This window comes from Xyrauchen texanus, chromosome 6 (genome assembly GCF_025860055.1).
Source record: "Xyrauchen texanus isolate HMW12.3.18 chromosome 6, RBS_HiC_50CHRs, whole genome shotgun sequence".
Classification (NCBI taxonomy): Eukaryota; Metazoa; Chordata; class Actinopteri; order Cypriniformes; family Catostomidae; genus Xyrauchen; species Xyrauchen texanus.
In genome coordinates this window covers 36634915-36763715 of record NC_068281.1, presented here as the reverse complement: position 1 = coordinate 36763715, position 128801 = coordinate 36634915, and the positions used below count along the sequence as shown (strand labels likewise).

Here is a 128801-nt window from a genome sequence, read left to right as displayed (position 1 = left end):
CCAGGGACTCTCCTACTCCCCAGCTTCCCATCAAATCGGCTCTGAAATCAGGTTCCAAGAGCAGGCAGACAGGGCAAAGAGTGGTTAAGCCAATGCCCTCGGTTAAGTACCGCTTAATTCACCTTGACCACAAGCTGGATGGAGGCTCTCACCACGAAAGTATTCAGCCTGAAGAACACCTCAGTGTCACTCTCAGTGCCTCCCCCCAGGTTCTTCCAGTCACCTCAGGACTGAATTTTTGTACCAGACCATCCTCTCTCAGGTATTCCTCATCTATGCTGACAACAGACATCCAGGCTCTAAAAATATGGGACCCTGCAGCAGACCCAGTCACTTGTAAGTTTATCTGAAATTAAGTTTTCAAATGATTTAGATGAAAAACAGGTTACTCATCACTTGTACTGAGTATATTGTTGCTTCTTAGCTGTCAGAAAGCAGAATGATGTGCACTAATTTTCATGACAATGTCATTTAAGGGGCCATTCACACATCTACGCTTTTTTCCTGTAGTCATGCGCTAAAAAGACATCTATGATGGCAATGTCTTGACAACAGGAACCTTTATTTTAGATGTCACATCAAGTTAAAAAGAACTGTTAAAAATGCATCTCAAGACACTTGCATTCTCTATTCGTGGCGCTGCATTCATTGTGAATGGCCCCTAAGGCGGATCTAATGCAGCATTGTCCTGAACAAGAACTGGTTCATGATTCTCAAACCTACAAGGTTTGCTCAATCAAATCCTGTCTCTACATGGTTTGTTGCTCTCATTCATTGTGCATTAGGTCGTTTGGCAAGCGAGGGTGTCTGCAGGGATCCCAGAAGCTCTTGCGCACCTCCTGTCCCCTCGGAGTGCCTCTCAGCTCTGAGATCTATGGGCTTGTCCAAGACAGATGACCTGAGGGCAGAACTTCTGAGAGCAGAGCACCGAAAGTCTGAAATGCACTGGGATGACAGTGTAGCTGGGTCTAGGTAAGACAAATAATTATATGTCCCTTTCTTAGGACTGAGTTTGCTGATCTTTATAATGGATATACTGTGTACAGTGGTTTTATATATGTCCACATTTGCATCATAAATTCATAAAGGTTCATAAAGAAACTGAAGTCAAACTCACCAGGTGGAATGCCCCTAAAGTTAACTAGTTACATTTATAATACAGTAATACATATCTTTACAGCAAAAACATAATTTATTACACAGTTCTTTGTGATAATTGATTCTTATCGGTCAATCACAACATTCTGTAGTAGACAAACATGTTTGCATATTGACCTCTAAACTGTATAGTTGTTGTCCCAGGCAACTGATTTCCTACATTGCTGTGCTAGTTTCATGTCTCTCATATCACTCTCCATTCTCTGTCATCGCACATAATAAAATAATTTGAACTCAAATCAATACTACTGTACGTGTCCACATATTTACTTATTTGGTAAGTAGCTGTGGTAAGTTGGATATTGTGCTCACATTCCCACATTCACGTTGGGGGTCCTGTTCACCCTGTAGGGATATATTTTGCTATAATAATTGTCTCACTGTGCATTTTCCCATATATTGTTGTTTATTGCTCTAATTGTGGGCTTATTCCCCATTACCTATGTGTAGGAGAGGAGGGGAGAGGGAAGGGAGGCCTAAGTTATCTCTCCGCCGCTTTTTCTCAGCCATGGGACTGAACAGTGTGGGTAAGCTGGTGACGGGCAGCCGCTCCAACAGCATGGAGCATCTGTGTTCCCCCACTTCCCGCTACAGTTCTACCTCCCCCAGTCCTACACGCAGAGGGCTGTCCCCTCTGCTGAGAACCCCCTCTCTCCAGTCTCTCCACACAGTAAGCCTGAATTCAGAATAGTTTGTTTAAGAGTTACTCCACCAAGCACCCAACATTGCAATATCCTGAGAGATAGTTTGGACTGTATCTCTGGCTTTGTTTCATGAAATTGCAAAACACATTATGTGATTAGACGACTGATCATAATACTGTACATTTGCAGACTTATGTAATGACACATTTAGATCAGTTTGGTAAAACAGAGAAAAAATATTATTCTGCTCAGAAACAAGTTTACTGAATCTACTTGTTGAAGATAATTAGGTTATAGAATAATACAAATAATGCTAATTCTACTACTTATAAAAGTACTTATTAACACCAAAGAAAAATGTAATCAGCGGTTTTTAATTTAAGAGATTAAATGAGAGATTTTAGAGTGTATTTAACAATTGCAATTTTAGCCCTATTGAAATCATTGAGACATGATGACTAAAATGATTAAATCCATGTGATGTCAAAGGTTTGAGCATGCCAGTAAAATCTAAGTTAACCAGAATGTTAATAATGGTTGTGTATGCACAGTGGCCCCCAAAATATTTGGATTCTTCAGCCACACATTAAATATAAATATTGTATATGTATAAATATTGTTGCAATAGACAACAAAATATCAAACCAAGTGGCACCTGAAAAGACATTTTCTTAAAACTAACTTCACATTTCCGAGCCATTTTTGCAATAATTTTAACCAACTCAAAGTATATTATACCGGGAGAAAGCTATGTGTAAGCATTTCCATTCATTTCAATGCAAGTTGCTCGGCTAGCACAGGTTCCCCCTAGAAGTACACAATTTGCCATCTTTGCTCATGGCTGTAACATGTGCTGCGAGATGGGATAAGAGAACAGATCTAAGTGCAGCTTTAATGAGGCTCAAAGAAATACAAAAAAAACACAAGAATTCAAGAAACAAGAACACAATCACTACAGCCTAGAAAGGACAAGAACCAACCATGACAATAAGAGGGGATCAGAGGGGAACCAGGAACAGAACCTAAAACTAACTTCAAAATAAAAGTCTAATATAATCAGCACCTCTTACTGGCCGCTAGAGAGGTCTCATATGTTACAATGGCAGTTTATGGACACTGAATTCTGCTGCCAGGTTGTTTCATTTGAGCCATAAATGCCATATGGCTAGTGAAGTGTATGCACTGCTTTGGTGGCTTTTCCTGTCTTCAAATACTGATTCATGCAATCTTTCTTAATAATAAATGGTTTTATAATGTAAATTATGTATGCATTTCTAAGTGTGGTTAAAGTGTCCAAATACTTTTTGGGGCCACTGTATATAAAAAAAGGAAGTGTTTTAATGTTGTGTTGTTGCCATCTGCCACCAGGTGTCTCCTTTGACACAGTTACGTAAAGCATCTTCAGTACAGAGTCTACAGTCCCCAAAGAGGAAGTTTGAACGCTCCACTATACTAGGAGAGTTACCATTGCCACTGAGTTTGGGACCCAGGTATGTAAAACAATACATCTGATAAAGTGATCTATTTCTAGCATTCAAGACGCACTTTATGCTTCAACACATTTGGAGCTATACAGAAAGATCCTGTCAGTAAGAGCTTTAAAATTATAAGTGTTGGATAGTTGTAATATATTCTTAAATTGATTTTTATATTGTTGTTGCAGGGAACTTCAGAAGGAAGAGAGTGTAGTGGAGGATTCTCTAGGGACAGGTCCACTAGGGCGGCTGATACAGGCCTTTCCGGATGGAACTTTACTTATAGAGCTCATCAGACCTGCCAATGGACCCTTCGGATTTGTCATCTCCAGGGGTAAAGGGAGACCAGACTCAGGTAGACTTATGTGGTTCTTGTGACTATTCCCACCTTTAACTCTATGAAAAACTATGATGTTTGAGATGATTCCAAATAATTAAAGGTTTTTAACAAAATCACAGATTTGGAATGCAATTTTACAGGTATATATGTGGAACGAGTTGGAGACAGTGCCACAGAGAACCTCTACACTGGGCTTCTGGGTGTTGGAGATGAGATTTTAGAAGTCAGTGGGGAAATCATAGCTGGACTGACCCTAGATCAGGTTACACGCCTAATGACCCGTGATAGCAAAGCTACTATCCGGATCCTTCAACATTCCTGGATCAAGCATTGATACAAATGGTGCAAACTACAGACAAAGAACATGACAATTTACAAAACATTGATTTTACACTGTTATTTATCTGCAAGTTATAGTGAAGGGCATGTACAATCAATGACACATGCAATGCATTGTTCACAGAGCAATAAGAAATAAATATATTTAAACCTTCTTGGTTTTTATATACCTTCCACTTATCTCCTTGTTAATTTTAATGTCTCAGATAGATAGATAGACAGACAGACAGACAGACAGACAGACAGACAGACAGACAGACAGATAGATAGACAGACAGACAGACAGACAGACAGACAGACAGATAGATAGATAGATGACTAATTAGAGGATTATTCCAGGTTCAATTAAAGTTAAGCTCAATCAACAGAATTTGTAGCATAAAAATATAGTGAAGTGACTGGAGCCAATCCGTAAACATTACAACATTTATTGTTTCAAAATTAGCCACAAGACATTAACAATATGCGTGTTAACATGGTTAGTGTGATAAAATTGCTTACCAACCATTTCCGTGTAATGTTATATCCCATTTGTTGCCATGAGGACATATTGCTGTAAAACCTAAAACGACCGTAAAGATTCAAATGACTATTATCCCTTTAACATCTGATATTTACCATTAACCGATACCATCTGACATACGAATGTCATAACGTAAACCTTCAGTGCACAAATTAAAATCATGTTGTGTCCTAGTGAGATTATTTAACCACAAAAGCTGCAATTTAATGAGATAAATAAAACAGTTTGCATGTAATTCAAATGAGTGCTTGTGAATGTATGCTGACGCACTATACCTTTTAAGGCTCCTCCATGGCTCATACAGGGAAAACACCATCATGAGCATTGCATGCTCTGTTTGTAGCAGATCAAAGTAAACAGAGTGCAAATTCACATTGTAGTGTGAGGAACATACAAAGTACATACTTATTTAATTAAAAAGCAGCCTTTTGCGGTTTAATAATCACTTTGAGTCATGTAGCGACTGGCTTTTCCGGAGTGGGTAGCTGGTGTCAAACATCAGAGCTCCTTGGTCAAAACAACACAGAAACACTTCAAAATAAAAGCTCTGTCAAAATCTATAAGGGGGCCTGTGTAGTTCAGAGAGTATTGAAGCTGACTACCACCCCTGGAGTCGCAAGTTCGAATCCAGGGCATGCTGAGTGACTCCAGCCAGGTCTCGTAAGCAACCAAATTGGCCAGGTTGCTAAGGAGGGTAGAGTCACATGGGGTAACCTCCTCGTGGTCGCTATAATGTGTTTTGCTATCAGTGGGGTGCATGGTGAGTTGTGTGTGGATGCAGCAGAGGATGTCTCTGTGGTAACGTGCCTTAACAGCTACGTGATGAGATGCGTGGATTGACGATTGGAGGCACCTGAGGTTCATCCTCAGCCACCCGGATTGAGACGAGTCACTACGCCACCAAAAGGACTTAGCGAAACTGTTGATATAGAGTTCAGAAAAAAAGGTATTGGACTTGGTATCAACGATTACTAATAATGAATTATTGGTACTCGTACTCATTCTCAAATAAAAAACAAACAAAACAAAAAAAATGGTATCAGGACATCCCTACTCAAAACTAACTATACTGGATATGCTTTGTGATCAATTAGTTGCAACATTGTGTTTTTCTTTAAATGTACTAATCAACATTTATCATCAAAAGTCCTTCCAACGTTACTGTGCAATATTATATATTATTTACTATAGTGCAGCATGGCTCTGCTGTTACAGATGGAACTGAGATGCACTGTAAAGTTTATCTTTGGAGCAATACTGATAAAGACACGGCTCGGCTTTATTCATACACTCATTGACCTGGAACCTGTGAGTCATCTCTTCTCAAGCCCGAATTAGTCATTGCTATTTTGGCCCAGAACAGTGAAAGTTGTCTTCCCTGGATTATCCCAAGGTCCACATCTCCATCTGGTAACTGGATTTTGTGTCATGTTATGTTATGTTTTCAACAAGCACTCATTTAGTCTAAACATAATGTGCGAACTTCATTTTCATGACTAATTATTGGATTTTGAATTTTCACACTACACACAGTAGTGTAAACATTAATTCTTACATTGAGTTATGCAAACAGATCTTTAGAGAAGTACATTTAAAATAATTTTAAATGCCATTAATATATTGTCATAGGCCTATATTTGTATTTTAATGCACATGAACTGAATAGTTAAGCATTGCTTGAGTTTGTTAATGTTTTACTAATGAAAGTTATTATCAGTATAATCAGTGTGATATAATAGAAATGTGTCAGAAACCAAGGACTAGGACTAGTGTGTGAGCACTTGAACACAGTAGAAAAGGGGTGAACCCAAATGCAGAAACCAGAGCTCATTCCAGGGGAATATTTTAAAGTCTTTAATGAGAGAGAGAGCGAGAGCGAGAGAGAGAGAGAGAGAGAGAGAGAGAGAGAGAGAGAGAGAGAGAGAGAGAGAGAGAGAGAGAGAGAGAGAGAGAGAGAGAGAGAAAAAATAAAAAAAATATTTTTGTTTTCCAAAAAGTCCAATATGTAAATCCAAAACATTCCAATCAAGTATATGCATAAACAAAAAGGGAATTATAACAGTTCCAAAAAGTAAACCCAAAAGTAACTCCAAAACATTCCAATGAGTAAATGCAAAAACAGTTCCAAAAAGTAAACTCAAAAATTCCACAAGGAAAATTAGTAAATGCAAAAACAAAACAAGAGAGCAATACCAGTTACACAAAGTAGTTTCCAGAGAAGGCCTGAGGGCAAAGCATGAGGGTGACCAAGACTGGTCCTGGCACATGAAACATTGAGCAAAGAACTGATGAGCAGGGCAACTTAAATACACACAAGGTATCAAGGCACAACAATATGACATAATAGCAGAAATGGGAAACCAACAAGAAAAGCAATGGGGGCCACTAGTGGACAAAATAAGTCCATAAACCTGACAAAATGTGTCAGTGGTTTGTGGAGTATTTGACCACATATTGTGAGCACTGGGCTTTTAATTACACCTAGTGATTTTTGAAGGAATGATCAGAAGGGTAAAAGGAGAAAGGGAAGAAGAAAGCATATGAAGTTGTTACTCCTTAATTACATTTTTTTAAATTTTAATAACAAAAATCAATCAACAAAAATACGTTTGTGAACAGGACTAAAGTCAGCAAGTCTTGCTCATTTTGAGTATATTATTTGTTATTTTTTTGTTCCTAACTTCACGTAATGTCATAATTGACTATTGTTCCATAAACTAGCATTATGTAATCAATTAACTTAAGTTATAAAACTGTTATGAGTTGATGCTGTTGAAATGAAGGAATTATTTGGTAAACAGTTTTAGGAATATATTGATTGGGGGTGATTGATTGATTATTTTATTGTCATTGCTTTTACAATGAAATGTCGAGTAGCATCATCTCCAAATAGCTCACACATAGTGTCTACACCTATAGAAAAGTGCACATTTTCAGTTTCTTTTTTTATTGGTTATAGGGCAAGGTGATGATGTTCCAATCAATGGCCATTTCATGACAAAAACTAAAACATGTGCTAATATGTATTTAGTTTGACAGGGCTGGGACAGACCACAATATTGACAACACCACAGCAATGCTAAATGATTGGCTCTCTGGAGTGGAGAATTTATACAGTTCAGTAAAATTGAAGACCATGGAGCATGAGATGAGGTTTCAAAGTTCACCGCGGTGTAGTACATTTCAAAACACCATAATTTCATAGGAATTCTCACACAACTCACTGTATTCCTTGCCATAAGTTAAATAATATTTGAAATATCATGAAATTATTTTTATTATTTTAATGTTTTACAAAAGCTATGTCCAAAGAGTGAACCATTACATGCACTCAAAAAATTAAATATTAAATAAATAACTCTTTGGCTGAACTTGATTCAGTCATGGACAGTGGTTCCACATGTTTGAAATGAGTTTTCTTAAATTAAAATAACCATTTTATTTCAACTTAAATACCTCAAATAGAGGGAACCTCACTGAATCAAGCAAGTCCAACAAAATGTAACATGTCAAAATAACTCAAATGAAACACTATTAATGATGTGCTTGCTAGTGAAGAATGCTAGCATGTTTAATAAATCAAGCTCCACTCTTCACAAAGATGGTAAAACTACACAGAAATTCTTCTAAATCACAACATCACAAATCATTAAACAGTAACAAGTTTCCCCCTTTATTTACACCCTGCACAAAGATGAACATTTTAAGTTGAGTCCCATGCAAAGCATGCTGGGAACTAGAAATAATCTGCACAGTTTCCATTAATTTAACAAATAAATAATCATGTCATCCCAACACAAATGGATTAAGTAAAACTGACAAGACACATTTTTTTGAATCAACTATTCTTAGTAACAGTGAATTAATCTTGTGAGACTTAAGCTGCTTGGGTGTTACCTTCTAGACACAACCTTCCCCCAGGAAGAGCCTTCAAGGTTCTGGTGAGGAGACCAGAGGACGTAATTGTTTTCTGTGCCACCGACTCATTTGGCTCACTGGAGGATTTGTTAGCAGGCCCGGCATCACAGGGTGGGTCGAGTGGGCCTGTGGACTACAAAGGGATATGTGGCAGGGTAGAGGGTGGGGCCGGGTCCTAATTCCGCACACCTGACCCCTAATCAGGCAAATTAGCCCACGAGAGGGGTAAAGGCCGACAGAAGACAGCAGTGCGACAGAGAGAGAGATTTATGGACCATCCGATACGATAGATGATGCTACTCGACATTTCATTGTAAAAGCAATGACAATAAATTAATCAATCAATCAATCAATATATTCCTAAAACTGTTTAGCAAATCATTCCTTCATTTCAAAAGCATGCGAGTTGAAAAAACTCATAACAGTTTTATAACTTAAGTTAATTGATTACATAATGCTAGTTTATGGAACAATAGTCAATTATGACATTACGTGAAGTTAGGAACAAAAAATATCAAATAATATACTCAAAATGAGCAAGACTTGCTGACTTTAGTCCTGTTCACAAATGTATTTTTGTTGATTGAGTTTTGTTATTAAAATTTTAAAAAAAATAATTAAGGAGTAACAATTTAATTTGCTGCGTTGACCTTTTCCCTCTCTTTTAAATTTGACAGTGTTTTACAGGAAGTACTACACTGTTACAGAAGTACCCCCCCCCCAGTTTAATTATTTCTGTTTCCCTCCCCTTGTCCCCTCCCTCGTCCAGGTGGACGGGAATGACCTGCCGGCAGAAGGGGCTTAGGGCACGCCCTCCACCAGGGAAAGAGAATGAGGGAGGAATGTGGCAGGGCGGAGGGCGGGGCCGGGTAGTGATCCGACACACCCGGTCCCGTATTAGGCTAATCAAGCCTCCGAGAGGGATAAAGTTCGCCTGCAGAGGATGGTGCGGGAGAGAGAGATCGTTTACGGACATGTCCGTCATGTGTTTGTTTGTCTATTAAGTTTACCAATTAAACTATTATTTATATTATCAAGCCGGTTCTCGCCTCCTCCTTTCTATTGATCACTTTACAGATGGTCTAACCCATCTCCTGGGAACCTGGGGAGAGATGATGGGAAGGAGAGGGAAAGGCGAGCAGGAGGGGCACAGAGAGAAAGAGAGGATAGAGAAAAACTTGCTCGCCGGTCCTCAACCACTCCTCTGCCCTCTGGCAGACGACAGTCGCTCCTCCCCGGGCGGACGGCAGTGAGTCCTCCGACACCTAGCGGACAGTAACTGCTTCTCTACTTCCTGGCGGATGACAGCAGTACCTTGAACTTGTGTGTTTATCAGCAAGTGATCACTGTCTGTGAAATGGAGACAAGATCATTCAAACTAACTTTTAAGAATGTATCATTCAATCCAAATTAAATGTTACCTTACCTCACCCATGGGTGCAGCAAAACATCAAATGCCTCATTTAGATTTAGCATTCAGTAAAAAATGTGAATATTCAGCACAGATGTTTACCAAAATGGGCATGAAATATTCTAATAATTTCTTATCGCAATCGCATTAAACATCACAAAGCACAGATTTGTATCAGGGTTGTAATGTCATGTCCACAACAGGATTTGAGGGTTGTAAAAGGAGCCCCAACAATAGTAGTTATGCTGTTGAATCTACGTATTGGATAAGATGATACACTGGTACTGTAATTCAGCAATAGCTCATACAGGGACTATGTGGTGGGGGATACCAGAAACTGACTTAGAATCAGAAAAGAGTCATAGAGAGGTTGTCTCACCAGGATGTTGTCTGCCCACTGTGCCCTGGCTGACGTGAGTGCAGCCTGCCTCAGCTTTATCACATGGGTGAACAGAGACTCAGGCCAGTGCTTGGGGCCCAATTCATGCTTATAGAAGCTATAAAAAGACACAAACAAATATATTCTTGTATGGAAATTCTGCTTACAATAGACTGTATACTCTTGTTTTAATAGTAGGAGACACATACTCAGAAAATTAACTTTTACAATTGTCAGTTTAACTCAGTCCTTCCATGTTTATATTGCTCAAAATATTCTTGTCATCAAGGGAACTTAAATTAACTGTTGATAATAAAAAATCAACAGTTTTCTGCTTTAAATCTGCTATTTAGTTTTTGCCTCTGTCCTGCCACATATCCCTTTGCGGCAGGGCGGAGTCCACAGGCCCACTCGACCCACCCTGTGATGCCGGGCCTGCTAACAAATCCTCCAGTGAGCCAAATGACTCGGTGGCACAGAAAACAATTACGTCCTCTGGTCTCCTCACCAGAACCTTGAAGGCTCTTCCTGGGGGAAGGTTGTGTCTAGAAGGTAACACCCAAACAGCTTAAATCTCACAAGATTAATTCACTGTTACTAAGATTAGGTTTAGTGTTTAGTATTTAGTGGTAGGGTTAAGGTTAGGGGTAGGGGTAGTCCAAATAAACACAATAAGCACAGTGTGTGAACATCACATGCAACACTAGCGAGACTTTAGGCAACCTGGTGGCTACCTTCTAGATGTGAACATGGTGAAGGTGCTCTGACAGGACGTTGAATTGGAATTTAATTGGGAATGACAAGAAGAGGAATTTACTGATTTGCAATTCAAAAACATGTCCATAGGTAGCATGTTAAACATTGATTATTAGCATAATGTAATGAAAATCTAAATGTATTTAAAAAAAGAATTAAAGCACTGAAAGCAATTATATACATGCAGTTAAATGAGGTATGGGGCTGACGCTTCCACAGGGCAAAACAATATTTATAATATAAAATTAGCAATGCAGTATAACAAAAACTAAAGCTGCTGTAGCCAAAACTAGCTTCTAGTTATTTATATGATGTTTTACTGTTGAATCTCTTGAATTATTTTGTGAAGCAAAAAAGATTATCTTGTTTTGTTCCCCTGGTTTTGTCACTCTTCCTTTTTTAAGCATCAAGAGCGTCTTGTGGAGGAAGTGAAGTGTCTGGTGAGCCCAGATTACTCTTATTGGACACTGGGCTATGCCTTTTCACTGCCCCTCAGAAAGATGCTGCCAGTGGATGAGTTCCTTCCTGTTATGTTGTAACAAACACCCCAAGTAAGTGTTGGTAGATGTTTAGGCTACACCAATTCCAATGAATTAACTCTGCTCATAATGCAATCAGAAATGCTTCTATTGCAGCTATAAAGCAGAACATTGACTATTGACATATATGGGACCCATTTATGCCATTTAAACTAGGTGTTTATCATCATGTATATAATGCTGAAATGACCTGCCAATCAAGTTGGGGCATGATTGAATTTAAAGTTTGTTTTAAGTTATTTCCTTTTTTTTACAGTTACTTCTGTCTAGGTAGCTCTGCAATATTGCTCCCCATTATTTTTTAGCAATTAAATGCATTCAAATTTGCATACTGTAATGTACTGTGGTTGATGAAGAATGCACAAATATTAAAGCATGTTCTTTAGGTATAGGTTCCTGGACATACTCCCTTGGGATGTGTGTGTTGTGTTGTAACCTAAATATATGATATAGTCACAACCACATAAATTGGGTTTAACAAGTAATTCAACAACAAGGAGCAAGTTTCTTGGTATATCTATCTAGCACTTACAGTTAAACAAAGCCACCCGATTTGCAGCTTTTTTATTTTATTCAACGTTTGAAATGTGACGCTCTTCAGCTTTCATGGCATTATGAGATAGTAAAGTGTCCAGAGGATGCACACGTCATAATCTCGCCAGATGCAGCTGGTTATTTGGTATTCCGCATACTTTTTTATGGATACGGCAGCATTCAGACATTCTACTCATTTGACATACTTCTATTAGAACACTATTTAGTAGGGGAGTATGCATATTCGGATGCCGTTAATTGAGACATTTTTCGTTACTCAAGAATTGGACTGCTTATAACTACCTATTTCATACATCAGGTACTTTGGTCTGTAGGGAGGAATATATGGATCACTTTAATCAGAGACTACACTGGGGAGCTGGGGTATTTCAGGGACACTGAGACCTCCACCATCTGGAATGATAAGACCGTGGCCACTGACTGGGAGGTCCAACGTGTCCCTGGAGACCGCAGTCATGGTGATAAGACCCCCACAACCATCTCTGAGAATCGACTAAAAGATTCACATAAAAGATAATCTAGATCTACACATTCAAACTAATATTTTTAAGAGTTGTGCATTTAAATTTCATAACAAATTTCATTAAAATTGAATTGAGCAATCTTTGGCAAAATTAAATAAATAGTAAAAAAAAAGTTTTATTAATGGAATGTTCTGGGTTGGATACATCTTAAGCTTAATCAACAGCATTTGTGGCATTATGTTGATTACCACAAAAACTAATATCAAGCAACAATTAAAAAAGTTAAAAGCAACAATTGAGGTTACATTGAGGCATTTACAATGGAAGTGAATGGGGCCAATCGGTAAACATTCAAATACTCACTTTTTCAAAAGTATAGCCACAAGATGTAAACTATATGTGTTAATATGATTTTAGTATGATAAACTCCACTCCAATTTTACAACTTCGTTGCCATGACGACATGATATAGTAACTCTGAAACAACTGTACAGTTACGATTTAAACAACTTTACAAAATAAATAGCACATGAGTTTTAACAGAAGAATTAATATAAGTGCTTTTATAAAATAATACGTGTCAAATTTCTGCCTTTAAACCCTCAAAACATTGTCCCCATTCACTTCCATTGTAAGTACCTCACTGGAACCTGGAATATCGCATTTTTAAAGAAAAGGAGGGACGAGTCAAACTTATTTTTTTGTGGTAATCAACATTATTCCACACAGTTTAATTTTAATTCAATTTGATGGAAATTTGTTATGAAATTGAAATCAATCTTAAAAATAGGCTTATATAGGCTTAAAAATCTTTTAGTGCAGAATCAATAAGGAATGAGTCGAATGTCTTAAGAAACTTTAATATGAAATAATGAATGAATTTGTTCAAAGCATTCTTGACCACACTAAACTTCAGATGATCAAGATTTTGGGTTAAAATCAATGTATACAGTAGGCATTGAAAGTATGAACATTTAGGTTTATTTTCTTTCATTTCCATCTGGAAACAGTTTTTAGAATTAAAAATATTTTTGTAGAAGAAGAAGAATCCTTTATTTTGGTCACACATTATACACACAGTTTTTTTGCATATATACAGTGAAATTTATTAGTTTTCACATATCCCAGCTAAGCTGGGGTCAGAGTGCAGGGTCAGCCATGATACAGCGCCCCTGGAGCAGATAGGGTTAAGGGCCTTGCTCAAGGGCCCAACAGTGGCATCCTAGGTGGTGCTGGGGCTTGAACCCCTGTCCTTCTGGTCAGTAACCCTGAGCCTCAACCACTGAGCCACCACTGCCCCTAATTTGTGACATTGACCATGTTAATTCCTTTTCCTAAAGGTCACTACTTCTAAAGGTGTTCACCATTTTAATCACCTTATCTGTGCAGTTCAGTTATAGTTCTGCAGTGTGAGAACATTATTTCTCTTTAGTGTCTTTAGTGACCAGGGACCTCATTCCACACCCTGTACCTTATCCATTTTTTAGAGTTGTGACCACACCTCCTTAGCATTCCTCAACATTTCTCTAATAAATAGTGTAACATGAAAAAAATGGCAAAATTAAAAACAAAAAATAATATATATATATATTAATATATAAGGTTCAGACACCCGAGATATGTATTTAGTGTCACTTTTTTTCGCTTCCACAAATCATATTTGTATGATTATTTATCACATGATATACTCACGTCAAATGAGTACTACAGTCATACAAATGACTAGTATATCATGATGATTTTTATGTGCAACAATGTTGAATCAGTATTTCATATGTATGTACACATACATATTATCCGTGCTATTTTTTACTCAAGGTGGCACTGATGTTTCAGTGATTGACATTTGCCAGTGCTATTTGACAAAGAAGTTGGATGACAGTAAACTATATAGCAAGTGTCACACATGAACAGAATATGATTTGGCTATTGTCATTCGTGTTTACTACTGAAATGATGTAAGTTGTGCACTTATGTAGACTAAAAAAGTACCTAAGAAAATACATACAGAATGTGTAGCTTATAAGTTATGTGTAGCTCAATATATGTTTGACAGCCAGTTGCGTCTCATGAAATTTAATTGCGGAAGTATTGAATCATGTCCTATATTTGTCCTGATATGTTGCATTATCTATTCAATATATGGAAAATATAACATCTAAATGTATCAGAATATTTTCTAATGGTCTTGTAAATGCTTTTGGACATTTTACACTATCTGGGCATTTTGTAGATCCACTTTTGTTAGATCTATGTGCCAGGTTTCTGAAGACCTGACTATGTACCTTATAATGTTTGGAGAAATTCCCATGCACTTAAAGGGATAGTTCACCCCAAAAGGAAAATACTCTGAGCCTTATGGATTACTTTTTTGTCTGACTTGTGTGGCAGCCATTCACTTGCATTGTATGGATCTACAGAGCTGAGATAGTCTAAAAATCTATATTTGTTTTCTGCTGAAGAAAGAAAGTCATACACATCTGGGATGACATTATAGGGTGAGTAAATAATGAGAGAATTTTCATTTTTGGGTGAGCTATTCCTTTAACCCTTGTGTGCTGTTCAGGTCTTTTTGGACCGGTTTTGATTATTTTTCTTTAATAAAAAATGGTACAACTGAGTGGTGACTTAATTACTTTTCCTCCACTAGCTATCTGAAAACATGCACACAAAAAAATATAAATAAATCTGGACTTGATTCGATAAGTCTAACGGGTCATTAAAAAAAAAAAACAACACTTGTGATGTTCCGGGTCATTTATGGCCCGCCATAAGAAATGATTGGGAAGTACTAAAATACAGAGATTTGTTGTTTTTGTCAAATAAAAATAAAATCAGACAATGCAGAACACAACCACACATACATGAAGGGGTATGTGTGGTTGTCCCCCCCCCACCACCCCCACCACACACACACACACACTAGTTTGTTTGATTATATTAGTGATCTCTCATTGACTTCCACTGATTTCATATCAGGCTTACAATATTTTCTATTTCCAAACTCTACCCCTAAACTTAACCTTAACCATCACACAAACATAGATCTGAAGATCAACATCATCCGACTAACTGAAGAGCTTTTTTACCTATGAGGACTTCTGACCTCTATACCAAACCTTCCACACAGGTCAAAGTCTGAGTCTGAACCTTTTGTGCCAAAGTTTTTGTGCTAGAATTGTGATGTTTGAAATAAATGACAGGTAACAAAATAATCAGATTTGTCTGTGGAGCATTGTCTTGTTTGACAGCATATCGGAGGATCATCGCTAAAATCTGACACATCAACGTCAACAAAACATGCTACAGTTTGACAAATAATATATATTTTTTAATAATGTCTAAATATATCTGCATAACTTGTGATAATATCTAGAAATTAACTCTTGTGTCAATAAATAAAAAAGTTACTCTTATAAGTTATCACAGTCTAGGATATCAATGATAAGACATCAACATTCATTTTGATGCATTATTATTTTTAGTGCAGTGTCAGATTAAAAAAACAACACGAGACATTAGAGGACAAAAATGTCCATGACAAAAACTGCCATAAAAATATTATTTATTAAAATTATTTTCCACTTTCACTGATATATATTTTTAACCAACATCAGTCCTGATCATAACTATCATTAATATTCAGGATTTTAACCCTTTAAATGCCAGTTTGTTTACATAATGCCACTGTTGTTTTTACACACACACACACACACACACACACACACACAAAACACACTGACATCCATACCAACACACCCACACATTTTTAGCTGCATCATTTATTTAATTGGCCTGCAGTACTCTATAACACAGCAAACAGAAAATAGGAAAAAAGCTTGTATTTGCTCCATAGGCTAAACATGAACATTTGAAAGCATAATATCATAGAATTCATTATTTAATGCTTTAATGGTACTGGGATCAAATATTGCTGTTTTAATGGGTTTCAATGGGAGCATTTTTGTCCTGAAGGTCCTGAGTGTAACTATTAAAGATGTATTTTAGGAACTGAGGTTGGACTATTAACATTCCCCCCAAAATACACAATTTATGCTGTTGGCATTAACACAGCCAAAATTATAAAAAAAACAATGAAAAAGACAACAATGTCATGAAGGTCGCACAAGGGATACGTTTGTTAGAACATGAGCTTATAGATTTCAGCCAATTCATGAAGCACTGAAGTCATCTACTGGCGACAGTAGTTAATTATTTTTATTATTCCAGCAGATACCACTAGAGCCCCTAGTGCATGACAAATTGTGATGTTTTGACACTTTCAATTTACTAAAATTAAGTTCTTTTTTTATAAAGATAAGGTAAAATGTGCTTGTTTAATATGTAAATGGTGTAATTTAGAGCTAAATAAGTTCGAAATACCACAACCCCCACAAAAAAGGAAAATATTACACATATTCGGGTCACTTTTGACCCCTGAACAAATGAACAGTGCACAAGAGTAAAGGGTTAAATGGGCTTAGGTGAAGTGTAGCTTTGCTATAGCATTGTGAACATTGCTAAATATGTCATGTCAACCAGACTAGGTGCTGTTGAATATTAGTAAAACAATCTTACTGAAAATGAAAAAAAACAAAAAACAAATACATTACAATGACACCCCATTATCTCAGTATTTTCAAATGCAAGCAAAAAACACCCAAACACCAATTAACTCTTCATCTGTTTATTTATTATTTAAAAAGCACTGGAGGGTTTTTGTTGGAAGCAAACAATGGATCAATTCAACAAATCAAATGATTAGTCAAGTCTCATACCATAAGTACTGAAAAACAAAAACAATCTTAAAAGTACACCGAAACAAAAGCATGTAATAAATACAAATTTGCGGAATAATGCAATTCAAAGCAAATAAAAACATTTTTTTAAAGAGGTTTTCAGCATCAAGTTTTATCACCTGAGGAGGATACACGCAAGCTTTTGTCTTGACAAAACCCGCTGGTCCACTGATAGAAGACATGGCTATAGGTAGATTGAGACCTAAAACAGATCTCATCAGACGTCCTTTTAGTGTGATTACCATAGACAATTTGCCAATCAGTGCATTATCAGGTTAGTGTGAGGAAACTTAAGGATGGACAAGGTCTAGATTGTACACCAAGCAACAAAACAGTTTTCAGAATACAGTCAGTCCTCTAAACTCTCGATCTAGTGGCATGATTAAAAGCAACCACACTCACACGCGTCTCAATTCACTTGAATTTGATACACAGAGACCGGATGCCTCAAACACAGCAAATGATGCAGCATTTCTCCCGAAGGAACTATATAATACTAGTTTTCTTCTCTATATGATTGCTAAGCTATACCAGATATCTGGGCTCCGTCCTAAACTCTATCTAGAAGACTGCATACTTTATAGACATCTATAGTATGTAAACAGAGCAGTACTTCAAAGCATAAGAAATGTGACTCAAGTAAAACAAACCAAACAGTAGAAAAGTTAATAATTGAACTTAAAGACCACAAAACACAAATACAAACAAATTAGACTTGATCCAGTGGTTTGTGATATAGCATCGCCTGTCCAGAGCACTAGCTGCAAATGTGTTTGGTAAAATGGGAGGATATCAGTTGGATCCGGACTGCTAAATGAGGACATTGTAAGTGAAAATCAAAAGACTGTTTAGTATCAGATACAAAGCCCACTGCAGCCTAACACAGTGTACCATTGATGTCATAGTGCATCAGCCAAACGCAGTACAACAGATCCACAGACAGCTGAAACCACGAGACGACAGCAAAACAGCTCTAAAGAGAGAACCCTTTTAGATAATGCCCAAACATACAAAGCATTTAACAATTACATAATTTAATTTGCTACAGAACGAATAGATAGTCTTTGATAATATTCTAGTTTGGTTCTGTAATTGTAGCGGAGAACGCAAAGTTTATCATCGCACTTCAGATAACTGCCAGCAGCTACCTAAAGCACTATGGATATTGCATGAATAGCACAGACAAAAGAGTTTTCAGCCTAAATGTATCATTAACCAATACAAAAAACGTATCTGTATTTTAGAATCAGAAAGGGAAGACACAAGACAAATGACATTAACAACACATTTGCAAGGCAGAGCGTTTGTATCCATAACTGAAATAACTGTGAGAGTCTGACGTTAAACCGGTCATAAATGACCCGGTACTACAAAATGCAAAAAAAAACAGACGAAACTGAAAAGTCCACAAAAATCCAAGTCCATTTTGCTTATGTCCGTTCTCACACTGGTTTAAGCACTCGGACAAAGGTGCATAATTAGACTAATGTATCAATTTATAGTGACAGGTCCCCTTCCACAGTGTTCATTTTGTAGAAGCACAATGCAGTAGCACCTCTACAGTGTAACCCATCACACTAGCATGAATTGTATTCCATTGACAATACCAGTAAGAAAAAGTGCAATATTGCATGTGTATTTCTTTAGTTGAGAGAATCCGTGCCTGGCGGCACACCTGTAGAAAATATAAAACAGTAAACAATGGTGCAAAACAATCAAAGGATTTTAAGGCTTTCTGAGTATCCTGATGTATTCTTTGTTCTCTGAGATAGTTGTAAGAGGTCCACTCTGCAGGCGGGACAGTTTGGAGGGAAAGAGAGAGATAGCTTCCCCTTCTCTCATGCATGAATATACATACACACAAACATTCACGCACAAGCTGAACTACTCTATTCAAGCGAGTACTGTCACCCCTAATATAATGTGTATAAGTATTACTTCTAGTAGCTCATATAATAACATCTTGTCCATTGAAGCTGCAGGCATAGATATTCATCTACACATATCCACATTACTATTAGACATCGCAACATGTACAAACATGTCAACATTACATGAACAAACAAAAGAGTTCCTCCAAGTGGAAAACAATAATAATATATGCATGGTCTAATAATAATAATTAAAGCCAAATATTTCAGATGCCATGCTGATGCTAATAAAAAACAAAAGGAAATAAGCAAAAAATGACAATAACTTATTACGATTAACCATTTCAGTACAAAAAGCTGAGGAAACATGAGGAAACATATTTACAGGCAATGTTTCTACCTTAAAGGAACTCGCTAGCCATTTCAGTTTCATTTACCATCAAATGTTAAGTTTCAATGGGTGTCAAGAATATTATTAGTATTCTTAGGAACAGAAAACCTTGACATCCAAATTCTCTCAAGTACTCACCCTCATGCCATCCCAGATGTGTATGACTTTTTTTCTTCAGCAGAACGCAAATGAAGATTTTTAGAAAAATATCTCAGCCCTGTACTCCAGACAGTGCAAGTGAACAGAGATCAGGCCTTTTAAGCTCCAGAAATCACATAAAGGATACATAGAAGTAATGTTTAAGACTCCAGTGGTTAAATCCATATCTTCAGAAGGGATATAATAGGTGTGGGTGAGAAAAAGATCTTTTAAGTCCTTTTTTTTTAACTCTAAATCTCCACTTTGACTTTCAGAAGTGAAAGTGAAACTAAACAGGCACCACATGTGCCATTCAGATGTAAACGTGAAAATGGAGATTTAGAGTAAAGGGGGGAAAAAAGGACTTAAATTTTTATCTGTTTCTCACCAACACCTGTTATATCCTGTATAAAATCTTCATGTGTGTTCAGCATAAGAAAGTCATACACATGTGTGTTGGCATGAGGGTGAGTAAATGATGGGAGGACTTTCATTTTTGGGTGAACTATCCCTTTAAACCTCATTGGTTTAGCTGAATGTTGTGAGTAATACAAAAATGATTTGCAATAATTATTCAATTCATTCTGGTTATTGTATCATACAGCATGAATGGAAAAGCAAAACAACAGCACCAGAGAGGGTTTGATATTCTGACTATTCAAAAAGGCATGACTAAAAGGTTGTGCTAAATTTTTGAAAATAGATGAATTAACTGTTTAAAAAAAAAAATAAAAAAAAATAAAAAGGCTTTTAAACAGGAAAACGTTCCCTTAAACCATAATGCATCCTTTTGAAAGTGGCTGACAAGTGATACAACTAGATGACGGATAACAACAAAATGTTTGTTGGAAAACATTGTGCTAATGCTGGCGGTAATTTTGTCAGGATGTATTAACAAAAATGCTGTTTTACTGTTTTTACGTATTTCTGCCTAGATCACCATAAATTAAAAGTTTACAATATATTCCACCAAAAGCTGGCACAATTTAAGGCCAAAGTTGTATTCTGCATCATTTGTCAGTCACGATAGATATATATATATATAATATAAAATCACATGACTCAGGCTCTTTGTAGGGGAATGTGCTTGAGCATTTTGTGTATCCTTTGCCCATTTTGGTCATCTCTGGTTGGGCGAAGGGGTTCGGAGGAAGACGTGGGGAAGTTCTTAATTTTGGCCTGAGGAAGTGAGAACTGAGCTTAAAAGGATCCCAGCATGCACGTGATCAAATCAAGCCGAGGTGGTGGTCATATTGCAGACGGCAAGGGTATGACGAGGTCCCGGAGAGGAGTGGTGAGGCAGTGGGCGTGTCTATAAGGCAGTGCTGGTGTACTCTGATGCAACAGCTGGCGGGGTTGAGGCAGATCCCTGAGCCAAGCCCTTCCGGTTGATCAAGGAGGGGTGGAAGTTGGGGTGCCGACGGGCGTGCTTGATGAGATGGTCACTGCGCATGAAGCGCTTGTCGCAGAGCGGGCACAGAAAGCGTTTCTCGCCCGTGTGGGTACGAAGGTGCCGGGCCAACTCGTCAGATCGGGCAAACTTCTTTTCACAGTCAGGCCAGGTGCACGGAAAGGGCCTCTCGCCTAGACAGTACATATGGACAATTAGCACACAATATTTTGTCAACTACTAGCTTCTATCTTATGTCATAACTTTTTTTTTTTAATGTGTGAAGAGCAAGTATATTGCAAACAGATCTCACTAAATCAACACATATTTTTGCTCCCTATCTACTGTACTGTACCCTTTGTGCTCCCTCGATGTGCACTTGTATTCTAAGTGTACAAGTTACTAGTGTTTCATTACTGTACTAGCAACTGCACTTGTATTTTCTTAGTGTACCATCTACTAGTGAGGCTTTCAAGGTAAATTCCGATGAAAGATGAAAATGCTAAAACGGTGCATTCGAATTTTGAATGTGTGCCTTAAATATGACCACTATTCGAATTAAATAGAAATTTTAAAGCCAGCATAATTTTAAATTGACGTTGTTTTCCTAGTACATAAGAGTGAATATTGAATACTCAAACCATGCAACACCGTCTAAAATTATTGCGAATAATGTTCCTGGCTGTAAATTTTTTTAAAAAAAAAAGCATTCCATTTTAAACTAATAATAACAAACAAATAAATAAAAGTTTTAGTCGGGTCATATTCTCAAATGTTAAGAAAAAAAAAAAAATCATACGAGGGGGGGGAAATTGCTTCAATAGACAGCCCGACTCAAGCTTAATAATAACGCAAGTGTTTTTATTAATTACAGTTGTTTGCCAGTTAGTAATATTCCCAGATAGCAGTGCTTTTCGGCTGAACTCCGTGGTGAAGTGGTAAGAGCCCAGGGAATGTTCAAACAGAAGGAGCAGAACGCAAAAGAACAAAACAAAATACGAGCATTTCAAGACATACATTTCCAAATTTGACTACATTCCTAACAGTGTTTTAAACCCCACTGCATAATCTGAAAAACGCTGATAAGAGAGCAAGACGCAACCAACAAAGACCTCCACCTAAGGGGCTCTTCAAATTTAACGCTTTTGCAGCCATCCAGTTTTCCATTTGTTTTTATATGTAAACACATTTACATTTATGCATTTGGCATACGCTTTTATCCAAAGCGACTAACAGAGCCCTTATTACAGGGACTTATTACAGGGACAATCCCCCTGGAGCAACCTGGAGTTAAGTGCCTTGCTCAAGGACACAATGGTGGTGGCTGTGGGGCTCGAACCAGTGTCCTACTGATTACCAGATTACCTGTTATGTGCTTAGACCACTACACCACCACTCCAAACTACACCACCACTCCAAACACATGATAGATGAACATCTTTAATTGTTACACCACGTTTTGTTGTTTATTCAGCCAGTTCATTCTCATGCAGGAACGCTGTCTTTTTTAAATGCCATGTAAAGTAAAAAATAACTTTAACCTTTAAAACGTTTCTCGAGACACCTTCTTTCTGTTAAACTCTATTTGTTGTGCTGCATCTAACCTTTTTTAGAGCATAAATCGATTGGTCTCAACTAATCAGTGCTTGGCACATCCAAAATTCGAGTGCACAGTTTTAGCACTTGAATGTGTTTTTCTTTTTTTCTTAATTCTACAAATATTTGAATTCCAAAATGTATTTTAACTTGTACTGTGGCACCAGAGCTACACTATATTAACATATTTTTTCCCTCATTTTACTTAATATGTGAGAATATGAACTGGCTAAATTAATTAAGATATATAAATCTCTTTTATTTTATGCACTTTAGTTTAAAATAGAATACACTATTTTTTTTTTTAGCAGGAAGGAATGTTCTTTGCAATAATTTAACATGGTCCTGTTTGGCTTGTATGTATTTGTTGCGCCCTCTTGTGGACTAAGAAAATAAAGACAATTTAAAAATCTGGTGACTTTAAAATTCGAATTTGGCTCATATTTAAGGTAAAAAAATCTACATTTAATTTCTCAGCCCAGTTGACAGCCCTACTAGCTAGTGTACTTGTGTTTCAACAGTTTACTACCAACCGAATCTACTAAAAATCTTTGTGTTTAGCAGAGGAAAGAAAGTCATACACCTCTGGGACATAATGAACGCAAGTAAATGATGAGAGAATTTTCCTTTTTGGGTGAACTATCCCTTTAATTACAATTATTTAATTACAATTATTTATTTTGGAGTTAACTGGCATTGGCCAGTTAACTCCACCCCTTCCGTTACTTAGGGCAAGCCATGACCGCTGAGTGTACAATCTTCTTTGGGTTGAAGAACATCTGGTACAAGTAGTACACTTCTTTCAGTATGAACACATTCTTGCACGACAAAATGGCGTAGAATAATACAGGACGTGATTTGGGACGCACCGTAGCTTTTTCTGGTGTGCTAGTACCCACGGTACTGACTTGCGGGTGTACTAGCAACCGTACTACATTTGCATTAGTGTCCTAGCTACTGTACACGTGTCTCGTTAATGTACTACCATTTTCTTAAGTGTACTAACTCATGGACTAGTGTTCGGTTAAAAGCCATCACCTAAGGTGCGTGGCTTAAAGATAACAGAAGGTGCATTTAAACGGGAACCTGCGCGTGACCGGCGGGCGCGCGCTGTCTGTGCTCGGGCTCCGTTCATATGCAAATATGAGGTTCGTCACTACACTACTATACTCGGTCCTTCCTCGTGCTCCTTCCTTTGTTCATTAACTTTCTTTGTTCGGAGGCCACAGTTGGGGAGTTTTCCCCTCTTTTGTTCAACTAACGAATAGTGAATTACGTTAACATACACAAATTCACTTGCAATATCTATATTCAGTGCCGTTGAGGAGTGCTGACAAGAAGAGCCCCTGACAACCCTCAACAAACAAACGCCAGACACTATTAACGGTTAAGAGAGCAGTGGATTGATGACTACTTATATATGTGTGGATATCAGAGGGTTAGATATATATCGATTTAAACCCCCATTATATCTGCCGCATGCATCACCGACTTCATCTTGTCCCATGTGGTTGAGCTCACCTGTGTGTGTTCTGATGTGCGCTTTCAGGTGGGATGATTTCCCGTACACCCTGTCACACCCGTCGAAAGTACAGGGGTGACGCTTGGTGGGCGACCGGGGTCCCCCTCCTCCCCAAGCCTGCTGGGGGGTGTTATTGTACTGTCCCGGGACAGGGGTGGCAGAGGGGGTCATGGTCGGGGTGGTGGAGTCAGACAACGTGGTGTAGCCGCTTTCTCCGCACGACGAGTTGCTGCTCTCGGAGTAGGCCGACATAGGACGAAATTTGCCATGCAGGTCCGTGAGGATCTCCGCCACCGTCATCATGTTGGCCCCCTCTAACCGGAGCGTCTCCCGCACCTCCCTGTCCTCGCTCGACCCGTCTGGCTCCCCGGGAGAAAGGCCCCGAGCAGGGGCCTGAGCCGCACCAGACACCGGGGTGGGTCGGTGGAGGACGGGTCCGCTGGATATCGACACCAAACACTCGGCGGCAAAATAATCCGAGTAGGCGACAGACATTATTTCGCGAATGTGTTCAACGACAAAGCAAAAGTTATGATGGGGTGCCTCGTTTCCTGAGCCCGTTCAGTTCTTCTCCAAAGATGTTCAGCTCGATGGGCGGCCTCTGCTCTCGCTATCTATGAGAAATTCAAACGAAATAAATAAAACTAAAGATAAAAGTTCTAAAAAAATAAACTACCAGCGTGTCTCCGTTTCAAGCCCCAACGCGGTATCCTACATTGCCCCTCATTTCATTGTGTCTGCTACTGAGCCGGTAAAGCACACACCACGCCCCCGGTAACGAGTTTACTAAACTCACTATGGCGAGGGCTTTGCTCATAAATATTAATTACGTAATGCGCCGTCAGGCCTAACTGACTGGCTGAAAGGCAGACGTTGGGAAATAGGCGGTGCTCACCTAGCAAATTAACCAAAGATTCTTTGTACCATTGGCATGGTCCGCGTTTTACCGTCTACGACAGTAAATCACCGTTTGCTGATACCATACAAATGAATGGAGAGAGCCGTAAACTAACACCTACCGTCACAAAATCGTCCACGTCCACTCTTCTAAAACAGCTATTTTATCGTTGTAAACTTTACACATAGTTCACTTTAAAAGGATTGTTTACTGTAAAACATGTTGAAAATTAGCGGACAGGTGGTCAGTTCTTTATGTGATGAGTTCTTTCCTCACAAAAACAGTTTATTCAGCAGACTGAAGAGTAGTCTACTCCATAGACATCAATAAACAAACGGCCTCTGGTCTCCCAGGGTACCGCCCTTAAGTGTTTTGTTGCTAACTTTGTAGGCTCCCTGATAGAAGGGCTCTGGATTAACAACGCGTGCCTGTCCTTGAATATTAATTATGAAACGCGACAAGACGCTCCAGGGAGATTACAAAGCAAATTCAGTGTGGCGTAATATTCGCGAGTTTACCTTTTCTCATAGTAGGATTCGAAATATCGCCAGCATGCAAAGAAACACAGCGAATGACGTAGGGGATTGACGCGGACTACGGGCGTGGAGCAGAGAGAGAGAGAGAGAGAGAGCGAGACAGACAGTCCTCTTATCAAATTACACTGAAACTTTGAAGAAAAAATCAAATTCTAATCACAGCTCAGTCTGCTCCGAATTATGACCTTCGTGTAGTGGGCGATGTGATCGAAACTACTGAAATGAACGATAATCGGGAGAGAGTGTTGTGAAGATGAGGATGTTGGTGCACGCGCCTTTCTCAACTTGGTGCTTGATATGTTTTAAAGCAACTTAATCTGCAAGCAAAGAAAACAGACATCATGGTGCACATACTAGCCGTGTTTAGTTTATGGCACGCGATTTTTTTAGTTTTCTTGTTGTTTTCAATGGACGCCCCAAATTAGCGTTGTGGAGTTTACTGTGAAGTGTGAACAACAGTAATCGTTTATTTAAAAAGAAAGAAAAAGCCCTTACTCTTATGTAATTAAGACATGTTATATGCAACTGGTGTCATCAGAATGCACCATAAACTCCAGCAGAATAGACTTAAGGTCAACACAGTGATTCAGTGTCCTATTAAGACCAGATGGAGTCAGTTGTATGTCATAGTATTACACAGAAGAACAAACCATGCGAGATTATCAGAGAGACCAAAGACACTGTGCATAAAGTAGGGCAACCTCAAAACCCAAACAGTTGCAGTGATTCATGAGTGACGTGCTCCTCTCTTTGTGTCCAGCAGCATTTCAGTGGTAAGCTTGGTAGTGCTGCTGACGAAATGAAAATAATAATGGAATAATGTATCAGTGAACATTAGAGCTGCCCAAATACTTTGTGTGAGTGTGGAAGTGTTGTAATTTTGCCATAATGTCTGTAAATAATACTTCCATGTTTCTCTGCTACAAATTATAGTAGTTTAGAAATCTACTTATTCACATGTATCCCTAAAATGTGTGCTAATTAACATCCATTAGCATGACTGTAAATTGTGAACCAGGTGTGAAATTGTACTTCAAATTAGTTTTTTCTCATGTAAATTCTTTTACACAGAGACTAACTTCTACTGGCACCTCAAGTATAATAGTAATATCACCTCTGTATCTAATTTCTAATTGGTTAAACTGACAGTGTTACAACTCACCTCATGTCACAACATGCCCATTCATCCCCACACATTATCTTGTTTTAAGAGATTTGGATATTTCTACTGGAAAATAAGACATAAATACATGTTAAGAAAATGATTTTTTTTGTCCCAGTGTGAAAATATAAGATGTCTTTTCGGTTGAATCTAAAATTATTACAATAATGTGATCCAGAGGCCTAACTGCACAGCTAACCCAGCAGATGGTGCCAGTGAAATGCATTTGAGGGTGCAGAGTCCTTAAAGGGATAGTACACACAATGAAAATTCTCTCATCATTTACTCCCCTTGATGCCATCCCAGATGTGTGACTTTCTTACTTCTGCAGAACACAAATTAAGATTTTTAGAAGAATATTTCAGCTCTGTAGGTCCAAACAATGCAAGTGAATGGTGACTAGAAAAAAGCTCATAAAGGCAGCGTAAAAGTAGGCCTAATCCATATGATTCAAGTGGTTAAATCAATGTCTTCAGAAGTGATATGACAGATGTTGGTGCGAATTCAATTAAATATTCAAGTCCTTTTTACTATAAAACTCCACTTTTGACCAGCAGGTAGTGATATGCACAAATAATGCAAATCACTGCAAATAAATAAAAGAAGAAGAATATGAAATTAGAGATTAATAGTAAAAAAGGACTTAAATATGTATCTGTCTCTCACCCACACCTATCATATCTCTTCTGAAGACATGGATTAAACACATTTCACATTTATGACTATTCACTTGCATTATGGACGTACAGAGCTGAAATATTCTTCAAAAATATTGGTTTGTGTTCTGCAGAAGAAAGAAAATCATACACATCTGGGATGGCATAAGGGTGAATAAATGATGAGATAATTTTCATTTTTGGGTGAACTACTCATTTAAGGAAACTTTTCAGATAACTGAAGCACGTTTTATTGATGCGCTTGCTGAGTAGCACTGTAGAGATATTCTTCAAACATTCTTGTTAGGGTATTTTTCTGCAAATAATGTATCCCGAACCTCCTAAAGCACATTTGTTTAATGTTAAAATTCTTTCTCTTATCTCAGCTTAATATGCGGAGTCAACTATACTGTAAGTAAGCCATTTGTAGGCTGATTTCGCCTAAAATGGTAACACAGTGGATCTATGGTGCTATTAAAAACATTGCTGTTTGTTTGAGTGTCCTGTCCAACTCAATACCAACCAGTTGCTCAACCAATGGTGTGAATTTGTACTGTATAAAAAATTTACCAGAATTATAATCAAAACAATATTGCAGTGTGCCAGTGATCTTGCCCACCATTCCCACATAAAACAAGAAAGCATAAACTAATAAAACACTAACAAACTACATTCCAAGCCAAATTTGTGGCCATGTGATGAGAAGACAAAGGCTGATTTTGAATACAGCTCAAGATGTCCATTGGCATGTTGTAAGATTTTGTTAGCTGGATGGTCCCCTGGTGGGCAGCTGTCTTCTTATTGGTGTCTGAGTGTCCTGTGGATTTTACAAAGACTTGGCTCAACATCTATCCATTTACTTTTGTGGCTATACTTTCCCAGTAATGGTCTCTCTTATGAAGTGCTGGTGTAAGGCATTCATTTAATTTCAATTACTTATGGCCATGTCTCCGGTCTGTCTTACATGGATCCAAGATCTTTGTTTAATTCTTTTGGTCGTCATCTTATGTGGTAAGTGTTTAATATCATACGCTATTTTTGACTGTTAGGACTTATTGGAACTTATACTGAACTCTGATTAGTTTGTATAATTCATTTGATTTATTTCAATACATTTAAATAGTACTTTTGCTGATCAATAAATAGCACATCAATTTGTTTATCGTATTTAAACTATTTTCAATTTTATATATATTTATATAAAAGCTGACTGCCACAATCTGCACCAAGGTCAACTTTGCAAATCTACATGCCACAGTAAGTTACATATGAACATATGATGTGTATTTTTTTCTATTTAATAATACGTATGTATGTGGATATGCTATACATAAATATGCATATGTTTATACAGATGTGCAGAAGGGCCAGAGACATACCTATAGATACAGTACAACAATAGCCAGTGCCATGCAAGGTCCTTCATCGGGAAGCAGTCAATTAGCAATGGACTGTGTTGTTGACATTGATGTGCGACTGGGATGTCCAGAGATGTCATTAAAGGTTTGTTTATTCTGTATCCTTTATAAATAACTTGATAAGCTTTAATAAGTAGTAATGTGGTGTATACTTTCTGTATTCACAATGTAATGGTAATACATGATGCTCATAGACTGAATGTTACTCTGTATACAGTTTTGCAAACTAACTTTTCCGTGCCGCTTTCTACGTTTTGCGGCGGTTTCCAGGTGAAATAAACACTAGAGGCACTACAACAATTGTGTGCTTTAATCATTGTCACACAAATCACGAGTATAATTGCTGATTTTGATTTTATGAAAACTCTATTTTACTCCATTTTAACGCTTGTATTACAGACCCACCTCCATATACACACTTATTCCGGTATCATTAGCTAGCTTGGTAGCTCAATTGAAAGAGCGTTGGACATTGAGCTCAATGGCCGTGGTGCAAAGCCAGCTAAAGACACATGATTTTGAATTTGCATTTTAAAACACTATCGGTGTTGGTAAAGGGTAAGGATGTCTGATTTGTTACACTCTCATTTATCTTTTCAGATACCAACGGTCCATTTTACTTATTAAAACCTTAAAAACCTTGTCTGATTACAACCTCATTTCGCTCGGATTTGGCGCCCCCTGCTGGACATTTCACTTGGAAACTGCACCCAAACGTGTAATGAAGCACGTAATTTAAATTTTGCGAAAACTTTGCAATGTTCACGAACATTTCATGAGACCAGGCTGCATGATTTCAGTTTTAACAAGCATTATAGACACCTATAAAACTCATGTATACATATGAACTGTGTGATGCTATTTCAGAAAAAGTTCATATTCATGTTCCTGTATCTTTCATATCATGTTTCATCTCTTCCATATTTAATTTATTCAATGATTTATTTATTTGTTGGTAGCTGAGGAACATACAGATAAAGCATAGCTCATCGAAAAGAGACAATTCTGTGCTACGCTTGAAGAACATAAGGTATTTGTAAAGTTTCTGCTGATGCTGTATATTTGTGCTCTTCTCACAAAACTGTTTCTGTATGTGTTTGCTTTCAATGATTGTTAATCACTATGTGGCCATGTTTTATTTTAGGTTCACAGTGATCTGTCAGAATTAATACTACTGGCTTAATATAGTACTGAAATAAACTTTAGAAATGCTTGACATACATAGTATTTCAAATGGTGTCACACCTCAACGTGAAGGCTTTTATCTTTATCATTCAATGAAATGCTTTATTGACACACTATTGCTGCTGCAGAGAGTCAGTCTGAAATCATCATGGTTGGGATGTGTGCTGCTGTGAGGTCGAAGTTCCATCTGGTGTTTTGATTTCTCAGAGAGTCATTGGAGAAGAACCCCTTGCGGTTCTCGCTCGAGGGGGGAAAGGTCACAGCGCTCTGTCCACAGGAGGCTGAGCAGGTGTGGGCCCTCAACATCAAGAGATCCATTCTGAGCTTGCTCCAGACCTCCGACTCGGGACGAGCCAGGGAGACAGTTAGGGAGGTGAGACAGTTTGTAACTTTCCCTGCAGACACTTTTATACACATTCATCCAAAAATGATGTAGTCATTTTTGAAAACATATCTGATTCGAATAGATCATTTTAAGCATTATTAATTATCTAAACTAGATTTTTATAGTTTTTATGAAATTTTCAGTGGTGCAAAATTCATCACATTGATGCTTATGTTCTGGAGGTGGTTGCCAGGGGAGGGCTAGAGGTTGCTGCATTTCTAAGACATTCTGGTCTTGAGATATAACTATGGTCTGTCCTTCAATGTGAATCTATGGGCAGGGCTGGACTGGTAATCTGGCATACCTTTTTCCCGGTGGGCCGACGCACTTTGGGGCCAATCAGGGGCGGACTGGCCATCGGGAGTACCGAGCAGGAAGGGGAGCGGCCGCGAAACGGGCCGAATGGTCTGCAAAAAGCTAAAATGAGCCGCCGCGTTATGCAAAACGGACCACAAAACGCCACCGCGATATGTAGAAAAAGACAGCGAACACCCTCCGCTCAACTTTTGGGTCAGTTGCTATGTAAAATCTTGGGCCAATTTCTCTTCCCAGTCCAGCCCTGTCTATGGGATTCATCATCCCCCAAGCAAAAAGCAAACAAAAATAAAAGTAAGATCACTTACAAAAGTAATGGAACATCTAGCTGCACAATTTGGGGTATAATCTACATCTGTAGCACAAACAGGGGTGACTAGTTACATGACAAATTTGAATACAAGGGTTAGGGGTTTCTTGTACACTATTGTTCAATAGTTTGGAAACACTAAGACATTTTTGTTCTTGAAAGAAATTGATGCTTCTCTTCACCTCAGATACTACATTAAATCAGACATGGGCAACATATGGCTCGCGGGCAGGATCAGGCCCTCCACATTGTTTAATGTGGCTCGCGGCTCATTTGTCGTAAAAGCATTTTTATTTTTTATTGGATATTTCAGTTAACTTGCATTGGGATCTAACGCGCCTCCACAAGCATTTAACATGCTCAGAGTTGCCAGATAAGAGACGAAACACCTCCAGTTTGAGATTTATACTTGCGCAAATTGGAAATATTCCACCTAATGTAATACTTATTTTGTCCAATCTGGCAACCATGCACGCGAGTGCGCCATTTCTATCTGGTTTCCCCTTTGAACAAACTTAGTGATCCATAGTGCAATATTCTGCTCAAGGAAAAGTGTTATACGGCTGCTCTGTGTCCATTCTTGAGGCTGCTTGTGATGTTTGGTGCTACTAATTTTGCAGGTAAACCTTCTCAGTGATTAAATTAAATATAAAAGTAGACATCGGCATCATTGACATGTGAGCAAAAGCAAGCCAGAGACAAATATGTAAACGTATTTATTATTTGTGCAATTTAAAAATGTTGAAGTCCCTTTGCGCCTGTATGTTAATCTAACTCTTGCAGTATTCATTTATCATAGTCATGCAGTCTGTGTTATTCAGTTGTGTGCTGAAAGTCAAACCATCGAGAAGACCAGCATCATGACACGTTTAGCGTGTAAACAGGTAGTTTTAGAGAAAAAATAAGTAAACTTGCCCGTTTTGCGACAAACATTAAAAGTTCTATACATTTATTTTTTTTTAATTTTTTTATTAAAACAGACCCCTGATATAGAGAGTGTTAAATTGAATAATAAATGAATAGGGAAGTAGAGATGGTAAAATAATTTTATAATCTCCACCTTTATTCAGTTTTTTAATGCCTGATAGAAAAGTATCTAGCTTTGTAGAGCAATACAATACTTTAGGCAATTGCAGAATAGTCCCATTAGTCACAGATACACTTCAGAAAACTGAGTACACAACTATTTCTGGGCTTAAAAGATTCAAAAACCAAATCAATGCAGAACATTGTATCTCAAAAGGAATACAATGTGCCCCCACATGCACTACTTACACCCAATGTTGCCCCTTAACCAAAATAGTTGCCCACCCCTGCATTAAATTGATAAAAAATGCTACCTTAACACTTTAATGCATAGGCCCTACCTCTGGTCTTTAGTGACCTGGTACCTGATTCCACGCCCCTTTCCTCATTCATTTTGAGGACTTATGCCCCCACCTCTTAAGTATTCCTCAATCTTTCTCTTATGAGTAGTGTAACAATGAAAATGATTAAAGCGAGTGAAATGATGTGGCAGTCAGACAAGGTTTTTAAGATGAATTTTAGATTGAGGTTTTAAGGAGTTTAACGTATCTCCCCAACCACAAATGCTGGCCTAAACCTAACCAGTAGTGTCCTAAAAGATAAATGAGAGATGAACAAAACAGACATCTTTACCCTTAATCAACACCTAAACCTAACCAAAAGTGTTTAAAATGCAAATGTGACATGAAAATCAAATTTTCAGAAGCAACCACATCATTTTGAATCACTTCAATGATACTTTCGTTTCAAATATGCTTGTCTGGTCTCCGAGTTTAAAGTCCAACGCTCTATCAGGAGAGCTTACCATGCAAGTTGATCACAATGTCATCTTTTACTAGAACATTACGTGTGTACATGTTTGTTGGTCTGTAATACATGTGTTAAAATGTAGTTTTTCAAATGATGGGTTATAGTAAAAGTGTTTCGATATAACATAGCAGTGTGTGAATAATACAGCAAAAAATAAGTGTTTATAAAGTCATAATCAGACGTTGTAGTTGTGATTTGTGGAAAAGTGAATAAAATGCACATTGTTGTAGTGCCTCTAGTGTTAATTTCACTGCAGCAAAATGTAGAACATGGCACAGAAAAATCAGTTTGCAAAAATGTAGTTATAGTAATATTCATTATATAAGAGTAGGCATTGCTGTTTCAGTGACTGACTTGATTTATATTTGACATTGCGGTTTGACTTAGAAGCAATGTGTAAGTAAACTATAGCAAGTGCAACACATGACCAGTATGATTTGGCTATTGCCATTTGAGTGTACGTATATCTAGACTTTTAAAAAATGCACTTATAGACTAAATGTGTTCTGTTGAATTATTTTGAAATTCTTATAAAAATGCTTTGAAATTTACCACTATCTATCTTGGCATTTTGTAGATGGGATAGATATATGTGCTGGGCTACTAAAGACCCATGTATTAATATTTGGCAAAACACTCATAAATGCTGCAAATATTTCTTGCCACTTTCGGCAGACTTAAAAGAAAAAATAGCAACATCTGTAACTGATAAATGAGAACAAATTTGTTTAATGTGCAAAATAAGTTAGAAAATGAAGTTTTTAATTATATATTATTATAAATGAGTATTATGGGTCGATAAATGAAGTTTGAGGTGTTGCACTGTTGCTTGAAAACTTTTGTTGGAAATCTGTGAGAAGTGCCCTACAAAGCAATGACATCTTTGGAAAGTGGGATGAAACTTTATCTGCTAGATTGCCTGAAGTGTTATTGCTGCAAGTGGAGGATTTTTGGATGAACAGAAAGTTAGAAGAATACAGCATTTATTTAAATAGAAATAGTCATTTTCTTTCACGTACAGTTTCATAGTGTTTCCAAACTTTTGGTTGTGAATGTGTGAAAAAAGTACAAGCAATAGCAAGCACCACTAATTAATTACTAATGTTAAATTACTATCTGTTTTCTCTACAGACTGATGTGTATGGCACATGCATGAGTTTCTATGAACAGAGGGGTTCATCAATGATGAAGGGAAGAAACCTCCAGCAGTGCTTCAGTGACAGAATAAATCAGTTTTGGAGACACTCAGTCCCACTGAAAGAGGGCGTGGTGGGCAATTTTTTTTTTAATGGTTTAAAGGGATAGTTCACCCAAAATTCTCTAACCATTTACTCACCCTCATGCCATCCCAGATGTGTATGACATTCTTTTTAAGAAGAATATTTAGGCTCTGTGTGTCCATACAATGCAAGTGAATGGTGACCAAAACTTTGTAGCTCCAAAAATCTAATAAAGGAAACAGTAGTAATCCATAAAACTCCAGTGGTTAAATCCATATCTTCAGAAGTGATATATTAGGTCTGGGAAAGAAACGGATAAAAATGTAAGTCCTTTTTTTTTTTACTCTAAAGGCCTCCATATACTTCCGTAGAAGTTCTTCGTTCAGGGGTAAAAAGAAGTTCTAAACTGCCGAGCAATGGTATATTGTTTCCGAACATTCAGACTCCTGCCACACCGATATGGGAGGCATTTAGAAGTACATTTAAAAATGAGGACGCTACATGTAAAACTTTAAAAATGTGTTATTAATGACTTTATGCCCCATTCTGAGTAGAATTCACATGAGGTCAGTAGAAGAAGCTGTTTTAACCACTCAGTGATGATTTAAAGTAATATATATGCAGTACAAAATGTTTAATTTGTCTTGTTTACATAATGAATTCATGATGCTAATGCGCTAACATGCTACAAGCACTGAAACTATTGCAAAGATGAGTGTATAAAAGAGTCAATGTGCAGAACAAAGATAAAACAATGATGATAGAGGCATAAATAACTTTAGACAGATGTGTGAATGGCTTTTTCTTCAGATGGTACATGAGTGAATGGACACTTGAGAGTGTTTGATAAGATTTGATTCTTTTCACATTAATCACATGACTTGGTCTTGGAAAATGTCTCTTTAAGCGAACGATTGTGCAGATTTATGTACATTTGCACCAGCTCGCTAATAACTCGATGTGTTCATGTTTACTGATTTTGACTCACTGAAAATTGTAAACAAAATTAGCTATCTGCATCAAGGTAGGTGGAGCTACCTAGCTCCAGGTCACACCTACAGATGACGTGGTCCAATGGCAATAACAAGGTGTTTAGCAGTCAGTTAGAAGTTTTCCTAAAAGTTTTCCCCAGCGAGCGGTTACGAACCACCGAATCAAAAGCGAAAACACCTTCTATTTGGCCAGATTTTGTTCTAAATGACGTCACACACTTTCATTCTTCAATTGCGTTGGAAGTATATCGAGGCCTTATATCTCCTCTTTAACTCTCTCTTTTACATCTGAAAGTCACATGTGGTGCCTGTTTAGTTTCACTTTCACATCTGAAAGTGAAAGTTAAAATGGAGATTTAAAGTAAAAAAAAGGACTTAAATATTGTACTGTTTCTCACCCATGCATTTTAAATCGCTTCTAAAGATATGAATTTAAACACATATAGTTTACTTTTATGTTTCCTTAATGTGATTCATGGAGCTACAAAGTTCTGATCACCATTCACTTGCATTGTATGGACTTACAGAGCTGAAATATTCTTCTAAAAATCTTCTTTTATGTTCTACTGAAGAAAGAAAGTCATACACATCTGGGAAGGAATGAGGATGAATAAATGATGAGATCGTTTTCATATTTGGGTGAACTATCTCTTTCACCCGTGTCATACCAAGCAATCAACTCAAGCAATCTGAGTTGGGCTGCAGATTGAGTTCCTCTTTGTTTTTGATTAGACAGTGAGTGCTACCCTCACATGCATCCAGATTCATGATGGAGCAATGATGAAGAAGGTCAACTGTACAGAAACCATGTCAGTGGTGCCCCTACCAGATCAGTTAGAAGTAACCGAAACAAAGACCATTTCAAGCCTAACTCACCTCAGAACCCTTGAAATACCAATGGGTTTGGGTAAGACTCTATGTGCCTAAAGATGTTGTTCCAGTACAATCAATATTTATTTTTTAAATAAAAGTATAAGGCATGTTCTATGATTTAAAGTACTGTATAAGGACATGTTCTGTGATTAAGCTTGCCGCATCTTCACTATCATTCCAGTGCAGAACACAGGCTACTGGACCAGTCTTGTGTTTGAGGCTGAAGCCCAAACCTCAGGCAGACAAGGTGGACCCTCAACAGTTCAAGAGGTTACCAGCACAGTCAGGAGGCTGTGTGCTCACCTTGCAGATCAACGACAGGTCAGGCGCTAGTTTACAGCATTAATACATCATTTCACTCATGTTTTCTGGTCTCTCACAAATTTCTTAATCTCTCTTAGCAATCAGAGCTTCTCCTGAGTCTTGTCCTTCAGTTGAAAACATTATCATCCCGTCTGTTGACAGACTTGTGGCAAGAGGCCTCTTTCAAGTGTCGAGATGACTGGTTAGTCCTTAAACAATTTTATTATACATACTGTTAAATATATTGTGGGACAAAATGATTACCATAGGCTGTTCATATACAATGGTATTTACATGGTACTCAAAGATACTTCAAATAATACCTTTTTGTTATTATAAGTAAATGGCACATTTGTACAGACCATTTTAGGACCATTATGATTTTTTGATGACTAAGCTGAGATGGCTACTTGAGCCCAAAACTCAGATTTGCTCACATTTTCTATGAAACCCCTAGAAATAATGTAATTTAAAAAATATACTAAATTAATTGTCCTGCAACAAGGTTTAAATCTAACCTGCGGCATATAGACAAATGTTACCGAAGGATATTTAAAGGGATAGTTCACCCAACAATGGAAATTCTCTCATCATTTACTCACCCTCATGCCATCCCAGATGTGAATGACTTTCTTTCTCCTGCAGAAAACAAATTAGGAATTTCAGAAGTATATTTCAGCTCTATAGGTCCATACAATACAAGTGAATGGTGACCAAATCTTTGAAGCTCTAAAAAGCACATAAAGGCAGCCAAAAGGTCAATAAGACTAATAATACTCCGATTGTTTAATCCATGTCTTCAGAAGCGATCAAATCAGTTTTGGGTTAGAACAGACCAAAATATAACTCCTTTTTCACAATAAATCTTAACATCAGCAATCTCCTTGGCGAGCATGATTTCAAGCTTGATTACACTTACCTAGTGCCATATATTGCTCTGGGCATGCATCAAGCACTAGCATCAAGCACTAGGAAGTGTAATTGAAATAATGACCTACAGACTGCAATGGCAAGATGTTCAGTGAAAAAGGAGTTATATTTTTGTCAGTTGAATTGCTTCAGAAGACATTGATTTAAACTTTGGAGTCGTATGGATTACATTTATGCTGCCGTTATGTGCTTTTTGGAGCTTCAAAGTTCTGGGCTTACTTTAATTTGTGTTCTGCAGAAGAAAGAAAGTCATACACATCTGGGATGGCATGAGGGTGAGAAAATGATGAGAGAATTTCCATTATTGGGTGAACTATCTCTTTAAGACTTGTCTTGCACTCATAACAAAAGACTAATTCTTGAGTCTTGACTTAGACTTGGCCTTAAAAGACTTTAGATTTGACATGGGCTCTGTGTCAGAGACTTTTAAACATCTCTGTAACTAAGATAATTAAGCAAAATGTTTCCTAATAAGCAATATTTTCTTCACCTGATGGTAATGTTTATTTTTGTGGCATGGCAGGCAGCCCCTTTTAGAGACTCTGTCAGCCTGTGGAACTGAAGAATGCATCCTCTTCACCACAGATCTCATACTTAACAAAGAGGTTGACCAGGAACAAATCCTGCCCCTTCTCAATACCATCAGCTTTGCTTCCCACCCCACTTCTTACATGATTAGCCACATCAGTGTAAGTTTGAAAGTTGTTTAATGATCTCGTCACTCTTTGAATTAACCATAACAGATGTAAAGAACCGCGTGTGACCAGCGTGACATGTTGATTTTGGTGGTGCTTTTTCCCTCAGGCTCTGCTGCATGTGCCTCTTATCCTTCCAAAAGCATTATTGGTTGTGTCTTCACTGGTCCACGGCCTCTGTCAACAAGAACAGATCCCCTGCAACGAGATTTCAGAAGTCCAAAAGTTTGTCCATATTCTGAAGCAAAATCTGGAGGCAGGATGTAAAGTGCATGACCAATCACAGATCTCAAAGGTAGAAAGGTAGAAAGATGAGAATGACCCATCAGACAGCCCACTGAAACGACTGTAGGATCAGTTTTTCTGTGCTCTTTCTCATGCAGTTGCTGCATGTGTTGAAAGCAGTGGAGAATGCAGGCGTTGCTGTTTCAGAACTAACGCCAGCACTGAACAGCTGTGTGCAAGATCATTCTGTGCCACTGGAGCTTCGACTGGCTGCTGTACGAGCGTTCAGGAGAATCCCATGCCAAAATGATGTCAGTATGTCCTAACAGTTTATGGAGGAGTATCCTAAAAATGTGATTTATGTGGAAACATCTCAAATGAACCGGTTTTATTCAAGTCAGAAATATTGTTTAACGTCAGTGTATCAACCAAAATACATTATGTTCAACCAACAAAACACATTTTAATGTGTCAGATCAGGTAGGAATATCTCTTTAAGGTATCAGTTGCAGGTTACCACGTTTTACAGTGTATATGGATATGAATGTGTTTAATTGTAAGTTTCCTTGTGAAATTCCTCTAGTTAATATCTTCTCAGAGAAAAATGTTATTGTTCTTTCATACATTAGGTTCTCAGTGATGTTTCACTTAGTATCAACTGTGTCTCAAATCTTCCTCCTAAAATGATTGGGAGAATTCCATAAAACTAGTGTGAATCATGCAAATAAAATAAAATCAAAATAGCTTATTTTTAAGATTTAAGCATTTTTATTTTATAATAAAATTCCATCAAATTGAATGGAGTATTCTTTAACATAAGTGAATGGATAAAACTTGAATACATTCAATTTGAGGCAATTTTATTATAAAATAAAAACGTGTGATATTAAATAAATATTTCTATTTATTTTCTGAGTAGTTCAGAAAATGTGGTCTCTAATAAATTATTTTGAGAAATGTTTGTGTTCATTGTGAAATCTCAGAATTTTGATCGCAGACTTTTGCATCTTGGCCAATTTGAGCACAGTTTGAGACATAGTTGAGAACACTTCAGAAACTCCAAAGGAGACCCATACTCAAATAATTATTTTAAGATTTGTGCATTTCAATTTATTAACAAAATTCTATCAAATTGAATTGAGTGGCAGTAATCTTTAAAAAAAAAAAAATAATATATATATATATATATATATATATATATATATATATATATATATATATATATATATATATATATATATATATAACTTATAATATAAATTATATTTTATAGTATATATATAAAATAAAAATATATATATATCTATTTAAATTTGTATTAATGGGATTTTGCAATGAAATTGAAATGTGTAAATATTAAAAAAGGCCCATTTTTAGTGCATGTGAGATTACTTCTATGGGGGAATATTTGAGCTGGAGACTTCAGCAAAAGTCTCCATTTGCTCTCAATTAAATCTCAGTGTCATGGAGAAACAAATATTTTTATATTTACGTTTTGTTCTTCGACTTTCTAACAACAAATTTGCATCCAGAGCACATTATGCTCTTTGTTATGTGACTGGCATCTTTCATATTTTATCAGAGGAGGGTCCTTTCTTGGGCATTTCAAAGACAGCAAGAGAATGTGGAGGTCAGAATCGCAGCATATCAGCAGCTAATGCACTGTCCAAACCAGGAGATCTTCAAAATTGTGAAGACAATGTTGAGCAATGAGAAGTCCAGTCAAGGTTTGATTTATCAAATTTAATGAAAAGAAAATCTGCATCAAGTTTGTTTCATTCACTGTCATCAGCTCTCTTTTTTTTTCTAAAATGGTTCAGCTGTAGAATGAAATTAATTTAGTTGTTCTGACATCTCTTCAGTTGGGTCCTTTATATGGAGTCACCTGTTTAATATCCAGAAGACCGAAGACCCTTTAAAGAAAGACCTGATGGAGTCACTTCCCGATGATATCATAAGTAAAGACTTTGAAGCTGAGCCATGGAAATATTCCACACACATCGACTACACAGTGGACACAGGTACTTTGCACATTTTTGTTCAGCTCTCTCCAGTGGAAGTCTATTTGCAATGATAAGATTGAGTTTGTAACTCTAATGTCTGAGTTTCATGTCTTCCCCAGGAGGGGCTGCTGCTAACATTGAAGGAGCGGTGGTTTTCTCCCCAGAGTCCTTTCTTCCACGTTTTGCTATGGCGAATCTGACAGTTTACTTTCTTGGCAGAGCATTCAATGTTATGGAGGTAAAGAAAGAAATAGATATCTGTTTGTATCTTGCCCAACAATTTAAAATTACATTTTTAACAGTTGATGGATTGCTATTATAATTATTATTATTATTATTATTAAAAGTAGAGGTAGAACACTGTAAAAAGTGATAATCTGCTATTGTTACCTTAAGGATCTAACCATAAAAATACTGGTATATCCACAGGTTAAAAAGAAAAAAAGAAAGTTTAGCCACAAGACACAAATAAAATGTGTGCTAACACGATTTTAGTGTAATAAAATCACTTAATAAAATGTTTTGTGTAAAGTTATAACGTCGTTGCCATGACGATGTAATGTAAACAAACCCTAAAACTCAAAAATGACTGTAAAAATGACAATTTAAACAACTTCACAGCTCAAATAATACATGAGTTTTAACCAAAGAATGAATGTGTTTTTATACAATTACGAGTTTCACATTTCCTCCGTTTAAACCCTCCAAAATCTGGCCCCCATTCACTTGTAAGTGCCTAACTGTAACCTCGATTATTGTATTTTTTTTTTAAAGAAAAGGAGAGACGAGTCTGAATTAATTTTTGTTATCAACATTATGCCACAAATGCCGTTGATTGAGCTGAACTTGTATTAAACCTGGAATATTCCTTTAAGATCAGACTAGTTGGTCCAAGCACCAGGCTGTCAATATTAATGGACTGAACACAATCCCCCCATTCTCCATACTTGTTCACTATTCATGATTCTATAAATGACAAACAGTCTGCATAGTTCTACACATTTGTTGGTAAAAGTGGGCCACGGCTGATTAGCAAAACTATTTCAACACAATAACATTAGCTAGCAGTTTAGCAGAGGCCTACAGCTGTGCACTGGGTGTACACCACAGCTACAACACAAAACTCTGCATTTCAACCCTCGATAGCAGATAAATCCACAAATAATCAAACATACTTACAGGTTGTGATCTTGAAGTGCCAGATTGTCCCAACAAATTGGAAACTGCACCATCTTTCAGGGGTAACTGACTTGAAAATCCGGCATTGGTTGTGGTTGTACTGCTGAGGAATAGTGGTAAAAATACATTTTAATCACTGATACTTCAATTCGTCTGCTTTTGGAAGTCCAAACAAAGAGGTTTTGCTTTCGCAGTGAAGAAAACAGCATTTTCTCGACTTCTGCGACAGCACTAACCTAACTCATCCTGGTGGGCGGGCCAAAGTGGCCCTTAGGCAGGCATTATGCAAATGTGTTACATAGTGACGTAGATACTTTAAGGAAGAAATGGCTGGACTACAAACCAGCTGTTTGTGTAGTTCTTGAGCAGTTTTGTGGGAGAGAAAAACTCCCTTTTGCATGGACTTTGTGCTTTGTATCTTTGCAGAACATTACATACACAAAAAGCTGTTACACACTAAAGGAAAGGTAAAATCCCAAAAAGCATAATAGGGCCTCTTTAATATTTTATGCCATTTTACTTTACAAGTAAATAAATCACATTTTAAGAATGTTTAGATAATTTTACAGGAAAACAAGACAAAAAAAAATTTCTGCAAATTTTTTTTGCAGTGTATTTGTTTTTATGTACTTTTAAACTTTTTTTTTTAGATTAGTCTAAGAATGGAAAACCTTGAGCCTATTCTGAAGAACATGTTTGAGGAGCATCCTCTGTCAACTGCTGGTAACTCCAGACCTAAGGATCAAACAGAATCAATGACGCATGAGCAGAAGGGAAAGAACAGAGATGAGGAACGGTTGGACATCACTGGACAGGGAGGGAGTGATGACTGTCAATCCACAGGTTTAAGTTCTGTTAAGTCTAAGGTGAGAGTCTTCTGGATGGTGGTTTTGTGTCTGTCAATTGGCTCTACATCAGGCATGACCAAGTTTTTTGTTTAAGTTCACATGGAAGAGGAAAAGAGACAGGAACGTCCGATGCTGGATTACTGTGAAGGTGTTTGGCAATGACCTCACCTTTATGACCTGTGATGACCTCCGTGCATTTCAGAGAAATTTGTCACTCTGCACAGCTGGTGTAATTGTGAAGTTGCTCAAGGTAGGAAAATTATTTTCAAGATGCTACTGTCAGGATCCTGTCACTTTGGTCAGTCATATTTATTGTGTGGTGACAGCATCCTGACACCCATGTTCTGTGTTTTCATGTTCGGAGCATGGTGTCTGGGTCCTGTCTCTTTAGCCTAGTTCGTTTCGGTGCTTTCAGACACTCATGCTCCATGTCTCATTTTTGTAAAACACATCGCTGTGTTTGGTTCTTCATTGCCATGTGCACTCGTGTCTGTTTGGTCTTATATGTTAGCACATGGCTTTGTGTTTGTTCTGCCATGTGCTTATCTGACTCCACCTCCTTGTTTCCCTAACCACTCACCCTTGTTGTATGTTTATCTTTTAGTTTGTTTATTGCTCTGTTTAGTTATTTATCTCCCTTGTGAGAGTTTTGGGTTGTATTTTACTTATTTTCGAGAAAGCCCTTTTGATATTGCCTCTCTGCACTGGGGTCCTCTCTCAGATACCATGACAGCTACTTAAAAATTATGGGGGATGCTGATATCGCCATTGATTTGCACATGCTGTCTGTATTATTTTAGTACCCATTTCACTAAAAGAAGTATGCATAACAGGTAATGAGACAGACACGCCCCAAAATGTGTGCTGAATGCAATTTGCTCGGTTAATACCATAATATGCAGAGATTTGTTCTAAAATACTGCACATTAAAGAGGCATGCCATTCTCATGTCATGTTCTCCCATTTATTTTAAGAAAAGCAGATATTTTGTATACTAGAAAGATTACAACTTTATTAATAGATTTCATTGTTCTCTTCCCATTCTCAGGGTCAAGAGATTAAAATTAGCCAGAGGCCAATTGTTCTGGCAGAAGAACTTGTTTTACCATCCCTCTCTGGTTTACCCATGAAGCTGAGTATCAACATGTCCACTCTTCTCTCCTTCCGACTAAAGGGAATTCCTAACTTCAAGAATTGGTCGCATTTCTCTCTGGCCGGTTATGTCAAACCAAAGTATGTGTGATGAAGTTTAAATCATAACAAGGTTCTCGCAGGTCAAACTCATGATGACAAGTCTCTGTAAAATCCTGTTTGTCTTCTCATACAGTGTATTTGTTACCATCTCTGCAAAAGTGGGAGTGGATGGAGCATTTGGTTGTGTGGGATCAGAGTGGGTTACTGAACTCAAAACCTCCACCAGCTTGGATGGAGGTGTATATGTGCACCATGGACAGAGCCTTAAGGTGGTCCTTAACACTCCAGAAGATACCATGGATATATTGACCTTCAGGTATGAAAACTCAGACTTTGTGTTTCAAATATATAAACAGCTGTTTGTCTTAACTAAAAATGGTTGGTTGTTCTTCTTCATAAAACAGTTCCAGGGTGTTTAGGGTGAGCGGGGATAGCAGAGAGGAACTCGCAGCTCCAAGAAATCTCAAAGAGAAGAGTACTTGCATTCCTAAGACATGTGGGTTCATTTAAAATCATAACCACACCCATAATGATAATCACACCCAATATTCTGACCACACCCACAAACCCAATCACACTCATAATTATAACCACACCTGTTATCCTAACCCCAACCACACCCATAATAACCACACTCATTATCATAACCACACCCATATCGCCAACTACACCCATAATGATAACCACACACACAACCCTAACCACACATACACAGCCATAATGATAACCACACTCATTATCATAACCACACTCACAACCCAACACACACTCCTTCTCCTAGTCCAAAAATCTAAGTTTAGAAACCTAACCACATCAGTAAACCTAACCAATAAAAATCCATGAAGAGGAACCAATCTTACTCTACCTAAGGCATTGAGTCTTTGGTGATTGTCTTCATACAGAAGAAACAAGGATAAAAAAATTATTTGCATTGTCTTTTTGCAGTGTCTAAAATGGTTGGATTGCAGTTATGCTCTAATGTCACCTATCCATTGACACTGATGGAAAAAGGCTTTCCACCACTGGGCCCAGTTCTGTTCACAATCAGACTCCAAAAGCTGGATAAAGGTCTTAACCAGTACCTCCTGGAGGCAGCCTATACTTTTGAACAACAGGTCGGTGAAGTTTAATCATGTGATCTGTGTATTCAAGTAAAAATAATATTTGTCAAAATAATGTTCTTCTTCAATTGCTCTTTCCATTGTTACTATGTCAGCGGAATTCTTGGATCCCCCTGGAAGCCACTTTGCTTCTCTTTCTTGGCACACCACAATCCAAAATAGCCAGAGATGTGTCCCTGGACCTGAATCTCAGCCCTAAAAGACTGATTCTGAAAATAACCCACCCACGAAAAACTATTTTCATTCAAGGTATCGAAAGCACTTCTAATATCAGATTTTCTTAAATTAATATTCTAAGTAACCTGCCAAATTGTCATATATTAGCTCACATTGCATTACATGGAGCAAATGCATTTACAAAATACAGTATTTACATTGATATTATGATGTTAATAATAATATTAATATTTCACAGGGCAGCTTGAGGAATTAAACAAGCAATATACAGGGAGACTTGAACTACTGATAGACAACCTCGACCATTATTTTATCAAGGTATGTGAAAACATTTACGAGGAGAATTATCATGAAAAGTCATTATGCAGACTTACTCAAACATACAGCTTATTCAAGAATGTGTTTCACTAAATCATTCACTGTTGTGCCTAAGGGACTAATGGAGACAGTGAATTCTGCGACAGAGATGGGAGTCCACTTTCACCTTGATGCCAAAGTAGCAGCAAATGGGCATCCAATTACCCTTACTGTCAACACCACACATGCTAACAGCGGGAAGATCGCAATACAGGCCTTGCTTAGAAATGTCTTCAATAAGGAAGCTTCGCTCTCAGGCAAGAATTTGCTGCTAATTCGCCTTCAATAGCTGTTACTTTTCTGGGATATACTGTAATTCATAATGCGGCCAGAAGATTTGAGATCTTTATGACCTGCTTCATTTCACAGTGCAGCTGGAGAGAAGTCTGGAAGATGGCCAGAGACACTATTCTGTAGATGCAGGGTTTCTTTTGCCTAGCACTATCAGCATCAGAATTCTTGGTTTAGTGAAGCAAAAGAGCCCAGAGTGGAGCTCTGCTTTGAAGGTTAGATATGGTGTACAAGGTAAGAGATTTCCTCAGATCAGCACGATACCACAAGTTAAGACTACGAGCAATCCTTAATTCAATGACATACATTTCAGAGGATTCACAGAGCATGCATGAGTGTCGCATGACCCAGAACCTGCACAGTGAGTCTGACCCAGTCCAGACATACTCTATGACAGCCGCACATGAACTCCACTGTTCCCACTTCATCAACTTAAACCACAAGGTAATATTTATCTTCTGTGGCTGTTTCAAAGTTTTGCTGATCACATGCACATACTCTCCTATTTCATGATGTCTAAGAGATGTCAACCAACTGATCGGTGGATTGTTGATCCAACAGATTCAGCTTAGACATGAACGGAGTCCAATCCACGTCCATTCCTCACTTGATATAAGCTATGGAAAGCAATGGAACCAGAGCAGCAACAAACATAGGATCCTCTTCAATCAGTCGCTCAGTAACCAGTCTGGATCTAGCCTCACCAGTTATGCCATTGAGGTTTTAATTCTTAAAAATGTTGTCTGTTGGTGTAACCTAATATATTCAGGTTCTTAATATTTTAACTTGATTAAAATAAGTTAATTTAGATTTTTAGGTAAACATGACACAGTATATTGCCTCTTCTAGCTCAGTCTGCGACTTCTAGACAGAGGACTGAACTACAGAACACAACTTCTGCACTCTCATTTCAAGGGACAAAAATCTGAGAGCAGCACCCACCTTAAAATCAACCACAACAACCAAATACCTCTGGTAGCTGGTATACACTGGAAGGATATGTCAGTGAAGGCTTCGCTTCAGAAGTGGGAAGGTACGTAAGTGAGATATTCACTTGATTGTCACCCGAAACGGTTTATTTCTTGTAAAGTACTCGATTTAGTTGTGAAGGACCCTTTTGTAAGTGTCACAGTCATGAATTGTCTTGTTTATGTTAAGGTGTGCTTAATCCGTCACTATGTTCCAGGGTCATTTAACATGGATACACCCTGGTTGTATGTCTACGTGTCTCAAAAACTAACTCAGCCTCAGCGTGGCATCACACAGTTCACTTCTGAGATCACCACTCGGAAGTTGGTAGACATCCAAAGTGTGACAATGGAGGGATTCTACAAAGATAGGGGTAAAGAGAGGCAGGGCAAGCTTCACGTTTTCACGCCCACTGTCAGTTACATCAAGGTGTGTATATCTTTTGTGCAAAACCTGATTATGTCTCTTCTCACACAGATGAAAGTGTTTCTCTCATGTTACAGGCAGTCTAGATGTTGCACCTTGCAAATGTTAAAGTCTGATTAAGGCAAAAAAAAAAGAGAAAATGTAAAAATGAGCCAATAAGACAATTTGATCAACTTTAGAAACTTATAGTACATTACATTACAAATTGCAGGGATGGTCTTCTTGGACCAATGTAAAGTGCCTTTCTCAAGGTTACAATGGTAAGAGTTAATGGACTCTCCTTAATGGGGGTTTAACTTACAACCTTTTGGTTACCAGGCCAGATCATTATCAAGTAGGTTACACCAAAGACTATTTAATCTCCCGAGACGGAGCACTTGTATTTATATGAATGGGAGAAATTGGAGCACCCAATATGGCAGATGTAGAAAAGGAAGTCCCACCTTACAGGTAAAAGAGCCAATTACCTTTTAGATACAGACATCCGCTGTTACTCAACTTAAAAACATGCACGTGCATTAGCTGGACTAGCTTGAAAAATAGCATAGTTGTAGCGTGATCTGAGTGAAATTAGCACAATTGATAATGCCATTGTTGTCAGATTTGAAATATGTTCTTTCATCATAATCTTGTCCAACCACTTTGGAGATTTCTGTCTTTCCCTATTCATATATATATAGGAGCTGTACTTATCTCACTTGTATCCATAGAAAATAGCTGCACGTGTAACTGTGGTCAGGCGGTGAAGGGACTGAGACCAAAACTGGCTTCTCTCACATTTATTCCTTTGGAAAATCAGAACACAAAACATGCCTTCAGGCACTAGCGTACATAAAACAGCATCCAATGTAAAGCATACCACTTCTGATCTTCTGTTGTAAATTATTACAAAAAGAAACATTCATACAGAAGGATACACCTTTAGCATACTAGACGGGGATAAAATAAACTTAAGAAAAATACACAGGAAAATATTTCCTCATTCTGTAACTTATTCACATTTAACATATGGAGCAACATACCTTTGGAAAATCAGAACACAAAACATGCCTTCAGGCACTAGCGTACATAAAACAGCATCTGCACATACAAAATAAAAGAAATACACTGAATACATGGAAAATTGCTAGCGGAGTTTACAGCTAGTCACGTAAGACTCAGTGTGTATGAACTCATGGTCATAATGAAAGCATTAATAAATTTTCTCTAAGTTGCTAGAATTGCACCCAAATCTTAACAATACATGTAAAGTAATATAACACAGGTGATATGTCGAAGTTTTCAACTTAAACAACATTTTACAGTTACATCATTAAAACAAAGTGGGAAGTGCTTTATACAGTCAACCTACCCAATGTAAAGCATACCGCTTCTGATCGGGTACGGCAACAACACAAGGACAAAACGCAGCAGAGCTGCAGTACACCATTTCTCCAAAGGGGGGCTCCAAAACACCAAACTCAATACAGCTGCTTAAATACGGTGAAAATCACATACAAACACTAACTTACATTTCTAACTCTGTTACACCCGTTCCAAAGATGGCCACTGAGTGGACTGACTTGCCTTGAAAGGGATTTTGGTTACAGCAAAGCTGAGATATAACAACTGTTTTGCACCATTGCTGTAAAGTGTAAGGCTTCAGGATTGTAAACTCTTGTCTTGAGTTGATATTTATTGTATTTGTATTGCTGTAGGTTGGTGGCTGGAGCATACTAGGCAAGCGTGGGGTAAAAGCTTCTTACTCCATCAGCACAGCTTGGACACCAGTCTTGCATGGGGAAATCTCTGTAGGCAATGGCAAGCAAGTGAAGTCTCTGGAAATAAATGCAGGCTATGGCGAGCAGAACCTTAACATTTCCACAGTTCTCAGTACTCTGGAGAAGGTATAAAACATTCAATAATGTGTTTTCCTGCTTACAAGCATTCCTGTTTATATACTCCAAAAAACAGTCATTAAAATGTTGACATATTTGTATGGATGTTAACCATATTTTACTTTTCAATTTGATGGAATCCTTTGGCTATTTGTTACAGAAGCTAAAGAAAAGACATTTGATGATGACAATAACTCTGTCAGATCTTAAAAACCCTTCTGTGGAGTTCCAGATGGAGGGTGGCATAGAGGAGATGAGGAAAGACAAGAGAATTTATCAAAAAAGATGGAAGCTTCACTTCAGGTCTGTTTGAAATGTGAAAATTCACTTTTTGTGTTGAGTATCTTCATTGTAGTAGCAACAATGCTAGCCCTGACATGACTCTACAAATGAGAGCATTGCTGCGTTCCATTCAAAGTCAGATGTGTGGTATTCCTATGTGATGTATCCAGCCTTAAAGGCGTTCCATTGCCTGATGCTTAGAAGATGGCTTATGAGGAAACAAAACTGTAATGTTCCCATTAGCATAGCAGGTGTACAGAACCATACAAGAAAAGTAAAGGATAAACCATTCTATGCAATGCTAACCATATGCTATAATGCACCATATTTTACAAGCCTTTCTCTGTAAACGTTTGATGATCATCAAATGTAGAAACTTGGACTCATTTTATTGAGTGGCATCATTTTATTTAAATAAAAATGAAAGATTACCAATAGTTGTGGACAGTAAATCTCCCTGGGTGCCAAACATGTTTACATCACTCCATGCATCTGCATCTAATCAAAATCCATGTTCTAAATGTCTGCACGAATTTCCAAGTTATAAGTCCGACTTCAAGTGGCATTCCAATGCACTTTTCCGGGTAGAAAATTCAGACTTTTCGAGTTGAACGGAACGCATCATATGGACATTTTTTCATATTTAATGGCTTGGAGCATGGATGTAAACTATAGTGAGTTAAACTTGTGGGGGTAACTGTTATTTGTGGATTCTCATTTGCTCCAAGAGCAAAATAAAATATCCACTTGTATGTAAAATAAATAAATAAATAAGATTTACCCTGCTAAATTAAGGCCAAAATGCATCATCACAGTCTGTGGAAAGGTTCCATTTTCTGTATTGTATTACTTCTACTGTAAATCCATAATTGTGTTTGGTTATGGTTTTGTTCCCTCCAGCAGACAGCCATTCAAGTTTATCCCACAGAGTCTCATCCTTCAGGAGACATTCACAATTGATTTATATCAGAGAGAATACATTTTGGAGTCAAAGATTCTTGTCCATGGAAACAAAAAAGCCACGCACGTCCTTACTCTGGGTTATCAACCCCAGCATCCATATGTGAGTTCAGAAACTTATGATCACATTTTGTGACAAGTAGTCGTAGCCTACTTGCTTTTTAAAACCCCTACCCTAAGTATTCAAATTCTGTACTCAACTCAATGTTTCTACAACCGACAGGAACCACACCTCAAATTGTGCAGCTTATTGTGCAGCTTATTGAGTAGCTTTTACTCATCAAAAAGTTAGTATTTCCTGATGGATGAAGAAAAAAGAAAATGAGTGAATAATTTCTATAAATGTACATTTAGGAGGTGCCCAAGCCACATTTGCAGATTACAATATCATAGACCTTTGATGTTGACTCTTTTTTTTTTTTTTTTTTGTAAAGGCTAGCAGCCACATAGCAATGACCTGGCAACCACTCAATGCTTCAGAACATGTTAAAATGTAATTTTAACATGCTATTGAGTAAAGCTAGTCAATCAGTTGCTTTGTATTGCCTGTTATGGTGGATGTATTTCACCAGTATATGAGAGTACTGGCTCACTGGTTAGCTTTGCTATTTAATATTGGTCAAAATAAAAGCTAAATCCATATATGCCTGCAATCTTAACAGTACAATTTGAAAGTAGTTCAGTTTAGTAAAATTTAATTTCATGTTATTATATAAATGCATTTAAAATGATATATTGTGTTTGTTGTCAGGTTTGCTCATCAATAGTCCAATCTTTCAGCATTGAGAGAATTCCACAAGACTCCAAGGTCTGTGTAACTGTCCAAAACAACCAGGTAAACAGGAGGAGATATTTTATGAATGTCAGATCTATTGTAGAACTAAATTACACCTGAATATAACATTTTGTCAATATCACTGTGAATGTGCTAAATATTTGTAACCTCTCTGTGAAGCATGTGCATGAAATTCAAGTTAGATTGTGGACTGGAAAGATGGAAATACTTGCAGCCTTTGGTCATTTACAACTTCATGACCTAACTTCTTCTCAGCAAGGTTGTACAGTGAAAGCCAACCTCTCCCAGCTGTTTCAGGTAATACAATATTTGTTATCACATTAATATACATCTAGTTGTGAACCTGTGTCTAGTTGAATGTAACCTGCTCTCCTGTAATTAACCTCCATGGCACTTATCTGTTTGCAATTGATGGTCTTGAGAACATACGTTTTACACTTTTTAGGTGAAATTTAATGATTTATTTATATTTTTTTAGGCAGAAATCCCAAACTCTGTCAGCCTAGAAACTGAGGTGTTCAGGAGTCATAAGAACTACAATGATTTTGAGTATCATTCTGAAGGGAAAGTAGCCATTGGCAACAAAGATTACCATGTAAATGCCCTTAAAATGTTTCATTGCATATTTATTGCATAATAAATTGCATAGATATATTGTATTTGATTTCTATTTTGTTTTTTCTCTTTATCTTTAAATATTTTAATGAAAATCTAGGCTCATGCAACAGTAACTGTATCCCCTTTTGGAAACATTGGCAGTTCTGTAAGCTTGAAGGCAGATGAAAGAAATGCAACACTTGACTTTACTCTAGAAAACACTGAGCCAATGGGCATTAATGCTGTGCACATCTATGCTGGCTTTCATCAGGCCTTATTCCCAGCAGTCATCTCAGATGGACATATTCGTCTAGCTGTAAATTCTTCTTCTGAAAGGTATAATGATAACAGCAGTTGTTTTGTTACAGTGACATTGCAGTATATTCTCTGTGCTAATTACTATTTTACTTCTTATTGTCTATCTTCATTTCTTTTCACCCTATATCTCTTTTCTCTCTCTCTCCAGTGTTTTCTTGCAGTGCACAGTACAAAAAGAAGAGGAAACATTTAGTGTTCACTTGAGTGGAACTTTACAGCATGATCAAAGGTTGCGAATATCTCTTTCAGGGGATCTTGTCAATTCACTGTCAGATCTTAATGCCCTGCCTAATGCAGCTAGTTTGGTTGGAGTCCTAAACCAGTCAAAGGGTCTGACTGAAGGTAAATTACATTCTTTAATTTGAAGCAAAAAAAGTATTTGAAAATCAGAAAAAGAACAGTCAATGGTCTAGTATAAGACTGTACTTAATTTCTTTAATGAGGAATTAACTACTCATCCCATCAAGCAGTGCGAGTGACATGATCAAATTAAAAATAATGCAATAAAAAAGCTTTACTGTCATTGACTATAAATATATAAAATTTTAAGTTTATTACATAATATTAATTAATATACAAACCTACAAGTAGGTTGAGAGTGTTGGAAGACTGACATCACATCACACAATGCATGGGGGTCACTGCTAAGCACTTTTGCCACAATATTCTTTTCTGTTGTAACAGTACACTGATTATTGAGATAGGGGAAGGGGACAAAATATTGGAAGTACATGTAACTTCACCTGTCCTCAACAATTGTTAAACTGCCAAGCAAAGTGTTTTAAAATGCAAAAAATTCATAAATATAAATATCAAATGAAAGATAGTGATCTGTAATATATCAAACAATACATAAAGTAAACTTTATATAATACAAAATAAATACAAATTCTGCCTACCAAAGTTGTGTCCTCACTTTGCGTCAACTCTGTATGATTTATTTATATAATCCTGAATAAATCAGCATATGTCATGGTCAGCAATAACTCTTGAGTACCCCTTTCACACCTCCTGCTCATGGTGGATGCAACAGTAGGACATGTGGTCTGGTAAGGTTTTATATTTAAACAAACAAAAGACAACGTTTTTGTGGTCACAACTTCAACATGTCATTCCCATTGTGATCATTTCTATTTGAATTGCCAGATAAATTTTGGACTTTTAGTTTAGGTTGTAGAGGCAGATTCAACTGAACAAAAACTAATAACAAAATGGCTCCAGTACAATTTTGTCAACTCCGTCAGAATTTTCAGAATATTGTGAAAACTAAAAAAATTAAATACAAATTATAGAATGTATTTTATCACTTAACTCCTATATAGAACACCATTATTGAAAAGTCTTAAAGATTAATCTAATTTAAATAGCATGCTTTTAGTGTGTCTGACGGAGTTGACACAAATGACAGTAAGATGTAAGTTATGAAGTGAATAAATGTCAATTTTCTATATAAACCTGTTCCCTTACATGGTTCGTTAGCTGACACCTTTGTCAACAAATATATCCGCTTCAAATTAATTTAGTATTAAAAAATAAAAACTCAGATTTAAACATGTTTTGTCCCTTATCTCAAGAATCAGTGAGTTAACTTTTCTGATTTGTGGATCTCTCTTCAGGATTATGGGTAATGTAGTTCTTCAGCAATTACACTTTAAAACCATGCTTTCTTATGGCTTCTAAAGATGAAAATAACATTTATTTTTCTCTGTACTCATAGCAAGTCAATTTTGAAAGGTATATTTGTTATATTTAAAAATGAATTTCTATGTGGAGAAAATTATGTTTTTTAACTTTTGCAACCCTACTATCTTGCTCTTTATCACAAAACAGTTAAACAATTCCAATTCAGTATGTAAATATTACCATCATCGCTTTGCAACCTCTGTAAATAGAATATCTAACATTGTCACAGTGTGAACCACTGATTTCATCCCTTATTGTTTCCAGCTGTCTTTCGTTTAGTCATTATTCTGCATGTGTATGTAGCTCTAATGTTTCCCTTAGTCCTGGTCAGTTTTTGTTTGTTTCTTTGTATGTTAGTTGATGTACGTAACATACAAAGTTAGCCAGCAAACTGCTGTTGTGTATTGTTTCCTTTTGTACCAATGTTTGATTTTCATCGTTGTTCCTTCTTCTTCTTCTTGTGAGTTTAATAAATATTAATAGAACTGCATTTGGACCCACACCTCTTGCCACGTTCTTCCAAACAGCGTAACAGAAGAACTGACCATACATAATGGATCCAGTAGCTTTGTTTATTCAGTTGAGCTGGGTGGATTTACCCATTCGAGAATACTCCCTTCACTTCTGTGCCATTGCTAACCTCACAGATTTCGCAAACCCCATTTCAAATCGATTTATTGGATTGGTCAAAATTTTTATTGTAATATGGAACTTCCTGAGATGGGGAATCTCACATGGAGGGAATATGTGAGGGCAGGACTGCAGATGCATGCCCTTCATGGCAAGGTATGGCTTCTCCACTCCCTGCTCCACTCACAGATCTTGTGGTCCAGGAGACCCTCTCGACAGAGACCCTTCCCCTGCTGCTGCCTGCCACAGTCAACGAGCCAATGCCCATGCCTAACATGGTCAACGAGCTAATTCCTGAAGCTGTGTCCATCCCAGAGCCAGCGTTTGAAGCCGTGTCCATCTCAGAACCAGCTTTCACACCTGCTTCATCTCTAAAGGATTTTATTTTGGGGGGCTACTCTGGGTCCAGTTATCTCCGAGCTCCCTTCAACAGAGACTACTTTCTCGCCAGCCCTACTTTCTCCTGGAGATCTCCTTCATCGAGCCTCCCACAGCTCTGCCTTACGAGCCCACGGCCATCCGAAAGAGGAGGAGGAGGAGGAGGAGGAGAAAAAGGGCTCCTACTCCCCAGTTGCTGCCAGCGCTCACGGCCACGGAGGTCATCCCCCTGTTACTGCCAGTGTTCCTGACCACGGAGGCCGTTCCTCCATCACTGCCCATCTTCACAACCACGGAGGCCGTTCCCCTGTCATTACTCGTGTTTTCGACCACAGAGGTTGTTTCCGTCACTGTCAGTGTCCATGAAGGCTGTTTCCCAGTCGCTACCAGCACTCCTGACCTCAGCGACTCTGCCCTCTGAGTCTTCCATGACTCCGCCCTCTGAGTCTTCCATGACTCTGCCCTCTGAGTCATCCACGACTCCACCTGCTCCTCCAGAGGCTCCTTCTCCAGCGGCCCTGTCCGCTCTTCCTGTGAATCCGCTTCCAGGGGTTCTGTCCGCTCCTCCTGTAATTCTTCCTCCAGTGGCTCCGCCCTCTTCACCTGAGACTCCTCCAGTGACTCCTCCCACTCTCTTTGAGACTCAATTTTCTGATCCTCCTGTGGCTCCACCTGCTCTGACTCCACCTCCTGAGTCTCAAGTCCCTGCTCCTCCAGCAGTTCTGCCCACCATGCCTCCGGCTTATCCTCCTAAGACTCTGACCTCTGCTCCTTTTGCAGCTCCGCCCGCTCCACCTCTGGCTCCTCCTCCTGAGCCTCAAGTCCCTGTTCCTCCTGTGGCTCCACCCACTTCAACTTCACTTCTGCTTCCTGAGACTCAACCCCCTGAACCAATTGTGTCTCAATTCACCACCAGCGGCTTCACCCTCTGACCCCCTGCCAGTTCAATCCTGGTGTTCTGATCTTCTGCCAGTTGCTTTCCTGGAGCCACCTCCCAAACCACCGGACCCCTCTCCCTGCCTAGAGACACCCCCCAAAACTACGGACCCTGGTCCCATCCCACAGGCTCCTCCTTGGCCTCCTGATCATCTGCCAACTCCTCCTTGGTTTCACAATTATCCTCCGGATCCCTCCTGGTCTGTTAGGCCTGCCCTCCTTTCCATCCATTATTGGGCACCAGGAGTCACCCTTTGGGGGGTGGGGTTCTGTCACAGTGTGAAGCCCTTTTTGTTGTCTTTCTGTGTCTCTTATGTTGAAATGTTCCAAGGACTCTTAGTGTGAAATATATTTTTGTCTTCCTCGTTAAGCTGGTGTTCCTGATTTCATCCCTCATGTTTCCCTTAGTCTTGGTCAGTTCTTGTTCATTTGTTAGTATGCTAGTTGATGTAGTAACATACAAAGTTAGCCAACAATATGCTGTTGCATATTGTTTCCTTTTGTACCAATATTTGATTTTCATCGTTGTTCCTTCATCTTCTTCTGAGTTTGATAAATATAAATAGTACTGCGTTTGGATCCACGCCTCTCACATTGTCCTTCCAAACAGCGTAACAAATATCAAGTATATATGTATTAGGATTTGATACTGTGATGTTCTTGTCACTGTTACTGACATGTGTGTGTCTGTGGTGTAGGAGAGCTAACAGTAACAATAGATGATGCTGTATATGGGCTGGAACTGATTCACCAGCATAAAGGAAACTCTAAAGAACATCTGATTGGCAATGAACATGCTTTACTATGTGTGCTTGCCATGGAAAAGTCACTGTGTGTCAACATCAGCAGTAGTTCATCACAGCACGGATGTCGAAGTCTTCATACACTACTGTCTCACTCCTTCCCTTGGCTATATTCTGCAGGTACGCTCAGAAATGTTACCAGAATATTGTTAATGCATATTTACTGTATGGAAATATAGTCGGTTTCTGTCTCCGTCTATTTGAGCAGGGCTTCCGTTTAACAGCAGTGCAGGTGTGTATGTAAACTGGAACAACACCAGTTTGTGTGCCCAGACAGAGCTGCAAGCAGGGACTCGTGGCCTAAGAGCCATAATGGAGCAAAGTTTACACCTCACCAAAGAAACTACTGTACAAATTCAGGTTAGAGTCTAAGCATCGTCTGTAATTCTGCATGTTAAGGCATGAGGAGAATGTTTAGGTTTAGGAACAATACGATTTTTCCAATAACAATTGACATGATACACTGATATAAAGCAGATGTAAAAGATTTCTATAATGTACAGTACAATATTTCCTCAGTTTGAGAAAAGATGCAATGGAATTGTTTTTAAAGAAACATACTTTTTTTTTTTTTTTTTTTTTAAATTCGGGCAAAATGTAAAATTCTTTAGAGTATTGTTCTCATAGATTTACTGTATTAGTATATAATATTTTATTAGTTTTTCTTTGATTTTCAGACCTATAATTGGGGGTGGGGGGGGTGGGGGGGGGGGATTGTTACTGCTTAATGAAAGAAACATAAATTGGTACTTAACACACTTAACATTGAATTATCATCAAAACATGCAGTATGTAATCCAGAAAAAATCCAATTATATTACCAAATAGTTTAATCCACAAGGTTATGTAACTGATTACAATTTGATTTTTGTAATTTGTAATCTGTACAGGATCAGAAGTACCTATACAGTACTGTAAACAGATAAACAGGTTCTAAAATCACTCTAATATCTGTGGTTTGTTTGTGGACATGATTTTTCCACTAATTTCTGGTTTTATTGTGTTGTTATTATGTGGTGCCTGCCTTAATCAAACACACAGCCATACTCACTTGTTGAAGAATAAGCAAGCATCAGTGTAGTATGCATTACTATCCATATGGTTGCTCCAGAAACCTCTTTGACACTAAGGGTCAGTTTCCATGTTGTTGGAGGGAAATGCCTCTGATTCCACACTCCTCTCCTACTGGTAAAGCAAACTGAAGGCACAGAGGCTTGTTTTTACAGGTGAATTGCATAGAGGGAATCAACATGGACCACTTGCTGGGTGTATGCTGTGGACAGAACCAGGAACACTCACTGAAGATATGTATGGAAGTGAGTGAGAACATTCAGGATCATTTCCTTCTTTTGATCAATGGTTCAATGAGCACTGTGGAAATGAAAAAGAGCATGTGGCCTTTGATTGTGTTTGCATTATATGGTGAGAAACATACAGTTATTGAATTCATCCTGATGTTTTTGTAGGTTGGAATCGGGGCCAGTTTTTCAAACGATCAGAGTTCAGTTTTCTCATTTGATCTTCAAGGTCACCACAATACCTCCAGGTACAGTATTCTTTTCTTAAACAAATATCAGTCAATTTCAGTAATTTGTAAATGCTAACTCCTTATGTGAACGTGTCTACAGAAAGTCATATGTTTTTCATATGATGTGCTCTTTATTCCAGTATTGGTCTAATAGTGAACGTTTTCCACAACATATCTACTTTACAACCTTACCTGCCATTTGAATTTCACTCAAAATCACAGGTATGACTAAATCAGGGATCTTAGTTTAATAAAAGCATCCTTTCTATAGCTATTTTGAGAATGTACTGCATACTGCACAATATACTCTAATGCTGTTTTAAACAACTATTTCACAAGTTCAGTAGTTCACATAGTACAAGAGCGCATCAAGGTATATGTATTTGGAGTGTTGTATATAACAGAGGGGCTCGAGCACAGGACCCCCCCCCCCCCCATTTTGAAATAATTGGTATAGGCATTATGAAATATAAAGGTGGAGATGGAGTGACGCTGGAAGAATCAACACTGGTGTGAGGGAAGCAGCCTCTTATACAATATATCCTTGGAATATGATTGGCATGCCTAGAAGCTCCTCCCAAACTTATGTTTGGAACTTAATTTTTTTTTAAATAATATGTAAAACAGTACTTAAACATTTAAAACATGAGCATATCATAACCCATGAGAGTTTAATTTAGTATTAAGTCTGCACTTTATTCTCATGCAGTTCAGCCACTCGCATTCCACAGTTAAGGGTACAGCAGAACTTCGGGTTGGCATGACTGGTTTGGCTTTTGAAGGAGAGATCTCAAGCACCAACTCTGGCTTTAAGCAAGCACTGGCATTCAATCACTCCATGCCTCTGGTAGTGGGATTATTCCGAAGCCATATAATATGTGACATTTTTATGTTTTTCTTTCTCATAGAGATGAAAGTTACTATTCATGATATTATGTCACATTAGGTTCTGTTACATTACATCCTTAATAATGTGTGTTATTCTTGTACTTCTAGCTGCAGTCACTGCCCAGCACTATGACAGTGAGGACACTGTATGGTGGAAAGAAAGGGTCTCACTCTTTAACACACCAAACACAGTGGGAGAATCAGGAGTTAAAACAAGCCACCCTCTCGGCTGATGCTTCACAGCACAGTTATCTACAAATGATAGGTGGACTGATGCCTTACCAATGCACACTTGAACAAATATGTAGAACACATTTATTGCATTAATGCCATAAATGGTTGTCTGACCATTTTGACAAAAGTGACTGACATTGCCATCAAGGGGGAATTTACTGACTGGCCACATGTGGCACCATGCTAAATACCCTATTCTAATGTGCTGAAATGTCTTTCTTATTCTAGGAGAAGCTCAGGGTTGGGGGTTGAATTTTAGAGTAGAAAATGAAACTCTGAGAAAACTCTGTGATCTGAGTATTTACTGGAATTTGTTTGGAAACCAAGAGCAGGTGACGACAGGTTTCCTCTCTACAATACTGATTAAACTTGGCTTGGGTTATGTTTTTGGTTTGGGCATCAGTTATTAGGAAGAATATCCCAGATGTAAGGCAACTGTCTCTTGTGTTGTGTGTGTTCAGGTCAGAGCTCAAGGCTCTTGGACTTTAATGAGCAGAAAGACTGAGGCTTCATTTCAGCAGAAACAACCCTTTACTTCAACAATGTCTCACTTTCACATACATACTCTCTCACACAGACCAGCCCACGGACACAGCCGCAACAACCAGGTACAAAACTCCCACTGTAAAATATGCTCATTCTTAAATACTCTCCATTACTTTCAAATATTCAGCATACTCTTCTCACTCTAAATTACTCTCCAACACTTCCAGTACTTCAACTTTCCTCACAATCAATACTCCAAATGTTCAAGTGTCAAATACTTAATACTCACTACCACACTCTCAAATAATATTTGCACTTTCCAATAATGTCCACACTCCCAAATACTCTCAAAACACCCAAATACACTCTTTACGTTCTGAAATAATCTCAATACTCTCTCAAATACTTTCAAATACTCTTCATACTCTCCACACGCTCAAATAGTTCCTACACTCTCAAATACTCACAATGCTCTCCAATACTTTCTACACTCTCAAACATTCTCCATACTCTAAAATTTTTGAACTTTCAAATACTCTTGAATAGTTTCAATTTCAAAACCTCTCATATAATAATAAAATATTTTATTTTTGTAGCACCTTTCACACATAAAATGCAGCACAAAGTGCTTCACTTGTGAATATATAAAAACATTATAAGGAAAAGATAGTTCTAACAAAGTAAATCAAAACAAGACAGTAAAATTGTCAGGGTTAATAGAGATTGGCGAGGACTCAAGGTGCAAAGCGGTAATGAGGTTGGGCAGCACCATAGTGGGAAAAGAGTCAGATGGGTCCGACAGGACCGCGAGGCATGCAGGGCAGACAAGGAGACTAGATAGTGGGAGACAGGACAAACCGGCAGGGTAACAGGGCTGGACAAAGGGCCAAGGGCTTTGGCAACAGCCACTAAAGAGTGGGCTGGATAAGCGAACAAGAGATTGACTGGAGTGCAAGACCTGGAGAATCAGACTGAGAGATGAAACCAAAGCCTGGTGGAGCTTTCAGGGAAACATGTGTGGCCCAGGCACACAGGAGAGAAGTTGCCATCTAGAAATGTATCAATTCAATAGGAACATTGGCCTCCATGACCAGGGCTGGGAGCGCTGGTTGGAGGGGATGACCTCTTTGACAGGAAGTGCTGGCGGCAAGGGAAAGGCCTCCGTAGCTGGGAGCACTGGTGACAAGGGATCGGCCACAGTGGCCAGATGCACTGGCAGCAGAGGAACAGTCTTTGTGGCCGGGAGTGCTGCTGGCAGGGGGATGGCCTCTGTGGCCGGGACAGGAGAAACGGACTCTGTGGCAGGACTGGGCGAGGCAAGAACTGTCCTACTCCTTTTCCTGTGAGGGTTAAGTAAAGCCAAGGGCTCTTGAGGAGCTGCAGTGAGGAATGAGGCAGGACCATTCTTCCTCCTCCCCTTAGAGGTCATTGGAGTACTGGGGATTTGGCCAACTTGGGGTGGGAGGGTGGGGGTTCAGACTCACCATGTCTGGTCACCAAATTTTGTCCAACTTTTGTCTGCCCCTGCATAACGTCACGGTCCCATGTGTCATAACAAAATGCAAGATCAAGCTGAGACCAGCCACCTGGATCATCCTCTGCAGTTGCTCCAAAGCACCTGCACAAGCTCTTATTCATTATTCGCAGCTTATTCATAATTGGTCAAATCTCTCCAATGACAATGGTCACTTGAGTTTCAATTCAAGAATTGCATTCTTCACATACTACTCTTACTATTCTGCTATATCAATCTATGGCAGAAATAAGAGTAGTATGGTGGTATGCCATTACCATGGTGTTTATTCAGACACCTCCAGCAAAAACTCTCACAAATCCATGTTTTATAAAAGTATATCATGTTTATACAATGTTATTTTATGTTTATCATAGTAATATTATGTTTATTCATAAATAAAATTCAAAATGATTAAAAATATGGACTCCTTTCATGGTATTAAAATAATATAGGCATTTATTGGACTTTCTTCTTGTACACACATCAAGCACTGTATCAAGCAGCAAATAACCTTTTCAAATGAATAATGTTTCTGGTTATTTTATGTAAAATTCAAACCTCTGTCTATCTGAATTCAACTTCATCTGCAATAAAGAAAGTAAACTTTGCGTGATCTTCCGTGACTGATGTAGGTACGTCGACGACGAGAAGCTGAAGTCGGGCTTGATAGCTGTCTTTTTAACTCCTCCCCCGACAGCAACCGAAAATGGCAAAAGAACACAAACAAAACGATGTGCTCACACACAATATAAGAGACATAGCATGGGTGTCAGGATCGAGACACAAAAGAAATATATATAAACAAGACCAAAAGAAGTGGCAGGATGCTTACAAATTAATTTAAAAAGGACAAGAAATTTGGGAGAAATAAAAGGTGCAAAATTGAAAGAAAAATATGACTAGATAGCTTAAAATATATACCTTCAAATGCTTTTTAAAAATATTGGCTCCACACTCCCAAATTCTCTTAAATTGTCTCTATACTCTCAAACATTCTCAACACTATCAACTACATTTAAATAGTTTCTACACTCTTAAATACTTTTTACACTCTCAAATACTCTCCATAGCCTACTCTTTGTACTCTCAGATAGTTTCTACTCTCTGCAATACTCTTTACTCTCAGATATTGTCAAATAGTTTCTAGAGTCTCAAATAGTCTCTATACTCTCAAATAATCTCAAATAGTTTTTGCTGTTTCAAATAGTTTCCACACTCTCAAATACTCTGAAGTCTCCCAAATACTCTCAAGTAGTCTCTACACTTTTTTTCTTTTTTTTTCCAGCATGCTGAAATATTCTCCAAATCTTCCCACACTCTTAAATTGTCTCTATACTCTCAACACTATCAAATACACTTATATACTTTCCACACTGCAAGCAAACTCCTCAGTGCTTTTACTCTTTCTCCTGTCTTTTTGTTTCTATTTAGGCCCATGTTTCTTGGAACCACATGAAGCCTATAAACATTTCTCTAACAATGAGCAAACACTGGTATGATGACTCCAGCAGAGGGCAGGCCTGTGTCTTTCTCTCACCAGGCCAGGTACATCAAAACACAAATTTAACTTTTGTAGTTTTTTATATATATTTATATATATTTTTTCATACACAGCCATGTACTTTAAAGTATGTATAACAACATATAACTACTTTTTTAATATGCTTTAGTATATATTCCAGTTATATAGTTTGCTGGTGTATATTGTTTTAGATACAGTCATTGCTCCCCCTAGTGGAGATGGAGGGCTGTGTTGCTGCATCTCGGGAGGGGAAGGCCTACTCCCAAAACACAGAGCTCAAGTGGAAGGACAAGAGAATCATACAAAGCATGAAATACCAGGTATAAATAAAATAAAAATAAAAACTCTGGTTTTGTATTTATTTAAGGTTATAGGATCTTCTGTAGGATTCTGTAGGATTCCTGCACTGTGTATTTTTTTTCTCTTTGTTGTCTGTTGTTTAGGGAGGGGTGAAAGGAATGCACACACTCCTTGTGGAGCTGGGAGCCCAGAATGTCTCTCCATCTCCCTGTCCTTCTCACACTCTTCTGACCCAAATACACACCAACCTGAGGGACCGTATGGAGCACCATACGGCCATAGGCCTTTGTCCTTCACAGCCTGTGAGATCACATTCTATGACAATTACACTAACATTTGCATACAACACAGCAACATAGTGAAGTATCAATTTAAAGGGATTGTTCTCCTTAAAATGAACATTTTGCAATCATTTACTTAGTTCATTTACACCCATGCCGCTGTTGAAACATGTACGATTTTCTTTCGTCTGTGAAACACAAAATGAGATGTATTGCAAAATGTCCATTCAACGATAGTAGACAGTGAACAGTGGCTAGGTTGTTGTATTTGTTTAATGGCAAATAACAATATTAACATCTTTGTGTTCTATGTAAGGAATCATATGGGTTTTAAGGCAACATAAGGGTAAGAGGATTTTCATTTTACTTTAAGATGTCAGGAAGATTGAAAATGTGCTGCCATTAGTTTTGAACAAGCATTAGTCCAATGGTTAACATGGAAATAATCACATAATAATTATAATCAGATGCCTTTGATTCAGTTTTATTGTAACACTGATCTCTGTGTTTCTGCTTGTTTGTTTTTATTTGATTCTCACAGGCTTTAATTTGGTCTGGATCTCACAGAGTGAACTCAGGCAAGGAGATTTTGTACACTCAAACCCATCTGTCTGTGTCTGGACAACCTCAGAACAACACATTCACACTGTCCCTCAGAAATATCAGCAGCAGTCAACGCTCAAACTACTCACTCCTAACTGAGGTACTCACACTGATTATATACAAAGTATCATCATGGGTGGTTATAGGCCCAGATCATGAATGTTGTTATTTTACAAGTTCATTAGGTTTATACAGTAAGTGCTGTATATACTGTTCTGTATGCTTATCTGAGATCCAACGGAGTTGAAAGCACATAATACCTGCTTGCTTTGAACAAGGACAGTTAATTCTAGTGTGTGTGTGTGTGTGTGTGTGTGTGTGTGTGTTATAGTGGCAGGTAGGAAACTGGAGTGTGGAGCTGGCATGCAGTTCCCTGTCTTCTGGAAGGAAAGTGGGGGTGCAAGTTCACGCAAGGCTAGACCGCAGTGAGATGCTCTGGCTTCAGGGGGCACTTGGGAAACGCTGTCTGCATGCTGCTACTGGTTATGAAAATGGTGAGGATGCTACTTCACAACTCAGCATGGATCTCAGTCAGCATGACTAATTTCACCAACTGATGTTGTTTATTTCCAGTTTCACCACAGTTGATTTAGATTATTATATTAGCAAAAAAGTTTCCAGAAGTACCATGGTGTAATACTTTTTTGTTTGTAACTGTTGCAGCTTCTAGGCTACTGTAATCCAAGTCATGTACCAGTAAATAGAACAGATTGTTTACTCTGTCCCCTATTGAATGTTATGAATTTGCTAAATGTGTGTTTATTTCTGTAGATTGAAGTTTGAATGTGTATATTTATGAATATTTCTACTTGCCATCAGAAACATCTGATGAAATCAGAGTGGCTCTCTGTTTGGAGGGGCATCATTGGTTGGATGTGGAGGTTCAGAAAGGAGGGCGTGGCATTGAGAACGAGACCCTTACCCATATTTCTGTAGGAGTAGTCAATCAGAGTCTTCTATTTCAAGCTCAAGGATGCAGGGAATGCCTGTTGGCCACAGAGGTGAGGACTGCAAACAGTTAAAATATAACACATAATATCCATAAATCTGGTGTATACCTTGTTAAAGATTATATTTAATGTCTGGTTTGATATTGTGTCTTTACAGGCACGCCTTCAGCAGCTGGGGTCTTGTGTAAGGATTAAACTGCTGGACAGGGTTCAGAGACTTCAAAATCTTCTGTTATCATTTAGAAGACAGGTTTGTTATATCTAGGCTGTCATACTAAATATTTGTGCAATGTTGAGTGCTGTGTAAAGAGTTACTTTACAATCATTCCTTAAAATAAGATGCTATTTGCGCTTCAAACTCGAATAAAGGCATAATTTAGATTCCTTCTGATTCCGCCACCTTGACCTCATCATCTGAGTCCCCCGCCGCCTTGACCTCATCACCTGAATCCGCTGCATTGACCTCACTGTCTGAGTACCCCGTGGCTCTACTCTTTGATTCCCCTGCAGCTCCTGCTACCTCGCACGGTCTGTCTTGTTCTCTTGGCCACCCACCTGGTCCGCAATGGTGCCCTGGCCTCCCGTCTGGTCTGGTCTGTCCTGGTCCCCTGGATGGTCCATCCTGATCCCCTGGCTGCTTGGCTGGTCCATCCTGGTCCCATGGCCATCCTTCGGGCCCTCCTTGGTCCCTTGGCTGCCCGTCTGGTCCCCCCACGGTCCCCTGGCCATCTACCAGATCCCCCGTGGTCCCTAATCCCGTCTGGTCCCCCAGGTCAGAATCGCCCTATCTGGTCCCCTGTGTTCTCCAGCCCTGTCTTGTTCCCCTTCGTCTGCAGCACCATCTGGTCCCCATGATATGCAGCACCATCAAGCCCCTTCATGTCCCTGCCACACATTCCAAGTCTGTGGGGCTTTTTTGTTCATGTGACCCTCATGTTTCATATTTTGTTCTTATAGATCTTTGGTTTATAAGTCTTCTCTATTCATTGATGTCATGTTACCTTAGTCTGTGTATTTATGGCTCTCATGTTCTCTGGTTCCTGAGCATGTATTGTGGATTTGTAACGCTGTCCTATTGGTTGTTCATGGTTTTTTTGTCATCGTCCTAGTTAAGTCTAGTTGTAGTTCATGCTTGTGATTTGTTTTGCATTTGGGTTTGTCACTTTATCATCATCTTTGTCGCGTTCTGCTCCTGCTCTTCCTGCAATGTTACACACTGCAATGACACTTGAGGTCGCAGTTTGCCTTAAATTTCAGAGTTGAGTGCAAATAGCTGCGCTGTGTGACAGGTGCTATTTACACCTAGTGCAAATAGTCACTGTTTTGTTTTTTTAAACATGGTACCTATAGTAATACCATGTTTTTCTGGACCTGGTACCATGGTATTACCAGGTTCTTGTTGTTTTTTGGACCTGGTATAGTGAAAATGGCATGTTTTTTGGAAATGCTACCATGACACATACCACAACAGTTTTTTTCTGTTTCTTTGTTTTTTATTTTGGACCTAGTACAATGGGAATCCCACGTGTTTTGACATGGTAACATGGTAAAACCACGGTTTTTGGAGCTGATACCATGTTAATACCATGTTCTTATTGTTTTTTTTTTTGACCTGGTACAATGGTAATAGCATGTTTTTTAAATTATTTATATTGGATATGCATGGTATTACCATTATTTTCAACATGGCACCATGGTAATACTATGTTTTATGGGCCTGTTTCCATGGTGGTACTATGAAATACTTTGAAGTAGATTGAAGCATCATGGTATATAAATATGGTAATCGTTTAGTACCATGGTATATATAAAAGTATCATGTATTACTATCTAGTTCAATCACTGAACATTTTTATAAGGGATAACCTTATCTTATAAATTACAATTTTCAAGCATTCAGAGATGTTAAGGATGCATTGGCTTTAGATATCTTTCCATCTGCAGAAAACCTTATGCTGTCTATCTTTGACATCTAGGCAGAGGACAGCATGTTCCTGCAGGAGCTAAGTGAGGGGCCATTGTCTCTGATCCAGCAAGCCGAGACCCTGCTGCTGCAGAGAGCAGGAGCTCTGTGGAATGCGTGGACCACCGGCCCGCTTCGAAGCACACTCACACTCAGCCTACCTGATACACTCCAGCACCTGCATCTCATGTCCCTACAGGTCCAACAAGAGCTCAGAAGTGAGTCTGCTCTATCCAGTTCTGAGTATCCCTAATAATTCTCTCAGATTGCCTCTGGTTTCAACAGACCTAATCTAATTTGCAGTTGTATAGAATTCCCTTTGAGCTATGCTGGGTGATTGACAGAAAACACATAGCTTTATTTTTCTAAGACACTAAACACATGTGTAAAATATTTTCTAAGACGACTGCTGTCACATGATCTTTAATTGATCTTGACAGCTCCCTAGTGCATTAGTTACACAAGTTTTTGGTTCTAACAAAGAGATTTTGCAAACCCTACTGGCATCTGTATACCAGGTTCTAATAGAGCATAACAGCAGGGTTTCGGAAGTAAAAATCTAATTCGTTTTCTCCATAGAGAAATTGATTTTAAGAAACCTTTCAAAACAGCTGCTTCCAGAAGCTCAGCGGTTGTTAAATGGATAGTTACCAAAAAAATGAAAATTATGTAATTATTTACACCCTCATGTTGTTGCAAACACATACGACTTTTCTTTCTTTCTTGGAACATCAAATTAGATGTTAGGGACTGATTGCTGCAGTCACTCTTTACTTTCACTTAAGGGAAAGAGCAACATCAGCATGTGTTCCACATAAAAAAGTAAAGCCATATTGGTTTTGAGTTCATGAGGGTGAGTAAATAGTGACAGAATTATACAGAACTATCCCTTAAAGTGATGATATATTCTTCTGTATAAGCCAGAAGTCAGTGTCAGACAGTATATACAGTAAATACTGTATTTGTTCTTTGTTTTTTGCTTTAAATCACAGTCAGAGCTGGCTGGTTTGGTTCATGACTTAGAACTCTTTGAAGACATTTTGAAATCCCTGAGGAGAAAATGAATATGAAAATTACTTCCAGAGCCGAGGCCAATAAAAAAATGTCCTGTTACTTTTGCGCTCTATTATGCACCAGCATGACCGTTTCATGTTTCATGTCATCGTTATTCATTGGAAATTGCCTGTCAGTGCATATTAGTGTTAATAAAGGTTTAAATTCTCACAGAGCCTCTGGCCACTCTAGCTGAAGCATACCATGACGTGACAGGGGAAAGTTTGGACTCAGTGTGGCAGCAAGGAATGCAGCTGTGGACCACAGAAATGACCGAGCTTTTGCCTGCGGTACTGCATGATCACCACCTGACGGTCCCATCACTGACAACTTTGCAGATTGCGATCTTTGCATTGGACATGGCAAGATAGATAAATTAATCTGTTTTCCTGCAGTCTTACACCATTGATTGAGTGAGATTTGTGCACAGTACATTATTAAAGAGCTTATTGAGTGTATTGTCATGTTTTTCAGGTGAGCCAGCAGACCTTGCAGTGGATGGAGGCCAGATTGGCTGCCATGCTGGTTGGAGTAAGAAGGCAGCTTGCACTTATGTACAAGTTCTCCAAAAGGTATGTAGTAAATCCTATGGAAACGTGTCTCATCGCCATTTGTTCTGTTTGCAAACCACAAGTATGCTCACTGAACTGAGCTGATATGTTTAACCCTGAGTTTACTATTTTTATGTTTGAGGCTCCAGAGACCACAGTGATGTATGTGAAAATATTAATAGTACTTTTGAAACAATCTCTTGTTTTCCCTTAAAAAACAATAAGGCACTTTAATGCACACCTGCCCAGTTGGTAGATATTACTGTAGCATTAACCATCAGTTGTATCTCAAAGTAGAGATGCACATTTCCAGCAAAAAACATTTGTAGAATGGTAAAAGAAAAGAAATCAGAATAAACAACTGATATGAGTGTATTTTTACAGTATGTACACTAGGCTTGGGATCAATATCAGGGCATTTTCTTGCCTTGATTATCAGAAAATGTTCCTAATGATTATCGATCTACAGTAAATTATTATTTTTTTTTTTAAGATACAAATAGGGCTACACTTTGCACAATAGTCTTTGCCTCGTCATACATATTTCTCAACACAACTTTAGTAAAGTCTAGCTGACGATATGGTGAATTAAAAAATTTGAAACAATTATGCTTCTATGAAGGTACGAGCACTGTCTCTGCCGCTACAACTCCATAGGCTGCTCAAAATTCTGCAGGGCCACGTAGTGCAACTCGCATAGTTTGCCATTATATTCCACCCAAATCATTATCAAAGGACATTGATTATTTACTTTATCCATCACTGGATGATATATTGTGTATATGTATATTTTAAATAGCCTACACAATGTATTTTCAGTTTCAAGTATGTCTTTTTGTGGTTTGAGTGTTTGAATTAATCCTATTCAAAGCAACATACAATGAAATTGCATAATAAACATCAATATTTCTAATCGTTCAGTTTGCGCAGTTACACCAATGCAAACTCATTAACGTCAATTTGTTTGTTCTTGAAGAAGTACAAAAATTTTATATTGAAGAAGTACAGTAAATGTTATATCACCCCCTTGTGGTCTCCCAAAGCTATTACTGCAGACTACATTAAACGGAAGGCCAACTGACAGTGAGTTGGAAAGCATACAAATTAGACTTGTGATTAAACTGTCAGCTAATATTAATAAATTGATGACCCAAAAACGTATTGAGAAAATAACGTGCCATTCAATAATCAATGTATAGATTTCTCCTGAATGTTCACTCTGGCGAGCTGTTATGAACCATGGATCAAACTAAAAACATCTTCGTTTTAGTTCTAATTGACGAAATTCCCCAAAAAGAACCACCGCTTCTGAAAACGAGCTTTTTCTTTCCTGTGTTGACATATTCTATGAGTTTGGGTATGACATTTTAAAAAGTTTGTCCTTTAGTTTTTTAAATAGCCGATAGCCTTTAGTTTACACCACAGTCAAGTCAAGTGGTTTTTATTGTCATGAACCATACTTTGTTTTCTAGAGAGCATATGATTGAAAGAAAATCTGTGTAACACAGCATGAATCATTAATATTTTATGTTTTTTTCCAATATTTTATGTTTTTCCTAAAAGAAAAAGAGTGCCAAGTTTAAATTTGTTAATCTGCTAAAAGTTCATTTTGATTACTTTTAGGAGTGCACTAACGTATAAGTGGTTTCAAAGCTTGTAGACATTGACTAAAAGCCACAAATTACCAATTGTGATTTCATGGGAGTCTTTAATAACATTTTCCATTGTACACATTTATGGCTCTTGTGAGAAAGTTGATCTGGATTATAAATAGGCCAGTGGATTATAGCTATCAGGATTTTTGCATGAAGGACTCTTAAGATTTGGTCTTATCCTCATCTTAACTGATTCTAATAAATAATAAATAAACAGCACATTTCCACATTTTAGAATATTCAGTGAGACTATTATATACAGTGATTATTCTAATCAAAAAAGATTTTGAGGGATTTCAGTGCTAGACTTTGGTCTCCATTTGTCCTCAAGGAAACGATTTTTAAATCAAGGAAAATGTTGCTAGCACTTTCCACTAATAGGGTATAAAACAAGACCATAAACTCTTAAAAATGAAATCAATAGGCTCTTTATTAACAAATGGTCAGTAGAAGGAGGTGCTTAACCTTCAGAACATTTTTACATTTTAAATATTATATGAGCTGTTCTATTTAGTGTTTGACCGATATATCACTGAGGCAGATAAATCGGCCGATAGTCTGAATTTTTTATTTATCGACATCAGCCGATACATTTTAAGAGTTGATAAGATTAAGAGACAATAAGAGTTGTTTCTTGAGGGTGCTGAGAATCACATGCTTGCATGTGAAGTGACTGAGACATGTAAACAACCAGTCATGGTTTGTTGTTGTTGTTATGTGCCATCGTGTTACTACAATAATAGACAGGTGTGCTACACAGTGTTATTTAAGTGGTCCGCATATCAGAGCTGCGACAGATTAGTTTGAGCTCATAATGTTAAAGTGCTCGCCTGTTTAATTCTCTCTCCTCAAAAGTTCCCTGTAACTTTTAACTGTCTTGTCTAATGATAGTAAGGCAAATATCAACAAAACGAATATCGTATACCATCTGCAAATATGTGCATATGTCGTTAAAACAGATGTAATAAACCAACGTCACACAACTTCAGCAGATCCATCATCCTGTGAAGCACTCATAAATCTTCCTCTGAAGCACTTATTCTAACAGTCTCTCCTCAACAGTTCCCTGTAACTTTTGTGATAAAATCTGCAAATATGCAGATATCTCATTTAAAAAGATGTAATTCACAAACCTCATGAAAATCCAGCATTTTCTTCCCGTCGTGCACTTATCTAATATCTTCCTCTGAAGCACATATTCAATCATCCAGAATCAAAAACTTCAGGATCAGTATCAAAAGTTCCTCTGATACATAAATCATGAAGGTCAGTCTGTGACAATCCAAGCAGGCAATCAAGGCCATTTAAACTGTCAGGAGATTGCTGCCTTCGCAGATTCGCAGCATGTGAGTGTAACTTCAAAGTAAAAGTGCTTCACGTGCACTATAAGTAAATGTCATATTCACTATGCACTGTATGTACAATTGGTTTGATACGGTATTCTTTTTGAAAATGTGATCGCTAACGTTGACCTGCCATCCATGGTTGCTGGACTACTGTGTGTACTGTTATTTCCTTCTTCCTAATGCAGGTGTATAACAATTTCTTCATGTGCAAATAAATTACAAAAATTTGATGACTAAACAGGATTCAGAAGAAACTGCCATCTACCATTTAAAATACAATATCATTTTTTTAGATTCTTTTTTGCAAAGTTAAAGTTTAGTGTGAAATTGAGTAAATAGAGTACTAAATAAGAGTTTATTAATTTATAAATTTTACGTTTATGTTATTTACTATATTAAATTGTGTGATATATCTGAATTGTATCGGCCTTCCTGCACTCCAGATATCGGCATCTGCCATTAAAAAAAAAACATATCGGTCGATTACTAGTAATACAAAATTTGGGACTTGTCTAAGCACAGTGGAAACCCTGATTTGAATGATTTTTTTTTTTTTAGCAATAAACATTAAATATAGTAAACATCAACATAAATATACATAATTTTTAAACTGAAAAAACTAAAATGAAATGCAATAAAAAAAACTATGCCAGAATGGACCATTGTTGTTTTTTTTTTTTTACCATATCTAACATTTCTCTCAAAAAAAAAAAAAGTATTCATGGAAAGAGTCTCCTATGAGAGTAGTGCAAGAAATTTCTCAAACAAATGAATACAGCCATTGGTGATGGCTAAGAATGCGCAAACATCTTTTATCACTTGATTGTCAGAAAATGCAAGAGATCCAAGCGCAGAGGAACAGTTTACAGAGTTTATTGGACTAAAAAATGAGAAAAAAGGAGAATCCCATCACCAACTGCAGTGTGAAGATGAGAAGTGTGTTCGTAGGAGTGTATGCGTCATAGCAGTGTGGAATGTAACCAATGTGGGGGAACCTTCAGGCAAAGAGTATGCAGGGCTGGTGGCAAGCAAAAATGCTGGATGGTTGGTAACCGGAATCCAACAGTAAAGGCTGAGACTGGCAACAGAAAACACTAAACAGATCCAACTGAGTCAGAGAAAGTGAGGTGAGTTGCTCTTACACACACCACAATCTAGCAATGAACATGAGACATAAGGGGGTTTAAATAAGGAGGGAATTAATGAGGGACAGGTGCTTTCAGTCTGCTGAAGGGTGGCATGATGGTGCTCTCATTGAAACGCTGATCACAAATGCCGACGGCACCTGACACACATCTTGGAGACGTGGAATACGGGATGGATGCATTTGAGATAGGGGGGCAATTTAGGGCAGACCGCCATAGAGCTAATGAACTTCGAGATAGGAAAAGGCCAGATAAACTTGTGCCCCAGCTTACGAGAGGGGAGTCAGAGCGGGATGTCTTTGGAAGACAACCAGACCTTCTGACCGCACATGTAAACTGGGGACTTAGAACGGTGTCTGTCTGTCAACCTCTTATGATGGGCATAAGTCTAGAAGAGGGCTTCTCTGGCTATTTTCCAGGTGGAATGGCACTTCTGAATGAATGCGTAAGCATTCGTTGGGTTCTTGGGTGTGGAACAGAGGGGGTTGGTACCTGAGGCTACACTGGAAGGGTGATAACCCTGTAGATGACAACGGAAAAGGAATTTGACCCAGACTAAATGAGAGCTTGTGTGGCCCACACCGCTTGCCCATTAGTCTGGGGATGGAACCCAGAAGATTAACTCATGGTATCGCCCAGCTGTCGACAGAATTCTGCCTAAAACTGTGACACAAATTGGGGTCCCCTGTCAGAAACCACATCCACCGGGAGGCCATGAATGCGAAAGATATGGTTAGTGACTTTAACCGCTGTCTTCCTCGCTGTAGGTAATTTGGGGAGGGGATTGTAATGAGCCACCTTCAAGAACCTGTTCACTACAGTCATAATGACTGTGTTGCCATGGGACAGAGGGAGACCGGTAACAAAATCCATGGCTTTGTGGGACCAGGGTCTCAAAGTGACTGACAGCGGTTGGCGGAGCCTGGCTGGGGACTAACTGGAGGTCTTGTTAGATGCACAAATGGGACAAGCATCAACGAACTGGTGTACGTCCTGTGCTAGTGAGGGACACCAGAATCTCTGTCTAATGAGTGCCTGAGTGTGAACTGCCCCTGGATGGCGTACTATGTTGGAAGATTAGACCCACTGAAGGACATGTGTCTGGATCGATCACTGAACGAATAACAGACTCTCAGGCCACTTGGCGGGAGAGGTGGTGGTGTGCAGCGTGGAACGGACTTTAGCATCCACCTCCCAGGAAACCATGCCAGCCACCCGAGAGGAGGGTAGAATGGTATCCAGTGGAATTGTGGATGTCTTGACTTCAGAACATCAAGACAAAGCATTGGGCTTAACCTTTTTGGAGCCCGGGCGGAACGAGAGCACAAAGTCGAGTCATGTGAAAAACAGTGCCCAGCGAGCCTGTCTGGAATTAACCACAATCTAACAATGAACATAAGACATAAGGGGGTTTAAATAAGGAGGTAATTATTGAGGGACAGTCAGTCTGCCGTCAGTCTGCTTAAGGGTGGCATGATCAGCGTTCTCATGGAAACGCTGATCACGCATGCCAGTGGCACCTGACACACATGAGGAAAAGATGACCAGAACAAACCGACAAACTCACAGAGACCATGACATTGATAGTGTCTGTGTACATACATGTACTATAAGAAAACCACTGTTTAAGTCACCGGTCATGACAACAGAAGAAACCATGGCACATTTTTTCTTATTTTAAGATTGCTACACAGCACTACTGGGACAATGTTCTGCGGGCAAGTGAGACATGTTTATCTGTTTGCTACATATACACAGTGTGATTTATTGTTGAAAACAAAACACATACCAACACTAAACCTCATCCCCAACTGTGAGGCATGGTGTCATAAGAATAATGTGGGGTTGCTTTGATGCCTCAGGGCCTGGGCTGCTTACAGCTATTGAGGCACCAATGAATTTTCACTTGTAACAGGAAAATCTTCAGCAGATTGCTAGGGCATCTGTCTTTGATCATGCTATGATCCAAAACACAGAAGTAAATCAACAAAAGAATAAATCAAAGCAATTACTTATTCATAGAATGGCCGAGTCAGAGCTCTTTCCTCAGTTTGATTAAAATGATGTGGTGTGAACTGGAGCAGAATGTTCAAGAATCATCCAAATAAAAGCTGAAACTGTGTAGGCCAATTATTGCTAAATGCAATGGGTGTTGTATAAACTTCAGGTTTAACCTTGTGCGGCCCAACATCCACATGTGTGTGAGTTGTATTTTGGCTTTGCTATTTGCAACACATAATTAAAATGAATTTAAACTGGCTGAATACTGTTCACAACAATCTAGACTGTCATTTAATGGTTCAAATTTAAACTTTAATTGAGCACTTCTATAGGTGCAGAAGCCAACAAAAGTGCCTCTGGAAAGAAACCTTAAAAAAATACAAATTGAGAGTTTGTTTTAGAGTAGCCAGCCAAGAGTAGAGTAAATGTATTCCTATATTAACTGTGCATTTTCACATGGAGAATCAATGGTTCATCCAAAAGCGGAAATATTTTGCTTTCAGGGGCTTTATATGGAGTTAGGATGAAAATAAGGTGCATTTTGAACGGTGCTAATAGGCAGCACACTAGAATTTAAGTCATTCGCTAAAAAGTGACCATCCTATAGCTTTTTATGCAGCTAGGTGCATTCACTAATAGTTCAGTTTCAGGCTGCAAATGATGTTTGGACCACTCAACATGTTTTGGCAGAAATGGGACAATGATAATCAGTACATAGATTCAGAATTTTATAATGCAAAATTTTATTTGAAAATTGTTGGCAGTGATAACCAATACTCCTTGAAATATAATAAACAATTTGATGGAAAAAAGACACAAAAAACCTGGTCCCGCTGTCCACATATGTGGACATCAAGTTTTAGGAAAACAATTAGTTCTATAATGATTTTCTTTTTTATTATTATTATTATTATTAATTTGTTTTCTTGTTTATTAGGTCCTACTAGTTACAAAACAAAAATTTAAATGGAAAATGCACACAGCAGTCACGCACAGGTCTCAGGAGGTTAAAGTTGGTAGTGGCACCAGACGGTTTGCAAAAATAATTACCGTTTCCAAAGAGGTTTCCCAATTGCTCTCCCTGTCTTCCAGTGTTTGATCAAACAGGTAGCTCTGCCTGCCCTGCATTGACAGAGAGCCGCCTCCAAATATTCAGATTGGTTAACACGTGGTCAGAAATTTCTGGCTATCATATAGGCAAGTGTGATTTCTCTGGACGCCTAATTTAGGTTACAGCCAGGGGTATTTTATACATGGTATTCCAAAAGAAATTGCTTACAGCTGCTTTAAAGGGGTTATATCATTTTTTTCATTATTTGATTTTTGCCCCGTAGTTCACTTATTAAGTTAGTCAAGCTTTCTTGCACCAGATGTAATTTTAATTTTTCATGATGATTTTCCATAAACTCTCTGATACTTAGAATTAAACTGGCTATTTATTATTAATATTATTTATTTTTTAATAATAATTTTTTTTATTTTTTGGCTGCTGTGCCAATTTTTTTTAATTTAATTAGCATTTAAGAATTCTATTTGAATTATTTCTATGTAAAGACGTCTTTGCATCACATTGTGACAGGTTCATAAAAGGTCACATAGAAATGTGCCACACAAACTGTCGAGATCATTAAATTAGGGACATCTTTAAAAATAAACTCAAACCACTCATTTCTAAAGTTGTGCTGAGGCCCATAGTCCGAAACAGTATGTTTGGTAGACTTTCCCCATATCTTATTGTTAACATTAGTTCCCCTTCTGTCGCTCTTTCCACGTTGTGTCAGAGAAGCGACACTAGGGGTCTCTCTTGAGCGCCGATATTCACCTCTGAACTATGAAAAAAGGCCAATGAGAGTTGCAAACCAGTATTTGCATGTCCCGCCCCCGGACATACAGGTATTTAAGCGGCGCAAATACGGGAGTTCATTCAGAAAAATTTCTTCGGAGCCGATGGTCGTGTCTGCAACTGCTGCATACTACACACCGAGTTCCTGTCATCCCTCTGCTGCATAACTGTTGGATTCTACGGCGCACAACAGCGGCTTTCTCCTGTTTGCACGGCTGTGCATTCCTGCCCCTGGGCGCATCGACAGTGCAGAATTAAAAAGCTCTCACAAATTTTTTTTCACAAAAGAGTGACTTTTATTAAAAGAGTAAATTTCACTAAAAGAGCAAAACACAGCGGCATTGAACGTCCTTTTAAGGACGCGTCTTTATAAAGATGCCCTTCCGCCCCTGTGTTGTTCCTGGATGCGGTAGAGTGCTCTCCGCTTCAGACGGCCACAGGCGTTGTCTCGTGTGTCTGGGTAGCGATCACACCGAGGCTGCGTTTGTGGATGGTTCATGTTCTCACTGTGAGAACACGACCATGGCAGCGTTGCGGTCGCGGCTTGCTTACAACCGTGAACAAGCCACTCCAGCCGCCCCCGTGTTGCTCCTTCTTCCCACGGGATTGAGGACGATGCAGCTGGCGATGGAGGCGATTTGGGGATGGCAGCGGGTGCAGCTCTGCCGGGTACGCCCCCTCGGACCACCCGCACCCCAGCACGCTCGTTGATTCCCGTCCGTGCTCGAGGTGCCGGCGACTCGCCTCACAGCCAGTCAGCCGACCCTCTTGCGATGGAAGCCGATGAGCTCGCCGCGGCATCGGAGGGCGCGGCATCTGATGCAGAGGACTCCCCTGGGCTGCCGCCTTCGGGCTTGCACGCTCAGGCTGAGGCTAACGCACAGATGTCCGACATGCTTTCCAGGCAGCCAACAGCGTGGGCTTGGATTGGAACCCTCCATTCTCCCCACAGCCATCACGGCTGGATGACTGGCTCCTGGGGTCTGCGCGCCGCTCACAGCCTTGTCCCCCCCGGTTCCGTTTTTCCCGGAAGTGCATGACGAGCTGACGTCTTTGTGGAGAGCACCCCTCTCCACTCGTCACACCGCCACAGGCTCGTCCGCCCTCGCCACCCTCGACGGCGGAGCGCGCCACGGGTACGCGTTGATTCCCCAGGTGGATAGGGCGGTTGCGATCCATCTATGCCCCGGTACCCCTATCACCTGGCGAGGTCGCCCCGTACTCCCTTCCCGGACCTGTAGAGCAACCTCCTCGCTGACAGCGAAGGCCTACAGCGCCACCGGACGCGCCGCTTCCGCCCTGCATGCCATGGCTCTCCTGCAGGTCCACCAAGCCAAGGCACTTCACAACATGCACGGGGGCGGCCCTGATCCCGACACGCTGCAGGAACTGCGCTCAGCGACCGACCTCGCCCTGAGAGCGACGAAGGTCACAGCGCAAGCGCTCGGGCAGGCGATGGCCACGCTAGTGGTCCAGGAACGTCAACTGTGGCTGAACATGGTCGAGATGCGTGAAGCCGACAAGACTCGCTTCCTCAGCGCCCCTGTCTCCCAGTTCAGCCTCTTCGGCGACACCGTCGAGGACTTTGCCAAGCAGTTCTCCACGGTAAAGAAGCAGACGGAGGCCATCTCTCACATCATGCCTCGCCGCAAGCCTGCCGCCACGGCCCATGCCCCGTCTGCTCGCCGAGGGCGTCCTTCCACGGCCAGAAGACAAGCTCCTGCTCCGCCTCAACCCGGGCCCAGCTCTCAGCCCCAGGGTCGAGCAAACCGCGGGAAGCGCATGCCCCCTGTCTCACGGACCCCCTCGAGGACCCGGAAGGCTCCCAGGCGCTCCTGAGACAACGCACCCAGAGTCTAAGAAGTTAGCTCTTTGTTTTTTCATTTGCCGCACCCCTTAACGGGGGCTGCGGTACCCAAATTCTCAATAAAAGAGCTATTTCCTTTGTCTCTGTGGCATATGGCCCGCAAATGCCGTTCTCACGGCACTCTGCTTTCAGGCCTCAACAGTCCCGGCTCCATGGACGCGGTGTCCCCGCCTTCAGCCCCACGACTGTTCCCCGGCCGGCCGGTTCAGACGAGTCCAGAGGACGCCAGCATCAAACCTCCTCCTCAGTCACGAACCCGCCCCTGCCGGGTGCGCGGAGCAAGGTAAGTGCTTTGAGTTTATTCTCAGCACCAGAGCCTTGGGACGCCACGTTGCCTCCTGACGCCACGTTACCTGTTCCGCACCGCTGCGAAGCCCCGCCGGGTACGTCCAAAAAACCCGTCCCTTTGGTGCCCCTAGCATGGAGTTTAGAGGCGTGGCTTTCACTGCCCAACCCGTCACGCTGGCTGCACCGGACCATTCGACTCGGTTACGCAATTCAGTTTGCCAGGTCTCCGCCCCCCTTCGTGGGCGTACATTTTTCCGCAGTACACGGCCAACATGCCCATTCCCTGCGTGAAGAAATCGCCTCCCTTCTATTAAAGGACGCGATAGAGCCTGTCCCTCCAACCGAAATGAAGAAGGGTTTCTACAGCCCTTACTTTGTTGTACCCAAGAAAGGCGGTGGCTTACGACCGATCTTGGACCTGCGAGTTTTCAATCGGATCTTGTCCAAACTCCCGTTCAAAATGCTCACCCAGAAACAAATTCTATCTGGCGTCCGGCATCTAGATTGGTTCGCAGCGGTAGACCTGAAGGACGCGTACTTCCACGTCTCAATTTGCCCTCGACATCGACCCTTCCTACGGTTCGCGTTCGACGGCCAGGTGTATCAGTACAAAGTCCTCCCCTTCGGCCTGTCTCTGCCCCCTCGCGTCTTCACGAAAGTTGCAGAGGCAGCTCTTGCCCCGCTCCGAGTAGCCGGCATATGCATACTCAATTACCTCGACGACTGGCTCATACTGGCTCACTCTTGAGAGTTACTATGCGCACACAGAGACCAGGTGCTCAGGCACCTCAGCCGTTTGGGGCTTCAGGTCAACTGGGAAAAGAGCAAGCTCTCCCCGGTCCAGAGCATCTCTTTTCTTGGTCTGGAGTTAGACTCAGTCTCAATGACAGCACGTCTCTCCAACGAGCGTGCTCAGTCAGTGCTGAAATGCCTCGCTTCCTTCAAGCCAGGCGCTGTGGTCCCGCTAAAACGTTTCCAACAGCTCCTGGGGCATATGGCATCCTCCGCAGTGGCCGCACTGCTGGGGTTGATGCATATGAGACCACTTCAGCACTGGCTCCGGACTCGAGTCCCGAGACAAGCATGGCGCCGCGGCACGCACAACGTAAAAGTTACCTCTGCCTGCCGCCAGACCTTCAAACCCAGGACAGACCTTTGCTTTCTAAGGGCTGGAGTACCCTTGCAGCAGGTGTCCCGACGTGTTCTGGTCACAACCGACGCCTACAAATTGGGTTGGGGCGCCGTGTGCAACAGGCGCGCAGCCGCAGGCCGGTAGAACCTAGGCCCGCTGCACTGGCACATCAACTGCCTAGAGCTGCTGGCTGTTTTTCTGGCCCTGCAGAAGTTTCTTCCGTTAATTCGGCACAAACACATCTTAGTCAGGACAGACAGCACCACGGTCATAGCCTACATAAACCGCCAAGGCGGAGTACGCTCCCTCCACATGTCACAGCTCGCCCGTCATCTCCTCCTATGGAGTCAGCAGCGACTGGAGTCACTGCGCACCACACACATCCCCGGCAACCTCAATGTGATGGCGGACGCGCTGTCAAGACAGAGCTTGCCCGGCGGAGAGTGGAGACTCCACCCCCAGTCGGTCCAGCTGATTTGGGACCGGTTCGGCAAGGCCCAGGTAGACCTGTTTGCCTCCCAAGAAACCTCCCACTGCCCGCTCTGGTATACCCAGACAGAGGCTCCCCTCGGGGCAGATGCGCTGGCACACAGCTGGCCCACGGGGCTGCGCAAGTACGCATTTACCCCAGTGAGCCTTCTTGCACAGGTGCTATGCAAGGTCAGGGAGGACGAAGTCAAGTCATTCTGGTAGCCCCCTACTGGCCTACCTTGACTTGGTTTTCAGACCTCACACTCCTCACGACAGCCCCTCCCTGGCGAATTCCCCTGAGGAAGGACCTTCTTTCTCAGAGACGGGGCATGCTCTGGCACCCGCACCCAGACCTCTGGAACCTCCACGTCTGGCCCCTGGACGGGATGCAGAAGATCTAGCCGGTCTACCATCTGCCGTCGTAGATGTAATCAATCAAGCCAGAGCCCCCTCTACCAGGCATCTTTACGCCCTAAAGTGGCGTCTGTTCGCGGACTGGTGTTCTTCCCGAGCCTAAGACCCGCAGAAGTGCGCAGTTAGGTCAGTGCTCGTGTTTCTTCAGGAGAGGCTGGAGAGGAGGATGTCCCCCTCCACCCTCAAGGTGTATGTCGCCGCTATCGCGGCCCACCACAGCACGGTAGATGGAAAGTCTCTTGGTAAGCACGACTTAATCATCAGGTTCCTAAAAGGTGCCCGGAGGATAGCTCCCTCCCGGCCTAACCTGTTCCCCTCCTGGGATCTCTCGGTCGTCCTTACGGGACTCCAGAGACCCCCCTTCGAGCCGCTTGACTCAGTTGGACTCAGGGCCCTCTCTCTCAAGACCGCCCTGCTGATCGTGCTCGCTTCCATCAAGAGGGTCGGGGACCTGCATGCGTTCTCTGTTAGCGACGCTTGCCTGGAGTTCGGTCCGGCGGACACTTTTGTGATCCTAAGACCGCGACCGGGCTATGTGCCCAAGGTTCCTACTACACCCTTCAGGGATCAGGTAGTGAACCTGCAAGCGCTGCCCCGGGAGGAGGCAGATCCAGCCCTTTCACTGTTGTGTCCAGTACGTGCCTTACGTATCTACCTGGACCGCACACAGAGCACTAGACGCTCTGAGCAGCTCTTCGTCTGCTTTGGGGGACAGCAGAAATGGAATGCTGTCTCCAAGCAGAGACTCGCCCACTGGGTTGTCGACGCCATTTCCCTGGCTTATCACACCCAGGCCGTGCCCCCCCCTTTGCAGGTCCGAGCCCACTCCACCAGGAGTGTTGCGTCCTCATGGGCACTGGCTAGGGGCACTGCCCTAGCAGACATTTGTAGAGCAGCGGGCTGGGCAACACCTAACACTTTCGTGAGATTCTACAATCTCTGAGTTGAGTCGGTATCGTCCCGTGTTCTCTCAGGTACCGAGCCCGTAGAACTCGGTGGCACGCCCACGATCTGACCGGGTGAATCGCTTGCATCTAGCGCCCTTCCCCCTAACCAGGGGGAAACAGTGCGCCTTCATTCCAAGGAGATCTCAGGTTTGGGACACTGGTTGATTCCTCCCTAGCCCTCTTGGGTCGCAGTTCAGCGGAGGAACTCGCCGACCCAAGCCACTGCGGGTACCGCAAGCTACCCTGCACTGGTATAGGTGCTCCACAGGTAAGGCCTCCTTCGGACTCCCCCTGTGTGTAACGCCACGGTTCTGTCCCCTCTGGCGAGTGGACTCCCGTGCTTCCCTTAGGCAGCCACGGCTGCCTCGGTTGCCGTGCTGTATGTTCCCCCCTCTATAGGCTGGATCCACCACCGCACCGACTTTTCCACATAGGCCCTAAGTAAGGCCTCTGATGGTTTTGCCACTTAAACTTGCCTCCCCTCTCGGGTAGGCGTGGCCTCCGCAGGTTCTTCTCCACCCTGAATAAGGGCTAAGACCCCCTTCCCTCAATGCGTGTAAGGGCCCCGGCCTAAGTTGCTCTATGCGAGAAACATAGAGAGAAAAGAGGCCCGGCCAGGCTTGGTCCGTTCCCAGGTTGGCGGCCAGCACCTTGTTCCCCCCTCCAGGGTAACGATAAGGAATCGTGATGGCTTGAATGGGGCATTGGGGAAGGGTACGTGCAGCCTGATACAGTTGGTCGTCCTGCACGTAAGAATACCTGCTCGCTCCTGTATCAGCAGTTCACGTACACGGCTCAGCGGGTGGCGCTTTTATAAGTGGACCCCTAGTGTCGCTTCTCTGACACAGCGTGGAGAGAGCGACAGAAGGGGAACGTCTAGGTTACGTACGTAACCTCCGTTCCCTGATGGAGGGAACGAGACGTTGTGTCTCCCCTGCCATGTCGCTGAGCCGAGCCACTGTTGTGGCCGGACCATTTCCGGCTCCTCAGAAAAATCCTGAATGAACTCCCGTATTTGCGCCGCTTAAATACCCGTATGTCCGGGGGCGGGACATGCAAATACTGGTTGCCAACTCTCATTGGCCTTGTTTCAAAGTTCAGAGGTGAATATCGGTGCTCAAGAGAGACCCCTAGTGTCGCTTCTCTGACACAACGTCTCATTCCCTCCATCAGGGAACGGAGGTTACAGGCACTTAACTCCAGGTTGCTCCGGGGAGATTGTCCCTGTAATAAGTGCACTGTAAGTCGCTTTGGATAAAAGCGTCTGCCAAATGCATAAATGTAAATGTAAATGTACTGCACGGCAAATTGGCAGGCCACATTGTTGGCCACCGATTAGGCATTATTATTCTATAAATGTTTCATTAAATGGTCTTTTTGCACTGGGGAGGAAGTTTTGAATTCTAATAGTTACAGTATGTTTCCATTGTAAATCAATGCCTTTTATTTCAAAATGTCAATACTGAATACTGATTTTCCTTCATACAACTCTTTTAACAAGCGTGATGCAACTCATCTGCTTATTTGTATAGACTCCATGACCTGAACTCATATTAAACCAGGCAGTATCACTTGAAGACTGCTTTTATCTATCATTTCAGGGCTCGACAATAAGGGCTGCCCGATGGCCTGGTGCTAGTGTGATAAAGATTCGGGCCAGTTGCTAGAACTGTCACTTGTCCGATCAGGCCAGTGCTGCATTTATAACATCAGCGCAAGCAAACAACAAGTGAAAGAGTACAAAAATTATACAGAGCAAACAAAGTCTTCTAACCGAGAAGCGAGCACAAGTATATTTATCTTGCAAAGATGCACTAATGCATAATATACTGGACGTGTGCACGCACAAAATCGTGCAGACACAGAGTGCACTTTCCTAGCACTGTCCTCGCTCTTTTCCAAGTGTATTAGATGCAACTATTACCAATGTGTAGAAAATAGCAGGAAAAAGCCCCACTTAATGAATTTCGTAGTGGGATTTAACATCTTGTGCAACATTTTAAGTATCCCCACACATTCCGTGTTCACAGTGTGCGAAATCTCAAAATCTTTCATTTTTACATGTTGGTGAAAATTAGTAATCCACACATTGGAACACAAGAAATCAACAGTTTCTTTCTATAGGACTGAAAATCCATGTCTCTCCATTTATATGTTTAATCATCATCTCTCCCCATGCAGCGTAGTCTGTTTAACATGCATGTGCTCTTGTAAAGGGACAGAGCGCTAGTTTTATTCCCACTGTAAAAAAACAAACACATATTCTCTCATTAATCCGCCTTTAGAGATGAAGCGCAGAATGAGACTTTATAAACTTTGTTAAACCCCAGTTTACATGTCTGAAAATCACGAGCTGCTCAATATCCAAAATATAAGTATACATTTAATTAGGCAATGTTTCAAAACTTAAACATTATTTTGACATGATAATGGCGTTTGATATGAAAAGAAACAAGATCACTACGGCTATTAGGCTATTATTATCAGAGCTGTTCAGCTGCAGGGTGTATATTAATATTTGAAACTACTTCATCCTTCATCCTCATAAAACACCTGTTACGTGTCTCATTTCTGGACCATACAGGTGTTTTTGTTCTTTGTATATCAGTCAGTTTGGGTTGTCTGATTTCATGTTATATACACATTGTTAATTCACAGATTAGTCCTAATATCTACCTACTGTATATTACACATCACAACCGATTTAGTAGCAAGTCTGTTCTCTCAGCCAATAATCAAATCTTTAACTCAGTGAATAATCTTTGATCCTTCTTGTGAAAACACTACACATGGGCACATGTTGCATGACAGCATGACTAAATGGTTGACCAAAAACCCATCATCTCCTCCACAGAACTCTTGGCGTAAAAGCACATAAATGGCAGGTCGGCTAAGGTTAATATGATGTATTTATGGATTGATATCTGCAAAGCGCATATATGGGATTACATAAGGCATAAATCATATCTTGCAAATTATAAATGTGATTCAGTTTTGGGGGACATTGTATTTTTTTTCTCCCCTTTATCTCCCCAATTTGGAATTCCCAATGCACTCTTAAGTCCTCATGGTGGCGTAGTGACTTGCCTCAATCTGGGTGGTGGAGGAAGAATCTCAGTTGCCTCCACGTACGAGACCATCAATCCGTGCATCTTATCACGTGGCTTGTTGAGCGCATTACTGCAGAGACATAGCACGCGTGGAGGCTTCACGCTATTCTCCGCGGCATCCACACACAACTCACCACGCACCTCACTGAGAGAGAGAACCACACATTATAGCGACCACAAGGAGGTTACCCCATGTGACTCTCCCCTCCCTAGCAACTGGGCCAATTTGGTCACTTAGGAGACCTGGCTGGAGTCACTCAGCACACCCTGGATTCGAACTCGCTACTCCAGGGGTGGTCGTCAGCTTCTTTACTCTCTGAGCTACCCAGGCCCCTGGGGTACATCGTATTAAAAACATAAGATATGTTAGAAATATTTATCTTTGGACATATTTCTTAAAGCCATGATTGTAAAAACAGCTATTTGTCATTTTTTTTGTTGGGGCCAGTGAAAATCTGAAGCACTGGCCCAACCATGCCAGTAGAAAAAATCCTTAGCATTGTGTCCTGCATTTGTACTTCAAAAGTGATTAATGCAGAAATGTATATGGTTCCAAAAGTGTGACTTTTTTCACAAATCTGTGTGTTGCTCTAGTGAGGTGATGTTCAGAGTGCCTCTTCCTATGGGCCCCTGGCTGAAGGTGAAGAAAGCAGGTGTGACTGAAGTGCTCCTGGAGGAGTTTGTCCTGAAACCTCTTCTGGCCTTAAACTCTGTGAGCCCCACTGCAGAGCTCTATCGACTGAAGAGAAAGATAATGGACAGTCCTGTTAACCGTGAGTACCTGACAATTACAGACAGAATAGCACACTAACATATTAATCCTACTATTTCTGCAGGATATGGATGTATACTGTGCACAATATGCGTATTTTCTGTTTGCATGAAATACCTGGGTGACCTATGACATTTGCCAAAATGTGCAGTGTACAGTACAACAGGGTACACTGCAAGGAATGCAATGTAGCCGACTTGACCTTCCAGTACAAATGAACTTTTTGACTCATAAATTGATTTGACTTGGAAAACTTTTTAAACACAATTAAATTTTGCAATGCAAAATAACCATTTATATTTCCAAGATGACAACTGGACACCAGTCACATGCAAATCCCGTTGATTTTTGACCTGGGTATACTATACTGTGTACTGTGGAGTATTCAGTAAGTGGTTAGCCATTATTTGATTGGACTGCCAAAATTGGATGGCATTTTTGCACAAAGTTTAAAAAAAAATGTTTTTGTTTGTTTTGTTTTCCAAATTGATAACTGGATGCCACTTATGAGAAATACAACTGTCAAATGACAGCAGTGTAGCATACTACTATATGAAATATTTATCAGGAAAAATACTTCTGTAACAAGTAAAGGACAGGCAAGGAGGAGGCGGGAACTGGCTGAACAGTAAACATAATCAGAAACTCATCATAAAACAAACACAGACACATATGCAACGTGACCGCGTGCGCTCTCTGTCGAACTGGTGCCTCCGGATAGTCTTTATCCCCCTCCTGGCTGATTAGCCTGATTCAGAGCCAGCTGTGTGTCCTCCTACAACTAAACGTAACAATTCTCAACAAAATAAAAGTACAGTCACAATAATTTATTTAAATATAATTCAACAAAAGTACTAAAAAACATTTCAAAAAATTATTTCTCAGATGGCCTTGCGGGCCGGGTAAAATGGTCTGGGGGCCTTATATGGCCCTGAGGCCTGATGTTCCCTAACCCTGAGCTAGACTGTAAGGTGTGTGAAAAGTGTCCCACAAGATGTGTGGGGTGAAATGTCACCTGATTATCTGGACAAACTAACAGCTGGAATGCCAAAGATCTGCAAAGCTGTCATTGTTGCACGCTCCTGTGTAGTTCCAGGATGCAGTCGATTGCTCTCCGCTTCTGATGGTCATAAGAGCTGCCTCGTGTGCCTGGGCTGCAATCACAGGCAGCGTTATGCGAGAACATAACCATGACAACTTTGCGGTCGTGGCTTTCTTTCCCTCGTCCAGTCTGAGCCTGACACGCAGATGTCCGCATATGCTTGCCCGGGCCGCCGTGAGCGTGGGGAAACCCTCCGTCCCCCGCTCACCCCTTACGGCTAGATGATTGGTTCCCCGGGTCAGGGCGCCGCTCACAGGCACACCCCACCCTGTTCCTTTCTTCCTGGAGGTGCATGACGAGTTGACGAAGCCTTAGAGGGCACCTTTTACTGCCCGAAACCGGCTACCTCCACTCCTCCACTCTCACTATCCTCAACGGCGGAGAGTCCTAGGAGAGACCACTAGATTCGCGCTCCCTGGATGTTCCTCCTCCCTAGCCCTCTGGTCCGCGAATTCGGCCGAGGAATTCCCCGATACAAAAATTACTCTGTACTGGAACAGGTGCTCCACAGGATGGGCCCTTGTGAATTAATCCCCTACGGGCGGACCAGCAACACCTCCCTCGCAGCAGGTAGGATCTCCCACCATGCTATTCCCACATGTGGCCTGAAAACCCATGTGACATATTTCGCCACTCTTTACCTTCCCCCAGCCTGGGCAGGTGGTGGTCTCCGCTGGGTCTTTTCCCCCTGAAAGAATAGGAGTTGGAAAAGAACGCATTCCCTGATGCATGTGATAGAATTAAGATGGTCCCAGCCGCTTTACATTGAAACATAGAGAGAGAAAAGACGTGGCTGGGCAACCTGCTCCCATGCTTGGCACATCGCTTTGTTCCCCCGTTCGGGGTACCGGGAACCTAAAAAGTTTATGACGATTTTATGGGCCTTTGGAGAAGGGTACATGCAGTCTGACGCAACTGCCTGCCCACACCTGCATCAGCAGTGCACGTACATGGTTCATGGCATGGCGTGATTGAATAGGGACCCCTAGTGTTGCTTCACTCGACACAACATTGCTGAACTGAGCCACTGCTATGGCCGAACCTTATTCTCAGCTCCTCAGTGCAAAACCTGAATGGACAGACATATGATTCCCTCCATTTTATACCTGTATGTCCTGGGTAGGGACATGCAAATTCTGTCTTCCAATTTCTCATTGGCCTTTTCTCAAGTTCAGAGGTAACCGAGACCTTCAAAGAAGTTCCCTAGTGTCCCTTCACTGGACACAACGTCTCGTTCCCTCCATCAGGGAACGGCGGTTACAACAGTATCCTAAACATTTTCATGTGCAACGATTCTGCATTCATCTGTGAGAGAAAGAGAGATAGTAACAATTAAACATAGAAATATTATATTAAAAAAGTTATACACTATACAGCACTAGCTTAACAATATGAATAGTTCTATTGCAAATGTTATTTTATAAAGCAGCATTTCAAAATAGCTGCAAGTCTGACCTTAATTTTCTGAAGCCTATTCATAGCATAAAATGGATTTTACAGTCTGATAACATAAAAGTTTGACCACTCAAATATTCCAGTTATTACCAGCACCGGTTATGGTATGACTCTGCTTTGTACCTCTTCTTGTAACAGTGCTGGCCATCGCTCTTGCAACTCCTCCACATTCACTTGGTTGTTTAAACACAACTTCTGATCTAAGATCAATCTTAATGCTGCTTGAGAAATTTGGATCTCTTGCATTTGGCAACACCAGGCAGGGCTAGGGAGGATATTTAAAAAATATAGCATAAGCTCTGAAATATAGTTAATATTAGTATCTGTTAAGAGATGGAAACCATTCTTACTTATAATTCATAAATGTAACTCATAAATATAACAGCTGACTTTTTATCTAATTGGTCCTGACTAAACCAAAGATAAATGACTTACTGTTATCTTGAGACTTATAATTCCTCTAAACTGCAGTGAAAAGCAATTCAAAATCTCTATCCAACAAAATGAGAGCCATTATCACTAACTGGGAGGAAAAGGGCATTAATTTGCTTTTTCGAACAAGGAAAATGTTAGATTTCAAACTGCACAGGGAATGCAAATACTTTCGTCCATGTAACGATTGCCTTGGGTTAGAAACAGATCAATATTTAAGTCCTTTTCACTGTAATTGTTTTTACATCCTGTCGCTTTCCAATGCATGAGGGGAATCAGTTCATTCAGCCTCTCATGTGACGTAATCAAGTTGGCATATCTGAGTTTGAGTTGGAATTAATTGAATATACTTAGTACTTACAAGTTCATTTGTTGACAACTTTATAAGGAAACCTTTTTTTTTGTTTGTTTTACAGGGTATGTTATTTTGAAACGCCCATGTGGCTTTAGAAGGACAATTGTAACAACTCAAAAGTCAGAATAAATACTCATATACAGGTTCTGTACTGGACCATTAATTTGGTGTGGGCATCAGCAACCAAGAAAAACGCTTCACTGCCCCATGCTTGGTTCAATTATATATAACAATCTTTATTTATACAAAAAGGTCTTAAATCTAAAACACTGTAGGGAGCAGCAGGTTAAGAACCATCATAATACATGCATGAGATGTTAAGAGCCTTAAATTGTTTAGATGTTCAACCATAAACTTACAGGCTTTTAAACTGCAAACACGTCAACATACCAATTAATATTCAGCAAAGGCTTCAAAGCCCTTCTATCCCGCATGCATTAAATTCATGATTCATGTAAACACCCAATACACAGCAATTCAGTACATATCCAACACACACAAATTCATAAATACCTCATAATAAATACACACCAAAACAGAAGTACATACCATGGATACCAATCAGGCTAAATACATAACTGTCGTCAATTAGCTACAGTAGAGAAGGCATGGAAATTAGGAAAATAATCTGCCCTCATACCCCCACTGAATCACACACACACACAAATTACAAGCGCCGGGGGCCACTGGTTAATACTCCCAACCAGACCCTGCACCCCGGCAAAACTAAATTCCAACCAGTCAAAACATTAATTAATAAATTTAAAATACCTTAAATCCGGACTGCTGGCCTCCTTACCTGCTACCGGACATGAGGTACCTTGCTCAGAGAAACATCAAGGACGGCCGCACCCAAAATCACTCCGACATCCAATTGTCCCTCCCAAATTACTTACATGCACGCAATATGACAATAAATGACCCACGTCCCGGCACGGCAGCGCTAGGTTTGGAGCTCAACAGTACCGTACACAAAAAACCCCTCCACACACAAGAAACATACCAGCTTTATAACTTAGAGCACATTAAACAAATGACTAACAGGTGTGCGGTCCCATTCACCACCCAATGAAACCGGGTGGAAACGCTACAAATACATGGTCCCTCTTATTTATATTCAACAGCTTACACAATGGGGCAGCCATTTTAAGGGTAGCAAAATCTGATGAGACTGGAGGATTAACTGTTTGTTTGGCCTGTGCTGGTCAAGCAAGTCTCTTGGATTTACTTTTGGATTCATTTTGTGGATTACATGAAAAGGACTGTTTGCAAGAGAAGACATTTTGTTTTTTCCTTTTCTTATTGTTGGCCAACAAGCCATACTGAGTACCATGTAAGCATTCTGGATAATAGTTTTTTCCTTGGGGAAACATGTTGGGACATACTTTGGAAGTGTTTTTTGGACTGTTTAACAGAGAACTAATTGTGTGAACTCATTAGAGTAACTTTTTTGTGACTTGTGTTTGAATATTTCTGTTCTCTTACGAGAGGTTCTCTCGTATTGCTTAAGCTAGCTTACGCTACTGGAAAGATTCATCTTTTCTGAGATATTGAAGCCAAAAAATTATCCTTAATTTTGTATCATTTGTCAACGCAGTGCAGCAACTTCAGACCTTGAGCGGGCTAGCTAGCGAGCTCATTGGTTGCTCTGCGGCAACTTGCTGCAGCCTATAGACGAACTTGCGTGAACTCGCTCCAATGAGAGCGCCAGCGCTCACTGTCCCAAAGCCCGCCAGAATGGCCATGGCTAGGGTGCATATAAGCGCAGTTCGTAGGCTGGAACCCTGATTTTCATCTCTTCAGCGAAGCTCTTCGCATCTCTGAAACTGCAAGAAGCCGCGTCGCCGTTCGAGGGGCATCAAGCAAGCTTGGACAGCGCTCGAAGATGCCGGCCGCCGCCAACTTCAGCCATCCTGCGAGCTACGCCATCCGGCGACGTATCCTTTTAAAGCAAACTAGTTCCTCAGTGAACTTCACAAAAGAGCACGAGCATCTTTTTAAAGATGCCTCGCACCTGCGGTTCATGCCGCACCCCTCTCAGCGCCGGAGACCGCCACATCATCTGCGCTCTCTGCCTGGGACTGGGCACTGCTGCCACCTCGGAGAGCGAGACGGAGGACAAGTGCTGCTGTTCCATCATGGCTTCGGACAGCGAGGAGTGGTCACAAGCCTCCTCATCGGCCCAGGAATCCAGCAGGACCCGCGACGGAGTCGAAGGGGAACTGATACGCCTCCTCGGGAATGGGATGAGAAAGGCAGGCACCCAGAGGCTGTTACAGATCTAAGGAGCGCGACGGACCTCGCCCTTCATGCCACCAAAGCTGCAGCTCAAGTCCTAGGGAAGTGCATGGCCTCGCTGACTGTAACCGAGAGACACCTGTGGCTAACGCTAGCCGACATGGGAGAAGCTGAGCGCTCCACGTTCCTCAACGCGCCGCTCTCTCCGTCCGGTCTCTTCGGTTCCGCGGTAAGTGGCATTGTTGACCGTTTTTCGGAAGTCCAGAAAGCCACCCAAGCCATGAATCTCTTCCTGCCTCGCTAGCTCCTCTGCAGGCCACCCACGTAACCAGCCTCCTGCACGAGCATCTTCACAGCGCCCAGCTCAACAAAGCCAGACTTCCCAGCGTCGACAGGGCGGCCGCCCCAGATCGCGCTCAGACAGCCGCCGCAGACCGCCGCCCCCCCGCGGGCCTCGGCCTAAGATTGCGCTGAAACCTGAACAACCGAAGTCCTCCTAGCTTTGTTGAAAAAACGACGGCTCAGTCCCGCCGTGGCCGGACCACCGTCAAAGCTTCGCCCCCTGTCAGTCCCCTTCTCTCAGGTTACTACAGTGGTGAATTCAGCAGCCAACAAGCCGGTGTTACTACCCGCTTGCCTGCACTCAAACGCCATTTTCACGGCGACACAAAAAGATCTAGTAAAGAGCAAACATGTCTTATGTGTAGAAAATGTGCCCACAATCCAGTGTTCACCCCTACACACAAGCATTACACTTCCCGTGTCCCTATCAGAGAGCAAACATGTCTTATGTGTAGAAAATGTGCCCACAATCCAGTGTTCACCCCTACACACAAGCATTACACTTCCCGTGTTCCTATCAGAGCACACTCACATAAAGCGGGCACAGCCCGCTCGAGTGTTAGAGTCAATAAACGCGCCCACGAGCCCGTGCGCGTGTCCCCTTTCTACCCGCTCTGTCACACGGCCAGCAAACACCTCTCTATGTGTAAGTCCTGTGCCCGTGACTATGCTCGCGCATCACTTAACAGATGTGACTCTTTCCCCATTCATCTCAATCGGGAAGTCACTCACAGAACAGCATGTCCCTGCTGTCTGCGAGCAGTCATGCATAAGCACAATAAGCGCGCTCACACATTCTGTTCAGCCCGCTGTGTACGGCAATCAGGGCGACTCGGCCATTCACCCTCTAGCGTTACGCTTCAAAGCGTGGGAAGCTATCCCAGGGATATGCAAATGGGTGTTAAGCACAATAAAACAGGGCTATTTGCTACAGTTCGATCGCCGCCCTCCCGCTTCAGGGCGCGGCTCGAAACTACTGTGAACACGGAAGCAGCCTGCATGCTTCGTTCAGAAATAGCAAACCTTCTGTGCAAAAGGGCCATAGAGAGTGTGCCGCCTTCACTGAGCGAGTCGGGGTTTTACAGCCATTATTTTCTTGTCCCCAAGAAAGACGGCGGCCTCAGACCAATATTAGATCTCAGGGTTTTGAACAAGGTACTTGCAAAAAGACCGTTCAAAATGCTTACAATCAGGAAACTCCTCGCGCATGTGCACCAGGGGGACTGGTTTATTTCTCTCGATCTGAAAGATGCCTATTTTCAGATTCAGATAAATCCCGTCACAGGCCATTCTTGAGATTCGCCTTCGATGGTCAGGTTTATCAATACACCGTCCTTCCGTTCGGCCTGTCCTTAGCACCCCGTACTTTCAAGAAGTGCATGGATGCTGCGCTCGCACCCCTGCGGAGTCAGGACTTGCGAATTCTGAACTATTTGGACGATTGGCTGATTTTGGCACAGTCACATACGGAGCTTCTTTCTCACAGGACAGTTCTCCTCAGTCATCTGAACAGTCTGGGTCTTGCAGTCAATTGGACCAAGAGCTCACTACAGCCCAGTCAGGCAATTTCCTTCCTTGGAATAGAACTAGACTCTGTGGCAATGACGGCTCGCTTATCTACACGGCGCGTGCGAAAAAATTTCAGAGAGTGTTAGGTTACATGGCCTCAGCCGCAGCAGTACTTCAGCTGGGTTTACTGTGCATGCGCCCGCTTCAGCATTGGCTAAACACCCGCGCGTCTCGCCGTGCGTGGGCCACAGGCCGCCAGCCGATCAGAGTGACTTAGACCTGTATATCAGCTCTGCAGCCTTGGACGGTGGCCGAATGGTATCAGCGGGGAGTGATGATGGGAGCTGTATCTCGCCGAAAAGTCATCTCGACAGACGCGTCCAACACGGGTTGGGGCGCGGTCTGCGAGGGCTCACCGGTTTTCGGCCTATGGTCAGTTCAGGAAAAGCTCCTTCACATAAATTGTCTGGAAATGATAGCGGTCGAGTATGCGCTCGTGCGCTTCCTCACAGTCATTCAGGGTCACCACGTCCTGGTCCGTTCGGACAACAGATCTGTGGTATCCTATCTAAACCGTCAGGGCATTGTCAGATCCAGGAACCTCTTCCATCTGACAAAACGCATACTAAGTTGGTCCCAGGGCCACCTGCGCTCGCTGAGGGCGACGCATGTGCCAGGCCACCTGAACGACGGCCCAGACAGACTGTCCAGAGACAATGTTCCCCCAGGGAAATGGTCCCTGCACGCTCAAACAGTCCAGAAATTATGGCAAATATTCGGCAGAGCAGAGATAGACCTCTTCGCGTCAGAAGAGAACTCTCACTGCCCAGTATTTTTCTCGAAAAGCGAGGACGCGCTGGCCCAGGACTGGCCCAACCGCCCGCTTTACGCCTTCCCTCCCGTCTCGCTATTGCCACAGGTAATGCAGAGGATCAGGGAAGCAGCGTCACTCGGTGCTCCTCATAGCCCCGCGCTGGGAGAATCAGACATGGTTCCCGGAGCTTACGCAGCTGTCACTGACAGCCCCGTGGCCCATCCCAGTGAGAGCAGATCTCCTCTCTCAAGCTCGCGGCACAATCTGGCATCCCCACCCAGAGCGCTGGGCGCTGCATGCGTGGGTGATCAATGACTACCCGTCGCTTTGCCAGAAGGAGTAATGAACACTATCATACACGCTAGAGCCCCTTCCACGAGAAGACTCTATGCGTCCAAATGGTCGGTGTTTTCAAAATGGTGCACCGACAGAGACCTGGACCCACGGACATGTGGGGTGTCGTCACTGCTCGTGTTTTTACAAGAGCTGTTGGATAAGGGCAGATCCCCATCCACGCTCAGTGTACGTGGCGGCTGTCGCGGCGTTCACCGAACCCCTGCATGGCCAGTCACGGGGAAAAAACGAGCTGGTCATCCGTTTCCTCAGGGGAGCTAGAAGGATGAACCCCCCGCGCCCCACATCGGTTCCTATCTGGGATCTTTCTGTAGTTCTCGAAGCTATGAAAGCCCCCCCTTTCGAACCACTTGAATCCGTGGATTTGAAATACCTTTCACTCAAAACCATTTTTCTGACTGCCCTGTCATCAGTTAAACGTGTGGGAGACCTTCACGTGCTGTCTGTCAGCGCTGCGTGTATGGAGTTTGGACCAAGTGACTCCAAGGTCATTTTAAAGCCTAGACATGGCTATGTCCCCAAGGTGATCGGTACTCCTTTCAGAGCACAGATTATTTCCCTATCGGCTCTGCCAGCATCCGATAGCGAACGCGACACACATCTGGAATCTCCTTTCCACCTTTGTCAGATTTTACAATCTGGAAGTGTCCGCTCTGCAGGCAAAACTACTAGCGGTTTAATACGCTACAGCTCCCCTGGTGAGCTGCACTAATGGGACACATTCCACACAGACCGGCACCGCCGCTCTGTTTTTCCCTTCCTACTATGTGCTTATGTATCACACACACACTGACCCGCACTCTTGCCGGCCAAATATTATTTCCCCACTCACAAGGGCTCCTCCGGGTCCCCCCACCCCCCTGGGGCTCATGCAGTGGATGCTTGGCGCGCACGGCGTTGACAAAGGGTTCCCGTAGCGTAAGCTAGCTTACGCAATACGAGAGAACCTCTCGTAAGAGAACGTCTCCGTTACCTACGTAACCTCGGTTCTCTCTAGATGAGGGACAAATGATACAAAATTAAGGATAATTTTTTGGCTTCAATATCTCAGAAAAGATTAATCTTTCCCGTAGCGTAAGCTAGCTTACGCAATACTCGTTCCCTCATCTAGAGAGAACCGAGGTTACGTGGGTAACCGAGATGTTTTACAATATATCTGATTCTTTCATTTTACTGCTGCCTCTTGTTGAATTTGAGTTTAATTTCAAACCATTGAACTGATTGCATTATTTCACAATTCTCAAATCACTTTATTGTCACTCAACCAAATACATATGGCTGCAACAGTGGGTGAAAGTCTTAGGTGCAGTTCCGAGCAACTTAGCAGTCATGACAGTGATGATACATAAAATGTTTTACAATAAACATCAGATTTACAAAAAACAATTTGCATACAGTGCATCTGGATGCACTGTATTTAATATACACGTAATTATACGATATACAAATAATAATATACAATGTACAGTATACATTACACACAATATAGGACACACATACACAATAAAAATAGAATAGTATATATACAATAAAAATAGTATATGTAAAATATACAGTAGGTTGTATTGTGCTGTATTGACATTCAGGCTGTTGGTTGATGGTCAGTTTCCAGTGTGTTGTTAAGAGAGAATATAATTTATGACAGTCCAGTGTAAGATTCATAAAGTGCGGTGCGATTTATTTTGATCGTGAGAAATCAAGTGTTCAAAAGTCTGATTGCTTGGGGGAAGAAGCTGTCATGGAGTCAGCTGGTGTGGGTCCTGATGCTTTGATTCTGCCTGCCTGATGGAAGCAGTGAGAGCAGCTCGTGGCTCGGGTGGCTGGAGTCTCTGATGATCCTCTGAGCTTTCTTCACAAACTGCCTGGTATAGATGTCCTGGAGGGAGGGCAGATCACCTCTGATGATGTGTCTGGCAGTTCGCACCACCATTTGCAGGGCTTTGCGATTGAGGGCAGCGCTGTTGCCATACCAGGCAGTGATGCAGCAAGTTAAGATGCTCTCTACAGTGCTGGTGTTGAACCGTGTGAGGATGTGGTGGTTCATTCCAAAGTTCCTCAGCTGTCTCAGGAAGAAGAGGTGCTGGTGAGCCTTCTTCACAATGGCCTCAGTGTGGATGGACCATGTGAGTTCCTCAGTGATGTGGATACAGAGGAACTTGAAGCTGTTGACTCTCCACTGGTGCTCCATTGATGGTAATGGGGCTGTGTTTTCTGTCTTTTCTCCTGAAGTTTGCACCTCCTCCCTGTAGGCTGTTTTATCATTGTCAGTGATCAAACCTACCACCGTCGTATCATCAGCAAACTTAATGATGACATTGGAGCTATGTGTTGCCACACAGTCATGTGTGTACAGGGAATACATGAGTGGGCTGATAACACAGCCCTGCGGGGCTCCAGTGTTGAGGGTCAGTGATGAGATGTTGCTGCCCATTCTAACCATCTGGCATCTGAATGACAGGAAGTCCAGGATCCAGCAGCACAACAAGTTGTTTAAGCCCAGAGTTTCTCATCAAGCTTGGAGGGCACTATGGTGTTGAATGCTGAGCTGTAGTCTACAAACAGCATTCTCACCTATGCGTTACATTTTTCTAGGTGGGAAAGAGCAGTGTGTAGTGTAGATGCAATTGCATCATCAGTGGAACGGTTGTTGCGGTAAGCACACTGCAGTGGGTCCAGTGAGGTAGGCAGCACAGAGCAGATGTAATCTCTGATTAGTCTCTCAAAGCATTTGCTGATGATGGTGGTCAGAGCAACAGGATGCCAGTCATTTAAGCAAGTGATTTTGGATCGCTTTAGTACAGGCACAATGGTGGATGTTGTAAAGCACAGATGTACACACTGTGATAATGACCGCTGTGAATTCCCTCGGTAGCCAGAATGGTCAACACAGAAGCATGAGAAATTCCACATCAGGGGAGCAGAAAGACTTGATAGAATGTACGTTCCTCTGATCATACTAGGATTTGTTGATTATAAAACATACACCACCTCCTCTGCTTTTATCTGAGAGCTCTTTCGCTCTATCTGCTCCGTGCACTGAGTACCCCATGGGTACGATGACTGAGTCTGGAATCTGAGTCTGGTTTTCAGTGTGCTATTGCAGAACAAATGTCCAAAAGTGTTTGTCTATCGTAGACATTAAGGCAGACAACATCCAAGACAAAAAAAAAATAATTGTAGACAAAACAAACAAAAAACTGTAACATTGAGTCAGAGCTCGCAACGCAGCAGCCTGATGAAGGTGGTACCAGATGCCCTATCAAGATCTGTCCAGAACAAAGCCATCTTAGCTGTGAGTTTTGTAAAGAAGTCCACAACATGGAACTTTGATCTGCCTACTACTCTGGCTGAAATATCTGTAGCCCAAAGCAAAGATGACAATGAAAATTATGGAATAAACTGGGACTAGGGATGACAAAGGTAACCACATTTGGTGGGAGATCCAGCAGTGTGTCTTGTAACGAGTGGTTCCATATGCTGTTGGTGCAAAGTACCAACTTGTTGTGTCCCTTACATTAACTTTCATTGATTACTTCCACAACCCCTAAGGAGCCCATCTGGGAAGGATGAAGACACTCTTAAAGATCTTGGAGATTGGGTGGTGGCCAGGTGTATGCAGAGATGTGTGGAAACATGTCAAAGAATGTTACACATACTGTACATTTCAATGTACAATTTTAAGTGGGAGATCTTGTCTGGGTCCAGGCACATCCTCTGTCCAAAACTTCTGGTAATTGTTTTTATCCAAGCTAGAGGAAACCTGTTTTTTTTTTTTTTTAAGTTAACAGGGACTCTTATTTTGAAATGCCTATGTGGCTTTTGAAGGAAAATGGGGCAGCCATTTGAGGGATTGCAAAAAATCTAATGAGACTGGAGTATTACAAGTTTGTGTGGGGCCTGCTGCCAATCAAACAAACCTTCCTTTCTTGGATTTATTTTGGATTCATTTAGTGGATTACATGAAAAGGACTGTTTCCAAGAGAAGATGTTTTTGGTGAGACTGTGGTTTTTTTTATTTTTTTTTATTTTTTTTTTATTGTTGGCCAACAAGCCATTCTGATGACCAGGTATGCATTCTGGATAATTTTTTTTTTCCTTTGGGAAAGTTGTTGGGAAAACTGAGGGTTTTTGTTTGTTTAGCAGATAGCTAATTGTGTGGACTTGTTTTTGAATGACTTTATTTGTGACTTGTGTTTGATATATTTCTGTTTAACAATATATCTGATTATTTAATTTTTCTGCAGCATCATTTGTTCTATTGAGTTTAATATCAAACCATTGAACTAACTGCACTATTTCAGAATTCCCAATCCTTGGAGTAACAGTTGTATATCTCAATAAGCAGAAATCAATTTGTCACAATGTGATATAAACAGAAGTTCAGCTCAATTTATTTCAAGAGAACGCCTTTCAAAAGTTTCATTGGTTTTGATTTCATTTGAATATGCCAGCACACTTGTGTCACTTGAATATATCCCCTCATGGATCAATAAATCCAATTAATTATAATTCTTTAAAGCATACTAATAGAGTATAAAACGTAATGCTCTTAAGCAATTTTTTAAAAGTGTGCTTAAGTCTGTTAGGAAACGTATTCCTGAAATTACTGTACACTTAATTATTCGGTAGGAATTTTTTTTTTTTTTACAGTATTGTTCTATATTTACATACTATATAATTACAACAACAACAGTTATTACTTGGTACTAACTCTAAACCTAACCCTAACCTTAACCCATATTAAGTACATGTCGTGACCTAACATTACTCAGTACTTCCTTGGGTAAGTACACTAAGTATACTGAAGTACATGTGCTGTAAAATAAAATCCAACAAATTATTCTTTTAATTAATTTCAATTATATTACCTGTACGTCAGTGGTGGGCCGTGTAGTTTACACCTAAGCCTTCAGTGCTATTCTCCCGCAATTAAACCGCCTTCGAATAATCTCACCATGACACTAGAGCTATAGGCTATTCAATAGCCACTAGTGTCATTCGATGTAACCACCCCATAACCGCTATATTAATTTTAATTGTGGGAGGATACCATCAAACCATCAAGGATGTACCACTACTACACAGTATGACAGGATGCTGCATCACAAATAGCCATCACATAGCCTATATCAATGTAATTTCCGAAGAAATAAGAACAAATTCACAACAACCAGTCACATTTACTCATACAACCACCAAGCAAGCAAAAATGCCATAAAACACAAATAACACAATCAGGATTCAACAAGCTTCCCAGATTCCAGCCAAGCAGCTGGCCTAAATGCACATGCCACACTCACACGCACATACAGGCCACTGAATCTGAACATCATTCACACCAGCAGCGATGATCTAATGCAAGCAATAATAATAATAATAATAAATACCTAGTAACAGGCCCATAGCCAGGATGAAATCTGTCTGTCTATCAATCTCCTCCACTGTGTTTCAGTACTATGGACAGCGCACCTACAACACTACGACTTTACAGCCCGGCTAGTAAAGATACATAAAAATCCATAAAACTTACCAAAGCTGCTCATCATTTGAAGACAAAGTCCATCCTCCTTTCTTTCTTCAACCAAGTTCATTGAGACGGTTGTACAGTACATCGGTGCATTTCAGTTCCAATAAAAGGTCCTCCTCGATTGCCATGGAGGCCAGTGCTGACAGTCGAGCCTGCCCAGTCTTATTTCTTGAATAAGTTTTAATGCATTTTAGAGCTGAAAATGTCCGCTCACAGTTGAAGTAAATATTGGGATGGTCACCGGCAAACATGCCAATGCGTAAAGTTGATGCATGCTCCCGCATAGATCTTTCTGCTGAAAGCGAGGAGGTCACAAGGGCTTTTTCCTTCAAAATCAGTCATGGCATACATTACAGTCAGTTCTGTTTTAAGCCGGGGCGGGTCGAAGAGAGTTCCGTGGCTCTATGTTAAGATGGAGAAGGCCACATCCGGGAATTGATTCTGGTATGTCTGAAACTGCTGAGGGTTGAGGCGGAAGAGAAACATGACTTTCTCCTGGTCTTTAAACTGGTTCTTTATCTGGGCAATGATGTTGTCCAAAATGTGGAGTTTCTGGTACCTTACGCAAATGTCCCCCTGTGCTTGGCCTCTCCGTGTGCTTGGCGCACCTGTTTCACGCACAGTAGATTCATAAATCTCACCAAATTGCCCTCTCTTTCTCTCTCTCTCTCTCTCGCTCTCTCTCAATATTGTCACAAAACTTGTCCATTCTTGCCAGACAGAATTGCACATAAAGTGTTTTGTTCTGCAGTTTTCCAAAAAGCTCATCCGAATACTCAAAATCACATGAAATGTGGAAAGCAAAAAACAAATTTCAAAATCATCCAGATATGTGCACTGTATCTGTTAGCACAGCGCACAGAATCCTAGTTGTACTCATCATGGTGTTCTAATATGTGCTGAAATAGCTCCTTTAGGGCAACTCTCTTCTCAAAGACTGTGCTGACCAATCTAGAACTATATTGCAACCTTGTTAGTTCCACACGATGCTGGCAGATATCATCAAGCAGCTGCGTATGTGTAGGGGATCTGGAAAAAAACGCAGCTAGGCCACTGAAATGTGCAAAAAAGATCCTACATTCTTTAAGCTTCGATGCTCCTTGAGTCAGTACTAAATTAAGTCGATGTGGATAGCACTGTATAAATAAAGCCATAGGAGCCCTCACCTTAACTTTAGCCTGCACCCCATTTAGTCCAGATGCCATGATGGTAGCGCCATCAAAGCACTGTACCACAACTTTATCCAGGCATTTGTGTTCCTCCAGGAATCAGATAATGAGAGCAGCAATGTCATCAGCCCGCTTGCCACTCCTTAACATTGTCAAATTTGACAAACCTCTCCTTTACACCAGTGTCTGTCACATAATGGAGCACCAGTGCCAGCTGGGCTGCAGTACTCACATCTATAGCTTCATCCACCATAACTGTGACAAAAGGTGCTCAATTGATCTCCCTTTTTATCTCTTCTCCCATCACTTCAGCTATAGTACTAATCGGGTCATTTTGTATTTAGCCTGAAGTCCCAGTAAACACTTTGTTTGTGGAAAGGTGGTAATGCAAATCTTTGTCGTGCTCGGTCAGAAAGGAAATAAGCTCAAAATAGTTACCCCTAATTGTGAACTCCTTGCTTTCATCGTGTTTCCTAAATGAGAGCTCCTGTTTACATAGAAAGATGACACAATCGATCAGTCTTTTCAGTATTTCCCTGTTTTCAATAGCACTGTCGCTTGCAAGTGTCCTGCTGTGTTTTGATGTCTCATTGCGGCTTTGGTTAGGCAATTCAGGTTTGCAAAACCAGTGTGGCTCCAAACAACATATCGGTCAGTTGCAAATAAGAGGCATTCCCAGCAATACAATTTGCAATGTTCATTCGACGCTGTAAGCCAGGTGTATGATCGTAGTTTTTCGTAGTTGGTCGATTGAAAGTGCCGCACAAATCCTTTCCCTAGCTGGGACTGGCCTGCTTGCTGCAGGGTTAGTCGACCCTTTCTCACAATTTCCAGCTTTTCTTGAAAGGTCTTTCTTGAAAAAGGCTTTGCCTTCAGCCATTGTGTGTTTAAAAAAAAAACAACATGGCTAAGTAAAAATCTAAACAAAAAATCTAAAGCACTACATCTAAAAATATAAACATCACACGAAAGAAAGTTTACATGCTAGCTAGTTGTACTTAAGTTTCAGTTAGCTTATAGCACCCGAGCCTTATGGTCAAAAAATACGCCCAACATGGCAAACTCGAAATCTGATTGGTTAAAGAAGATGACAATCAACTTCGTCCCCTTTTACTTCAATAGCAGAGGGGGTTCACTTGAAATTCTGAAGCCCTCTGGGTAGATTTTTCACCTGGAGCACAGGTGGAATATATTGGATTGGATAAAAGCTCTAATTTAAATGAGCTGCACTGGAAGTATCGCAAGTTCCGCTGCACAACTGAGGGAGAGAATAGCAATGAAATGACATTAATACTATTAATAGACTGATGGGAATGAACTTTGTAAAATATATAATGCATTAATGAAATGTATATTAAATTAAAAATATATAATTTTCTGATTCTGACAATCTCTAGGCCAGCAGAGAAGGCCTTGGTGGCCCTGATGGCCCTCCTCTGCTGTATGTATCATTTTCAAATAATTTACTTTTAGGATTTTAAGGACACATTTATTACACTTCTTTTTCACAAGGTTTACCATCTCTTCAATAGCACACATAATATAAAGCTGTAAAAAACTCCTTGATCACATCTGATTTTCCACAACTCGTGTTGTCTGGAGTTCTTTGTCTACTGAATGTTCTTGGAAGGATATTTTTTCAATGCTTTGTCTGCCGAATGATACAAAAACACTTTAATTTGTGGGCGGCTATGGCTCAGGTGGTAGAGCAGGTTGTCCATTAATCACAGGGTTAGTGGTTCAATTCCTGGCCCACGTGACTCCACATGCCGAAGTGTCCGTGGGCAAGACACTGAACCCCAAGTTGCTTCCAATGGCAGGCTAGCGCCTTGCATGGCAGCTCTGCTGTCATTGGTGTGTGAATGCGTGTGTGAATGAGACTCAGTGTAAAGCGATTTGAATACCACTAAGATTAAAAAGGCACTATATAAGTGTAGACCTTTTACCATCAAATAGGCTATATGTCTCTCCCAGCCTCGTTGTCATTCCCATCACAAACAAAAGATGGCACAGCTGTGAAAAAGGTTGATATCAGTAACGGTATATAACAGAATATCTGTCGGTCACGAGACACGAGAGAGCCAATGGCTTTTGACCTCGCTGACTTCAAACCTGTGTCATAATGCCTCTTGAGGTGACAATTTGTATATATTATTGCGAGTATGGGATGTGTTATGGTGGATGCCCAACAGGTCACTTCAGCAGAGCAGAATGTGTACAGAGAACAACAGATTAAACATGAACTAGTGCAAACTAATAAATGTTGCTGACTTCCAATTAAATGAAAACCATACCCCAACATATCATGTCAGGACAACAAAATTTTACCAAAAAAAACGATCTCCCTACCTTAAACTTTAAACCTAAACCTAAGCGATAGTGTCAGAAAAGCAAATGTGACATGAAATAAGCAACTGCTGAAGCAACCAAGTCATCTTGTTGTACTTTTGTGATATTTGCGTCACGATCAATGAGTCACTATGAATAAAGTGCCTCCCGCTGTTGTTTTGTATGTGTTTGACAACTAACCAGAAATGTTCTAGAAACTAAGACGTCACTTTCCAAAACCAACAGGTCACTTCAGCAGAGCACAATGTGTACAGAGAAACTAACTATGCAAACTAATAAATGTTGTGGATTTCAATTTGAATGAAAACCATACCACAACATATCATTTCACGATGACAAAATTGTACCCTAATATAAAATGTTATGATGAAAAAAATTTCAAAGGTTTCTCGTTGAAAGCAATGTACTTTCAATGAGCCGAAGGCTGCTTTTGGCGTCCACATGTTGGCTGTTGCACAAGAGACAGTATTTGACACCTTGCGAGTGAGAGCGTGTTGCATAAGTAGTAAGGTAGTGTTCCTTTCCAAACATATTGTTAGACTCATGTTGTCCTGTTCTAGACCACCAACGGAGTTAATCACCACTTCTGCAATGTTTTTTTTTTTTTGTAGGTGTGTTTTCTGATTTCTTGGGAACAAAATGTTTTATGGAAAATATTTGTTTTTGTTTGGGTTGATTATTCTCTGTTTTCTCACATCTGCCTTTGTGCTCTTATTCCTCTGTGCAGATCAGGCATTTCTCGTGGCAGATGAGTATTTAGTGTCATTTGATGGAAACCTTTTAAAACTCCCAGCATCCTGTGACTTCGTCCTTGCAGCTGATGTCACTGAGAAAACCTTCAGCATTGTTTTAAAATCCCACAGGTTCCAGCATCGCTCACTCATGGTGCAAATGCAAAACACAGTGATTGCAATTCACCCTAATGGAGAGGTGCAAGTTATTATTACAGCATTTTGATACCCATTATTACATGAAGCTGATTTAGACACAAAATATGAATACAATTAAAATGTGTGTTTTTTCAGGTGGAAGTTAATTGCCATGTAGCACATGCACCATACACTAGCAGCGAAGTGGCTATCAGGAAGTATATGAACTCGATTGAGGTGTCCAATGAGAGAGGAGTTTGGGTATCATGTGACCATCTACAAGTTTGCAGTGTAATCTTAGATGGATGGCTTCATGGTAAGACCTTTGTTTTGTCCTAATTGTCCTCAAGAAGATTTTGTGACTGGCAACATTTTTCAATATCATGGCAGTTCTGAAGTGAAATTTATTGTGTGGTGCTAAAAGCAAGAAAACCGATCTCCCTACCCTAAACCTAAACCTAAGCGATGGTGTCAGAAAAGCAAATGTGACATGAAATAAGCAACTGCTGAAGCAACCAAGTCATCTTGTTGTACTTTTATGATATTTTTGTCACGATCAATGAGTCACTATGAATAAAGCGCCTCCCGCTGTTGTTTTGTATGTGTTTAACAACTAACCAGAAACGTTCTAGAAACAAAGACGTCACTTTCCAAAACTAACGACTATGCTACGAAACGGTCTATTGAAAATTTTTTGCAAATACTTGTGGATGAATTATATGGGAAAAATACTTCCCGAACCAAGGCTGCTTAAAATTGTGTTCTATTATAAATATGTAAGTACTGTCACATCAACTATAATGTTTTAATAGAATTTATGGCACATAAAATAACTGTTTTCCCAAAAAAGCTCTACTCTTAATAGAGTGAATCATTTTATACAGCTTGTGTTAATTAAAGTTTGTTTTTCAGGTGTATCTGCTGGTCTTTTAGGAACCAATGATAATGAGGCAATTAATGAGCTTCCTCTGCCAGATGGCTCCCATACACACAGCGTGCCTCACTTTACTCATAGCTGGCAGGTAACAAGACAAATGTGTGAGGAATGAACACCTGTTTAGTATATAAGATCACAGTGCAGCATGAACAACCGCGAATGAACTATGGCACTATTGTTTACTTATGTTTACTTATGGTGTTCATGCTCTTTGGTGTTTTTATGGATCATATAACCGAATGCATAACAGAAGTGTGCAAAAAGTGTTACTGCAAATATAAGAACAAAGAAAAAAATATAACAGATTGAAGCAATAGTTCACCCCAAAATAAAAGTCTTTATATTCCACCCTTGTGTCATTCTGAACCCATATGACTTTCTTTCCTCCAGGCAGCACATTTAGGTTACATTTACATTTAATCTTTTAGCAGATGCTTATATCCAAAGTGACTAACAAATGAGGAAAGTCACAAGCAATTTATCATGCAGTAGCTTATGAAGGAGAAATTCTGCAGATTGTCCATGCTGCTCCTTTCCATGCTATAAAAGCATTCAGTGACCAGGAGCTCTCAAGCTCCAATAAGGAAAAAATAAGCATCATAAAAGTAGCCCAATTGGCTTGTGAGCTTTTATTTCAAGTTTTCTGTTTTTGAAAATGTCTGAGATCCTACATGGCAGCTGTCAAACCTCATTTCTGGTTGCATATAATCAAAATTAATGTGGTAACTTCTAAATTAACTGGTTTTATCCAAGACAAGATATAACTTTAACATCACTGAATCAACCTGAATACATTAGGTTCACCAACAAAAGCCATTTCAAAGGTTAGAAGAGGTTGAAATAGCTCTTTAAAGTAACAATTGCAAGTGACCACTTTCTACAGTGTATGTTTAATATGCATTTATTTTGGGAAAAAAGCATGACTATTCTTCAGAAACAATTGGAATAACATGATGGATGGCAATATTTTAGCTTTTGGATAAACTATGCTGTTAAAGATCCTTGAAAGGACACTGTAAAAAAAGGTTTGTTGAGCAAACTTAAAAAACATTACTTAGAAAATCAATGCAACATGATATTTGAGTCTGTGTGTGTATATATAGGCACTCTAGGTCCTCGTGGTGGTGTAGTGACTCACCTCCATCCGGGTGGCGGATGGCGAATCTCAGTTGCCTTCATGTCTAAGACCTTCAACCCATGCATTTTATCACATGGCTTGTTGAGTGTGTTACCGCAGAGACATAGCGCGTGTGTAGGCTTCACACTATTCTCCGCACATCCACGCACAACACACCACACGCCCCACCGAAAGCGAACCACATTATAGCAACCACGAGGAGGTTTCCCCATGTGACTCTATCCTCCCTAGCAACCAAGCCAATTTGGTTGCTTAGGAAACCTGGCTGGAGTCACTCAGCACACCCTGGATTCAAACTTGTGACTCCAGGGTTGGTAGTCAGCTTCAATACTCGCTGAACTTCTCATCCCCCAGTAACATTGGTTTGATTAGTCATTGTGAATTTGCTTGTTCACTAAATGCAAAAATTCCTTTTGAGAGAACTACTAAGTTCTTGTTCTGCCAACGATCAATTCGCAATACAAAAACATTTTTGTCACCATTTCAATCACTTTTACATGAAGTTAGCTGTAATCTTTACCTCTGAAGAAGGGTTTGTCTTGCAAGGCTAAGTACGTATGCACAAGACACAAAATAATTCTCAACCCTTAATACGCAATCCCCAATAATGGTGACGACCAACAAACTTCATTACATGAGCTTCTAAGATCACCACACAACAGTTAACTAACAGTGGCAGTGTTGCAATGCATGTTGTGAACTTGCAAATCAGACATCTCTGTTAGGGTAGTAGAGACAACAGTTGGGGGAAATTGTAAGTCTAACATGTGTTTTCATGTAGACTCAAATTAATTGTATATGTGATTCAAAACAACCCATAAGCTGGATAAAATGTAATTGCATCTATTACAGTAAAGGAATGAGCCAATGTATTGTAGCGCATAAGCATTCTGTACACATACTGTATACTAATGTTATTTATATGACTGTGTCCATTGCTGTAGGTCGATTCAGAGTGTGTCAGCAGGAAAGCTGGATTCTGTCAGAACAACACTGCCGACTCAATGTCATGTGAATTTCTGTTCACCTCAACAAATTCTCCTCTGAGCACCTGTTTCAGAGTGGTAACTACCGCACTGTCTCTGTTTCCTCTGACTCAACAACACTGCATTCACCAGGTCCATATGTGCTATCTATTACAAGCCAGTGTATGGAAAGATCCCTTTGATTAGATTGATCAAAAGACATTGACTCCTTGGAGAAAGTGAGGAAATGAACAAGAAAATGAATACAACACAGTCTACTTCAGATTAAGAATTCTCTTTCTGCATGTTCACATGTCACACTGTGAATTTGGTCATATCATGTTGATGAGCACTCATTGTTCAGACTTCTTTTTTAGGTGGACCCTTTGCAGTTCATGTCGGTATGTGAAGAATTGGAATGTGAACGTGGCGAACATGCAGTTTCTAGACCAGCCCCTTGCACACTGGCCTCTGCCTATATCCATCTATGCCATAGAAACTATGTTCCACTGGAGCTGCCCGTTCATTGCGGTCAGTATTTCCCCTTCTTACATGACTGTGCACAGATGGTAAAGATATGGAAATTATACCATATTTTAATTGGATAACTACTAGGGCTGCACAATTTGATAAAAACACCATATTGACATTATTTTGACAAATATTTGTTAAATGCATGCTGTTATATGATAAAAATAGATAATAAGGCATTCTATCTGAAGTTTTCAGACTGTGCTGATGATGAAATTTGCATTGCGCATACTGTGTGTGCAACAAACAGCAAAATGGACAACGGAAGTATACTTTGGCCTTTACACTTCACACTAAAGTCCTTTTAAAAGAACCAAACTCGGATCCCTTTCAGCTGACCCAAGCGTGATAAATAAAAAAGAACCCAGTTCACTTTGCAATCACACTTTACCTGGACTTGAAAGTGGATCTCTTTTTGGTCCACTTCAGTTATAATAGTTCTTTCTATAACAGTCCACATTTTCATTCACACTGTTTTGAACCTATTGAATAATATATTAACAATATGGTAATATGTTGTTTTTTAAATGATCCTTTTAACATTTTTCATTATTATAGCCAAAATATGTCTGGAATTGTTGACATAATTCAAGTTGTGAGCGAATGCTGGAATTGTTGACATTAAGCAAAGACTTAAAGCGAATTGAACTCCTCCTGAGAGATTGTGTGGAGTGTGCACATATTGCAAACCACTCTGAGGCCCCTTAAACAAACTTGAGTGTGAAAACATTCTACCATCACACATGCTTATAATTTGTGGTAAACTACAGACAGAATAGAGTGCCGTCCCTTCACTTTGAAGCACCCAGCACATCCAGATGATATTTAATTAAATAACAGCCTTTTGTGGTTTAAAAATAAAATTACTACTAAGATTATTCCATGTTATTTAATAGCAAAGTGAAACATTATAGTGTACATTTTTCATTCATATTCTTTTTTTTTTCTGCTTTGTTTTCAGTGTAACGGTGGTGTTCGGTTTTCTGTCTTTACGCTGATTCCAGTGTTGATAGGAAGTGTCACATTGCCTGTTTTATATGAATAAAACATGTACAAAATCTGTTATTACTACTACTTTTATTATTACTAATGTTATTAAGTTCATATATATATATATATATATATATATATATATATATATATATATATATATATATATATATATATATATATATATATACATATACATATATATATACATATATATATATATATGTTATTATTACAAAGGATGTAACAAAAAATGCAATATTGAATCTTTGGTTTCTCAATGACTGCATTTACATGCACACAAATATTCAGATCTTAATCAGAATTTGGCCATATTCCGATTGTGTAAGCGTATTAATCTGTTTAAGACAATATTCCTGTTTCAAGGAAACATTGAACATTACATTTTTTACAATTTTACAAACATTATAAGAAACATCATTGCCTACATTCATACAGTCCCTGGTTGGATAACCAAATTATGTATATCCACTTCTAAAAATCTGAATAGCACCACTCTCATATGGCTGTATAAATCTGAATTTTAATTCATGTAAACAGCTTGTTAAGAATATCTAACATTTATTTATATCATCACAACCAAAGACCAGAATATGAACCATAATCAGAAAAGTAAGTGCATGTAAACGTAGTCAATGTCTGTGGCTGTTACGGCCCTCGTAGATAATATTATTATCATGAGCAATTACACGTTTTTGCCTGACACTGCATTCTTTAAATCAATTTGCAACCATTTTTGTTGTGCAGTATTTCATATGAGTGAAAATGTCATCTTTTTTCAGTAAGAGAAGAGAAATGCAAGCAAATAATCACACAGCTATCTGGCATGTATTAATATACGTTTAGTTAATGTGTAACACTTTACAAAGAGGTTACATTTGTTAACAAAAGTTACAAGGAACAAAACTTTTACTGTATATATTCATCTTGGCTAATGTTAATTTCAACATTTGCTAATCCATTTTTTTCATTTAAATCATACGTTGTATTAGTTAACATTAGTTAATGCACTATGAACTAACATTTAACTAACTAATAATAAACAATTGTAATTTCATTAACTAACATTAACAAAGATTATAATTATGTTTTTTTTTAAATATGTTGTTCATTGTTTGTCATGATACCCATTTCATTAATTAATGTTAACGAAAGTAACCTTATAGTAAGTGTTACAAGTTAATGTAATTGAATCTTTTATTGCTCAGTGTATATTTATCATATAGATTTATAAATAAAGCATGAATAAAGCTGTTTATTTAAATTTAGTCAGATACTAAATCAAAGTATGAAACCATTTGGACACTACAGAACTTCTTTGTGTTATGGACATGCATTGCAAATAGATGATCTTAAGCATCTGCCTATGATGACATATAATTATTAATATTCTTCTCTGCGATTTTGGATGTGTGCATTAGCTGTCTTCATTTACCTGATTCACTGCCAATAAATGCTTCATTGATTACCAGATAAAAAGCAATCTTTTTGTGTAAAAGTGTTGATATCCCAACATACATTATATCTACACATCGCATGTGGGGGACGTTTGGCTTGTGTTCTCCTGTTACTCCTTGAAGCAGGATGCATGACAGGCCACGGCTCAGCAGGCATGAAGTATAGCAGAAATATTTTTGTTCATCTTTCAGAGTGTTAATCTGGCAAGAGTCGTTTAAGATAAAGACCCTCTCAAATTATCATTAAAAACTGAAATGTGCATTCTGTAGCAGATCTCAGTAGCAGATATTTATGATATTGAAGAAGAGGAATCTGTGTATCTTGCCAGTTCTGTCAATTGAAGTTATTCCACATTATTTAATATATTACTATATTATTATAAAAAATTATTTGTAAAGGGCTCAGGGATGGGTGGTTGTAAATAATATTATCCTTATTTTAGAAAGTTCATTACAAGTTCACAAAAATTCAAGAAACACTAGTAGACTGCCAATTGGCATTTTCCCCTTCTTTCAAACTACTTTCCTCCCTTTTAACCTGCTATATAAATTTGTTGTGTGTAAAGGGCCTCACTCCAAATTCCCATACGTTTCACTTACAACTAAATTTACCCATTTTCATTTCTTAAAATGCTTCTTGTATGTCATGGCTTCATTATCAGCATCTTTGTAAAATCTTTGATGACTCGGCCCTTGTCTTTGAAGATACATACCACTTAAAATGTAGGCACCCATTCACGTACATTGTATGGACCTAAAGATACAGATCTGGGATGGCATCAGGATGAGGTAAATGATGAGAGATCATGTGTCATCTTTGTGTGAACTTTGTTTAAACGTACAATAAATTGAAACAAAACCAAACCACAGATACAAGAAAGAAAGAACTCACCATAAAGCAATGGGCTTCTAAATGTTTTTATTTTTATTCTTTTCTGTATTATTATTAAAAAGATATCATTTGATTGGACATTGATTTTTTTCCCCCCAATAATATTCAGTCAAAATGACTTGACAGAGGATTGGAATATACTAAATGACGAGGGTATAGCTGGCAACTTCCTGTACATAATTGTTAAAGTCAATGTTTCAAAGGAGCTTATCATCTACAGTAAAGCTTACATTTTGTCTTCCACAGGCAGGGCTGGACTGGTAAGAGAAATCGGCTCGGTAATTTACATAGCAACTGGCCTAAAAGTTGAGGGGGGTGTTCGCTGTTCTTTTCTGCATATCGTGGCGGCGTTTTGTGGTCCGTTCTGCATAACGCGGCGGCTCATTTTAGCTTATCGGGGACCATTTGGCCCGTTTCGCAGCTGACCCACCAGCCCGCTCGGTTCTCCCGATGGCCAGTCTGCCCCTGATCGGCCCCAAAGTGTGTCGGCCCACCAGGAAAATGCCCGGTATGCCAGATTACCAGTCTAGCCCTGTCCACAGGTATAATGTTTGTGTGTGTGTGTGTATGTGTGATTAACAGTTACATGACAATTGGAAAAATCACAGTAGAAATGAGTGCATCTTAAAAGCTACATTCACAGCTTTATATATGAACAAAACAAATCACAATAGGATAACAACAAAGACATTCACATTTACTGCACCTAAAATGACTTCTAATATATAAAGTTATTTTAGAGATTGTTATACAGAGCCTACACAGGTTAAATAGTTTAGATTACATAGTATATGCCCCATCTTAATAGGGCCAAAAATATTGATAATAACGATAATAATAAAAAAAGCTTTGCCAAAATGAGGCATGAATCCTAAAAGATCCTGTCAGCTCCAGTTGGTAAACATACCATAAAAGAAGAATGGTGCAAATTACTCTTATTGGTACACATACTGTACACTACCTGTTAAAATTTTGGACAAACTTGACTGAAATTGATCTAAAGGCTTATGCTCAATTGCTTGAAATTAGTTTGTTAGCATATATAAATGTTGGCTATCAAGGTTTTTGTAATAATTGTTGGAATGGATAGTGAAGGAAAAGCAGGCAACAAGTGTCCAGCATGCATGGGAATGTATGTACTTCAGTACTGTTCAGACATTCCCAGGTACTGTAGATAACTCAAGAAGTTGGCTGAGAGAATTCCCATAGACAAATAATTTGAAGAAGTGAAAATATATGCTTAATTCCCATATTTTCATTTGTGTTATTTCACAGCTTTGATGTGCTTACTACTATTCTGAAATGTGTAAAATGTAACACTTAAGAATGTGGGTAGGTGTGCCCAAAATATTACCTGGTAGATTATGTAAAAGTTAAACATACACTGTAATGAAAGTAATGCATATAATTACCTCTTAGTTAAATGTCATGTCATTAAATGTCTTTTTTTTTTTTTGATGGTGCTCAATAAAGCAATTTCAATCAGACAGTGAGTGTGTGTGTCGAGACGCAGGTTTAATTCCTGTATGTGCACAGCAGCTTGATATATAGTTGGTGTCAGTGTGTGTTTGTACATGTGTTAAGGGTCATTAGGTCTTCTTGGGGCAGAGGTGTACCAGTCTCCAGCAGTGGCAGATTGTGTTAAAGAGCCTACAGTGGCATGAAGCGCAGGGGTCACAGCAGGGAGTGACAGAGGAACAGCTCTCCATTAATCCAGCGCAGCGCCGTGCTGGAGTCTGGGCTGGAGGAACTGCCTCAGGTCTGGGCTTAGGTTTCTGGAAGAGACAAATTTCCATTAGTCAAGACATAATAGAGTAAAGACCAACTAATACATTTCTATTACCTCAAATATTTTAATGTAAAAAAGATTTACATGGTTTCTGACAGGAATACCATATTGCTATGATGGTTATATGTGCATGCAATCTACTTGAACAATGTTATTATATGGCCTGGAAAATGAACTTGCACATTAATTTAGGGAATAATTCACCCAAAATTGAAATTATGTCATTATTTACTCATCCTCATGTTGTTTCAGAATATGTTGGGCAGAATGACACCCTCTGTCAATATTAACTTTCACAGTCTTTTTCATACAATGAAAGTGAGTGGTGACCAGTGTCAAGGCAGCATAAAAGTAATCCATTCGACTTAAGTGGTTAAATCAATGTCTTCAGAAGCGATATGATTGAAAACATCAATATTTAAGTCCTTTTTTACTATAAATCTCCACTTTCACACAGCCTTCCTAAGCTCCTAAGACGATGACATCTTTTGTTTTCGGCAATTCACATTCTTCGTACATATCGCCACCTACTGGGCAGGGAGGAGAATCTCCCACATCTATCATATCACTTCTGAAGACATGGATTAATCCACTGGGTTCGTATTGATGATATTTATGCTGCCTTTATGTGCTTTTTGGAGCTTCTAAGTTTTGGACCCTGACCTATAGAGCTGAAATATACTTCTAAAAACTTTGTTTGTGTTCAGCAGAAGAAAGAAAGACATACACATCTGGGATGGCATGAGGGTGAGTAATTATGTGAGAATTTACATTTTTGGGTGAACTATCCCTTTAACTTTATATAAAGGCAGTAACTGCAATGTGATTACCATAAAGGTTATTTTGGGTCTTTGTTATGAGATCTCCTAAATGACATTTTGTAAAGTGAGTAACATACCACCACATGATGTCTCTGCTGAAACAGATAATGAGTCCTGGCAAAGAGTCTCGTTGGCTTCTCCTGATTCCATACTCCTGTTGGACACATAGACACGTTGTTACTTTGAATTAGGATTCAGAACACAAAAATACAATAGACTGTACAGGTCTGCAAAAAAAAAAAAAAAAAAAAATATCACAGTTTGCATGTTATGCATATACAAAGTTTGTTCATTTTAATTGTACAATTCTAAGCCTATACATACAAATACAGTACTTATGTTATATGAATAAAATTATACTAGTGACTATTAAAATGTTTAGTGCAGCTGACTCATGAGGATCAGCCATATTAAACATTTTGATAGTAATGTAATATATTATAATGTATATTATATTCAATATAATTAAATTACATTAAATATTCTAATATAATGTAATTATATTTGTATGAAGTATTATTAAATGCATATGCAAATGTATAACTAATTTATAAATTAAATATATAACTAACTTTTAAAATGTTTTTTTTTTTCAATATAAATGTATTTAAATATACACATATTTAAATAGTATCATTGTACTGTAGTATATAATCAAATTAAAAGGTAACACATTACAATACTGTTTCATATGTTATCATTAATTAACAGCATTAGTTAACATGAACTAACAATGAACAACACTTGTATAGCATTTATTAATCTTGGTTGATGTTAATTTCAACATACTAATAAATGTTTTTATCAAAAGTTGTATTTGTTAACATTAGTTAATGCACCGTGAACTAACAATGAACAATTGTTTATTTTTTATTTTTTATTAACTGACATTAACTATGATGACTAGGCCTAAATGCTGTAAAAAATATGTTGTTGTTTGCTTGTTCATGATACCTAAAGCATTAACTAATGTGAACGAATGGCACCTTATTGTAAAGTGTTTCCAATTATAAAATATTATATTAAATATTACAATGATATTCTCATTTCGTATTTTTAAAGGACTGACTTACAATATCAATTAGATATAATCTTAACTTTTCATTTTTTTATATTAAATAAAATTTCATTTAAATATATTTGATTAAAAATTATAATTTTTTTAAATGATATTTAATAAAATAATGAAACGCAACGATCAAATATTACATTAAATATTATAATAACGATATTTGTATTTTTTAATTAATAGTCTCGTTTATCATGTAAATTACATGTAGCCTAGATATAGATCTTACTTGTATTGGTAGAGCTGTGGTGCGCCACGTCGTTTTCATGATTTTTTGGCACATCTATCCTGTTCCTTTCGCCTGTGATGGACTGAACAGCTGTGAAGACCAAACAGATGAAGAACAAAAATCCTCTCATCATTACCGTCGTCATTTGCCGATCAACTTAAGTCTGTCAATGTGTCAGATAAGCCCAAGGCTTTCCTCAAGAAGTGAGTTCTCTCCGTAGCACACCGTTTATAGAGCGAGCAAACCCATCCACGCCCAGTCTTACGAACACTCCTCATTCATTTCAGCAAGAGGACATGAGCCGAAGTGGCGCGTTTATTGTTAGCGCATTTGAAACATCATGTTCTTGAACGAGTTTCCACACATCAACACACAGAAATCTATGAATACAAAGGTAAAAAGAAAATGAATTATAATAAAAACCCACTAGGAATTAAAATAAAGACAATTATAAAATCTTGCACTATTTGACCATCTTGCTCTGACACAGTTAAATTATGACTGATGGAGACAATTCTAAAAGTGCAATCCACAGTCACGTGATCACTTTCTTGATTGCGTTAAGTTAATAGCAATCTCAATGTCAATAGCCGTTTTTTAAGCTAGAATTGTTGCTCTTCTTGGCAAAAATGTATCAATTTCATTGGGAACTGTTTGTGAACATCTTTTTAAAAGTCATTTCACAGATGCCCAACTGAATTGTCTGCCAGGTGCACATTCGGATCACAGCATGCTTTCCTCCAGGATGTTTCTGCACTGAGCTACATCCATTTTCCCATCTATATCATGATGTTTCCAGTTCCTGCTGCAGAGAAACACCCTCAAAGTAAGATGCTGCCTCCATGATATTATTGTTTTCAGTGTGATGTGCTGTCTTTGGTTTGCGCTAATAACATTGAATCCCAAAAGTTCAATTTAGGTCTCATCAGACCAGAGAATCTCCCGCCAAATGGCTGAAGAAGTTTTGACATGTAGACTCATAGACGTTCCATATTGATATGATTGCTTGAGACAGACTGCGGTCTTGTAGTGTTCACCTGGTTTTGTCATGTCTGTTATATTGTGTATATAGTGGGGATTTTCCCTAATGTGATCAGCATTATACCATGCAGAGAAGACAGTGCTTCTGTCTGTTTTGTTGTATCACACCCCCTTGGAATTAGGTGAGGTTTGGTCAGGGCCGGTTCTAGACATTTGGAGGCCCTAGGCAAAATGTATGTTGGAGGCCCCCCGCCATGCCCTCCTCCCCTCCACCTTTCAGAATTCATGAGTTCACACTTACATCAAATTAAATAGAGTAAAGATCATGCGTATTTGGCATGCTGTCCAGGGAGGGCTCCAGGCTCTGAATTTTGGCCAGATTTACACAGTATTACATTGGATTGCATTGTATTTTGGATTGTGTTGTTTACATCCAATAAGAGATTATTAAAAATCAAAGTGAGGAGATGGGGGTGGTGGAGGGATGCTGATAAACTGTCAATGAACAGAGGTAAGTCTGCAGTATATATACCTCTTATCTCGTTGATTATCTGAATGTGCTCCTCCCGAACTTTGTTAATAAAACATCATTTAATAAAAAAGACTTGAAAACAAATATGATTCCTAATCATTTTATTTATACAAAACCTGTTATCAGTATTTTTATATTTTTACTTAAATGTGCATATTAATGTAACTTTAATTAACGTAAACAAAAAAAAAATCATCTGAAAAGTCATCTTTTTTTTTTTTAGCAGTCAGGAAGTTTTTGCAGTAATTTGTTCAGTAATTTATTTATGGTAACACACTAACCCACTATTTGGGATAATGAACAGTTTTGTTTTTGATAGACTAAATATAGTCATATTAGGTATGTATTGTAGAGAAATACTAAACATCTGCGTTTTAGAAGATATACAGACTGTTTTAAAACTTAATAAACAATGCTTTTAGTATAGTACGCGTTTGCTCTTTGACTGACAAACTTTACTTTTTCTGTAGTATTTTTGCTGAGTCAGCTCCTGACTAGGGCTGGAAATCGATTGTAGCTACATACGCTCGGATTCAAAGTGTCAGAAGTGAATTCAGTCCATCAACGGTGCTCGCGCTCTTTTGAACTGGAAATAACCGTCAAATGATCGATCTCAAAATTACGCTGATCGTTAGAATCAGTTTATTTTTTACAATACATTACAATAACTCAAAAATAGATGATACCTGAATCACGAGCTGCACTTTCTTTGTGTGCCTGCTTAGCCTTACGCTTAGCAGCCCCTGAAGGATGAGTTTGTTTCAGCGCCATCAGATAAATTTGCAGAAAAGTTGGATTTTATTCATCTACAATCTCTGCATTCATAAATTCAAAGGTTGGGAGTGACTCGCATGTAAACGGTGATATTAACTGGTTTAACTACAGGTGAATGACAATTGTTATATCCAATGGACAAACAGCATAGTATTTTGCTGCTCTTGATTGGTGGATAAGCATGTGTATGTTTTGGAGGCCCTGCCTCCAAGGCCGAGGCCCTAGGCAACAGCCTAGTTCGCCTATAGGTAGCGCCGGCCCTGGGTTTGGTAGCCTATCGTGAGGTGTATTAGGCTGGCTACGTGTCACCTAGACACGCATCACGACCCTTTATTTTTGGTATCAGACCCTTCCGCTCCAAAGGTATGTGTTGTTGTTGTTAGATGTTAGGCCAACCACTTGGCTCTGGTGTCCGGTGCTAATGTTATTTCCTATTTCTTTTATGTGGGTTAAAACCATTGTTTGAGTTGGTAAGCTCTGTGTCCTCTTAATGGTTGCCAGAGTTTGTCTTTTTGTTTTGATTTATTATGATCATTTTACTGAGGGCCCAGTGTAGGGGTCAAGCCGTTTCCCTCTAAATGGTGGTAGTGCCCCTGTCACATGTTGACACAACTGATTTACCCATGTGCTTGCGTGAGTGAGTGAGTGAGTGAGTGAGTGAGTGAGTGAGTGAGTGAGTGAGTGAGTGAGTACAAATGTGGGTGAAGTGTTTTTTTTTTTATCGGGGATCGCTGCTCTCGGCTAGTCTAACTGCTCCTGGTAAGCCTCAGCTCTCTGTGTTCAGCACATGTATATGCTGTTGTATTCTTTTGTGTGTGTGTGTGTGTGTGTGTGTGTGTGTGTGTGTGTGAGCGTGTATTTATCACTTTGTGGGGACCAAATGTCCCCATAAGGATAGTAAAACCCGAAATGTTTGACCTTGTGGGGACATTTTGTCGGTCCCCATGAGGAAAACAGCTTATAAATCATACTAAATTATGTTTTTTGAAAATGTAAAAATGCAGAAAGTTTTCTGTGAGGGTTAGGTTTAGGGGTAGGGTTAGGTTTAGGGGATAGAATATAAAGTTTGTACAGTATAAAAACCATTATGTCTATGGAAAGTCCCCATAAAACATGGAAACACAACATGTGTGTGTGTGTGTGTGTGTGTGTGTGTGTGTGTGTGTGTGTGTGAAGTCTTATTGAGAATCACGCAGCTATTGCTTGTGCTCATAGTTACACATTTTAAATGATGGAATGAGTGTGCAGTGCCCATCTGATTCATCTAATGTTAAAATAAATCAAATGATGACCTTGGTGTTTTAAGCACTGTGCTCTACTGACTGAGCTACGTACTGTAAACACTAATATTTTAATTTTATGTGAAGTAAAAATATCTTGGTAAGGGGGCTGCACAACTCTTTCTTGGACCTATAAAATATCGTGGCGATGATAAAGTGTCTATCAACAGAGATTTTTGGAACTAGTTTATATTTAGTAATACTCTCATTGACTCCACTTACAGCAAACAATCCAATAAATCAATTCATTATTATATAACTGTACATGAAGGATCCAATTTAGCACTAAGTAAATCTTTATACCCACATTTTTGAGAATTTTGTGTGCTGTGCACCGACCAGTAATCAACACTCTGCGACTGAATTATCTGAAAGTATGATTTATTTTACAAGTTTGCAACCCAGTCTCCCTTACAACTATATCAGCTCACATACAGATATACAGATATACATTTAGAGTAGCTTATTGTGTTTAAGAACTGTTCACTTGGCTGAAGTACTTGGAACAACCAATTCCTGATTTATTTTCACCATTGACTTTTATGTTGCCAACAACTCTGTATTTACATTTTTGTACAGATAGTGGTGTACTCTGCTCTCAGAAAGCACTAGCATGGTGCCGATGCAGTTTTTAAAATGAAGTGAGGTTGTTGCAGGGCGTACATAATGTTGTCAGAGGTATTCCTGTGATGGGTTATAAAAGCTTAAATCAGCATTCCACAGATCTTATTAGCCTTTTTGTAACCACCATAAACTTGGTTACATAAGATTAAAATTCAGTTTTCTACAGTATGTTGGCAAGTAAATGCATTTTAGTGTAGAGTGTAGTTAAACCTCAAGATAAAGGTTTAAAGGGTTCATGACACGAGGAATCAAATTCTCCTTAATCTTTTGACATTTAAGATGTCATTGTACTATAAAAACAAACTGTAAGTTTCCTCCTTAATAGAAAAAGAGTATTTATTTAAACCAAGCTACAAAACGGCTTGCTTGGAATTTTTGGAACTTGTGATCAGTGTTGGGTGTAATGCATTACTATGTAATTAATTACTGTAATTAAATGACTGACTTTTTCACTGAAAAAAGTAAGGGATTACTCTTAATTTTTCAGTAATTTAATTACAGTTACATCTGATGTAATTGTGTTAAATACTGTATAGACGATAGAACAATACTATATAAAACAATAGTGAATTTAAAATCGAACTACACTCACCTAAAGGATTATTAGGAACACCATACTAATACTGTGTTTGACCCCCTTTCGCCTTCAGAACTGCCTTAATTCTACTTGGCATTGATTCAACAAGGTGCTGAAAGCATTCTTTAGAAATGTTGGCCCATATTGATAGGATAGCATCTTGCAGTTGATGGAGATTTGTGGGATGCACATCCAGGGCACGAAGCTCCCGTTCCTCCACATCCCAAAGATGCTCTATTGGGTTGAGATCTGGTGACTGTGGGGGCCATTTTAGTACAGTGAACTCATTGTCATGTTCAAGAAACCAATTTGAAATGATTCGAGCTTTGTGACATGGTGCATTATCCTGCTGGAAGTAGCCATCAGAGGATGGGTACATGGTGGCCATAAAGGGATGGACATGGTCAGAAACAATGCTCAGGTAGGCCGTGGCATTTAAACGATGCCCAATTGGCACTAAGGGGCCTAAAGTGTGCCAAAAAAAATCCCCCACACCATTACACCACCACCACCAGCCTGCACAGTGGTAACAAGGCATGATGGATCCATGTTCTCATTCTGTTTATGCCAAATTCTGACTCTACCATCTGAATGTCTCAACAGAAATCGAGACTCATCAGACCAGGCAACATTTTTCCAGTCTTCAACTGTCCAATTTTGGTGAGATCTTGCAAATTGTAGCCTCTTTTTCCTATTTGTAGTGGAGATGAGTGGTACCCGGTGGGGTCTTCTGCTGTTGTAGCCCATCCGCCTCAAGGTTGTGCGTGTTGTGGCTTCACAAATGCTTTGCTGCATACCTCGGTTGTAATGAGTGGTTATTTCAGGCAAAGTTGCTCTTCTATCAGCTTGAATCAGTCGGCCCATTCTCCTCTGACCTCTAGCATCAACAAGGCATTTTCGCCCACAGGACTGCCGCATACTGGATGTTTTTCCCTTTTCACACCATTCTTTGTAAACCCTAGAAATGGTTGTGCGTGAAAATCCCAGTAACTGAGCAGATTGTGAAATACTCAGACCGGCCCGTCTGGCACCAACAACCACGCCACGCTCAAAATTGCTTAAATCACCTTTATTTCCCATTCTGACATTCAGTTTGTGTCACCTTTCAGTAGTGCAGCAGTGGACTGAGCACACAGCCCTGGGGGGCCCCAGTGCTCAGTGTGGTGGTGGTGGAGATGCTGTTCCCGATCCGGACTGACTGAGGTCTCCCAGTCAGGAAGTCCAGGATCCAGTTGCAAAGGGAGGTGTCCAGGCCCAGCAGGTTCAGCTTTCCAATCAGGTGCTGGGGAATGATTGTGTTGAATGCTGAGCTGAAATCTATGAACAGCATTTGAACGTATGAGTCCTTATTGTCTAGGTGGGTGAGGGCCAGATGGAGGGTTGTGGCGATGGCATCGCCTATTGAACGGTTTGGACGATACGCAAACTGTAGTGGGTCTAGTGAGGGGGGCAGCTGGGTCTTATTGTGCCTCATGACGAGCCTCTCGAAGCACTTCATGATGATGGGTGTAAGTGCGACGGGACGGTAGTCGTTGAGGCAGGACACTGAAGACTTCTTTGGCATGGGGATGATGGTGGTGGCCTTGAAGCACGTTGGAACGACGGCACTGCTCAGACAGATGTTGAAGATGTCGGTAAGAACATCTGCTAGCTGGTCTGCACATCCTCTGAGCACTCTGCCAGGAATGTTGTCTGGTCCAGCAGCCTTCCGTGGGTTGACTCTACGTAGAGTTTTCCTCACAACTGCCGTGGTAAGACAGAGCACCTGGTCGTTGGGAGGAGGGGTGGTCTTCCTCGCCACCACGTCGTTCTGCACTTCAAACCGAGCGTAGAAGTCGTTCAGCGCATCTGGAAGGGAGGCATCTTTGTCACAGGCAACTGATGTTGTCCTGTAGTTGGTGATGGCCTGGATGCCCTGCCACATGCGCCGCGTGTCACCGCTGTCCTGGAAGTGACTGTGGATTCTCTGGGCGTAGCGCGCTTTGCCTCTCTGATTGCCCGTGACAGTTTGGCCCTAGCTGTTCTTAGGGCTGCCTTATCGCCTGCTCTGAAGGCGGAGTCTCGGGACCTCAGCAGCGTGCGCACCTCCGCAGTCATCCACGGCTTCTGGTTGGAGCGTGTGGTGATGGTCTTGGAGAAAGTGACATCATCAATGCACTTGCTGTGATTGGTTGATTAGATAATTGCATTAATGAGAAATTGAACAGGTGTTCCTAATAATCCTTTAGGTGAGTGTATAACTTATAATGTTAAAATGTATGCTTTCTAATTTAATGTAGCCCCCTTAAATTATTTGGCCAGTTCATGAATAATTTATTTGAATTTACATGATTTATTTGATAGAATTAAAAGAACAGTTTCATGTCTATCCTTGTATTTTTCATCTGGTTGAGGTTGATAAGGGTTTTAGAAAGTAATTAGTAATAAGTAAAGCCATTACTTTTCAGACAGAGTAATAAGTACAGTAATCTAATTACATTGCAGAAGATGTATTTAGTTGTTAGTAATTAATTACTTTTTTAGAGTAGCTTACCCAACACTGCTTGTGATGTTACAAAGACTAAATACATCTGCATATGACTGCCTCTTCAGCAAGACATCAATGCCTATTTTTAGTCATTGCACCCTTGGCCCCACCCACTGGTGCTCACGGTCAGACACACAGGTGAAGAGGAGAGAGATGGGCCTGTCATGGGAGATTCATCTTCACCAAAAGGGACTAACACAGGACACCTTCATGTGCCTATCTGGATTTAAATGTTTTTCCACATAAACATGCACTAGATGAACAGCTTTGACATTATCATGCATCTCGTGCCACTTTTAAAAGACATTTCATGTTATACCTCTAAAAAAGGAGAACCCCATTCTGTTTCATTCAGCTGCTGTTTCTTGCTATTTTGCAGGCATCCTGGAACGTTTTTGTACCCATCTGTGCTAATTGTTAGTCTTTTGGAAATATGGACTAGAAGGACGTATTTTATATGTTTTGATTGGTTTCCAGTGTTTTAATTGTCTTTTAAAAACGAGTCTCATTCTGCTGCTGCTACTTACTGACTGGAAGAAACACATGCCGTTCTGTGAGTAAACAAACACTGAAGATGTGAGATGTCGCTCCTGTGAAGACCAGCATTTCTGCTATGGCCTGTTGAAGCAACCAACATCATCATGGATTGTAATACGTTTGCGTATTCAAAACATTTAAGTGTGGGATTTATGTGTTTTCGGCTCAAATCAGCATGGATTGCTTGTGAACAAGTCACAATATGATTCAAACCAGGGCTGGACAATATGCCGATATTCTGTATATCGGACGATTGATACTTATAAAGTATCAATCGACCGAGATTTTGCTATATCATGTATATCGCTGTGTATGCCTGACCATATCTATCAGTGGGCTTGCTTCATGGGAATCTGAAACCAGGCTTGAGAGGGGAGTGCATTTTTTGGTTATTTGTGAGTGCTGGTTTAAGGAATTATGCAGATCAGGTTATGGTGCAAAACGCGACCCACAAACTTGTGGCTGATTCTTTACAATTCTGATTTTGCGGGCCAGATCTGAGCGACCTACAATGGAGGATGCAGAACTCCACCATGATCTGACTGACACACTGACGGGACAGCATCACTGTGATCCAGACAACTGGATACTTAATTTCATTAAGAAAAGTTATGAAAATGAAGGGGAGCTTGTTATCAAAAAAAGGTGCAACATCTGGTTCACAAAAACTGACACAGATTAGAAATATGTCACCTGTAAACTGCCGTGCAACCATAATGACTTGTGGTAGTACAAACAATCTGTTTTAACACCCTAAAATGAAGCACACTAAAGAATATCCTGAAAGCCAAAAGATGCATTCTGCATTAATTCCATCTTTTGTTTTTTTTTTGTAAGAAGTGTTTACAAACATATTTTAAATGTATTTTCTGCAAGATGTGTAATTTTCATTGTTTTGTTTTTTTACTAAAATTATGTCATATTTTCTTTGTTACTTTGCTTTGAAAAGGAAAGTTAATAATAATAATACTGGCCAACAACATAGACTGAAATGTGGCATAATGTGAAATTAAGTATAAAAGTAAGGTTGATTTAAAACTGAGTATTTATTTTATTTTTAACTTTGTCAAGTTCTAAATAAAGAGAAAATTATATAAGAGGAAGTAGTTTTCATTTAAAAAGTATTTATTCAATTGACTATATTTTCCAAAATAAGCATTACAGTATAGTTATTTATTATGCTAACCAAATATTATTGGTTTTCTAGAAGGAAATTAGTATATCATGTTATATCATGATATAAAATTACTCATATCAGTGACCAAGATTTTGGTCATATAACCCACCCCTAATTCCAACTTTGAAAAAGAACTGTTATTGAAGGATGGGGCAGTTAAAACACTACAGTACCCAACCGCAAAACAGTTTCATTCATGAATATTACAAATGTCATGACTGTTTCATAGTTTGTTTTGCTGCTGTGTTTGAGTGAACAGATTAATATATTCAGATGCATTGTGTAAATCCTGAAATTTTGTTTAATGTTTTGGAGCTTGTTCGTTTTCAGCCCATTAAGTTTCAAATATGGCTGTATTGAAGAGGCTACACGATGTTAGCCAATCATAATAGTGGGAATTTACTTTGAAGTGTTAATGGGCTAGACAGCTAGAAAAGTTTTTCAGACAGAGGGCCAGAAATGATTATATATTACAAAATGATGACAGTGTGACACAACGTCAGGGTTCGGTTGTGGATAAGAAGAGATGGGGAGCAGTGACACGCTTCAGGTAAGTCTTTTATTCTCTTTGCCTTCATGTGCAGCAGATGCACTCTTTTCAGACTTTTTACTCAGTTCAATAATTAACTCCCAAAATAACATTCTTCAGAATACTCAATATAACAAACACTCAATATGACAGACGCCAATGCTGCACACTCGTTCTCTCTCTGTCTTCACTATCATTTTTTTGGCTGCTTTTAAGGGCTCTCTTCGCCATCACTGCAATGAGAAACAGCTTTTACAAATTATGCCAACCAGTTTGACGAGCCACACCACTCCCTCTCTCCCATCCCCACAGACATTTATACTGCAACAAAAAAAACACTTACTAACATTATAGGTGGACCTCAGAGAAGATAATAAAATGTTCTATAAAAAGAGTATGTCATGACCCCTTTATGATAGGTGGAATGCATTTTGACTGCATGTCATCAATGGTGAAACATGAATCATCAGGTCATCACAAATTATGGAGTCTCTCAAATCGTTAGTTTTCTTTCAAGACCGTAACGCTATAGGATCCCCCAGGCCTGTAAGGGGCAGGACTTTGAAACTCTTTACCATCATGCCAATTTGATTGGTTGGTGAAGCTCAACACTATGCCTATGCTGAAGTCATCGTGAGCAATAAAGCAGAAGCCAGCTTCACATCTTCAGAATGTTCCTTTTTCAGGGCAGCATGGACTTCAATCATGATACTGGATCCTTTAAATCACAGCATCGCTGATTATCTGCCAACCTGGTCAGCAGGAACGATAGGCTATCTGCTATTCTCCTTGCATGCACCAGCAAAGAAGTACTTCTTCAAAAATCTGCTGGGTTTGTAATGTGCTTACATTGAGCTCCTAAAAAACCCCACTGTATTAAAGAAAAACGAAAACTTGCTGAAAAGTACATAATGTATAAAGACAGAAATGTTTCACAAGTGTTTTCCACCTGTGAGCGATACATCCCTCATGATGGGCTTGAGCGCTGTTCTCTAACAATGCCCATTAAGTCTTAATGTGTTCAACAGTGTACATAAAACTCATAACGCTTGGCTCTAGTAGATTGCTTTCGTTCTGAAATCCAAAGCTGCTCCTTTCTCCTCCTGCTAGCTCCTCTGCAACTCTCGAGAGACCATATGAGTTAGACGTGAGAGGAAGGGATTTTGAGATTTTAGGAGGGTTTGTTGCAGACTCAAACCTCTATTTGGCTAGATTAGTCCAAAGTCCAAGAGAATGCACAACATGTTCTGGAGTGAGCTGGTAGTCCATGAGATGGAAATCCAGGGTGGAATAATTCCAGTAAACAGAGGAAAAATCCAGAGCTTGAGAGCTGCAGCAAATGGTAGTTAAAGGACAGAGATTCTAACTAAACACAGAAAAAAGATAGCACAACAAGGCAAAATAATGAATGGCTAGATGCTGAACAACACACAAGACGATCTAGAGACAAGACATTGTGAAAACAAGGTAAATATAAGGCAAGGGAACTAAGGAACTGGTGTCGCTGATAATTAGTGCCCAGTGATGCCATCCACGAAAACCACGCGAAACTTCTGACACAAGGGAAAAAAATAAACAGACAGCTAGTGGACACACGTAGCGAATCAGCTCTATATTCTTCCACCATTAGGAAGCGAATCAGCTCTATGAAATATTAATAATCAATCATAACTTGTTATAATCGATTATGAATATTTGGATCAGTTAATCGGGTTAACTTGATGTAGCTACATTAACATTACAACCAAATACTCGGTTCATCCCGTGAACACTCAATTTTGGTTATTAATTAATTAATTAATAGAAATGTACATTTCCGGGGCAAGGGAAATGTCTTTCTTACTAAGTATTAAGAGCAAGTAGTCAAAATCTATGATTAGTGACTTTAGATATGAGCTTGAGACACAGACAACTTTACATGTGACATGAACAAGACTTTATTAACTAGACTAAACATTTAAACTACTCTAACATACATATACATACATTCATACAGTTTACCAAGGGAAAGAGGGCTGAAGCAGAATACAGGAAGGCAAGAAGTTATAGCATTGTTTGAAGTTCAGCAGATCAACAGCCTGAGCAAACCATCATATTAGTTCTGACACGCCCTTTTTAGAAAGGGTTTAAGGATACTTAATGTATCAAATAATGAGACTAAGTTTGATACTTGCATGTCCCATTTGAATTAAACTGTCCTGATGCAATTTGTTGAGGCTCCAGTTGATCTTTGATGATGTTGTCTTGATGAGAGAGAACCAGTGAGAGTCAGAGGATCTTGGTGAATGGGCACATGCTTGGGAGTCCTTGGGGCCTTTAGTTTGGCATCATTCAGCGAGAGAGTGAGAGAGCACAAGGCTCAGAGAACCAGAAAGGCAGGAAGCAAGAGAGGCTAAGAGTGAGCGAGGAAGAGCTAAGAAGAGAAAGAGAGGAAGTGGGCGCAGCAATTTTATACCCTCGGGAAACAGGTCCCACCTCTCATTGGCTCGACCAATAAGAAGGGTTTGAGTTCTAGGCGGGAATTTGGTTTATTGCTCTTTGTTGTAAAATTGCCCATTGCATGTGCAAGAAAGAAAATAGGAAATATACTTTTAATACTAATATGTTGTTGTTATCGACATATCATGTACACAGTCATTTCAATCTTCAAAATACCAAGTTATAGAGACCAAATATGCCACACATATGATTTTGGTTAACCATAGTATGCAAAGTCTGAAACATTAACCCATTAGTTTGCAAGAAAACATAGATCAAGCACATTTAAGGGAAAATGTGAGATGGCACATTAGATACATGTCAATATTTATCACATGGATATATAGAATATATATATAGGATTAACAGGGTTCATTTCTCTTTCTCAGTAAGAGAATGAAGGGAGGGTCAGCACTTCTCTGAACATTCCTTTGGAGGTCGTAAAGGCCTCCATTACTCTGGGCATGAGAGAGTTCCTTTGTCAAAGCTCATTTGCATGTTTATGACAGTAAGAGATTTTGGGCTGAATGACTCAAAAGATAGTAAAACATCGCGTAATATCATTCTACAGAGATCTTATATTCGAATTCAGCTCGGACAAATCGTAAGGTTTAATTTGATACCAAGAAAGGTATATTTAGTACACTTAATAAGGGAATATACACTGAGGCTATTAAATATGAGGCCTCAGAGTTTAAAACACACAACTGAAACAGTTCTAACGAGTTTGATATACCTCAGAAATACACAACATACAGGGATTACACGTATTTCATTAGCAATATGCAGTTCTGTGTTTAACTGAAAAACACACACACACACACATTTTTACGCTCAAAGTTCCCCTTCCTGTCCACGCGATAAGCACGTGGTGAGCATGCGGATGTCACATGCGGTTCTCTGTCAATAGTTCATTGTCTCTTTGTCAATACATTTATTGTGCTTGTGGAGGCTGGTTGGCTTATTTCAGTAATTAGGGGGGTTTTTAACAGTAAGTTCTTGTTTGTTCGGGAATCTGTTAAGGCCACTGATCCTCCGCCATACCTTACAGTCCCCCTTTTTCGCCAGGTGGTGTCCCTGTTGGAGACATCATCGGACGACAATCATCACAATGGCGGATGGCAGGTGAATCATGAGGGTTTTGTAGCAGGTGGTTGTTCCACGGTGGGTGATGTAGACAGTAGCCACATCCAGGTCTCTGCAGCAGGTGCAGAGGCAGCAGGTGCAGAGGCAGCAGGTGCAGAGGCAGCAGGTGCCTTGACAGTGTGTCACCTGTCATTATGAAGTCAGTTCGTTTGAGGCAGGTGCTTGTTTGTGGCTGCAGGGAGTGGTTATGGGCATTGTGTAGTGTGGAGAGAGTTTCAGACTGACCTAGTACTGGTAGCAAAAGGGCAGCAGGTGGCCGTTCGCCCTTGGTTCGGCACCCAGTCATCAGGTGTCTGAGTTCTGCAGTGTTACTCTGCTCTGGCAGCAGTGCTGACTTGAGCTTGCCTGAGTGGTGTTGGGCAAGAGTCAGAGGTTTGTTCTTCCCAGTACTCCTCAGGGGAGTTCTGTTCCAGGAGCTCTTTTGCTAGTGCTAGCAGCTCTTGTAACTCAGAAACAGGCGTTTCTAGCTGTCTTTGTGCAGCCTCTGTTTGGCACCTGTTTGAAAGGTGTACAGGAGGATGTTGTTGTAGACTGCTGTGGGACGTCCTGTGGTGTTTGCTGGGTGAGGCCTTGTGTTTGTTAAAGGCCTTCTGTGTCAGGTCACGCAGTTGTTGGATAGGCATTGTGTGGGGCCGGCCATAATGCCTAAATGGTGACTTACCATAGGATGGAGGTTTCGGAGGAAAAGGCACTTGAAGCTGGTGTCCTCCTCCATCCCAGGTTTGTTCGCGAGCTCGAGTAAGCTCGTCTGAGTCTGTGGTAGTAAACATAGGGAGTTTCATGCCGACCCTGTTTGGTGTCTAGGGCAGCGATCAGTCCGCTTTTAGACTCTGAGAATTCCCTTATGATGGCTTGTTTCAGCTGCTGGTAGTTAGACTGGATGTTTTCTGGCTGTCGAGCCAGAAAGCGTCGCAACTCTGGGCTGGATGTGATCCAGATCAGATGAAGTCTATCTTGATGGTTCACACTCATCAAAGACTGCAGGTGAAAGTCAATGTCTCGCAGGTAAGTGTGGACGCCGTGGTCTCCTGCAAGCTCTGGTGTAAATGCAGGGATATGTCTGGCCATTCGGTTGAGGTCTTTGAGTGTCGCTACACGTGTCGCTTCAAGATTCGTCTGAATCAATCCTTTTCCTTCCGCGGCTGCAGAAGCTTTAAGGAAACTGTCCGATGACGTGTTAAGCATAGGGGTTTGTCTCCTCCCTTTGTAAATCTGTGCTTGGCTGGGGAGGTTTCTCTGCTGATTGCAAGTGGGGAGTGAGATGTCTCTCCTGCTGTGGTTCCTTTTGCAGCAGGTAAGAGTGTCTCAGTTCTCGTTGGACCATGTCAAGTTCATCTTTGGTGTTGTCCAGCTGCTGAGTCAGCACTTTAACTTCAGCTCTGGACACATTCAGTTGACCTTCACAGGCCATGATTCTGGCATCTTTGTCCAAGAGTTCAGAATTTGC

General features: G+C 40.0%; 4 protein-coding genes across 4 annotated transcripts; 2 read left to right on the top strand and 2 right to left on the bottom strand.

The window, feature by feature from the left end:
- The first annotated feature begins 874 nt into the window (after positions 1-874).
- On the top strand, positions 875-3968 carry si:ch211-13f8.1 (uncharacterized protein KIAA1614). Its single transcript, XM_052129380.1, has 5 exons — positions 875-972; positions 1609-1828; positions 3171-3292; positions 3466-3632; positions 3758-3968. Exons 1-5 carry the CDS (start codon positions 875-877, stop codon positions 3949-3951), a joined length of 801 nt encoding a protein of 266 aa, XP_051985340.1. The 3' UTR covers positions 3952-3968.
- A 13214-nt stretch (positions 3969-17182) lies between these two features.
- Positions 17183-24925, bottom strand: LOC127645326 (Krueppel-like factor 9). The gene is made up of 2 exons (XM_052128905.1): positions 24208-24925; positions 17183-21284 (listed from the first exon to the last, which is right to left on the bottom strand). The coding sequence occupies exons 1-2, from the start codon at positions 24701-24703 to the stop codon at positions 21013-21015; spliced, it is 768 nt and encodes a 255-aa protein (XP_051984865.1). The 5' UTR covers positions 24704-24925; the 3' UTR covers positions 17183-21012.
- A 31061-nt stretch (positions 24926-55986) lies between these two features.
- LOC127645497 (uncharacterized) lies at positions 55987-108008 on the top strand. Its single transcript, XM_052129137.1, has 26 exons — positions 55987-56092; positions 56181-56332; positions 57199-57288; positions 57439-57518; positions 57641-57722; positions 58210-58347; positions 58497-58653; positions 58851-58954; positions 59084-59230; positions 62056-62169; positions 62338-62466; positions 62590-62748; positions 63269-63430; positions 63662-63824; positions 64150-64331; positions 64438-64530; positions 66257-66461; positions 67471-67658; positions 67771-67868; positions 84661-84839; positions 103212-103414; positions 103510-103669; positions 104266-104375; positions 106373-106492; positions 106771-106924; positions 107886-108008. The coding sequence occupies exons 1-26, from the start codon at positions 55987-55989 to the stop codon at positions 107888-107890; spliced, it is 3480 nt and encodes a 1159-aa protein (XP_051985097.1). The 3' UTR covers positions 107891-108008.
- A 2292-nt stretch (positions 108009-110300) lies between these two features.
- Positions 110301-114412, bottom strand: LOC127645509 (agouti-signaling protein-like). The gene is made up of 3 exons (XM_052129153.1): positions 114193-114412; positions 112972-113048; positions 110301-112059 (listed from the first exon to the last, which is right to left on the bottom strand). The coding sequence occupies exons 1-3, from the start codon at positions 114335-114337 to the stop codon at positions 111874-111876; spliced, it is 408 nt and encodes a 135-aa protein (XP_051985113.1). The 5' UTR covers positions 114338-114412; the 3' UTR covers positions 110301-111873.
- Between the last annotated feature and the right edge of the window lie 14389 nt (positions 114413-128801).

What these genes read in the sequence shown, in the direction of transcription:
- si:ch211-13f8.1 (XM_052129380.1), top strand. Translation starts at nt 875, where the DNA reads ATGGGCTTGTCCAAGACAGATGACCTGAGGGCAGAACTTCTGAGAGCA. An exon ending in GACAGTGTAGCTGGGTCTAG is followed by an intron (nt 973 to 1,608) that starts GTAAGACAAATA and finishes ACCTATGTGTAG; the next exon opens with GAGAGGAGGGGAGAGGGAAG. An exon ending in CCACTGAGTTTGGGACCCAG is followed by an intron (nt 3,293 to 3,465) that starts GTATGTAAAACA and finishes TTGTTGTTGCAG; the next exon opens with GGAACTTCAGAAGGAAGAGA.
- LOC127645326 (XM_052128905.1), bottom strand. Translation starts at nt 24,703, where the DNA reads ATGTCTGTCGCCTACTCGGATTATTTTGCCGCCGAGTGTTTGGTGTCG. An exon ending in GCACATCAGAACACACACAG is followed by an intron (nt 21,285 to 24,207) that starts GTGAGCTCAACC and finishes TGTACTGTCTAG; the next exon opens with GCGAGAGGCCCTTTCCGTGC.
- LOC127645497 (XM_052129137.1), top strand. Translation starts at nt 55,987, where the DNA reads ATGGAAAAGTCACTGTGTGTCAACATCAGCAGTAGTTCATCACAGCAC. An exon ending in CAGTTATCTACAAATGATAG is followed by an intron (nt 58,654 to 58,850) that starts GTGGACTGATGC and finishes TTCTTATTCTAG; the next exon opens with GAGAAGCTCAGGGTTGGGGG. An exon ending in TGTTTGGAAACCAAGAGCAG is followed by an intron (nt 58,955 to 59,083) that starts GTGACGACAGGT and finishes GTGTGTGTTCAG; the next exon opens with GTCAGAGCTCAAGGCTCTTG.
- LOC127645509 (XM_052129153.1), bottom strand. Translation starts at nt 114,337, where the DNA reads ATGACGACGGTAATGATGAGAGGATTTTTGTTCTTCATCTGTTTGGTC. An exon ending in CCACAGCTCTACCAATACAA is followed by an intron (nt 113,049 to 114,192) that starts GTAAGATCTATA and finishes TGTGTCCAACAG; the next exon opens with GAGTATGGAATCAGGAGAAG. An exon ending in AGCAGAGACATCATGTGGTG is followed by an intron (nt 112,060 to 112,971) that starts GTATGTTACTCA and finishes TGTCTCTTCCAG; the next exon opens with AAACCTAAGCCCAGACCTGA.